The following is a 115,308-nucleotide window of genomic DNA, read 5'->3' as shown; positions in this document are numbered from 1 at the left end:
CAGCTCCCCCCTCACCTTTTTCCATGCTATTTTGCCTGGTCATCAGAATTCACCTGGGACGCCCATTTAGAAGCTGGCTTTCTGGAGCCCTCTCCCAACACCTACAGAACGGGAGTCGGCAGGAGGTCTATCCCTGGGTGAAGGCGGATGACTGGTTCTTTTCTCAGGGTGCTGCTATTTGGGTCCCTCCCACCTACAGGCCATCTTTTTTCCATCCAGACTGTACTGGCCACATTTCTACTCTTCACCCTAAAGAAGGCCTTTCGGTCCTGGTCCAGCATATTGTTGGGTCCTCCCTCCAAGGTGGGAGGAGGGACCAGAGGTCCCGGGGCCCGAGGAGCTGGGAGCAGGTGCCACAGCTGCAGCCTGGTTATATCTGGTGAAGGCAGAAACCTAAGAGACGAGCGAGGACGCGGGACACGAGGAAAATCATGTAACCAGCCCTCCAAGGTTGAGGACCCCATCTTTTAGCACGACAGGTGCACCTGGATGGCGGTGCGAGGGCCACAGCAGGGTCAGCACCAGATACCCAGCAAGGAAAACCACCGTTTTCTGACTCAGATGCCAGCGCCCAGCCGCTGCGAGCTCAGGTCCTAGAAACAGGTGCGAGAGGGACGCTAGGTCTCCGGTGGCCCTGCCCTGGCCCCACTCCCAGCTGAAAGAAACCCCTCTCCTGAAAGCTACAGACACACTAAGGTTACACCCTCCCTTCCAAAAGCCCAGAGGGCTCCATAAATATCATTTTGGCGCAGAATATTCTGGGGAGGGGGGGGTTCTCTGGAAGTTTGAAAATAGCCCGCGTGTTACTATCTTTATTCAGAGAACCCACTCCTGGCCTCCACTCGGTGGCTAAGTATAGCTCCCTGGCAAAGTTCAATGGAACAAAAGTTTCCAGGCCTTCATCACTTGCAGATGGCCTGACATTCAGGGACACAGCTCGGCCAAGACTCAGAGAGGCTCCGAGGAGGCTGGGAGGACGCCGGCTGCTGGCCGCACCTTCCTGCTCCCGAGTGGGGGAGTGTGCGGGACTCTCCAGCCATCGGGGGGGGGGGGGGGTCCTGGCCTGGTCCCGAAGGAGGGGTTCTGATCCCAGCTGAGTCAGTCCCACTAGAAAGCCTTGGCTTCCACTGCTTTAAAAAAAGGAATCCTGTTAAACTCTATTTCAGAATTCAGGGGAGTGCCAAATACACATTAAAAAAAAAAAAAGACACTTTGGATGCCTAAAATAAAATAGAATAGCTAACTTTAGAGAAACTCCCCACCTTTACCTCCTCTTAGAATCTGTGTGCACTTCCTGACCACCGAGTTCTGGCTCCAGTCTCCCCTCCTAGCTGCCCGCCCAGCCCACTGAGCCCCTGGGATCGTCCTCAGGGCCCAGGAGACGCTGGGCAGGGCTCAGGTACACAGTGGGGCCGAGGGCGGGAGGGCTGGGGGCAGAGGTTCAGGGTCCGTCTTGGCGGCTGGGTGCAGGTGTCTCTGGTATGTGCAAAACCTGGAGGCTGCCTTCCCACACGACCTCCGTCAGTGCTGCGCCCCCCACCCCCAGGCTGACCGGAGGGCATCCGTCCCCTCCCCCTCCCCACACCCCTGCCCCATGGGCCCCTCTTCCGTTCTCCTGCAAGGATGCACCCTCCCCGGGTCCTGAAGGAAGACGCGCAATCACTTGTTTTGCCTGCTGAGCTCAGACACGCCAGCCCCTCTCCTTCCCTGGCCGTGGGCCTGGGCCCAGGACACATGTGACACACTGATTTCAGAAATGGGAGTCTCGGGGACCGCCTGGGGGGCTCAGTCGGTGGAGCGTCTGACTCTTGACTCCAGCTCAGGTCATGATCTCACAGTTTGTGGGTTTGAGCCCTACGTCAGGCTCTGCGTGGACAGCTGGAACCCTACTTGGGACTTCTCTCTCTCTCTCTCTCTCTCTCTCTCTCTCTCTCTGTCTCTCCTCCACTCATAATCTCTCTCTCTCTCGAAAATAAGTAAATAAATATTTTTAAAAATTGACAAAAAAGAAATGAGAGTCTGTAAGGAGGCCGGTCCTGGAGCCACAGGTCCCTCTACCTGCACACGACCTTGGGAATGCCAGTGTCTCACGTCGGCCAAAGAGAGGCTGGGATCGAGGACTGTCCCAGGCCGGATCCCGCTGCCAGCCCCTTTGCTGGGCGTCGGATGAGCTGTGGCTCCCTGTCGCTATCTTGGTGACGGCTGTCTCCCTCCTGCTCTCGCAGAACATGCCCCTGTGCCAACAGTACATAAGTGCTCTGCACACCTGCCCTCCGCGAGGCGCACGTGGGGCTGGCGTCACCGCCCCGGTGCCCGGGCACGTCACCTCCACCCGCTCACGGAAAACCCATACGGCTGAGCACCGGCCTGGGTCTTACTAAGTGCCAGCGTCCGGGTCCCTGTAACATTCTCAGTGAAGAAATGAGAAGAGTCCACAGAGCCCCTCGCTCCCACTGGGGCGCGAAGGTCCCCTCTGGGGAGGGCGTGCTCACGGGACACCCACGGGGCCCCAGGCCAGGCACCTGCAGGCGTCTTCTCCAAGCAGAACCTGGTGAGAGTGACGGTCCTTCTCGGCAATATTAACACAGTAATATTAACACTTTTAAGAGACGACGACAATTCTGGAAGCCTTTCATCTTTGGGCAGCTTTCCAAGATTGAAGCCTTTTCTGACGAGAACATCATTTTTTTACTTATACAATGAAACGCCAACATGTGGAAGTTCTGGATAAATCAGCAAACCGGTATTTTCCCCATGGCCTGTTAGGACGCTACACGGTCTGGCCTGGGCCGCAGACCCCGGGCAGGAGACGGTCTTGGTGGAACGGACGCGGGAAGCGTTCGCACGACGGCGGCCGTCACGTGCCAATCACAGCCACGCTGGAGGCAGAGCCACAGGCTGAGGTCTGGCGTGCCACCAGAGACGAGCCACGGGCGCTGTTCGGGCGCGTTTCCAGCGCTGTGCGGGGACGTGCACACCCCACGCCACGCACCGTGGCGGCGACAGGGACGGCTGGGAGACCAGACACCCAGATCTGCAAACACACGGAGCGACGCCACCCTCCCACAACTTTGTTTCAGGAGACAGTGGTTTTTCACCCAAATATGTTAGCACGTGACGGGCTTATCGACGATCTTAAATGAACGGACACAGCAAATCTTTAACGCACCACCAGTTTTAATCCCTAACATGCACCCCACACACGAACAGCCCGCGGGTGCTTTGCCGGCCTGGAGCGCAGAAGCGCTGGGACACGAGGCTGGAGAACACGCGCTGTGTGGCCTTCCGGGACAGACACAAACGGCTGGTGGCGCACACGCCCTGGACCGGGCGCGGTGAGAGCCTCTGCTCTGCTGCACGGGTGACATTCAGGGGCCATCTGGGGTAACTGAGACCACCTGTGTTTTCTGCCTTTGCCCACGGACTCCGGAAACAAATCCCTGCGGCCACGTGACTCCATCCCACGCGTGCAGAGAGACCGCCCCGGGTCCGCCCCGAGGGAGTCCTTGCTCCCTGGCCCCCTCCCCCACTCCCCTGCCACACCTTCCTCCAGCCTGGCCGGCTCCCACAACCTCAAGTTCAAGACCACGACCCTTGGCAGCGCGTGGGAAGCCACCTTCTCCCACAAGCGCCACCCTGCGGGGGCGGCTCGGCGCCCCACATGGCTGGCCTGTATCTGATCACAACAGGTGCCTGACAATCTTCAAAGGAAGGAGGGGACAGACGGGGACAGCAGGGCGTGGTTCGTCTAAACCAGGCTTTGCTTCTTTTCATGAATTAATTTTTAATTTACATCCAAGCTAGTTAGCATATAGTGCGGTAATGATACAGGAGTAGAGCCAGTGATTCATCCCCTACGTGTGACGCCCAGTGCTCACCCCGAGCGCCCTCCTCAATGCCCCTTGCCCATTTAGCCCTCCCCCCTCCCCTCCAGCAACCCTGTGTGTTCTCCGTATTTAAGAGTCTCTGATGTTTCGTCCCCCTCCATTTTTATATTGTTTTTTTCTTTCCTTCCCTTATGTTCATCTGTTCTGTATCTTAAATTCCACGAGCGAAGTCATAGGATGTCTGTCTTTCTCTAATTTCGCTTAACATAGTACCCTCTAGGGGCGCCTGGGTGGCTCAGTCGGTTGGGCATCTGACTTCAGCTCAGGTCATGATCTCACAGGTCGTGGGTTCGAGACCCATGTCAGGCTCTGTGCTGTCGGCTCGGAGCCTGGAGCCTGCTTCTGATCCTGTGTCTCCCTGTTTCTCTGCCTCTACCCTGCTCACACTCTGTCACTGTCTCTCGAAATTAAATAAATGAAAAAAAAAATAAAAAACAAAAACAAAACAAAAAAACATAGTACCCTCCAGTTCCACCCATGTAGTTGCAAACGGCAAGATTTCATTCTTTTCGATTGCCGAGTAATACTCCATTGTCTATATATACCACATGTCCTTTATCCATTCATCCATCGAGGGACATTTGGGCTCTTTCCATACTTTGGCTATTGTTGAAACTGCTGCTACAAACATGGGGGTGCACGTGTCCCTTCGAAACAGCACACCTGTATCCCTTGGGTAAATGCCTAGTCCTGCAATTGCTAGGTCGTAGGGCAGTTCTATTTTTAATTTTTTGAGGAAACTCCACACTGTTTTCCAGAGCAGCTGCCCCAGTTTGCATTACCTCCAGCAGTGCAATAATCCAGGCTTTATTTACTGTTTTCTTCAGTCCATTTCTGGGGCTTATTTCACCATCGTGGCCTCTTCTCGACCCTGGAAAAGAACCCGCTGTCTTCAGCACAAACTTGACGACCGTGATCAGCCCCAGGCTGCTGTGCTCATCCGGGCTGGCAGAGGCACAGGACAGTGCGGGAGGCTGGAAGCCAGGGAGGAGGCTGTGTGTCTCACTCACTGATTGAACCACGCAGACGCTTTCTTCTGAGCGGTGGCGGCACCCACGTGAGCGGTTTGGGAGTAATGATGACGACTGCTCACCGTGGACTGACATGGCCCTTCCAAGGGCTTTGTCCTCCACCAGGGAGCAGTCAGCTTACTCCTCTCCTACAAGCGAGGAAACGGAAGCCCAGAGAGGTTGCGCAGTGTGTCTCACGTCACACAGCATGTCGGTGGAAGGCTGGGATTTAAGTCCAGGCGCTCTGGCTTCACGGTCTGTGATCTTAAACCATATTGCTACTCAGTAAGAAATTCTGGGCTCTCCTCTCTTGGAAATCAGAAATAGGTGGCAGATTAGGAGGGCAGAGGGTCTTTTACCCTGGGACACAGGCCTGGGTGAGATGGTCAGAGGGCCGGGAGGGTGTGCAGGAAGGGGAGCGCCTGGGGGTTCTGCGACCAGAGTGTGGGACCCCGGGTTCTCCTCACCCCTGCCGAGGGGAAGAGAAGGGGCGGCAAAGCCGTGTGAGGACAGCAGGACGCTCCGACTCTCAGCGGGCTGACCAGGCTTTGAGAAACAAGACGGAAAACACAGGAAGAACACAGACGGGGGAAGCCAAAGGGCAGCGGCCGGGAAGTGACGAGTCCAAAGGCAGACTGGGAAAGGGTTTCTCCGGAGCCAGGTGTGACGTCGCCACCAACACTTGGACTTGGGGGCCGAACGGGTAGCAGGTAACCTGCCCAGCACGGCACCCAGGCCGTGGCCCTCCACACTCTGGGGCTCACGGCTCTGGTCCTTCTGGCTTACGCTGAGAGACCTCACACTGTTCCGGCTGGAACCATAAACCTTTCAGGGAAAGACCGGCAGGCAGATGCCGGCAGGTGCGTGCAGGGGTGTGTGTGAGGTGGTGAGAGCCGTGACGGAGGCCCCTGCCAGAGTCTGCAGTGAAGGATGCGTGAATACCTGTGAGCGCCCCTTCCCGAGTATTTGGAGACTACAGTGTGTCGTAGCTCCTGAACAACTTGCTGGGGCCGCCATAACAAAGCCCCACAGGTGGGGGCTTAGAGCTCAGACACTTATTCTCTCCCAGTCCTGGGGCTACAGGCCCGCGATGAACATGTCCCTACTGAGGCCCCCGTGGCCTGCAGACAGGCATCGTCTCTCTGTGTCCTCATGTGGCCCTCCCTCAGAGCACATCTGTCCCTGATTTCCTTCTCTCCCTGAGTCAATGGATCAGGGTCCATCCTGCTGACCTCATTTTAACTGAATCGCCACTTCAAAGACCCTGTCTCCAAATAAAGTCACACCTCGAGGTCCTGGGAGTCAAGATGTCAACATACAAATTTTCAGAGGACAACTCAGCCCCCTTTTTAAAACGGTGTAATCTGGGGCACCTGGGTGGCACAGTCGGTTGAGCGTCCGACTTCAACCAGGTCACGATCTCGCGGTCTGTGAGTTCGAGCCCCGCGTCGGGCTCTGGGCTGATGGCTCAGAGCCTGGAGCCTGTTTCCGATTCTGTGTCTCCCTCTCTCTCTGCCCCTCCCCCGTTCATGCTCTGTCTCTCTCTGTCCCAAAAATAAATAAACGTTGAAAAAAAAAAAAAAAACGGTGTAATCTGATGTCAACAGTGGAACACAGATGTGGCCCCTTAGGTGCCCGTGTGCTGTGAGCGGCCTTCCCGGAGTCAGACCTTTGGGCTCTGAGGCTGGCGCTGTCCTAGCTCCGGTTCAGGGCAGGGGGCACAGGCACGGGAGGAGGACTCACCCGCTCGGGGGCCCCCAGCTGCAACACGGCGGGACCAGGACCTGAACCAGGCAGCCTCCCCCGGACCCCAGAACCCTCACACTCCTATCTTGCTGGAGACCACAGCTCTCCTCTGTGGGGATGGGTGAGGTACCGGTCGGGGCAGCTCCTCAGTCTCCCCGACATCAGGACAGGCAGCCGCTGGCCTTCCCTGGACCGGGCTCAGAAATCCACGTCTGCCCCCTCCTCGTCCTCAGCACCACACCCCTGTCACCCTGCACCTCACGTAGCCCCAAGACAAACCTTAAGCAAAAACAAATAAAAAATGGATTAAAAGCCTGTAAACAGGGGCACCTGGATGACTCAGTCAGTTAAGCATCTGACTCCCAGTTTTGGCTCAGGTCACGATCTCGTGGTTCGTGAGTTCAAGCCCTGTGTCGGGCTCTGTGCTGCCAGTGTGGAGCCTGCTTGGGATTCTCTCTCTCTCCTCTCTCTGCCCTCCCCGCCTCTCTCTCTCTCTCTCTCTCAAAATAAATACATAAACTTAAAAAGCCTGTAAGTAAAGTCCTGTTTTGTGCTCTCTCTGCTGACGGACGAGAGGAGACAGTAGGTACCTGCTCTGTGGCAGACACGGTGCCTCGAACAGGCCCCAAAGGAAGGGCCTGGTGGGAATGGAGCAGCCAGCGGCCAGGGGAGGGTGGAGATTCAAGCCTGATCTCTCTTCCTGTGTCGCGGCCAACACGGGTGTCTATGAGTGGGACCCCACGGTTCTGAGAAAACGCCGCTGATCTCAAGAGGAGGAGCTGGGACCACGCAGACGGGGCGGCGAAGGCGAAGGCGTGGGCAGAAGCCGTTCCCTCCCAGGCGCTCTGTCGGGGGAGCCGACCCTGTGGAAGGCCATGTGCACAGGGAGATGCCCTGCTGGGCTCGTCTCGAAATTCTGCCTACTTCTTGAACACGAGACCACACTTTCACCTTGCGTGCAGCCCCACAATGTCACTGCGGGTCCTGTGTCCGAGGAGAGGTAATAAGGACACAGGTAAACATAAGCCTCCGGACGGGCAGAGCCCGGCACCCACCGTTTCCATGGTGACATGTTCCTCCCTCCCCCAAAGTCACCTTCGCTCTGCCACCCTGTGCCGCCTTCGCCGGCATCTGACTCGGGGGTCAATGTGTCTAGGCCTGGTTCAAAGAGCGCATTTTGGTTCGGAAACCAAAGGGCGAATATTTTTAGATGAGCAGTTTGGCAAAGACAACATCCGACTGTCCTCTGGCATCGGCAAGAACCCACTCAGGGCAGTAAGTCTACAGAAGACAGTGACCACACCCCTCAGTTCATAGCCCCCCACCTGGTGCTTCAGACGGAAAGCGGTGGTGTCACCAGGCGGCCGGACTGAGGCGTGACTGGCACACGGCCAACCGTCCAACGTTAAGTGCACGGGGAGATGTGCCGGGACACCTGTGCGCACCCGTGACACCATTGCCCACTCGATGCAGCAGACATACGACCCGCCCAGCTTCCTCATGCTGCAGTCCGCCTACCCAGCCCTCAGCCCCATCCCAGGCAACCACGGGATGCCTTCTGTCAGATCGGTTACTGGCACTTTCTAGAACGCTCAGGAGCGGAATTTGCCGTGATTGTTCACGTGTCTCGTCCCCTAGTCTCTACCTCCAGGCTTCAACACATGTCCTCTTTCTTCCTGCACACTTCCCAAGGCCTCAGATTCCTTTTACTGACCCTCCAATACTGGTCCAGAACTTCCATTATAGACACCATGGTCTGCGTCATAAGAGAAGACAGAAGTCACAGACCACACGGTATACAGACAGATGATACGAACTACTGCAGTCTACAGATGATACAACATCAGTCTACAGAGGACAGATGACACACTATATCATAGTCTACAATCTGATGACACAGACCATCACAGTTTGCCAATAAATGACAGATGATCCAGATGATCAGTCTATAGAGGATACAGACGATCACGTCTGCAGATAGTAGACGATACAGACTATCAGCGTCCACGGATGACACAAGCTCACGTTCAGTACGTGACAGATAGTACGGACTGTCATAGTCTGTAGCTGACAGATGGCATGGAATGTCATACTCCCTGGATGAACGTGGTATAGACCATCAGACTCTACACGTGACAGATGGTATATATTGTCATAGTCCACAGATGACAGATAGTGTAGACTATCATGGTGTATAGATGACAGATAGTATGGACTATCACACTCTGGAGATGACAGATGGTATCGACTGTCAGACTCTACATGTGACAGATGGTGTATATTGTCATAGTCCACAGATGACAGATAGTGTAGACTATCATGGTGTATAGATGACAGATAGTATGGACTATCACACTCTGGAGATGACAGATGGTATTGACTGTCAGACTCTACATGTGACAGATGGTGTATATTGTCATAGTCCACAGATGACAGATAGTATAGACTATCATGGTCCACAGACGACAGACTGTATGGACTATCATACTCCATAGATGACAGATGGTGTGGACTCACATACTCTACACATGACAGATGGTCTAGACTGTCACACTCTGTAGATGGCAGATGGTAAAGACTATCATGGTCTATAGATGACAGATGGTAAGGACTATCACACTATGTAGAGGACAGATGATATACTCTATCATACTCTGTAGATGACAGACGGTATACATTGTCATAGTCCATAGATGACAGACAGTATAGACTATCATGGTCTAGAGACGACAGATGGTATGGACTATCAGAGTCTCTAGATGACAGATGGTATAGTCTATCGTACTCTACAGTTGACTCTACAGATGATTAGACTATCCTACTCTATAGTTGACAGACGGTATCAACTATCACACTCCATAGATGACAGTCCGGAGTATCATACTCTACAGCTGACAGATGGTACAGACTATCATGGTCTATAGATGACAGACGGTACAGACTATGATACTCTATACATGATGGATGGTACCGACTATGAGACTCTATAGATGACAGTATGGACGATCAAACTCTATAGATGACAAATGGTATAGACTATTGTACTCTGTAGATGACAGATTATACGGACTATCGTACTCTACGGATGTACAGATTACCATACTCTATAGATGACGGACGGTACGGACTATCACACTCTGTATTTCACAGATGCTACGGACTATCACGGTCTACAGATGACAGTCAGCATGGACTATCATATCTGTAGATGGCAGACGGTACGGACTATCACCCTCCATAGATGACAGACGGTACGGGGTATCATAGTCTGTGGATATCAGGCAGTATGGACCATCATAGTGTACAGATGACAGACGGTATCGACTGTGACGGACTATAGACGACGGATGTCACAAACTACCACCGTGCAGGCTCAACAGACAAGAGTGGTCACAGACTACCGTGATAACCTTAGGCATCTCCCTGCTCCAATCCATCCATGTCAGCAAATATCTTTGCTCAAGATACAGTTACAACCATGTCATCTCCAGACCGAAAGCCGGACCTCTGTCCAGGTCTGTGGGACCTCGGTATTTACAGCATCTCCAGCAGCACGCCACTGTCTCTGCTGTGTCACTTTACTCGTTAGGAGTTACCTCATCTCCGCAGGTAGGCTGTCAATCTCCTGAGGATGGGGTCGCCTCCTGCCTCCCCTGATAACTTAGAAGAAGATCCAATGGCTGTAGAGCCTCTGTTTTGTGATGATGAGAAGGTCACACAGCTACTTCCTGAGTGGGGACGGAACGAAAGGGTAACTTTGGAAGGTGTGAAAGTGTGGAGGCCGGGGGCACCCCTGTACCGGTCCTTAAGCCAAGTGTGGCCCAAGCCCCTTTCTCTGCCGGTCTGGAGCACGCCCACCCTTCAAACGCTTCTTTTCCCGTTTGTGCCCCCAACCCTGCTACCCTCTCACCTTCCTGGGATGTCAGCAGGTACTTGGCGGTTTCAGATGCTCAGCTGCAGCCAAGTTGGTGCTGGATCCGTGACACTGAATCTGTCCTGCAAGGAAGACAGTGCAGTCCTTAGAGACGGAAGCGTGTGTGCGAACAGCAAGGCTCAGAAGACCACAGCACCACAGGGACCGGGCCACAGGGACAGGACCACAGGGACAGCAGGGCCACAGGGACAGGATCACTGGGACAGGGCCACAGGGACCAGGCCATATGACAGGGCCACAGGGACAGAAGGGCCACACAGACGGGGCCACAGGGCCAGGGCCACAGGGACCAGGACACAGGGACAGGGCCACAGGACAGGACTACAGGGAGAGGGCCACAGGGACAGAACCACAGGGACAGCAGGGCCACAGGGACCAGGCCATAGGACAGGACCACAGGGAGAGGACCACAGGGACAGGATCACAGGGACAGGGCCACAGGGACCGGGCCAGATGACAGGACCACAGGGACAGCAGGTCCACAGGGACTGGGCCACAGGGACAGGACCACAGGGACAGGATCACAGGGACTGGGCCACAGGACAGGACTACAGGGAGAGGGCCACAGGGACAGCAGGGCCACAGGGACCGGGCCACAGGATAGGACCACAGGGAGGGGGCCACAGGGACCAGGCCACAGAGACAGCAGGGCCATAGGGACAGTGTCACAGGGACAGGGCCACAAGGACACCAGGGCCACAGGGACTGGGCCATGGATGACAGGGCCACCAGCGATAGGGACACAGGGACAGCACAGCCCACCCACCAACTGGCATTCTGGTGAGCAGACCCAGGAGGGACGGTGGTCAGAGGACTGGTTAGTGTCAAGTGAGTGGTGGTGGCTGCGGGGCCATATTTTGATGCTTCAAATGACTGTATGATCTGTGTTCTTTTTTTTTTTTTTTAATTTTTTTTTTCAATGTTTATTTATTTTTGGGACAGAGAGAGACAGAGCATGAACGGGGGAGGGGCACAGAGAGAGGGAGACACAGAATCGGAAACAGGCTCCAGGCTCTGAGTCATCAGCCCAGAGCCTGATGCGGGGCTCGAACTCCCGGACCGCGAGATCATGACCTGGCTGAAGTCGGACGCTTAACCGACTGCGCCACCCAGGCGCCCCTGATCTGTGTTCTTTATGTGCATCAAACATCTCTTAACAAATGGAAAAACTTTACAAAGAAACAGTGGCCCTGGGAGAAGAAAGAGACATCAGGAGGGGACGGGCAGTATCCCCCCCGCAGTGATTACGGGGCGTGGTCCAGCTCTCCCTCCCCTCAGCAGGCAGCTCCCGAAGGTCCCGGGCCAGGAAACACTTGCCAGCCCCCAGCTCTGGGCCATCGGCCTCAGATCATTCTCTCCAGATGGGAATGCCTGGTGAGACTGGGCCGGTTCCCGGGGTAACTGAAGGACACCGAGCATGCCCCATTGAGCTGCCTTGGCAGCTGAAGACAGCGGTCTCTCGTGAGCATAAGTGAAATAATTCACAGAAGAACTTAGTCCCCGACACGCAGGCTGGGGCCACGTGGCCAGAGGTGGACGAGCTGGGCAGCTGAAGGCTCTGAGGATCACTGGGCGGGAGACCCGGGAACACCGAGCTCTGGTCCCGCTCTGGTCACTGGGCAGGAGGGAAAGGCAGCAGTGTCACAGCCCCGAGGCAAGGCCCCCCTTCCTGGGCCAGGACGTCGTCGCCTGCTTCAGCTCACCGCACTCCTGCACCTGCACTTTGCACACCATCGTGACACCGGACGGGCCCGTGATCGGTGTTCACTGACCGGGCAGCGAGGCCCTTTTTGCTCTCCCGAAACTCCGAGGCACCAATGGCTGGAGGAAGGTCGGGCTCCGGAGCCTGCAGCCTGGAGGTGACCCGTGGTCCCTATGCCTCCATCTCATCTACGTGCCTGATGACAGCACAGGGGGACCCCCCTCCTCCTTCTGCTTCAGGGATGGGCCAAGCAGCAGCTACTGAGGAAGGCTGTCATTTCTTCTGTGCTGGCGTCTGAGCCCTGCACTTGGCACTTCCAGGAGAGAGCAGAGCTCTCAGTTCACAGAGGAGGAGGCTGGGGTGGCTGCAGCTACATCCAGGTCTGCTTCACCCCGAGCCCACCTGCTTCCCCCCACCCATCTTTGCTGCTCACGGCATGGCCCTCGGCCAGCAGCTTCCACAATCGGCACGCCTGGTGCCTGCTGGAAACGCAGACTATCAGGACCCACCCCAGATCTCCTGAATCAGAATTCCCACACGCTGCCCTGGATGAATCATGTGCACACTAACACTACAGGAACACCACCCTGCACTCACTCTCGTCAGCACTGGGAGCTTATCTTAAAGGGAGACCTGGAACTTCACACCCATCAGGGTGGGTTGTTATTAAAACAAAGATGAAGGCGATCCCGATCAAAACAACACCAGCACTCTTCCCGGAGCTGGAACAGACAATCCTAAAACGTGTATGGAACCAGAAAAGACCCCGAATAGCCAAAGCGACCTTGAAAAAGAAAACCAAAGCAGGAGGCATCACAATCCCGGACTTCAAACTGTATTACAAAGCTGTAATCAGCAAGACAATACGGTACTGGCACAAGCAGAGACACTCTGATCAACGGAGCAGAATAGAGAACCCAGAAATGGACCCACCAACATATGGCCAACTAATCTTCGATGAAGCAGGAAAGAACATCCAACGGAATAAAGACAGTGTCTTCAGCAAGTGGTGCTGGGAAAACTGGACAGCGACATGCAGAAGAATGAATCTGGACCACTTTCTTACACCAGACACAAAAATAAACTCAAAACGGACGAAAGACCTCAATGTAAGACAGGAAGGCCATCACAATCCTCGAGGAGAAAACAGGCAAAAACCTCTTTGGCCTTGCCTGAAGCAACTTCTTGCTCAACACGCGTCCGGAGGCAAGAGAAACAAAGGCAGAAATGAACTACTGGGACCTCATCAAAATAAAAAGCTTCTGCACAGCGAAGGAAACAATCTACAAAACTAAAAGGCAACCAACGGAATGGGAGAAGATATTTGCAAACGACCTATCAGATAAAGGGTTAGTATCCAAAATCTATAAAGAACTGATCAAGCTCAACACCCAAAAAACAAATAATCCGGTGAAGAAATGGGCAAAGACATGAATAGACACTTTTCCAAGAAAGACATCCAGATGGCCGACACATGAAAAAATGCTCAACCTCACTCATCATCAGGGAAATACAAAGTGAAACCACAATGAGATATCCCCTCACCCCTGTCAGAATGGCTCACATTAACAACTCAGGCAACAACGGATGTTGGTGAGGATGCGGCGAAAGAGGAACTCTGTTGCATTGTTGGTGGGAATGCAAGCTGGTGCAGCCACTCTTGAAAACAGTATGGAGGTTCCTCAAAAAACTAAAACTAGAACTACCCTACCCCCCAGCAATTGCACGACTAGGCATTTATCCACGGGATACAGGTGTGCTGTTTCGAAGAGATATATACACTCCCGTGTTTATAGCAGCACTATCGACAATAGCCAAAGTATGGAAAGAGCCCAAATGTCCATTGATGGATGAAAGGATAAAGATGTGGTATATACATACAAGGGAATATTAGTTGGTGATGAAAAAGAATGAAATCTTGCCATTTGCACGTACATGGATGGAACTGAGGGTATTATGCTAAGCAAAATAAGTCAGAGAAAGACAAATATATGATTTCACTCATCTGTGGAATGTAAGAAACAAAACAGAGGAACATAAGGTAAGGAAAGCAAAAATAAGATAAAAACAGAGAGGGAGACAAACCCTAGGAGACTCTTAAATACAGAGAAATGAGGGCTGCTGGAGGGGTTGTGGGTGGGGGGATGGGTAAAGGGTGAGACGCATTAAGGAGGACACTTGTTGGGGTGAGCACCGGGTGTTACAGGTAAGCGATGAGTCACTAAATTCTACTCCTGAAACTACTATTACACTCTATGTTAACTAACTGGGTTGTTTTTAATGTTTATTTCTGAGAGAGACAGAGAGAGAGAGACAGACAGAGTGAGAATGGGGGAGGGCAGAGAGAGAGGGAGACACAGAATCCGAAGCAGGCTCCAGGCTCTGAGCTGTCAGCACAGAGCCTGACATACGGCTCGAACCCATGAACCGAGGGATCACGACCTGAAGTCGGACACTCAACCGACTGAGCCACCCAGGCACCCCACGAACTTGGATTTAAATAAAAAAATAAATATTCCCTTTTAATATAAATACGTAAATAAATAACAAAGATGAGTTAGTAAGTGTTGGCGAGGACGTGGAGAAACGGGGACCCCGTGCACGGTCAGCGGGGGTGTGAAAGGTGCAGCTGCCGTGGAAAACGGCACGGCGGTTCCTCAAAGACTCAGCAATGGCCTCACCACGTGACCCAGCAACTCCATCCGGGGAGCAGACGCCCAAAAGAACTAAAAGGACACAAACAGGTACGTGTGCACCTGTGCGCGCGGCAGCATCCCTCACAACAGCCGAGAGGTGGAAGCCAGCGAGGTGTCCCTCGGTGGATGAATCCACGAAACCGTGTGGGCCGTCCACGCGAGGGGGTGTTATTGAAGCTTAAGACGGGAAGGAAGTAGCGGCAGCTGGTACCACACGGATGGACCCGGAGGACATCCTGCCAAGGGCAGGAAGCCGGTGACAACAGGACACTGTGAGGGTCCCACTCGTACGAGGTCCCCCGAAGAGTGGGATCCGTGGAGACGGGAGCCGGATGGGCGGTGCGGGCGCTCGGGCCAGGCCGGGGAGTTGGCTTCATGGGGACAAGGCTCTGGCTGGGGAAGGTGGCAGAGTTCGGTGAACGGCAGGGGGTGGTGACGTGTGCTTCCAGAGGGAACGAACCTAACATCCCTGTGCTGGCCAAAAAGTGGTGAAGGTGGTAAACTTTTGTTATGTATATTTTAGCACAATTTTTTTAACGTTTATTTATTTTTGAGACAGAGAGAGACAGAGCACGACCGGGGGAGGGTCAGAGAGAGGGAGACACAGAATCTGAAACAGGCTCCAGGCTCTGAGCAGTCAGCACAGAGCCCGACGCGGGGCTCGAACTCACGGACCGCGAGATCTTGACCTGAGCCGAAGTCGGCCGCCCAACCGACTGAGCCACAATTTTTAAACAATGCTTTAAAACAAAAAAGGAAACCTGAGGACCATCGTGGAAGATGCTTCCGGCTTGCGGGAGGGACCCCTACTCTTCACCCCTGCTAGTGAGCCTTGAGATGTCAAGCTTCGCTCCCTGTTCTGCACACACATCTTTGAAACACTTGAATGGAACAAATCAGAAAATCAGAATAACGTGACCTCTGGTTTACCATCCTCTCTGCGACCCAATAGGCATTAACCCCACAACTTACATGACAAACCCTGAGAGTAGGAGAAAAGCATTTATTTCATTCATTTGCCCAAGAGGCCCTACGATGAGTTAATTTCATACATGTGGGTGGGTCCTGGGCTGAAGGTGCTGGTGTGGATGTGCATCCAGCCTGTGTACGGGCGTTGTTCATTCAAGGCTCTCCATTACATAAAGGGGCCTTTGCCCACGAGCACGCTGTCAGACGTTTGTGCCCACACAGGGAGCACGGGGCAGGAAGGGATGTGGTTGGAAGAGAATCCTTATTTCTATTCACTGGCAATCAATAGATTCTAAAACTGAAAAAAAAGAATAAAAAAAATCAGAAAAAGAAAGAGGGGCACCTGGGTGGCTCGGTCAGTTGAGCATCCCACTAGATTTTGGCTCAGGTTGTGATCTCATGGCTCCTGGGATACAGCCCCTCATTGGGCTCTGCACTGTCACTGCAGAGACTGCTTGGGATTCTCTCTCTCTGTCCCTCCCCTCCTCTCTCTCTCTCAAAATAAATACACTTAACAAAAAGAAAGAAATCAAGAAAGAAAGAATATAAGCAGGTTGTTTAGAAATACGGAAGAAAACAGGGGCGCCTGGGTGGCTCAGTTGAGCATCTCACTTAAAAAAATTTTTCTTAATGTTTACTTTTGAGACAGAGCCCAGACGGGGGAGGGGCAGAAAGAGAGGGAGACACAGAATCCGAAGTAGGCTCCAGGCTCTGAGCTGTCAGCACAGAGCCCGACACAGGGCTCGAACCCACAAACCACGAGATCATGATCTGAGCTGAAGTCAGACGCTCAACCGACTGAGCCATCCAGGCGCCCTGAGCATCCAACTCTTGATTTCCGCTCAGGTCATGATCCCTGGGTGGTGAGATTGAGCCCTGCGTTGGGCTCCTTGCTGAGTGTGGGGCCTGCTTGGGATTGTCTCTCTTGCCCTCTGGCCCTCTCCCTGATTCACACTCTAAAATAAATAAATAAAATTATATATTAAAAAAAGAAATATGGAGGGAAATAAAGATTTGAAAGTGGTTGCCTTTGATGAGCCAAACCTGGGGGTGGGTGAGTGGAGAAGTGGTCTGGTAACTGACTTTTAAAATCATGTATACACAGTACTATCTTAGTTCATCCAGGCTGCTAGGATGAAACCACCACAGGCTGGGGGGCTTACAAACACCCCCTGGTTTCTCACAGTCCTGGACGCTGGAGCTCCAAGACCAGGGCACAGACGGCCATCTTCTTGCTGTGTCCCCGCGGGGCACAAGGGGCAGGGGCGCCAATCCCATCACGAGGCTCCGCCCTCCTGACCTCATGGCCTCCCGACAGCATCACGCTGGGGGCTGGGTTCCACAGATGAATTTGGGGAAGGCGGTTCACTCTGTAGACTTAATAAATGTCGGTGCTGTCCTCTCCACCACTGCCTTGGTGAACAGAAGTCACCGAGACTCACAGGCACCCTCTCTTCAGAGAATATGCCAGGAACAAGCTACCACCAATCTTGCAAAACAAGTTTCAGCCGTTTTGCATGAAATGGAAACATGATTGCAAGAAAAACTAAAAAAAACAGCCATCTGGAATACAAATGCAAACAGCAGTAAGATTCGGTTTTTCACCTTAAGACCGACGGGCTGCGTGGAGAGGGTGAGCACGCTCCCACGCTTTGGGGACCGGCCTTCAACAACCGATTCAACTTCCTCCTGGGAACCTGCCAACAGCTACCTATACCTGACACGCTATACTTGGCCAGGTGATTACAATTCCTGAAATTCCTCCTACAAGAATACTAACACTCACACAAAAAACAGCTTATACTATATAAAAAAAAAATTGGTAACAACCTAATTGTGCACCAACATGGGGCGGGCTGGAAAGATTAAGGCACATGTGGACAGCAGAGCCAGGGAGCACTTTTGTTCGGAATTGGAATGATCTCCATAAAGCACCTAAGTGGAAAAAGGTCCCTGCGTATCATCACACAGAAACTGTTCTCGGACAGACACTCAAGCACTGGGTCGCACTAACCCTTCTGGGAAGAGAGCCGGGTGGCTGGCCGAGGGTGGGACAGTTCACAGCACGTACTCAAACTCGACTGAAGAATGGGCCATTTTAAAGGTAAAAATGAACATTTATTGGGGGCGCCTGGGTGGTTCAGTCCGTTAAGCTTCTCACTTCAGCTCAGGTCATGATCTCACGATCCGTGAGTCCGAGCCCCGCGTCGGGCTCTGTGCTGACAGCTCGGAGTCTGGAGCCTGCTTCAGATTCTGTGCCTCCCTCTCTCTGCCCCAACCCACTCGCACTCTCTCTCAAAGATAAATAAAACATTAAAAAAACTTTTTAACTAAACATTTAGAAAGGGAAGAGGGAAACTGGGAGCTAGTGTTTAACGGCTGGACTTTCAGTTTAGGATAAAAAAGTTCTGCTGTTGTATGGTGGTGATGGCTGTAAACCGGGAATGTATTTAATGCTACAGGACCGCACAACTGGGAATGATTACAACGGTAAGTGTTACGTTACGAATATTTTACAATAGAAAAGTCCCTGTGCAGAGATCTGACAATCCGCCTTCACGGTGAAAAAAGGACCCCTGCTTATCTGGAGCTCAGAAAAAGGAGAGGTTTGAAGGAGCCTAGCTCTGAAGCAATTCATCCCTTAGCGCCCCCCAGCCCAGGGGCTCTGGCGAGTACCGGGGGTGGAGGGTGCGTCCCATGGGGACGCCAGATCTCGGGGACCTCGGGGGACGAGGCGTGGGGAGGACCTGTCCCGTGGCGCTGGGGACCCTGGGCGGGGAGGATCTGTCCTGGGAGCAGGGCGTGGGGAGGACTTGTCCCGGGGCGCCGGGGACTTGCCCTTCAGCCCCGGCGGCACCCCTGACGCCGTCACCCCGTCTTTCGTCTGGAGCTACTGAGGCGCCTGAGCCCCCGGACCCCCTGAGCCCAGCCTGGGCGGACAGTCCCTCAGGGTGCGGTCCCCTACCGCGTCCGCCCGCGGGAACTTTCCGGGTTCAGCTGGAGTCCAAGCCCGCTCTAGGGAAGTCCGACGCCACGCGCCTGCGCAGACCCCTGCGCCTGCGCAGTCCCAGCGCCTACGTAGACTCGGCGTCTGAGTGCACGGCGTCTGGGTTGATCTTTGCGCCTGCGCAAAGGAGGTGCGTGTCCGCCAGCCCACGGGGGCGGACCCAGAGTCAGCAGGCCATCGTCCGATCCCGCTCATTGGCTGAGAAGTGGAGCGGTGGCCGGGCCCACCGCTGATTGGACGGAGCGAGGACAGCTTCCCTGCCGGCGAATCGCGGGGCAGGTGAGGTGCCGGCCGGGCCGGCTGCAGGCTCAGCTTGGAGTGTTTCTGGGCCATGGCCTCCGAGGAGAAGCCGCTGGTGGTCGTGACCTGCACCGCGCCGGTCAACATCGCGGTCATCAAGTACTGTGAGTGCCTGGCCGGGGCGCGGGATACGGTCTACGGGGCCCGGACGGGGGACAGGGTCCACGCGGGAGGTCCACCCCTGGATGGAGGGACGGGGAACAGGATCCACGGGAGACGTCCACCTCTGGGATGGGGGACAGGGTCCACGAGGGACGTCCACGCCCGCGTGAAGAAGGGACGAGGGACAGGGCCCATGTGGGGGGTTCACACCCCCCGGGGGGGGCGAGATGGGGGACAGGTGCACAAGGAAGGCCCACCTCCGGGACGGGGGACAGGGTCCACAGGGGACATCCGTCCCCCGGGGCTGGACGGGGGGGGGGCAGGGTCCACGGGGGATGTCCACTCCCCAGGGGGCCGGACGGGGGACAGGTCCACGCGGGAGGACCACCTCCAGGTGAAGGAACAGGGGACAGGGTCCACGAGGGACGTCCACCCCCCCGGAGCAGGACGGGAGACAGTGTCCGAGGCAGTGGGGGCGTCCACTCCCCCGGGGGGCAGGATGGGGGACAGGTTCTGCTGGGGACATATCCCCCCAGGTGGAGGGACGAGGAACTGGGTCCACAGGGGGGAGTTTTACCACCGCGGGGGCGGAGGACAGTGTCCACTGGGACACCCACCCCCGGGGCTTGGCTCCCACAGTCCTGGAACCCGGCCACCTGGAGCCTGCTCTCCAAGTCCGTCATGTTCTCAAGACTGCTCAGTCCACGCGTTCCTTTCATGTGGAGCCTTGGGAGTGGCTCTCGTCACTCGCCGTGAGTTGGAGATTCACCGGGGCGCTGGCTTGGGTCTTACTTGCTCCCTCAGCGCGGAGTCCTGTTCCCCGGTGGGGACACCCACGCTCTGCTTAGCCAGACACCCTTTGAAAGGTCGCTGTCCCAGCGTATCGTGGAGACAGCTGCTCTAAAGTTCGCGTGCAGGTGGCGCGTGCAGGTGGCCGCGTGAACACAGGTTTTCATTCTTTGGGGATGTATGTCCAGGAGTGTCACTGCTGGGCCGTAGAGTAGTCGTGTTTCCGTTGTGTAAGGAAACTGTTGAACTTGACGTGCGGCTGCCACTTTCTGTTCCCACCAGCGACGCGTGGGCGACGCAGCTTTCTGGCCGCTGGTGTCCTCACTGGCTTTTGCTTCGGCCATTCTGATCGGTGGGTGACCTCTGACCGTGGGTTTGCTCCATGATTTTCTACCGGCCAGTGACACCGGACACCGTTTCCCGTGCTGTTTGTAACCTGTGCGTCCTCTTTGGTGAAACGCTTGCCCGCGTCTTATGTCCGTGTCCTAATTGGATTGTGTACTTTTTTACCGTCGAGTTTTGGGAGTTTGCTGTGTCCTCTGCGTCCTAATCCTTCGTCGGATGTTCGCAGATGTTTTCCGCCATCTGTGGCTTATCTTTCGACCTTCCTAACGGGGTCTTTCAAAGAGCCGTAGCGTTCAAAATCTGGGTGCGGCTCACGCGTTTGGGGTCAAGTCTGAGACTCACCTACTTGGCCCTCCAACCTGAAGATCTTCTGAAGGTTTTATGGTTTTCCATTTGAAGCTCAAGTCTCCGTTTTGAGTTGCTTTCTTGTGCAAGGTGTGAAACTTGGGTCCGTGCTTTGGGCCGTGGATGTGCAGTCGTTCTGGCGGCATTTGCCGGAAAGGCCACACCTCTCTTTGCAACGGCTCTCGCGCCTTCGTCAAGTCCGTTGGGTGAATTGAAGTGGGTCTCTTTCTGGGCGCCCCGGGAGCCCCTGCCAGGGCTTGTCGTTAGCACCGCCGGTAACCGTCCGCTGTCCCGAGGCCCCACACAAGTGCAGCGCGACGTGGGTGCTTAACAGAGAGCCCTGCCACCGTCCACTCGTGGGAAGCTCCCTTTGCCGAGCCGGGGCGGGGGGAGGGGGCCGGTCTGAGTGTCTCCGGGGAGCAACAGCAGAGACTGGAACCAGGGCTCCCCTTGTTTGGGAGGCGAGAGCCTTACCCAGAGTGCTCGGGGCCTGGAAGGCCGCTCCGAGGGGCGGAAGATAAAACAAGCAATGAAACAGGGGATGGACCGGCCTCCAGCTCTGCTCTGGGACTGGGAGCCTGGTGAAGTGGGGAGAAATCCGGGAGGACTTCCTGAAGGGGAGAGGGCACAGGAGGAAGAGGACTTAACACTGTGCAGTGAGGCAGCAGGCTCTGGGCGGAGGGGAGAGAGCGGGCTGGCAGCGAGGGGAACTGGGGAGCACTGGTGGGGAGGAGCGAGGGCAGCGTGATGGTTTGCAGGGCTGGGCAATGGACCGGCCCGGCCTTGGGTTGTCTGTTCCAGGGGGGAAGCGCGATGAGGACCTGGTCCTGCCCATCAACTCCTCTCTGAGCGTCACCTTGCACCAAGACCAGGTTAGTACGAATGGGCACTGAACGCAACGTAAATATTTTCCACGCTTTGGTTGAACTTTTGTTTAACAACTGTAGCAATAAACTCCCGGCCGGTGAACAGTTCCCCGGCCCCCTGTTAGGACTGCTCTTTGCGCACAGGCCCCTGCTCCCAGCTCTCCTCCGGAGTCCAGGCCTGGTGCCAAGCCTGCCACCTGCCCTGGGGCCTCCTCACTGCCCGCCCGGCCTGCCTTGGCCTCAACGGCCCAGTTCTCTAGCAAGGCTGTCCCTGCTCCTGAGCGGGAGACCCCGAAGGGCCATCCCCAGTGGAAAGGCGCGCTGACCCCTCACCCGTCCCTGCGGTGGCCCCTGTGTTTTCTCTCCCAGTTAAAAACCACCACCACGGCCGCCATCAGCAAGGATTTCACCGAGGACCGGATTTGGCTGAATGGCCGGGAGGAAGATGTGGGGCAGCCCCGCCTCCAGGCCTGCCTCAGGGAGAGTGAGTGGGATCCCGCGGGGGACGTGTGCGACACTGGGCCAAGCCCTTCCTTTCCCTCTGCCCCTTCTTCTGTCTGCAGGGTCAGAGTGCACAGAGGGTGCTGCTGGCTTCGCAGGCCCCCTGGGGAGGGGGCTGCCTGTGAGCACGGCCGGGGCCGGGGCCGGGGCCGGGGCGGGGGCCGGGACCTTCCCTCCCCGAGAAGGGCATCTGCAGGAGAAGCCGGGGGCAGAGGCCGGCTTTCGGCTGTGCCGCTCCCTCCTCCTGACTCACGGCGGGTGAGATGCCAGGAGCAGGTCGGGGCCACCTGCCCAGTGGCCGTGTCCCCTCCGCCTTCAGTCCGCCGCCTGGCCCGGAAGCGGAGGAGCACCGGCGACGAGGACCCGCCACCCCTCAGCCTCAGCTACAAGGTTCACGTCGCATCGGTGAACAACTTCCCCACGGCCGCGGGCCTGGCCTCCTCCGCGGCTGGTTATGCCTGCCTAGGTGGGTGCCCGCGGGGAGACCGAGGGCCTGTAGGGTGCTGTGCTGTGCATGCTGCGAATGCTGTCACATTCTCGCAACTTACGGGGAGTCCCCGCCACACGTCCGAACGATCCAGCCTCCTAGGGCTCTGTGTACAGGCCCTTCCAGGTTGTACGTGACAGAAACCCATCCGAAACGGGCTCAAGCCTAAGAGAAGGCCAGTATCTCCGCTTACCCGACACAATCCCAAGAGAGGCAGCTGGCCCCAGGTGCTCCGACAGGCCCACTGGGAGCCCGTCTGCCTCCTTCCGTCCAAACCCCTGCCCTGCTTCCCCCGTGCCGGCTCACTCTCCGGGACGCCCTCCCCACCCGCGCCAAGCTGGGCACCGCAGCGGCAGGCGGTGGGCTCACGATTTCTGACCTAGAAGGAACGCCGGGGGTGACGCTTACTTGCCCAGCCAGCTCGTGTGCTCTGCTTGAGCCGCCCTCGGTGCCTAGCGGGGCCGGGAGGGCGCCCGGGGCCGGGGGCAGAGAGCTTGCCCCCGGCTCTGTGTCCGGCCATCGGGCCCCCGGCCAGACACAGCCCCACTCCGGCCCTGCCAGCTGTCTCGCTGACGCCGCTCTCCGGGTCCCTCTGCCTCGGTCTCTGCTCCCCGTGGTTTTCAAAGGCTCCCCCCACCCCCGGCCTGCCCATCTGAGCACCCTGTGTCCCGTACCCTGTGCCTGCAGCCTACGCCCTGGCCCGGGTCTACGGGGTTGACAGCGACCTCTCGGAAGTGGCCCGCCGGGGCTCGGGCAGCGCTTGTCGGAGCCTGTACGGCGGCTTCGTGGAGTGGCAGATGGGGGAGCGGGCCGACGGGAAGGACAGCGTCGCCCGGCAGGTGGCCCCCGAGTCACACTGGCCCGCACTCCGAGTCCTCATACTTGTGGTGAGTGAGGCTGGGAGGGGCGGCTGCCTCGGGAGGTGGAAGCGTCCCGTGGCTCCCGTGGCTCCCGTGGCTCCCTGCAGCTGCCGGGCTGCCGCTCCCAGGACTGCGCCGTGTCCGCCCGGGCGGGCGACCTCTGTGGTCGGGGGCACCGCTGTCCCGCTTCCCACACGAGCCCGGAGGGGGGGAGGGGTTGGGATGGTTGGGATGGGACACGTGTTCCGGGCTGGGGGCCGCAGGCTGGGGTCCAGGCCGTCTGTCTCGGTGCAGGTGAGCGCAGAGCGCAAGCTGATGGGCAGCACGGCGGGCATGCAGACCAGCGTGGAGACCAGCCCCCTGCTGAGGGTGAGGCTGGGGTGGGTGGGGGCGGGCGGCCGCCCGGGGAGCGTCCTGCGTCCCTCGGGGCCGGGCCGCTGTGCTCCGCTCAGCGAAATCTCCCGTGCCTCGCAGTTCCGGGCCGAGGCGGTGGTGCCGGGGCGCATGGTGGAGATGACCCACTGTGTCCGGGAGCGGGACTTCCAGGGTTTCGGCCGGCTGACCATGAAGGACAGCAACCAGTTCCACGCCACCTGCCTGGACACCTTCCCGCCCATCTCCTATCTCAGCGACATCTCCAGACGCATTATCCGCCTCGTGCACTGCTTCAACGCCCACCACGGGCAGACCAAGGCTAGCAGGGGCCCGGGGGGCAGCTGGGGGTGGAAGTCCTGCGGTGGGTTCCCGAGGCCGTGGCCCAGCACGGGCCTGCCCGCCACCAGGCTTCCCGGCACCTGCTTGACGTGGCTGCCGAGGGGCCGCGGCCCGCGCCGCCCCCCGGCCGGTCCTGAGTTGGCGGGCGGCCACGGGTGTCCGTGGCGGGTGACAGGTGTGAGCCGGGCCGGCCTCTCCGCGGACACTCACGCTGACCACGCGGGTTCCAGGTGGCGTACACGTTTGACGCGGGCCCCAACGCTGTGGTCTTTACCCTGGACGACACCGTGCCCGAGTTCGTGGCTGCCGTGAGGCACTGCTTTCCCCCCGAGTCCAACGGAGACAAGTGAGTTGTGGGCCCCCGCGTTTGGGAGGCCATCGGGGGAGGAGCAGGGTCTCCTGCTGAGGTTGGGGACAGTGGCACCTGAGGCCGTGGTGCTGAACGGGGGTCCCGTGGCAAGCGTCGATCTCTACAGGGACCGAGGGCACCTCCCTGTGACTGCAGGTGCTTCTCACACAGGTCACAGCTCTGGGGCCGCGTGCACGGGTGCGCAGCGTGATGGCTCCCGTGGGGCAGGGCCCCAGCCTCGAGGTGGCCACGGGGCCTTTGCGTTTCTCCCAGCGGTCCCTGTTCCCCGTGCAGGGATATCGCCCTGCTAGGGCTGCGGGGAATACGCGGGGTTGTTTCTCTGTCACTGTAATTGGGGCAACACTGATGACTTCTAGTGGGGTGGGGCTGGAAGACTGACTTCCTTGCCAGATGGACAGAACGCACGACCAAGGACGATCCCCAAGGCAGCTGGTGTCCTCGTGGGAGGCTCTGAACTCACTGCCCTCGTCACCCCGTGGGTGGTTTGCAGGCTTTTGCTGTTCTGGGAACACGGCCACGGACTCACACTTGCACCGGGGCGTTTCCCTCTTAAGCTTCGTCCCCCCTTCCTGGCCACCGCGGCCAGGTTCTCGCGCACGCGCGCCCGGCTGCGTGTCTGCGTGTGTGAGGTCAAATACACGTCACGCGTTACCGCGTCAGCAGCCTCGAAGGGCACAACCGGTGGCTTTACGCACTTCGTTGGGTTCCCTAGCCCGTGCACGTCCCCAGAGGAGACCTGCCCCCCTCTCCGGCAGTGCCACCCCCGCCCCCGGCAGCCACTGCTGCTCTTCCTGTGTTGAGTCTGCTGTCTGCACACCTTCCATCGGGAGCTCAGGACGTGCGGCCCGTCTTTCCCCAGGTTTCTGAAGGGGCTGCCCGTGAGGCCTGCCTCGCTCTCAGACGAGCTGAGGGCCGCGCTGGATGTGGATCCCACCCCCGGTGGCGTCAAGTACATCATCGCCACGCAGGTGAGGCCCAGAGGCCCGGCCCACTGAGGGCTCACGGCCAGCCTGCCGGCAGGTGAAGGGGCTCCCCGGCCCCGGTCTGTCCCCGGCAGGAAGCCGGCTTGCTGGTGGTAACAGTGACACCACCTTTCTGTTTTCAGAGCGTTTGGTACAGTGTGGTTTGTCCCGTCCACTCACTCTCAAAGTGGATGTTTGGGGACCCTCCCACCCCCGCCGCCAAGCGAGGGGAGCACTTGGGAACACGCTGGGACCACCGGCGTCCCCAGTGCTGAGTGGGGAGACTTAGGGAGACTCACAAGTGCTGGGGACCCTTGGGGCTCGCCATGTGGGCACAGCTCAGAGTGCCCGAGCCGGCGTTCTGCTCGGATCTGCCCGAGTCTGAGTCCCGCGACCTGAGCACCGAGGCCACGGTCTCCACCTTCCACCTTGCACCTTGGTGCTATCCACCCTAGGTCTGGGTGCCTGCAGTGGCCCACGCGGGTTGTTAGCCTCTGTTAGTTTCTGACCTGCACTTCCCTTTCTCCCGTTGGCACGACCCGACAGGTGGGCCCCGGGCCTCAAACGCTGGACGACCCTCACGCCCACCTCCTGGGCCCCGACGGCCTGCCGAAGCCAGCTGCTTGACCACCTTCCCCAAGACGAGCCCCAGCCACCGCTGGGACAAGGGCCGCTTTGCCGGGACAGGGGTGCTGGGTGTGGCGGCCGCGAGTCTGTGCTCGCTGGGGGCTCGAGGGGTAGCCGCCGGGCTCCAGGCCAGGCCACTTGCTGTGGCCACATTGGGACACTTGGAGTGACCGTTGGCGCCACACGGGCAGTCGGGGGCACGCCCCCCAGCGGGTGCCGGGCTGGATGGCACGGGGCTCCCTGGCCTCGCCCTCTGGGGCCGCTGCCACCGCCCCAGACGGCAGCCGTGCCGGATATGACGGGGAGGTGGCGTCCCTCCTCAGAGCCGGGGGACAGGATGCCTCTGCAGACCTCAGGGACCCTCTGGAAGACTTGAAGCCTGAGAGCCGCCTACGGCTCCTCTGCCAGACGCAGGCCACGAGGCCACGAGGTGTGAATGGAACGTTTCTGTGTAAAATGACCACTGGGGGGCGCCTGGCGAGCTCAGTGGCGGAGCGTGGGAGTCTTGGTCACAGGGTCGTGAGTTCAAGCCCATGTTGGCAGCTGGAGAGTTTACTTTAAAAATAAATTAAAAAAAAAAAAAAAAAGACACCGGTGTGTCTCCTGCGGGAGGTGGGAGCGCGATGCCCGGAGCCCTGTGGGCTGCTGGGAAGAAAGACAGTGCTCCTGACTGGGGCCTTCTCGATTCCTCCACCAGGGCTCTGGGGTCCCTGCTCTGAGAGGCTGGAGGGTGTGGGCAGGATGGGCAGAGCTTGGAGCCAGCTTGCACCTGAAGAAGCTGCCCTCTGTCACCTGCTGGCCATGCACGTGGCCACGACTGTGGCCCACTTTCGGTGGCTGACACAATCCTTAAAGCCCTGACAGGCGTGGGGGTGTGGTTCGGGTCTTGCTTCAAGTTCCTGTCCACAAAAGAAGGCGGGAAGTGGGTTTTTTGGCCGCAGTGCTGGTTAGGGACATGATTCCCCTCAGCCCAGGAGTTTCTGGATGATGAAACCATAGGAATGCCACCCTTCCCCACTTCCAAAATGTCAGTGTAGTGCAGGCAGGCTTCTGGGAGGGGGTGGGCACCTGGGGGAACCCCTGCCCCTCTCCCACCAGGGACCGGGGCTGGGGCCGGGGCCGCCACTGCTGAAGTCACCCTCAAGGGGCAGTGTGGAGGGGATGACAAAGGGGCAGGCTCTGGCCATCTGGATTTTCTCGGAAGCTTGGCTTCTGTCCTCCAGTCAGCGCTGTGAGCAGAGGGGTGCCTGGGCCGGATGAGGAAGTGGGGGCTGGGCCTGCCACCGTCCCTAGAGCAGGTACTGGCGTCCAAGAAGGCCTTGCTCCCTCGTGGGGCATCCATTGTGTGGGCGTGGTGAAGGTTCTGGGCCTTTAAACCCTTCTAGGAACGCAGCCTGCCCACACCTCCCGGAGAGGCCCCTGTTGCCACCTGCGTGATCCTTGGTCTGGAAGCTCCAAGGAGAGGCGGAGCGTTCTGGGGTGCCTCTGCCTTCGTCCGCAGGTACACCCACCTCACAGCCTGCGCCCCCTGGCCCAGCCTGCCAGGCATCGCCCTGGTCATAAGCAGCCCACGTGATGCTCGGACATGGAGCTGGCGGGTTAAAGTGGTGGCCTCCCCCGCCCGCGCGCGCCCGGAAGGAGCTGGAAGGAGGAAGTGAGCCGGGAGGCCTGGGCCCGAAGGCGGGCTGGCTGGGCCTGCAGGGGACACCCCCCAGGGGGAAGGCCCGGGACAGGCAGGACCCGCCTTTGCTCCGGTCCGCGCTGTCGCTGTCGGGGCGAGCAGTGGGAGGCCGGCGGGCCGCAGCGAAACTCCCACCTGCCTGGAGGGGCGGGGCCTGAGGCCGGGGGCGGGGAAGAGTCCGGCCCCAACCGGGCTCCCTTCTGCCCTGAGGGGCGGGGCCTGGAGCCGCCGGGGGTGGGGTCTGCCGCCGGGGGCGGGGTCGGAGGCGGGGCCGGCCCTCGGGAGGGGCGGGCGGCGGGAGCGCGGGCCGCAGTGTTGCCGCGGAGTCCGCCGAGCTGTCGTCGCCTCCGCCGCTATGGGACAGATCGAGTGGGCCATGTGGGCCAACGAGCAGGCGCTGGCGTCCGGCCTGAGTGAGTGTGCGCCGGGACCTCGGACTGCGGGCCGGCCCCGCGGGGGCTCCGAGAGTGGGGACTGAAGCAGGGAAGGGGGTGGGGTACGTGCAGCGGCGGGGCGGGGCGGGGCGGGCCAGGGGTGGGGGTAGGGTGCAGGCAGTCAGAGACTTCTGCCTGCGGAGGGGGTTCGGAGACCCCCGCCCCCTGCCCACCCCACCCCCCGAGCCGTACCCTCTTCAGTCCCCCATCCGCGTCTGGACCTCTACACTGAAAGAGGAAGTTGCAGCCAGGGGAAGAGGCCTTTCGTCCTTGGTAGTTTCCGGGGAGTCACTGTCCCCCAAGGGTTGGGAAAACCCGGCGTGTGGACGTCGGTGTCCGCCAAACCCCCCTCCCCCCACCGCTGCCCTGGGTGGGGGCTTTGGCCCAGCGATGGCGAGGGCTTCCCTCTCTTCGGCGTCCTGGGTGGCAGCCGCTCTCCATCTGGGGCCCAGCCCCCAGGTGCACAGAAGGGCATCTGGGATTTCATAAGGTGGCTGGAAACCCCCAGAGTGACCCCCTTTCAGCTCAACTCCCAGAGAGACCGGGGAAGGGGTCAGGGCCCCCAGTCACCCTGCCCAGCCCTGTACTCAAGAGCTCTGGTTAAGCAGCGGTGGGGTCTGCACCCCAGCCCTGTACCGAAAGCAGGAACTTCTCAGGACTGGGTGGGGTAAAGCTGAGTCCCAGACGGAGTCTGAGGCAAGAGTGGGCCCAGATGCTCTGGCCCTGCCTAGCCCCTCCCACCTGGCACCTGCCACTCCCAGGAAGGGCCTGTGCCCAGGGGGGGAACGTGCTCGCAGGGAGGGTCTCAGCCCACTACCATTCAGCTGGGACCGGCTGCGGAGGGAAGGGTCGGAGGTAGACTCCCCAGTCCCACACTGTAGGAGCACATGGGGGCCCGGGGCCTAGCAGTCTGTTCCCCGTCCACGCAGGTCACCCCTGCTTTTGGCCTCCAGAGTGGCTCAGTTAGATGGTGCTTCTTCCTGTCCCCAGGCAGTGGGGCAGGACGCCCTAGATAGACCACTGCAGACCACCCTCACCCGCTGCCTGCAACTCCCACCCTCCCAGGAAGTAGAGGGTTCTAGGCCCTGGGGCCCCATTCCCTGAAGGCCCACTGCGTGCAGGCTGGCCTGGCCTGGCCTTAGCTAACACCTGCCCACGGGGGCCGCGGGGCCCACTCTGTTCACGTCCACTGTGCCGACTGTGAGGTCGAGGCCCGGGCTCCGCCTTCTTCGCCATCAAACAAGACGGTGTGTCAGAAGGTCCCCCAGGGCACTCCCGTCCCCCGGCTCCCCCTTTGTTGACTTCTCTTCTCGGCATAAACTTCAGCCCCCTGGGGCCCCTCGGGCCTGGCGAGACCCACCAGCAGACACACCCCACAGGTTTTTCTATTGTGGAAAGCCCCATCTGACCAGACCGTGTCACCTGCTGCTCCAAGCCCTCGGTACCTTTCGGGTACACACAACGGAAGCCACTTCTGGCCGCCCCCTTCCCTGCCCCGCCAGCTCCCTCCCTGCTTTGGAGCTCCGAGGGCACCTGCTTCCTTTCTGTTCCCGGATCTCCTGAGCGGATCCAAGTGCCTTGCTGAAGAGGCATCTTCTGTCTGAAGCATCTGTGGGTGGCTGGCTTTTCCATTCATTTCTCGGCTTAAATTGCCACGAGCCTGGAGGAGTCTTTGGGGAGCACCGGACGTAAAGTAGCCCCAGGCCTTGCGTCACGTTCCCTGTTCCAGTTCCGATGTGTATTTCTGTTCCCCCGACAACACCGTAAGGCCCCCCGAGAGCCGAGGCCTCACCTTTCCTTGTTCCGGTGCGTCCTGTACTTACTAGGGTTCTGTCAGCCTTGGTGGGTGACGGAGCAGCCCTGCCGTCCTGGTGGGTCACCCGTGTCTTTGCTCGCCTCTTGCTGATGGCAGGCAGCGAAACTGCAGCTCGGGAGGGGGGACGAGGCACCCAAGACAAGCGTGCTGAGTGCCCTGTTCCAGCCCCCACCCCGCACGCTGCCGGGCAAGCACACGTGGTTAATGTGTAGCCAAGCTCAGCACAGGAGTAGGAAACCTGGAAAAGCAGAGTGAGGTTTCAAGGTGGTGTCCGGGGGCCGAAGGAGGGGGGCCCGGAGAACAGCGACACCGTCAGGGGCTTCGACTCTCACTCGGTGGGGTTTCAGGGCCTCTGCGTAGACACGGGCGGTTCTGGGCTACGTGACTGGACCCGGCTGGGGAGGCCCACCTGCACAAGAGACGGAGTAGGAAGTGGTCCCCTCCGAGGACGCTTGCCACCTGCAGCCAGGGCTGGAACAAGTCACCAACGAGGCAAAACCCCGGGACCCCAGGCCCGCGCTGTGTGTGGGAAGGGCTGCGTGCCCCCTACCCTGTGCTGGACCGGGACATTCCGATGAACCGGATCCAGGACTAGAGAGACCCGGAGGCCCCCAGCAGAGGCCAGCGTGTAACTTCCCTGCAAGGACGTCTGTCCCCGACCGCTGCAGGAAGGCAGGCCCCGCCAGCAGCCCGCACGCGCCCGCCGTGGGAGGAAGCACCGGCCCGGGGACAGGCAGCACACACACCTCCAGGAGCTGGGGCTGCGGTGCCTTCTGGAAGACACGCGAATGTGAGCGCGTGTTTACGCCCACGACTGCGGGCACAACTGTTCAAGGAGGGAAAGGAATAGAGAATTACACAGCAAAAACAGGACAGTGCAGAAAGTGAGCTAATGCAGAATGTCACGAAAGAAAGTCGCTACAGGTCAGTGGATGAATTGAACGCTATCTAAAGACGAGAGGGTTAGGGGCCCGTAAGACGGGGCTGGGGGACCCTCGCGCTCACAGCCCAGAGACACAGATGGGTTATTAAATAGAGGCCAGCCGTGCGCAGTGGTGCGGGGAGACCTGCCCTGTGGGCGGGGTGGGCGGGGCAGGGGACCCCCATGGGAAGCAGGTTGGGGGGAGGGGTCTGGTGGATGGGGGGAGACCCGCCCCGTGGGCGGCGGCAGGTCCCGGGGTGAGACAGTCATGCTCCGAAGGAAGGACACGGGGAGGCAATACCCAAGGGTAATGGGTGAGCGTTTTGCAGAAACGGAGAGTCTCAGATCGAAGGAGAAAGCAGAACGCAGAATAGCGGAAAACAGATCCCTTCTTGGACACGCTGTAATGAAAATACAGACCATTACAGAAAATCTTGCCATTTATCAGAGGAGAAAAGTACAGGCCGAGTCAGGCCGAGTACACACTCATCATCGAGAATCACCGCCAGAAGGCGGTGGAATAAAATCTGAGGGGCCCAGAGAAAGCCTGACTCCCGCGGGACCCCCCCCCCCCCGAGGGATGCCCGTCAGCAGGGCGGGGGGGTGTCGCTGAGCCCAGAACGCTGAACAGGCTGTGGCCGGTTGGAAGGGTGAATGATTTATCATTTATCACCACGGGAGGTCTGTGGGTGGGGCTGAGGTTAAGCTGGAATCCACACGAGACCCAGGAAGAGAAATTGTAAAATTTAAAGTTTGAGCAAGAGAGCTGGAGGAGGGAAACGTGACACGGGGCTTGTTAGAGAGAAAGAGGAACTTCGAATCGGCCACGGCAAGTCCAGGACGGTCGGTTTGCTGTCGGCTTGAACTGGTGGAAACTGTTAAAACTCTTACAAACTATTAAAAACTATTAAACGCTGTGTCAGCTTATCCATAACGGGACAAAACTGGAAGCAAGCAAAATGTCCCAAAGGCGGGAGGGTGGAGAAATCCGTCGTGGTCGATACCTACGGCAGGAAGCCACCTGAACGGCCTCGACAAGCTGTTGAACGGAAGGAGCCGGACGCAGAGGCCGGCCCTGACTGGATGGGGCACGGGGGGCTTCTGGGGTGGGGGGGGGCACGTCGATGTGGGTGCAGGGCACGTGGGGAGCGCCCGTAAAGTCGTCAGGATTATGCCCGCACACTGTCCTGCGTCGTACTCGTCCCTCGGCAAGCTGCTGGAGTTCTGCAGGTGGGCACGATAGTGTGCGTGGACTTAGGCCACCGAGCCGTGTACTTTGTTTTATTTTAGTGTTTATTTAAAATATTTTTCAGTCGGTTGGGCGTCCGACTTCAGCCAGGTCACGATCTCGCGGTCCGTGAGTTCGAGCCCCGCGTCGGGCTCTGGGCTGATGGCCCAGAGCCTGGAGCCTGCTTCCGATTCTGTGTCTCCCTCTCTCTCTGCCCCTCCCCCGTTCATGCTCTGTCTCTCTCTGTCTCAAAAATAAATAAACGTTAAGAAAAAATTAAAAAAAAAATATTTTTGAGGGAGACAGCGTGTGAGCGGGGGAGGGGCAGAGAGAAAGGGAGACAGAATCCGGAGCAGCCGGCGGGCTCTGAGCCGTCAGCCCAGAGCCCGACACGGGGCTCGAACTCACAAACTGCGAGATGGAGACCTCGGCCGAAGTCGGACACTTAACCCGCAGAGCCACCCGGGCGCCCCGTCGAGCCGTGTACTTTAAAATGGCTGAAATGGAACCTTTCATGTTATGTGTATGTTATCACAATAGAAAAGGTGCCAAAAAGTAATTCCGGGGGAGAAAAGATCCAGGTCGTGCCTCCCAGAGCAGCCGGCGGGAAGCAGGACCGCAGAGAGGAAGACTGACGGATTCGGCCTGGGGGGGGGGGGGGGGGTTGGGGGCAGGGTGCCCAGGTCCCGCAGCTGGAATCGAGGTGGAGAGCAGCCGGGCACGGCTGTCCACAGGAGCAGACGCTGGAGGTGGCAAGGGGGTGGCAGAGCCCCGGGGACTGGTATGGTCCGGACCCCACCCACCGGCTCCCGCTGCTCCGTCGCCCCTGCCCCCGCTCACATGTTGCTTCTAGGGGTCCGCGCCCGCCTGTGTCCCCTTCACGGGCAGACGTGTTGTCGCGGAGCAGGGCACCGGTGACGGACCAGTGGCCTCGCCGAGGGAGGGGACACAGGGAGAGGCGGCCGGAGCCCCTGCAGCCGCCAGCCCCGCTGACCTGCCTCTCCTCTGCCCACAGTCCTTATCACGGGGGGCATCGTGGCCACTGCCGGCCAGTTCACCAGTTGGTGGTTCGGCGCGTACTCCATGTATCCTGCCTCCGCAGATGCCGGGACACAGCCGGGGCGGTGCTGCCGGGCTCGGGGTGGGGACGGTGCCGCGCCCGGGGGGCACAGCACTTCTCGGTTGGCAGAATGCTGCCGCAGCCCTGCGGCCCTCAGCCCCTCAGCGGCGGCGGGGTCGGCAGGATCCGGCTCAGGCGCGGTTCGCGGGAGGCCAAGGCTCAGGGCAGGGAGGCAACTTGCCCGAGGCCCGAGGCCTGGTGAGGGCTGGCAGGTGCCAGCAGCCCCGAGGGCCGGCACTGAGGCCTCGGGGATCCCAGGGACCCCCTCTGTGTCCCCCTTTCTATCAGCTGTCCCCCTTGGCCAGCCCGGGGTCTGCCCGGCTGTGACCGGCCGGCCGAGGCAGACGCCAGGGGACCGAGGGCTCAGGACGGGCAGCAGAGTGGCCAGGCCTGTCCAAACCCTGCCCGGCTGTTTCCCAGCTGTGTGACCTCCAGGCAGCAGCTGCACCTCTCTGTTTTCTCGTCGGCACAGGGGGCTCACTCTGGCCCCTGGGCTGAGCTCGGCTGTTCCTTAACGGCACGTCAGCGTAGCGGGTGTCTTTATCTGCCTGCTGGAGTACCCCCGCGGGAAGAGGAGAAAGGGGTCCACCATGGAGAGATGGTGAGTGTGCCGCCCTGCTCTGGGGGCCGGGCCCGACCCACCAGGGGAGGCCGCTCCTCCTGGGCAGGCAGGCAGGAGCGCGCTCGGCTTCCGCGGCCCCTCGGTCCCTGGGGGGGGAGGAGCTGGGGTACACTGGGGTGGGATGGGTGGGGGCTGCTGAGCAGGACACGGTCTGTCTTCTCTCCCCGTGTGCCCAGCGGACAGAAGTACCTGACCAAAGTGGTGAAGGTGTTGGGACCTCTCTCCAGGAACTACTACATCCGGGCCGTCCTGCACCTGGGGTGAGCAAGCTCCCACACCCACCTGGCTTCCACCGAGTCAGAGACTTTTCCAGACCAAAGCGCGGGTCCTGGGTCCTGCTAGAGGCTCCCCACACCTGTGTGTGTCATCTCATGCTGCGTAAGGACTTATTCTGCCCTCCGTAGCTTGAATCAAGAATAGGGTCCGAGCCGACCGGCTCTCCCGGGCGGCCCCGCTCACGGCCCCGCGCCAGTGTCTGGGGCTTAACCACCGGGGAGGCTGCCAACACAGGCCCCCGCTGTTACACGGCTTCCTTCCGGCATGGTGGCAGGGGCCAAGCGCCAGCACCCCAAGAGTTGCTAAGGTACAAGCGGAAGCAGAGAGCAGGTTACGGGACCCAGCCTTGGGCAGGACTGGGTGTGTCCTCCGTGCAGGGTCCCGGGGTCCGCACACCTACAGTTGGCCCCGTCCTGAGGCCAAGGCCTGGGGCCGCAGACCCCCTCTGACCTCCCCGCCACCCCTCCCCAGGCTCTCGGTACCTGCCGGCTTCCTGCTTGCCACCATCCTGGGGACAGCCTGCCTGGCCATCGCGAGCAGCATCTATCTGCTGGTGAGTGGCATCCCCTGTGGTTCGCCCCCTGGCACGTGCCACCCCCGTCCCCAAAGCCAGCTGTGCAGGCAGAGCCAAGGCCGAGCCCGTGTCCTTGCTCGTGCCGGGGCGGGGTCGTGACGACCGTAGTCACCACGTATGGCACGCATAAAGCATGCTGGTTCCTTTGTCTACGCCTCGGCCCTCCGAGGTGGGTGGCGAGGGCCCCGCTTTACAGATGAGGAAGTAGAAACTCAGAGAGGTGACGTGGCTGGCCCGGGTCACACGGCCAGCCAGGGCCCAACCGGATTGGCATCATCGTCACTCTTCTCTCGTCCAAACCGTCCTTGCTCCGACTTGGGGCGCCGTCAGGAGCGCTTCCTCGGAGCTCGTTAGGGGTGCCGAGGCCACGCGGACATTTTCCAGAGCTGCCCCATCGGGTTTGCCTGGTTGGGACGCGTGCGAAGGCCCCGTGGTCAGGCTGTCTTTGTAGAAGGGTGGCGGGCGGCCGTGGACGGTCCTCCCGCACAGGCTCCGGGGCGGGTGCTCCCGATCTCTCTGCTGGATGACTACGCTGGTGTTCGCACGTGTTCTTTGGGACGGGGCGGCGTGACGTCTGGGCTCTGACCGTTTTGTGGGCCGTTCCCGCCCGCCCCGTGCTCCCGCTAGAGAGCCCTTCCTGCCGGCCGGCCGGCCGGCCGCTCTCGCCACTGCGGTCGTGGCGTCGCCCGCATCCAGCCCCGGACCCTCCACACGCGGCCGGCCCCTCAAGGACCCGCAGCAGCGGAACTGCTGGGTCAGAGGTCACCCGCAGGACACGCCCACCCCGCCTGACCGCCGGTGCGCCGGGCCACGGCCGCTTTCGACTCCTGTCTGACCTTCCTTCCTCTCGGAATGCGCCTGTTCGTGTCATTTGCCCATTTTCCCATGGCTCTTTCGTCTGTTCCTTACTAATTTGGGGGAACCTTGTGTATGTTTTAATCGTGGAGGCTTTGGGAGGGAGCGTCTGACGCTGAATGCTCCCCCCGCCCCCCTTAAGGGTCTGTTAACTTTGTGAAATCCTTCCCTGGGCGGATGAGCAGAGGTTCACCTGCGTCCGCTTTCTGGTTTGTGCATTTTCCCCGCCCCCCCCGCCCCGCCCCTGCCTCCCCCCCTCCCCCCTCATTTGCCTGCACTCTCTCGTATCGGCAGTGTGGTTTACTTTTCAGGGGGATGTGCTAGTTTTAAGTCCGGAGGTGGGACATTTATTCTTCTGCTTCATGAGTGATGTGATGCCACCCTTTATTATCCATCGAGGATTGTGGGGTACAGATGGAAAGCATACATTCCCAGGCCGTCCCGGCCTGCCGTAGGGCCCCAGGGCCCAGGAGTCTGCATTCAGCCAGAGTCTGGGGTCTTCACCGTGGCTGGTGCCCCTGGGGAGGCTCCAGGGCAGAAAGGGCCCGCCCCCCCCCCCCCCGCCCCCCTCGGCTGCCCTCCTGGGCCCCTCACTCCTCGCAGACGCCCGGCCTGCCAGACATTGTGTGATACAAAGGCCTGCCTCCTGCCCTGCCCCAGCCTTGGTTGGGGCCAGCCCCGGCTTAGAGCCTGTGCCTAGGAGTGGCCTCCACTCGCCCTGCCCCGCTTTCAGGGTCCCCCCCCATAACGAAGCAGCTGGAGTCCGGGGTCCTGGCTGTCACTCTGGACTTAGTGGGTTCACACGTGGGTCCTGCCCAGTTCCCGGGGGCGGGGCAGAGCTGGCCTCCGGGGGGCCAGGGCAGCCCATCTGTGACCCGGCTTCTCTGCGTCCTGCAGGCAGCCTTCCACGGAGAGCAGTGGACCCCCATCGAGCCCAAGCCCAAGGAGCGGCCGCAGGTCGGGGGCACCATCAAGCAGCCGCCCAGCAACCCCCCGCCCCGGCCCCCGGCCGAGGCCCGAAAGAAGTCCGACGAGGAGGAGGCCGGGGCATCGGCAGGCGTTTCCGGCGGCCCTCAGGAGAACCCGGTCCCGGTGGTCGACGAGGTCGTGTGACGGGCGTCTCCGGCCGTCCCCCGCGTGGCTCCCAAAATAAACCATGGAGAGCAGGCTCCCTGACTCCCCGTGTGCACACCACACCCAATCCCAGCTCTGCCTTCTGCATAAATAAATCCAGGATGGGCGCTCCCCGCCCCCCTGCCTCCCCCACCCCCGCCTGTCTTCACTGAACCCACAACCCAGGACGGATGCCGCCCCCCCCACCGCCCCCTCCTGCCACTCCAGCCACAGGGATGACCCTTGCCCCCCAGACACAGGCTGTTCCCTCTACTGCAAGGCTGGTCCCTGCTCAGGTGGCCTCTGGGCCTCCTGGACCCTCAGTTTGGAAGCCCCTCCCCCCTCCCCCCTCCCCGGGGTCTTCACTCCTTCACCAGCCGACAACCGGTGTGGCCACCCACGGGCAGAGTGTCCTTCAGACCCCACACAAAGATCACCCCGAACACCTCCCGCGGGCTTGTTTGAACACAGCGGACCTTGAAAGGGGGTGAAAGTGGTCCATCCATCAGGGAGCTTCTGAAAACAGCCCTGCAGCCCCTACGGCAGTCACCCCTTAGGCTGGGGAAACTGAGGCTCTGAGGGGGGTGTAGCCGAGCCAGAGCTGCCCGGGACCCCTCTCCACACCTGCTGAGGCCACACACCGAGCGCCCCCGGCCGTGACCTGCATAGACACGCTGTGAGCCAGGACGCTCTGCAGGAGGCTGGGGTGCCTGGCCTCAGGGCTGCCGGGCTCTGCCGGGTCCCTGCTGGGGGGCCGAAGCCCCAGGGCCGTCCAGGCAGCGAGATCCGCCTAGGATCTCTGGCCTTCGGATCTGCCTAGGTCTCTGGCGGGGCTGGAGGGGACGTTCAGACGCCGGAGATGTGTCCCCCCTGAGCGGACTCCCCCAGGAGTTCCCTCAGACGCTGTCTGTGGGGCAGAGGGGGAGTCCCCTTGGTGGAGGAGGGCCTGGCCACAACACGGCCAGAATGGGAGCCCCTCAGGTGCCAAGGCCCTGCCAGGGCCAGCGGGGCACACCCGTGTCAAAGCACATCTCCCAAGTGGACGACCTTGGGACCTTCCTGGGAGGACACGAGAATCTAGGGCCGGCGGCTGCCCCCGCGGGACCAGCTGGGTGCCGAGGGCCAGGCAGGGGTGAGGGGTGGGGGGGGTGCCTTCAACCACCGCCCTCTGCCCTCCCACAGTGTGCTCTGGGGGACGTTTGTCAATTTAACGACGCGTTGACACTTAAAATAGTTGTTTCGGAGATACAGGGGTACCTCTTCCTCTGGGGGGCTGGGGAGGGGTAGCTTGGGGGGCCGGGAGCAGCGTGAGGCCAGGGAGGGTGTGAGGGGAGCCCCGGGGGGAACACCGAGACGGAGGCGTCATCAGAACACCGTTCGTGTTGTTTAAGAAAGTTCTAGAAGAAGACAAAGAGTCCTTCCAGCCCAAGTGTTTTTGCAGAAAGGGTAAACCGAGTCTCGAGATGGGCCCGAGCAGCAGAGTCACCCTCCAGGCACGGGGGACACAACCGTTCGGGGCGTGGCGTCCGCCTTCGTTCCTCAGCCCCGAGGCCCGGAGCCTCGGTACCTGCCCGGGGACCCCGTGGGGCAAATAAATAAGCAATAAATACCCATAAATAGGGGGGCCCTCCCGGGAGAGCCCCCCGACTGTCCAGCGCGGGGGGGGGGGGGGGCGCAGGCGACGCCGGCCGAGGCCAGGGCTCACCGAGCCGACCTGGGCAGGACACAGGTGCAGCCGACGGGCACGCGGATGAACTCCGCGTGGAAGGAGAAGGCCCCGGGCGTGGGCAGCCCCGTGGCCTCCCGCGAGCAGGGCTGGCGGCGCAGCACCAACAGGCTCTGCAGCAGCGGCACCGAGTTGAGCGCCGCCGTCTCGCGGCCCGTCCTGGCGCTGACGCAGCCCCTGCACAGGCACTGGGCGAAGGCCAGCTTCTGCGGGTAGCGGCTCTCGTCCGTGTCCACGCTGCGGGGACAGACGGGGCGGGGCCTCGGTGAGCGAGCCCCCTCCCCTCCCCCCCCTCCCCGGCCCAGCGCCCCCCACCCGCCCACCCCTGCAGGGGCTCAGGCGCGGACCCCGGCATTCTCCCGGGCGTCCCTGGCCACCGAGCCGGGCCGGACTCTTGCCCACCACAGCGGCAAGGAGGCGCCCCGCTGATGGGGCCCCACCCGCCCGGCCTGGGGGTGACCGTCCCATCTAACAGGCGGAGACGCTGAGGCTCAGAGCGGGGCGGGGATGGCCCGGCAGCACGGAGCGGGGACCCCAGCACGCAGGGCGTCCCCCGGCCCTCACCGGTATCTCCAGGGGGAGATGGAACGCTGGTGGATGCCGGCTTCCAGCACGTCCTCAGGACGCAGCACCGGGCACTGGGTCCCAGCGGGGGGGCCGTCGTGCCGCCTCCTGCGGCCCCCCGCCTCCAGGCTGGACACCAGGGCCACGGGCAAAGCCTGCTCCCACTTGGCGGCTCGAGCCAGCAGATGCGGCGGGGGCTGGCCCAGAGGCAGCTCCTCGGCCGAGTAGCAGCGTGGGGGCCCGTGGGCGTGGGGGCCCCCCCAGAGCTGGGGGCCGTGGCGGGCCAGGCTGGCAGGCGTCCAGAACAGAAGCAAGAGGCCAGGGAGGAGCTGGCGGGTAGGCATTGGGGAGTCAGGTCAGGGGCCGCCCAGGGAAGGGGGCACTCACCGCCCCCCCCCCCCCCCCGCCCCGGCTTGCCCTATTTCCTGTGGAAAGACGGGGAACAGCCGTCTCTCCCAAGTCGGGGCTAGCCCTGCAGCCCGAGCTCCCCAGAGCACCAGAGCTCCTGGGGCCCAGCTGCCTCCTGTCCCCAGCCGTGGGGGGCTTCCTGGACCCCATCCCAACGTCCTCCGAGTGGGGGCGGGAAGCCACCAGCCCTTATGGGCCAGGTGGCCCCGCCCAGGTGGGGGCGTGGGGAGACGCGGCGGCTCACCATGGTGGCGGCGGCGGCGCTGGGCTGCAAGAGGCAGGTGCACTGGCTGCGGTCCTGGAGCCTCCCGGCTCCCGGCGCCCTTTATACCTCCAGCCACACCTGGGGGAAATCCGGGCCGCTTCCTCCCGGGGAAGTGCCCGCTCGCTGAGCTTCCTCCTCCCCTCCCGGTGGGTGCCCCTGTCTCCTCCCCGCCCAGGGCGGGCCCGTGCCCACCCCCCTCCTCCTCCCCCTCCCCCTCCCCCGCCCGGAGGGACCCTGCCCCAGGCTGGCCACTGCCGGTGGACGGGCCGGGATGTTTTGGCCACGGGGAGCCGTGGGCCGGGCAGCCGGGGCGGCCTCCGTCACTCACAGTGCCGCACGGAGCTCCTCGGGGGGCCGGTCCCCCAGGTTGTGGACGCGAGGTCGGTCCTGTTTGTAGCCAGCGTTCCAGGAGGGGCATCGGTGCCCGCCCCCTCCTGCACAGGTGGGAGACATTCCAGAAGGCGCTCCAGGAGCCGGGCCGTGGGGCTGTGGGGTGACAGCGCCGGGCGCCTTTGTTACCCTGGAAAGGACAGTGGGAGGTGGTCTGGTGAAGGTTGGAATGGCTGGGGTTCGGACACCACCCCCCGGGTCCCCTGGTCACCCACCAAGACCCAGGGCCCTGTGCGTCCTGGTCCCTCATGTCAGAATCTGAAGCATCCCCCAGCAGAATAGGGTCTGAGGGTGGCAGGAGGGCATCACCTGCCGTCCCAGGACCCCGCCTGCCCACATGCGGGCAGTGGCCAGCATCCGCACCAGGCAGGCGGCACCCCGAGACTCCAGGGACGTGGAGACCCCTTGAGGGAGGAGGGCTCTCCTGGCGTCTGCATCTGTCAGTGGGCTTGCTGGGCCTGTGACCCGGGGAGCAGGACAGGGTTAAGGGAGACCCTTGTCCCTCGCCGGCCTGGAGGAAATGCTGCTTCCGATGGAGGGATAGATGCATTGAGTCCCCAGGGCTGGTCCTCCCTCCAGCGCCCCAGCCCTCTGCTTGCATACCTCCTACAATGGGGAGATCACCACCTGTATTAGTTTGCTAGAGCGGCTTCGACAAAGTAACCACACACTGAGGGCTTAAGGTAGCAGAAATTTGTTCCCCCAGTTTGGAGGCCGGGGCCTGAAATCATATTGTCGGCAGGGTAAGTGGCATCTGGGGTCTCCGAGGGAGGACCCGTCCCACCTCTTCTCGCTTCTCCTGGCTGCTGCTGATTCCCAGGGTCCCTTGGCTTGCGGCCACGTCACGGCCCCTCCCCTGTGCCCCCATCTCGCCTTCTGCGTGAGGACACTCACCTCAGTCAGAATGATCCCATCTCAAGGCCTTTACCATAGCTGCATCTGCCAGGACCCTTTTCCTGGATAAGGGCACGTTCTCCAAAGGCACCGGGGCCAGGACGTGGACATATTTTGGGGGGGGACACCGCTGAGCCCGTGACCGCCTCTGCAGGGCGGATGCTGGCTGCTGTGCTCTTGTGTGTCAGCCCAGACCAGCTCTCCAGGAAGAGCCTCCTCGGGCCGAGCCGACGGCTGCCCCCTGCACCTGCAGGGGTGCTCGGGGGTCTCCTCCCTTGAGGGCAGGGACAGTGGGGTGGCGCACCTGCCACGGCCCCGGCACAGAGCTGCCCCTGGCGCCTCGGCGTCCCGTAAGTGCCGCAGAATGGGGGGAAGGGGCTGAGCCCGGGTCCCCAGGGAGGAGAGTGGGGGGACGGCGCCCCAGTCGCGGGGCGCTGGCAGATTGACCCCGGCCTGGAGGCTGGGGGGGGGGGGCAGGTGCAACGTGTGAGGGGCTCTCACTGCCCTTTGGCCAGGGGGGGTCTGGCCACACATGCACACGGGTCTTCTTTCTGAACTGGAGAATATGCCGTGGCTGCCAGGGGGTCCACACCCGCGAGGCCCCAGCCTTGCCCCCTGCCCACACCAGCCCCCCGCGAGATGCGTGTCAGCATCTTGTGTGTCTTTTCCGAACGGCCCGCTGGGTGGGCACCGCGTCCAGTGGAGGAACCGGGGGCCAGGCTGTGCGCTCCCCCCGCTTTGTGACACCAGGGCCACCCAGCACTGTTCCCCGTGGTCCTGACAGCCAGTTCCGGGGGTAGACGCTGCTCAAGGGGACCAGGGGCAGGGGAAGGGCCCGGGGAGGCCGGGGGTCCTGGCCAGCCTGACATCAAGGTTGCAAGGATGCAGGGCGGGGGCCCAGGTGGCACCTCATTCCTGCGGGTGGCTGAGGCAAGCACAGAAGTCCTGGGTTGGGCAAGACTGGAAAGGCACCACCAGAGGAAGTCGGAGGGCATCCCGGAGGCGGTGTCCCAGAAGGCCCCGCCCTCAAACCATGCCCCTTGGAACACAGGCCTCCTTCAGCTCTGAAACCCCTGAGCACCACAGGCTGAGCCCTCCTGCTGAGCGAGGCCGCCTGTGGGCTGGTGGCAACGGTCACCGGGGGGAGGCTGGGTGTAGGGAGAGCAGGGGAGGGGTGGGAGCAGGAGGAGGTGGAGGCCCGGGGGAACTGGGTACAGGGGAGGGTGCAGGAGGCCATGTCCAGCCGAGACGTGATGACTGCAGGGGGGCTGCTGTGAACGACCAGCGGGAAACCCACAGAAACTGCATTTTCACCAGACCGAGCTGCCACGTTAGCCCGTTTTCCCTCATGACGTTGGAGATTGTATTTCACGTTTCAGTGACGAAAGTACAAATTAGAAAATAAAACCCTTCCGTCTTGCTTTCATCCATTTGAGAGAGAGGAGGAGAGAGGGCAGGGGGGCTTGGCGCAGGGGCAGGCTGGCTGGGGGAGGAAGGTGGGAGGGCCCACCGGGGTGCTGCGGGGGTGGCTGAGGGGACGGGGCAGGCCTGGTCTGAGTGGCCAGAGGAAGCGTGAGCGGTGAGGGAGGTCAGAGTTCCAAGAGCGGGAAGCGGCATGTGCAAAGGCCCTCGGGTGGGAGGAAAGGCAAGCAGGCGTCGGAGGGGATAGGTCAGCACGTGTCACGTGGCGGGGCCCCCCTAGCTGTGAAGACTGTACCTGGACACGGGGGGCGGCCTAGGGGACAGACACGGAAGTGGAGGGACGACCTTTCATTATCCCCACTGTTTTACACGTTAACCACCGAGCCAGGATCTCAGCCATCGTGTTCCCTGGAGGCAAGGATGCCCGAGGACCCATTACATAACAGAGGCCTTCCTTTTCCCAGACGCCCGGCCCAGAATGTTCTTTCCACCAGACTGGGCGGGGGAGAGTTGGCTTGGGGTGCGGCTCTTACCCTTCCCCGGACAGGCACCTGCTAAGTCTAGCCAAGAGGAGCCACGAGCCCAGACGGCAAGTTCCCAACTGTCAGTTTCGGCCAGGCTGGGGTGGAGCGGACCCAGGGCTCCGGCTCGAGCCGGGTCAGGGTGGCGGGGCAAGGAAGGGAGCGCACACGGCTGGGTGGTGGGCTCCCCCGGGGGCTCCCGGCTTTACAGTGGCTATCGCTGCCGGCCGGTTGCGGGGTCCGGCAGCCCAGGGGCACAGCGCACATCGGGACAGGCTGGCCCCCAAGCTGTCCCGGGTTCTGGCTTTGTGTCCGGGGAGGCCACCTACTCAGAGGATGGGCGTTCTCTTCGAACCTGGCTTTGACCCGATGGCAAACCAGATAAGCTTTGGAAAGTTGCCGCGACACGTAATCGAGGCCACCGTGTCGGGAGAGGAATCCCAATTCCCGCAGGATGTGGACGGAAACCGGAGCGCGACCTGCTCAGGACGCTCGGTGGGGTGGCCGGTCTGGCAGTACAACCCCCCACCGGGCCCCTCGCTCTGACAGCCAGCCAGCCCTGGGGCCGAGCACCCAAGCGCACTGGTGCTGGACCCAGCTCCCGACCCGGGCACCGTGAAGCGCCCCCCAGCAGCAGGACCGGGACGGCAGCACGGGCTCCAGGGCGTGTGCAGCACCTGAGACCTTGTTTCAAAGCAGCCTAGGGGCAGGAGGGCACGGCGACGTGGGGGCACCCCGAGGCCACGGCACTCCTCTGCGAGTTTAATCCACACCAGAAGGCGTCCGCGCTCCGTGGCCCTGGCCCCGACGGGGCTCTCCAGGGGAGAGCGTGAGCACAGCCGCGCTCAGACCTCACGGTCCGCCTGTGCTCTGTGCTCTGCGGCGGGACGTCTCCCGCTCAGCTCAGCACACCCGGGGGCGCAGTCACTCCCCCGACTGCACAACAGCTTCCGGGCAGGGCCGGCCTAGCCTGACGGTTGTCCCTCCTGGCCTCTCCGCCCCGGGATCCACCTTGGGGAAAGGCGGCCACCGGCTGGCTGGAGTGTTCACGAAGCCCTGCCGGGGCCAGGCCCCCCCCCGGGGACACGAGGTGCCCCACCTGGGGGGGGGGGCCCCCGTGTCCCCAGCCTCCAGCAGCTGGAGGCCGCTAACCTGCCAGGTGGGCCCAGCGGGCGCCGTGGTGCGGGCGACAGTGGGGGCCCGGGTCCACGTAATCACCACCGGGGCGAGACGGCTGCTTATCAAAATACTTTATTTTAGGAGACCCCTCAAAAAAAGACCCTCCACATTAGACAGACGCCCAACAACACCCTCGGTCTTTTTTTTTTTTTTTTTTTTTGGTCTTTTCTATATTTTTTTTTTCCTTTTTAAATCAACTAAAACAATCTGATGCTTAAAATAAAAGACAGGAAATATTTCCCAATCGGACTTCAGTCAAGAATATATATCTATTTTCTGACCCTGGGGGCGGCGGGGTGGGGAGGAGGCCGGTAAGGAGCAGGTGCTCCCGGGACCCCGGGGCAGGAAAGAGCGCGGGCAGAGGACCGGCCCAGGGCAGGCTGGCTGGCAGAGGGCAGGGAAGACCCGGGCAGGCGGAACTGGGCGCCTGGGACTTATAATTTACATAAAACTGATGCCTCGTCCTTGTTCCTGCCGCCGGCCGGCCGGCCGGCCTGCCCGCCCGTCTCTCGGGACTTCTGCTCTGGGCTGGGGCTGGTTCGGTCTGGTCTGCTGGGGAGGAGACCGGGATTCGGCATCATCTTCGTTACGTGTGTGTGGCTTCTTTTCCAGCTGAGAAACTTTTTTTTTCTTTTTTAATTTTTAAAAAGAATCACAGCCAAAATTAGACGTTAACTTCAAAATCCGAGAAGGCTGTGCTTACCCTATTTATAAAAACACGAGAGTCTCTAACTCTGGCGGGGGGCGGGGGGCCGAGCCCGCGGGGCCCCTACACCTTCCCGGGGATCTTGGCCCGCTTGCGAGCGATGGCGTCCTCCACGGCTTTGAGCTGTTTCAGGAGCTCCTCGCGCCGTGACAGTGTGCTGGCCTTCCCTGATTTGGTGCCGGCGGAGACAGCGGTGGCAGTGCCGGCGTCTGAGGCTTTGCCGGGCACGCTCGTGACCTTACTGGAGCTCTTGGACTGGGGTGACAGCTGGCGCTTCCTGCAGGGGGTGGGCGGGTTGGAGGGAGAGGCCGTCAGAGGGTCGGAGCGCCGTCCCCCCGCCCCCCACGCCGTGGGCCTCCCAAGGTGGATGGGGCCCGCTGGGCACTGGCGGCCGTGGAGACAGGTGGCCCTCCGGCCGGCAGTGCTCGCTCCAGCCTGGCCGCGGTGGGAGGGGCCCTGGGTCGTGGGGTGGAGGGGACACGGCGTCCGGGGCTCGCCCGGAACCTGCTGACCTGTCCCACCGCTGCCTCCTCGTGGTGGGGAGAAGCCCACACTGACTCGGGAGGAGCCCCGAGGGCCGGGGTGGGTGGGGCTGTGAGGATAACCGAGTGTGCACCCATCCGGACCTCCGGCCTGAGGGTGTAGTGGGATGCGGGAAGGGCCTGGCGGCCGGTTTCCTGGCGGAAGCCAATCTCTGCTCCTGCTCGCGGGCCCGACGGGGAAGGCGGGAGGAGCTGGGGCGCCAGAAAGCCTGGTGCCCCGGGGCCCTCTCATTCTAGGACCCGCTGTGGGGTTGGCTCTGCCGGCCTCCACCTGGGCAGGGAAGCTCCGGCTAGCTGACCCTGCGGCGACAGCACCTACGTGGTGTGCCCAGGGCTGGGGTGGGGCACTCACCGGTCTGGGGGGGCCACGGGTGCCTTAGAATTCTGGCCTCTCTGCCGCTCTGGCTTCGGGGAGCCGAGTCTCCCACCTGACTTGCGGTCCCGAGAACCTGGACGACACGGGATGAGGAGAGACCTCAGTCTCGATTGTGCGTGAGCCAGCGGCGCGGGGTGGCGCATGCGGACGGGGCCGGTGGGCTTCCCGCACGCCGGCGGCCCCGTTCCAGAGCTGTGGCAGCTCACGGGGAAGAGGCGAGGGGCAGAGGAAGGGGACGGGGCAGCACGGGTGACGTCAGAGGTGAGACCCCGGGAACCCACGTGGGCTCCGTGCTGCCAGCGCCAGCGCCAGAGCAGGACACGGGGAAAACACAAGTGACACCACCAAGTCGGAGGCGTCCGTCACACTGCTGTCCAATGAGAACGGAGGGCCCGCAAGAGGGTGCCGGGCGGGGGGTTCGGTGCCGGGCCGAGCACACAGGCTCTCAACGCCACTCGGTTCTCAGTCCGGGCGCGCACGTGTGGTGGGCGCCCCCCTCCTGCTCCTGGCGCCCCGGGGATCCCGCCGGCCCCCCTGCCCAGGTTAGCAGGGAGGAGACGCCCTGGCAGAGCTCCAGTCTGCACCGGTCTCCAGAGATCGCCTGAGTGCGGGCGGCTGGGTCAGACTGTTTCTACGGCAGCCCCGAGGGCCGCCTGCCCCCTGCGCTCGCTCGCGGACCAGGCTTCCCAGAGTCCGTGTGTCCCACGCCATCGCAAGAGAGGAGAACCAAGCCACCGCCTCTCATCCAGAGTGTGAAGACGTTTCCGAAAAAGAAAACGATGATAAACCTACTAACTTCTGTTTATGGCAATTTAGTTATTTTTTCATAAAAAGTGGTATTTATGTTAAAACACAATAACCTACTGTTTTATTTTAACATAAACACACGTTGAAATCTCCTTCTTAGCTTTAACTCTAGTACGTCAGATACTGACAGATGTACCCACACGATCGGTTCCTGGGGGTATCTTTCAGGGCCCCTCGGCCTCACTGGACCCTGCAGGGCTTGGGGCTCACCTCGGTCTGGGGACAAGTTAGCACGCTTGGCCGGAGGAGGACTTTGCCTGTCTTTGTCCGAGGGTTCATACCGCTTCCGGCTCCCTTTGTCAGCCGCCTGAGACAGAGAAGGGCACGGTGAGGACCCCGGCCTGACCTGCTGGCCACCACGCGGAAGCAGACCGGGCGGATGCAGGGTGCCCACAGGACCCCGAGAGAGGCAAGGCCCAGGGGTGCGGGCCTTCAACCTCTGCGGCGAAGGTGCCTGCACAGACACTGTGTTTCCTGGGGGCCACCTGCCCGGGAAGGCCTCTCGCCCTTCTAGTCCCATGCAGCCTTGGGGACGTCAGCTCACAGAGCCCGAGTCCCCTTTGCTCCCAGCCCCCGGGCTGCACTGTGGGAGTCGGCAGGGCCCGGGTGTTCGGGGAAGGGCCAGGGGGAGCACCCGCCGGCCCTGGGACGCTCGGATCTCCCAGGACGTGCCACCGGGCTTCATCCCCACACGCATCCCCCCGTCCCCGTGAGGCAGTTGGCCGGGGCAGGACGATGAGCTAGCTACGTGCGGCCACCACTCCAGGCCCTCGGTGGTCTAATCCTAGGAGTCAAGCGGCCCCAGTGAACAGGACGGCCCCACCGAGCGGGGCTCCCGGAAGCACCACCAGCAGCACCCACGGCCTCACCTTGTTCAGCAGCGTCAGCTTGATCTCCTTGTGGGCGACGAATGAGCCCTGCTGGGGCTGCCCGGGGGGCGCCTGCTGGGGGGCCGCGGGCTGCGGGGGTTTCCCGCCTGCAGAAGGCTTTGAGGATTTGGGCAGCTGTGCTGACGAGTCCCTTTTCCGCTTGTCCTCTTTAACCCCGTCTTCTTTCTTAGACTTTCCTGCCAACGACAAACGCTAAGTCACGGTCGCCATCCTGGCACGGCGGTCTCCCGTGGGCCACGGAGGAGGGACGTGCTCTCAGCCAGGCAACACGCGCGCGCGTCGGAGCTGGGGCGGGGGGGGGGTCCCTGTGCTCTCCTGCTGAACCAAGCGAGGCCGGGCGCACACCCTCTTTCCACAAGGGGCCTGCCCGCCTCTGCAGCCACAATGCCCAGGACGCGAGGAGCCCCCTGTACCTTTCTCCTTCTTGGTCTGGGCTGGGGTGGGGGACCGCGAACTGGCTGAGGACACGGGGCTGGCCAGGTCTGCGTACATGTCGTCTGAGTCCACGCTGTGCACCGAGCTGCTACTCGACGTGGCGCTGGACACCGAGGAGACGCTGCTCACGCTCAGGGACCTGGACACACACAGGCACGTCTGCACCCCCGTGACCGTGACCACACGACGGCCGGGGGCGAGAGGCCACGGGGGGCCGGCAGCGGGTCTCCACGTCCACCTTCCCCAGTTTCTTTTTGAGGCACGTGTACCCACAAAACCTGAGACTTCAGGGGGTGCTCGGGTGGTTTAGAGGGGCCACACGGTGGAGGGACGCCCACGTCCCGGAGTCGAGGGCCCCTCGCACTAATGCTCAGCCGCCCTGTCTGCCGGGCAGGGTCGTCGAAGCAGGAGCCAGGCTGGCAACGGCGGAGCCGAGGGCCCAGGTACCGAGGCCCGAGGAAGGGGAGGGCTTTGACCCGCAGTCACACCGCGCACCGGAGCAGGGGCCACCCCGGCCCAGCACGGGACTCAGGGAAGCACGGGACCGGTGGCCCGTCTCACAGGCACCGCTGCCCCCACGGCTCCCGCCACGAGGACTCTCCACGTGGCAGGCCGCGGAGTCCTGTCACTGTCAGAAAACACCGACCACCGCTTCCTAGGTCCTCAGACCCCGAAACGATCAGGGGAGAAAGGGAGGACCCAGTTTTGCTTGAACACTGGGACTTTAAACCCATTTTAGGAAGATGTGGGCAAAAGGATAAACCACCTGCTGCCTAGAAACAAAGAGAAAGTTCGATCCAGGAACCCGAGCGCTGGTCTCACACGGTCTTCCCTCCAAACAGCTTAAGAGCAGAATTTTTTCCCACTCATGTTTTTCCCGGATTTGGTTACAGGCCGTTGGCCGGGCGCCTCAAGCACGGGGTGGCGGGGAGGGCTCCGTGCTGGCCTCAGGCCTGCTGAGCACCTCCGCAGGCGTGGGGCTGCCGGCCAAGGTCCCTTGTCTTCTCGGTCCGCGTGCTGCCCCACAGCACCTCGGGCGGGGGGGGAGGGGGGGGCGGGCGCACGGGGCTGGGGCGGCGCGGACAATGACCTGGATCTGGAACTAGAGCCGCTGTAGCTGCTGCCGCTGCCGCTGCCGCTGATGGTCCGCCTGCAACACAGAGAGGTGGTGCCACGGCCGCCTGTCCCTCCGGTCCCCACCCCCCACACCCCCCACCGGTCCCCGCAGCCACAGGCCCAGGTGCTGCTGCTCTCCCCTGAGTGGGCGGGCTCTGCTCTTTCAAGGCTGTCTTCTCCACAAAACAAAGATGTCAGCCTCTGCTCGAGCCCCCCGGCAGCTTCTCTCCGGGGGACTCCTTGCTGTCGAGGGGGCGCCTGCGTCCCGCACGGCCACACCTTCCCTCTCAGGGGCTTGCGCCTCCCAGCGTGCTCACGGGGAAATCGAGGGCCGGCAAGTCCCTCAGCTCTGGCACCAAATCTCCAGAAGGGTACCCAGAAGTCCGTTCGCTTACCTCCTGGGGGGGCTCCTAGCTGGCCGCTCTCTCCTCCTGGCTTCCCGAGGGTCTCCTGGCTTGGCGGGCTCGGGGGCCGGAGCAGTGGTCTTAGGGGCCTGTGGTGGGGCTGGAGGAGGGGCTGGCTTCTTCATGGACTTCTCTCTGTGACAGGAGATGGGGGGGGGGGGGGTCAGACCCGGCCTAACAGGCGGGGACGGGTCCTCGAGGAACCCTCGGGAACGACAGCTGGCGCCGTGCCTGCTGGGGATGCCCATCTCCGGGCTGTCTCCGGGCCCGGCCCGCTCAGGCGTGGGGCCCGCACTGCGGTAGGGGAAACGGTCCCAAGGGCTGGTTGCTCCCGTCAGCGTGGGGGAAATACTCTGCCAATCGTTTGGGTGGGGCGAACACTCAGTTCGGGAAACAAAGTCCGGGCAAAAAAGCATGCCGCTCGGCACAGCGTTGGGGGCGAGTCAGGTTCGGTGCGGGCCCGGCCGGGGATAGCCTCCCGCGGGCCGGCGTGTCTGGACTGCGGTGGGTGGCCTCCCACGTTTGTCAAGTACATCAGGTGGCACAATTTGGGCGGACGTGGTGCCGCTGACATGAGTTATCCCTCGACGCCATTCGCGTTAACGCTTTAAAAGCAGGCTACTCAGGGGCGCCTGGGTGGCGCAGTCGGTTAAGCGTCCGACTTCAGCCAGGTCACGATCTCACGGTCCATGAGTTCGAGCCCCGCGTCGGGCTCTGGGCTGATGGCTCAGAACCTGGAGCCTGTTTCCGATTCTGTGTCTCCCTCTCTCTCTGCCCCTCCCCCGTTCATGCTCTGTCTCTCTCTGTCCCAAAAATAAATAAACGTTGAAAAAAAAAATTTAAAAAAAAAAATAAATAAAATAAAAGCAGGCTACTCAGGACTCGCTCGCCAGGAGCGTGCGCGGCGTGGGACGGCCGGCCGGGCACCGAGGGGTCGGGCGGCGAGCAGGCGGGGCCCCTGTGCCCAGCCGCGCCCCGGCCTCACTCCGCCCGCGGGGCGGACCCCACCACTGGCCTCCCGGGCCCTGTGGCGCTCGGAGGGGAGCCCCCTGCGTTCGGCTAGGCGCCACCCCCCAGGTGCCGTGGTGCCTGTGGCGCTCCGCGGTGTCTCCCGTTTCCCACGCTAGTCCCACGCGCCGGGAGCGGCGAGAGTGAACGGCGAGCCCGGGGTGGCGGCCGCCCCCTTCCGCGTGTCCCGGACACAGCCCCGGGAGGGCGATAGAACCGCCTCCCCCATGGCCCGATCTCCTGGCGCCGCCGCCCCCCTTCTAGGGCCTCACTGGGGCCTCTTCACAGGGGTGGGGGTGGGGTGGGGAGAGAGGGAGGCAGGGAGAGCGCGGAGGGCCTGACCCCCGGGGCACTTACCCTGCTTTCCCGGGAGGCGGGGCCGGCTCCCCCTTGGTTCTGACGGAAGGTCTGTGTGGGGAAGGCGTTGGGGACGGGGACGGGGACGAGGAAAAGGACCGGGACCTAGAGAGCAAACGGACATGTGAGGAGGGAGCACTGCGGTGCCCTGGTCCCGACCAAGGCCAGGGACGCTGCCTGCCTTCGCAGAAGAGGTCACGGCAAGTCTCGGCCTCGGATTTAAAACGGCTTTCGGGTGTTCCCGGTCCTCTCCTCAAACAGCAGCGGGAAAAGGAGTCACCAGGCCGGGGGTCCCTGCCGCCCTGGGAGCCGCGTGGGCGGGACAGCAAGGACACACACAGCCCAACCTGGCCCGGTGACAGCGGTGGGACAGAGGGCTGCGCGAGGGAGCCGGGCACGGAGGCCCAGGGTGGGGCAGGGGCGGGGGGCAGGGGTGGCTCCTGCTGGAGGACAGTCTGAGACAGTCTCCGACGTGAGCAGCAGGACGGGGGCGCTGGCCGGGAGGCTCTGAGGCCGGCCAGGCTGCCTCCTCCGTCCCGGGACCCAGCACACCCTCCCAGAGGAGGGAGCCTCCGAAAGGCTCCGGGTTTGCCGATTTCTCCCGACCTGGAGACTGTGGCGCAAAACGCGCGACGTTTTCGGCCAAACGAGCAGCAGCTAGACGCCTTGAGCCCCTGAGGTCACCGCGCGGCGGTTTTACAGACAGAGGCGCGGACACGCGCCGCACTCTCCTGTCCTCACGCTCGCTCGGCTGGGGCCGCCCGCCGTGGGAGTCCCGAGGGAAGGCCTTGCGAGGCCACACGGCCCCGCGCCTCCGCCTGGGGCGTCCTCAGAGGCGCTGCTACGGAGCCCCGGCCGCTAAGGGTGTGCACGGGGGAGGGGTCTGCGGGCAGGGGGCAGCAGGGGTGTCCGGGCAACCCGGGGAGGAAGGTCAGGTGGCCAAGGACGTGTGGCTGACGTTGTGAGAACGGCTGAGACGTCTACATTCGTGATGTGAGAAGGTCCCGAAGCCGACGAGGGAAACTGGGTCTGGGACACAGGGCTGGTCCCGGGGGTGGCTCCGCAGAGCTGGGTGACAAGGACGCCTCACTGCACCGCGGGCCTCCAGCCCTTCCCCCTCAGCGCCTTCGAGGCCCCGCAGAGGAGACACCACAGGTGACATCTCGCCCTCCGGGCACCACTAGCATTCCCCAAACTTCCCAATCTCTCAGCGGGGCCTCAGGCCCACAGCTCACCGTCCATGTATCCTAAACGAGGCCACACACACAGACTCTTGCCACTGATGCTCCGGTTGGTGTCCTTTCCGTCTTCTACCTCTCCTCCCACAGGTAGCCCTCCCTGATTGCCCCGTGACCTGCAGCCTTCCTCTGTACCCCTCGAGTATAGCTTAAAACCCCTGGCCACAAGGTTGTGAGGCCTCAGTGCCCACAGCTGACCCTCTAGACACCCTCAGAAACAGGCTGCCGTTCTTTCTCTTGGGCTGCACAAGATCCGACGTCCACAGAAAACAGGCCCCACGTAACCCACTCCACCTGTCCTGCACTCAGACTACCATCTCGACCATCGGGTCCGGTGGCTCCGGCGACCTCCTAATGCTGCTCTAATCATCTCTGTAAGTGCCCCGAAGCAACCGTTTGCCAGGAAGGGGCGCCACCGTGGGACCGACCAATCTATTCCAAGAACGCATGGTGATACACTTCCCAAATGAGCGTGTGCATGCGTGTGGGCATGTGTGCGCGCATGTGCGTGTACACGCGTCCGGCCTGTGTGTGGTCCTGGTCAAGGACTGGGATGACGATGTCTCCGGCCGCGGCCGTCCAGGGGTGCCAGGCGCACCCCGGGTGCTGTGCAGGCCGCTGCACGGGTGGTCCTCCGCTCCCCACCGTCCTGTGGTCTTGGACCCCTCCTCTCCTAACTGAACCCCGAACGGGACTAAGGGAAAGAAAGGGAAAGAAAGGGAAATGCTTGGGCTTCCCCGCCAGGCGTCTCTGGCAGGCGGGATGAGGCAGAAAGGGCCTCAAGCAGCTGGCATCTGCCCACAGGCAGGAGAGGGGGGCGCGGCTGGAGCACACACCATCTGCACTGGTTAGGAAAACAACAGCAGCGAAACAGGGCCCCGGAACGGTCCCGTGTGTCATGCTGACCGACGACTCTGTTCCGACACAAATGACTGAAGAATTCCCTAAGACTCCAGAGCCTATTTTCAATGGGGAAGATACACCTCTTGTGTGATCTTTCCAGAAATGTCCAGCAGAACTTCCTGTGACGACGGACAAGTCGTAACATCCCCAGACGGGGCTCACGCACAGCCCAACACGCCGTATCAGAGTGAGGATCGTCGCACGTGGCTGCGGGCCCAGCGGACAGACGGGGTGGTCGGGCCGTGGCCTTAGTTCCCACCAGGTCCGAGCCCGCAGCACCCACCCCGCCGTCGCCTTGCCTCGTGCCCTTCCTCAGAAGACGGCGCGAGACCACAGCTTACGCCGTCCGAGAACAGCCGAGCAGCCCGGAAGGGCGCCGTCAGGCAGGGGCCGCGCCCTCGGGCGCCCGCACTGGCCGCGTGTGGCGGCCGGGACGTACCTGGAGCGGCTGCCTGAGAACGAGCTGTGTCTGGAAGACCGGCTGGAGTAGGAGCTGTAGGAGGAGGATCGGGAGCGCGAGCGGGATGACCCGGAGCCGGAGTAAGAGGACGACCGCGACGAGGACCTGCAGCGCCGAAGACAGCAACGCGAGTGGGGCCCGTCTGCCTCGGCCCGTGGCCCGCCCCCCGGTGCCGGCCCACTGGCCTCGCTATGGCCGGGTGACGGCTCGCGGGCCCCGGGTGGACGGAGCCAGCACAGGTGCGCCCACACGTGCGGGACAGCACAGCACGTCTGACCTGTGCACACGCGCGCGTGTACTTATCGGCCCCTGGCGCACGTCACGAGAACCCCGGATCCACCGGGACCTCTCCGGTCTCTGTCCACCACCCAGGGGCTGTACCCTCGTCTGTTTGTTCAGACCCGGTGGACACACAGAAGCCCCAACTCACAGAAAGAGAGGGGCTGACCCCTCTGCCCTCACCGGGTCCGTGCTCCCGGCTGGGTCGCCAACATCCTGGCCGGTCTCAAGTGTCTATTTTGGGGGGCGTGAAGCCTTTCTGAGGCTCCGAGCATCGGTTCTGTTTGCCGCTGACGCTCTAGCACCCCAGCCTCTCAATAATCTCGGAACAGACACCCCTGCAGTCCCACTGACTGTCCTCGGGTGGGGGCAGCGTGGCCGTCCGGTGGTGTGGATGAACCAGCTAACTCCGACCAGCCGGCCTCCTTACCTGGAGGAATTGGAGGCGGAGGCCGACGAGGCGGATGTTTTCCGACGCCTCCGTGCCCGGCTGGGGGAGACGGACACCCCGAGTTTCTTCTTGGGAGACTTGGACCGACGCCAAGGGTCCTTCCACTCGTCTGCTCGCTTCACCTGCGGGCCGGCAGCGGTGGCCTCCTTCTTTGGTGGCTCAGTTTGACGGCTAAAATCACAGAGATGTTAGCAACGCTGGGACCCCTTCCATGAAGGCGCCGCTGTTTGGTGAAGGGAACCTTATAAGAGGTGAGATCATGCTGTGAAGTGCCTTATCCAAGGGAAGCCTGACAAATAAAGGGTCGCCTATGGGGGCGGCAACAGTCCACCGACAGCGGAGCGCATCTCGAGCAAGACAGCAGAGCTCGCTCCGTGAACGGTCTCCGCGCGCACGCGTCCTTCCTGGGGACACACCCATCTTCCTCCCTCAGGACAGCTAACCGCATTGGTACTTACCTTTTTGGGTGTACCTGCTGGCTGACCTCCTATCTTCCCCACCCACGCTACAAACTCTGGGGAGGACAGGGACAGAGGTGGCCCATCCAACACGCTCTCTGTGGAGCTGGCACGCAGGTGCACAACAAATACTTAATTTAAGGCTAACGAAGCACTTTTTGTTTTCACGTGCATTAGAGATTTGACGAATCATGAAACTCAAGCCTTAAACGGTTCGTGTGTCGTCTGAGTTAGGTTTAAAGAGGCTGGTTTAATTCACCCAGAGAATATCCTGATCAAAGCCAGAGAGGCAGGGTGGCGGGAGGAGGCAGTGGCCCAGAGAGGGGTGCTCCTCCGTGACAGCCGTTAATGCGAGCGTCAGGACTGAGGGCTAGTGGGCCAGTATGAGGGACCCTGCCAGGCCCGATGAGCAACCTCCCCCAAATCTCAGCGGGGCTGCATCCGTGGTAACCACAAGTGTTCAGAAGTCACCTGGAAGAGAATCGAGGCTGAAGTGTGAGAGCCACACTCTGTGGTGGACGGCGGGTTTCCGGCAGAAGAACCCGGGAGCCCTCCTTAAAGGCGGTGGGAGGTGCTGGGCGGCTGAGTCCTAGACGGGTGAGCCCGTCCACACCACCCAGGAGCTCATGGCAGAGACAAAGTGGGAGAAGGGACCTCAGCAGCCCAACTTGGGAGGAGGCCCAGCACTGGCCAGGGCGCCCTGTGCCCACAGATACACCCCACAAACCAAAACCTCCTCCCTTAATAAGGAGCCAAAGTATAGGATCCCAGACAACTAGCAGTCGTGTGCTGGTCCCGGGATATAGTTCTTTATTAATTAAATACTATAAAGTTCATTTAAAAAACACAGAAAGTACAAACAAGGAAACAAATAAAAATCCTGTCCTCCCATTTTCCAGAGACGGCCAGCATCTCTTTACGCCTCTGCGCTCCCTTCCCCCGCACTCGGTCGGCCACAATGAACACTCGCGCGTGCACTCACACCCAGCGTACACACGACCCGCCTGGTGAGCGCTCGGCTGCAACGGGGCGCCTCCCCGTGGCACCTGCTGTGCAAAAGGGGTCTTCCCGGACCGTGTGATGATCCACGCCACATGCCACGTGCCACAGAATTCCAACATTCCTACACCATCGGCTGTTTCTAACCTATAACGCTAAAATGACCCCTTCTACGTTCACGGACAACTTGTTTCTTCTAAGAGCAGACTCCTGAGAAGTCAAAACGGTGGGTCAAAGGAAATGAACGTTTTACAAGTCAAGTATCTTCCCCAAAGCGACACCAGCCTGCGCTCGCTCGGCAGCACGAAGGCGCCCACGTTACCTCGTTCTCACCGTGCGGGTTCCCGTGTTACCAGGGAAACACAAGATAAACCCTCAGCGTGGCAACTGCGTACGCGGCAAGGGCTCCTGGTGCCTGTGGCGGCAGCTGGGGCTGGAAGGCCGGCCCCCGCGCCTCCTGGCCACCCTGAACTCTGGCGGTCGGCCTCACTCTTGGCCACTTTTCTGCTAAGTTCTTTACGTGGGAGGGAGCCCTTCACGGTCCCGCGTCTGTCCCCGGCTACTGGCTCTCAACTCTGGTGGTGGCATCGAATGGGCTCCTCCTCTTTCTGGCACACGGGTCCCGCTCGCTTGTGGGGCCGCCCTCGCTTGTGTTTTTCTTCTGAGCGATCTTGAGTTCCTTCCTTTCTTTCTTAACAGTCCACTCTTTGGTGTGCCCGGAGTTGTGGTTTCTGTCTGCGACGTGTAGGGCAGAGCACAAGGTGGCGTGAGGGGAGGGGGCCCACGGAGCTGGCCGGCTTCTCCGCCAGGGGCTCTGGGATGCGGGGCCACCTCTGGTGTGCGTGTCTCACTCTCGGGGGGCCGCTGTCTCATAACCCGGCTACTCCCCTCCCTCCAGGATCGTCCCCCCGGGAGGTGCACGGTCCAGAAGCCCCGACGCTCCGAGTTCCCCAAGGTGCTCGGCCTCGTGCCTGCAGACGCTGTCCCCCCACCGGGCCTCCCACGGGCGTGTTCCTAAGCTAAGAGCATCTTGACATTCACCCAGGCCTTCCCTCGTGGGGGCCGTTTTCTTCCTAAGAAGTCCTGCCTTTTTTGGGGAGAGTTTTAGCTGCTGCGGATTCTCCACCACCAGCATCTGAGCCTCTCGGTTCCCCTTGGGTTTGCCGTGACCAGCATCCAGTATATCACATCTCGATACGTAAAAACCATCACCTGCCGACGTCTGCAGAACCACCAGCGAGTTTCAGGTCTGCTACTTGCGAAGGATCCCGCAGCAGAAGCGAAAACCAACATTTAAAACTGCCCTAGGGACACACTAAATTGAAGCATAAGATCCCCGTTTTGTCGGCCCCAAGTCCCGAGAGACAATGCCACCTAAGCTCGTAAGCGTGTCCTCCGAGGAAAGTAATCCCGGGAGGAAGTAAAAACCTGTCGATTCCAGCCTGTCCCAGCTGTCCCAGCTGTCCCAGGCTGCCATCACCTTTCCACGTCCTGTGCTGCTCTCATTCTAAAAATGCAACAGGAAACAGAACACCTTGGTCACCGGGTTTCCATGAGTCATCGAACGGCCCAGCTTGGCCGGTTTGCGGCCCGTCTACCAGGGGCAGCAAAGCGGCCGAAAAAGGGACAGGCCTGTGATGCTGCCGTGACTGCACCGAGGGCCCCTGTTGCAGTGAGCAGAGAAAGGACAGAACACCGATCTGTCCCCATCACAGCACTGAGGTCACCGAGCGGAGGCCAAAGCAGGCTCCCGTCCTCTTTTAGAGTCAGTGTTTCTTGCCAGGGACACCCTTTCACTCACACTGGGGTGACACTATGGGCTTCACAATGAGCTGCCCCTTCAACAGTGCCGGAACGGGGCCTGGGGGCGCTGTGGGGGCCTTGCTTCTGAAGGGCTGGATGCCTGGTAGTGACCCCATGAAACCGGGGATCCCCAAACTGTGGCAAATGGGGGTCTTGGTTTTAATTAATTAGCACACAAACAACCATTTTTACTTCTGATTTATTTCTACAGTGACTCACTAGGACAAATGATCTGGCCTGCTTTACGGAAATGATGTAAAGTTTCCTTTTGAGACGTATTCAAGCTTAAAAAGTGAAAACATCAAAAAACGTAAGGAGCGCACGTGGGACCTGGACACAGAAAGCCGCGCAGGTGGCGCAAGAATGGAGCAGTTTGGGGAGCACGTTGAGCCAGGGGTCCCTTCTGCAGACCCCCCACGTCAGACACTGCCGAGAGGGGCCGCAGACTTGGGGACCCAGACCGGGAAGAAACTGTCTCAGGCCTCGACACAAACCTGGAACCATCAGTTTTGATGGCAAGTGTTTCTGGGAAAATGACCGAAGGAACACCCAATAAAGAGCTCACAGGAAGTCCCACTGGGAAATGTGCACAGGACGCTGGGGCCGGCCGGCAGAGGGCAGACGAGGCATCCCCAGACTCCCAAGCGGGTGGGCACGTGTGGCTACGGGTGACAGCAGCCACCTGGTCCACTGTCTTTCCTTCTTCACCGTTTCCTCTATTCTTTGTAAGGTTTTCCAAACGTTCCTACGCCATAACGTTTCACATTTGTTACAGAAAAACCCCAAGCACTAAAGATTTTTCCACTCCTGCAGAGGGAGCGGTCTGCTATACTGACCTGCACACACTCTCGGGGTCTTTATCAGTGCCCTGCTCTCACCTCTCATGGGGCCTCAGAAGAGGAAGGGGCCCCGAGCTCTGGGCTGCGGTGGGCAGCACAGGGCGGGCAGAGGAGTCCAACACAACCCAGTCAGTGAGGGGGCAGAGCCCGGGCGGCCGGCTCTGAAACCCTGGGCAGCAGCGCCCCTGACACGGGGCCCCATGGCGGCTCCTGTGCTCTCAGAGAGAGGCCAGGCCCCTGAGGATGAAGCCCCTTTCAGAGAGTGCCGACACCCCGGAAGAGAGCGCGCGCATGGCCTGGAAAACCAAGCAAAGTCGCCAAGTGACAAAGGACCTTGTGGAGACAGAAAGCAGCGGAACTGCCCCCCCCCCCCACCCCCCCGCCGCGACTCAGCCCAGGAACAGGAACAGCGAAGTCAGCAGGTGACCGGGGAAGCCAGGCCCAAGTCAGGAACGCACGTGGAATTTGCATAAAGCCTTCCCAAGGGAGAGGGGAAGCCAGGCTCCTGTCCCTCCGCCGAGGAAGTGGCCTTCCCAGCACAGCTACAACACAAGCTTATCTTCCGGGTACAGAGCCTTTGTTCAAGGCCTCCGGAGACACTCCAAGGAGCAAAGGTCAGCCGTACCAGGACTGCCAAATGCCCACGTCAGAACACAACACGACACAGGGGCCCGGGTCGACTCCTGACACGCCTCATGTCTCACACGGGCCACAGGGGTGTGAGGTGGCGGTGACGTAAGAGGGTGACGGAACGGTGTCTGGAAACTCCGAGCTGACCGGCTGCCAGGCGTGGGCTCCAAAGCGGAACAAGGTGAAAGCAGAAAGGAGTTCTTCTAAAATCAAAGGGCTAAGTCTCCAATAAGGATCCGGGAAAAGGGAACCGCAAGTCACCTAACTTGTTCACACTCCTGTCTGGGAAGGTCACGGTACCTTCCGTGGGAGATGCTCAGCACGCCTGTGCTCCCGGAGCCTCTGTGGGGCCTTTTGTGGAAGCCTGCGCCACGATCACCCTCCTCAACACCGGGCAGAAGCCACCCTCCCTCCGGAACGCCCGCCTGCAAGGGAGCCGGCTCCCCGCCCCCCCGCCCGTGTCCCCAGCGCGGTGCCTGCACAGGACCTGCCGGATGCTGCAGCACAGGCCGCTGCACTCCCGGTCTTCCAGGGGAGGAGAGACGGAAGGGCCTACGGTGATGTCACGTTCACCCTGCACCTCTGAAAACACACTCGAACCTAATCAGGGACAAGTAAACCCAGGGACACACAAGCCCTGTGTGCCCCGACATGAACTTCTGGGGGAGCAGAGGACAAAGCGGGCACACAGCGATGCCCGAGGAGGCTCCCCAGCGCCTCTCCCGTGTCACGGCTGCACCCGCGTCCATCCGTACCTCCCCAACTCCCACCCACGCCAGACATCCACACACACCTGAGAGCGTGACATACGGCCATCATTTGCCTTTTTGTACTCAGCAAATAGCTGGGCAAGTTCTGGATGACTCGGGGGTAGGTAGTCAAGAAGCTAAAAACCAGGACACGCTTTTCCTCAAAGATACGCCAGACGAGATCAGAACGGGGACATGAGGGTTAGGAAACCCCCAGGGGAGCGCCTTGCCCGGAGACAAGACCGGGGACGGTTTCGGAGCTGAGCCTAAGTGCCGGGGAACCAGCTCGGAGGAATCTGCGACGCGGGGCTGGTCGCGGAGCACGAAGTGTCACACGGCTGGGAGTGGAGCGGGAGGCCAGGTCGTCTGGGTGTGGTCGTCGGCACTCAGGCCACGACCTGTCACGTTCAAATTCACGAACCCGACAGAGTGTGCCACGGAGGCCGTGGAAGGTGGGGAGACACCACAGCGGCCGAGGCCGGGCGGCGGGAGGCCGGGCAGATGGGCACGGGCGCTGGCCGGCCGGGAGCGGAGCGTCACCAAAAGCAGAGGGAAACCCAATGTGTGGTTTTTGCGAATAAAGGGCAGCATGAGCTGGTCAGACACACGCAGGGCGGGGGCCCAGCCGCAAGCCAGCTGCTCCGGGCCGGTGCGAGTCCAGAGCAGGCCTCTGTGGGGGGCTCACGGACCCCCCGATGTGCCTCTGACCGGACACTGATGGGCCTTGCACAGGCCTCTCGTACCCCGAGACGCCAAGGACCCCCCTGAGGAGAGCGTGGGCTTCGGGTGACGTGGAGAGGCGGGCAGAGGTTCCCTCCCAGGAAACGAGGAGTCTGCCGTGTCACCCCAAGGGGCACCACACCTCAACCGTGCGCAGCTCTCACGGTAACAGGCGGTCTGGGCAATCCCTCCAGGAAGATGTCAGCTGCTATTTTTATCTGGGATGGCCTGAATCTGCCTGTGCCAAAGCACATCCTCATGACCCGCCTCAGCCCCGCCCAGAGCACACCCACTGGCTCGGCTGTAAAGATTAGAAGGTTTCACAAAAGGGGTTTCCCTCTATTTACATAGAGGCGTCCCATACGACTGCTTACGAGGTTCCAGTCTAGTCTATAAATAGCCCAGATGCAGGAGCGGCCAGGGACCCCAAAAGGCACAGTTACAGAAGGCCAAGCTAAATGGAGAGGGACACATCCGCGCACACGGCGACACCGTGTCTGGCCTACGAGGCCCAGAGGAAAGCTGGCAAGAAACCCCGACAGCTCACCAGGTGCCGTGTCAGAGCAGACCAGCTCGGGACCGGCGGGGGGAAGAAACCGGGAGCCCAGAGCGCCACTGCCAGCCCTCACCCACAGCTCGCTCCGCCGTGCTGCGTGCCCGTGCCCTCTGCTGGGTAACGGGGGCTCTGGGTTTAAAGCGCCCGTGCCGGCTGCAGACAAGACGGGAGAGCCACCACCGCACTGAGTTCATCGCCTACTCCCGTCACGTCCACCGGGCTCTGCGAGGACCTGGGCGGTGCAGCATCCGCTCCGGCACACGGCCCCCCTGGTTGCGCAGACGAGAGCTTCCCACCGGACTCTCTGAACGTGACCGTGTCTGTCTCCTATTTCAGGCGAGGAGAACCCTTTCTGTCCAGCTGCTGCTGTAAAATCCCCAAGCTGTCCTGGGCTAAGTAAACAAACTCTTCGACGACAGGGAGATCGCACAAACATATGACCGCAGGGAAATTCAGCTTCCTCCCGAAGAAGCAGTCACACCGGCTCTGGCTGGTCACAGGAAAAGGAAATAGGAGGGCCGGGTTGGAAATTCTGCTCTGGTGAAACCCTAGCCCTTCGGGCTGGTCGCAGGGCCAGCAGGGTTCCAGCCAGAGTGATCAAAGACGGGGTGCAAGACTCCCCGGCACCAGTGAGACAGGCTGAATCCTGACCAAGGGACAGGGTGCACGTGTCCCTGCCGTCAGCAGAAGTCCTGTGGGGGACGGTCGGCAGGAGCGAAAGTGAGAGTCCAGGCAAGAAAAGGGGGGGGGGGGGGGGACGTGAGCCCAACAGAAGGGAGCAAACCAGGCAGAAACAAGTAGAGGGCACGCCTGCCTGGTCTGGTGGGGAAGCCGCACCTCCTTTTAGGAAGAAGCCACTCAGTCAAGCCTCCTGAACCTGCCCTGCGGGCTCAGCCGTGTTCTCACTGACCCCGGCCCCCACCTGAAGATCCTGGGTTGTGCAAACGCAGGCTGTGTGTGAGGCTGTTCTGCACAGGCGTCTGGCGCCCGGGGGCCACGCCGACTCACGCCACTGCTGTTAGCGCAGTCTCGCTGGGCTCGCGTGGGCACCTCCTCTGCAGGGGTCGGGCAGCACCGGGACCGGGAATGAGTGGCAGGCGGGCGTTCTGTCCCAGGAGTCAGTCACGAGCACAGACAGACACAGCCGCCGGTGCAGCTGTTCTCCAACGGACTCTGTCTAAAAGGATGCTCTCAGGTATAAAAGGGTCCCTGTGCCGGAAGAACAGACCTCCAACTTGGAAGAGCTACCTGGCTTCCTGGAGACGAGCAGGACGTGTCAGTGGAGGGAGTGGAGGGAGGCGGTTGGTCGTCAGAGTAAACATGAGTGAATTCGCTCATAAACCAGCAAACCACGAGAACGGACTTGCTGATGTGATCTGGGAGTCCACACATCCTAGACATCACATCGTCTGTCCGTCTTTCTTGTGTTTGTCCTTCTAAGACCAGGGATGTGGATGTGCACGAAAACAGCCATTTCGTGAATCTGGAAAGCAGACTGAATTAGTCCTCTCTGCAGAACTCAGCCTACGATTTTGTCCACCTTACAACACTCACGGCGGCAGACGGGGCAAAATGCAGGCTGCTACCGAATCCAGGACAACTCCACAGCACCATCGAGGGTCTGTGGGCTCCAGCTCCGTGCCGGGCTTTGAGACGGGACCTGCTGCCACAGTGCCCCCTTGGGGATCCCACTTTAGAAGGCAGTACAGGCTAACAGACACGTGAACAGAACAATGTGACATCGGGGAGCGACGACAGCCGTGAGGATCTACCAAGCAGGGAGCGAAGACAGGGGTGGGTGGGGAGGCCCCTCTGAGCAGCCATGTCGGAGCAGAGTCCCAGAGACGCCGGGGGCCCAGCAGGGGCGGAGGGTGGCCAGGGCCCAGGCTGGACGAAGAGTGCAGCGGTGGTGTGGGCAGAGGGGTTTCCAGGGACCGAGAGCAGGAAGATCAAAATCAAGCTTTGCACTTCAAATGAAGTGATGAATTTCACGGTGAGGTAAACGGCGGTTTCGGCCACATAAAGATCCGTCAAAGCGGTCTTCCAGAGAATGAACTGTTTCTGCATCTAGGGTGTGTGATTCACTCTGAACGTTCTGTCGAAACATCGCTTTGCCCAATGTTAGGAAAGTATGAAAAAATACAGCAAATTTAGTGAGGGCAATTCATCACCATCTGGAGGATGATGGGAACAGTCAAGGCTGTGCTCACACGGACTGTCCTGCTGCGGCCAGAGTTGACCGTGAAACCAAAGACTACGGTCCCGATGCTCGTTGTCAGAAACACAGCTGTGCTGACACAGGGGACGAGATCTACGAGAAGAGCTCAGCTTCCCCCACCAAGGAACTGTCACTAGTAAATGAATTCGGTACAAAGGACACAAATTCAACATACAAAAATCTGTTGCATTTTTATACAGTAACAACGTGAACAACAACAACAACAACAACAAAGAAAATAATCGCATTTACAACTGCATCAAAAATAAAATACTTAGGAATAAATGTAGCCAAGGAGATGAAAGCACTGTATCCTGACAATTGTATGAAACCAATGAAAGAAATCGAAGACTCCACAATTAACGGAAATCTATTCCGCGTTCACGGATCGCGAGAGCTGATGCAGAAGAAATGTCCACACGACCCAAAGCCAAGTACAGACTGGAATCCCCATCAAAACTCCAAGGGCATTGTTCACCAGAAATAGAAAAAACAATTGTATGGAACCCCAAAAGACCCCAAATAGCCAAAGCAATCTTGAACAAGAACAAAGCTGGATCAAGAATCTCGCTTCCTGATTTCAAACTGTATCACAAAGCTTTAGTAACCAAAACTGTATGGTATTGGCATAACAACAGACACATATCAGGGCCCCTGGCTGGCTCAGACGGTGGAGTGTGCCATCGGGGTCGTGAGTTCAAGCCCCACGATGGGCACAGAGACCACTTAAGGCAGACAAACAAACAAACAAACACCAAACACAGATCAATGGGACAGAATGGAGAGCCCAGAAGTCAATCCATGCATATATGGTCAATTACAACAAAGGAGGTAAGAACACACAAAAATAATTCCAAATGGATTAAAGACGCGAAATCCAGAAGCTCCCAGTTGGAAACACAACAATAAAGCTCCTCGATGCGAGTCTCACCCACACCACGGGCAACAAGACCAAATATAAACAATGGGACCACACCGGCTAAAAAGCTTCCACAAAGCGAAGTAAACCATCAACAAAGTGAAAGGACAGCCTACAAGAGCGCGAAAAGAACATTTGCAAGCCATTTATCAGGTGAGGGATTAATATCCAAAATATGTAAAGAACTCCTACAACTCAATGGCAAAAACCAAAGAATCCAATTTAAAAATGGGCAACTGCCTGACTAGACATTCTCCAAAAGAAGACATCCAGATGGCCAACAGGAACGTGAGAAGGCGCTCAACGTCACTCATCACCAGGCAACGGCAAATCAAACCCAAAATGAGGTATCACGTCCCCCCTCTTAAAAGGCTGTCGTCAAAAGCACAGCTGGTAACAGGTGTCAGTGAGGGTGGGGAAAGGGACCCCTCGTGCACTGTCGGTGGGAATGCAAACGGGTGTAGCCGCTGTGGAAAACAGTATGGAGGGTCCTCAAAAAACTGAACATAGAACTACCACACGATCCAGCAACCACTTCTGGGTAAACACCCGAACGAAACGCAAACAGAAGAGACGTCCACACTCCCGTGTTCACCGCAGCTTCCTTCTCGAAGGGAGGACACGGAAACCAGCTGAGCGTCCACTGACGGATGAAGAAGGTGTGGTAGAGCCATGCCATGGACGGTTATTCAGCCGCGAGAAAGAGGGACATCCTGCCATTTGTGAGAACGTGGACGGACCCTGAGAAATTACGCTCGGTGAAGTCAGGCAAAAAAAGACTTCTTCCCGTATATTCCTAACTTACACGGAGAATCGAAAAGAGACAAACATCTAGAAACAGACGGGAGAAGGGCGTGGAGGAAATGGCAAGATGTTGGTCACGTGGTACAAATTTCCAGTCGTGAGACGAGTCGGTGCTGGGGATCTAGGGTACCGCGGTGGGCCCGCGGTTGAAATACCGTATCGTGTACCCGTGTACCTGAGATGCCGAGACAGTTCTGGGATGTTCTCACCACACACGGGAGGGAATTATGTGAAACGATATTGCTGTTAACCAGCTTCATTGTGGCAACAATTCTGCAACACGTGCATGTATCCGGTCATCACGTTGTATACTTTAAGCGTATACAATGTTACATGTCAACTATAGTTCGGTAAAACTGGAAAAGATATAAAATAAAAGGCTCCCGCTAAAAAAATAAAATAAAATAAAATAAATTAAGAAAAAGGCTGATGTCATCAAGAAAGCAAAACCACCAACCGCAGAACGGGGGAGCACACGTGCAAGTCAGGTGTCTGACAAGGGGTCTGTACCTAGAACGTGAGGAACTCCTACAACTCAATAAGACGGCCTAATTAAAAGATGAGCAAAAGATCTGGATCGACATTTCTCCCGAGAGCATATACCAAGAAGCACATGAAATGAGGCCCAGCGTTTTCATGAATAAAATGGCTTTCAATGACTAAACAGGTCGTTAGTTACCAGAAGACCTAAACCAACCTGTGACGAGCTACCGTTTCACACCCAGTGGATGGCTACGATAAAAAAAAAAAAAAAAAAAAAAAAAAAAAAAAAAAAAAAAAAAAAAGGGCAAAAGCAGATAATGTGGAGAAAAGTAGAACCCTCACACATTTCCGATGGGAATGTACCATGGTGCAGCCACTTTGGAAGATTCCAGAAACTCCCCAGAAGGCCGAACACAGCTATCACGTGACCCAGCAATTGCACTCCTAGGCGTATACTCGAGGGAAGTGAAAACCACCTCTGCAAAAACGCTTGGACACGATGCTCGTGTCCGTGACAGCCAAAGGGAGAAACGACCAAAAGGTGGGCTGACAGGACAGGACGGGTAAACGCAATGTTGTCCGTGTTCCCCACGACGGCATCGTCTTCAGCCGCAGAGGCACTGACACGACCACCCTGCGGATGCGCTTCAGAGATCACGCTGGGCGGAAGGAGCCAGTCACAAAAGACCGCACGCTCCATGTCCAGAATAAGCACACCGTGTCTGCCAGGAGCCGGGGGGCGTTTGGGGATAACGAGGGGTGACCGCTGATGGGCATGAGGTTTCTTTTTGGGGCACCAAGGGCCTTAAAGTTGTGGCGGGGCCACCGTTCTGAATACTCTGCAAGCTTACAATATTATGTACACTTTAAGCAGAGGCACTGCAGGGTGTGTGGATTCCCTCCCGTTAGGCTGTCAACACGGACACAGACAAAGCCCCCTCCAGCTCCGGGATCTTCTCCTGGGGACCACGGGTCTGCCCTGGTCCTCAAAGACGCATGCGCGGACCCTGAACCAGGAGGGCACGTCCTCACCGCCCGCCCGGCCACCACCCCGGCGGCTCCCGCCACCGGCACAAAACCGCAGCCGCCACCCGGAAGATGGAGGACGAGTGAGGGGGAGGCCGGCCCTCCACGGCGGGGGGCTCGAGGTCCGGTGCTCCGGCCGCCAGAGCGACCTCCCTGGCGCCGTGCCAAAGCGGCACAGCGGCGCGACCGGGAATTCAGAGCTTTCCCGACACAGGGTGGCGGCGGGGTGCGCTGGGGTGCCATCCCACCGGGACACGCACGTTCCGGGACGGGACGGCCGGCACCCGCTCATCCCGACACACCGACCTCTCTCCAGCGAGGATTCTGGCGCCGTGGCCGGCGGGCGCGCCCCCTCCTCTCCGGGGACCCCGCCGGGGGGCCAGGCCTCCCAGAGCCCAGGGGCCCACGACCTACCTGGGCGGCTGCGGGGAGCGGGGCTTCGGCTTCTCCTTCTCCTTCTCGCGCTCCTTCTCGCGGTCGCGGTCGCGGTGCTGGCGGTCCTTCTCGTCGCGCTTGGCTCGCTCTCTCTCCCACTCCTCCTTCCTCCGCTGCCGCTCCTTGTCGCGCTCCCGCTCCCGCTCGCGCTCGCGCTCCCGCTGCCGGCGCTCCCGCTCGCGGTCCCGCTCGCGCTCCCGCTCGCGCTCCCGCTGCCGGTTCTCGCGCTCGCGCTCGCGCTCCCGGTCCTGAAGCCAAAGACACGCGCTGGGCGGTGGCCGGCAGAACGCGGGTGGCGGGGAGGCCGCGGGGGCTCCGTTCCCCAGGTCGTCCTCCGGGCACCGCTAAGCTACCCGGTCCGCCAGTCGCCGGGGGTGGGGACAGCGCGGGGCACGTGCCCCTGCTTTCCGAGGCCAAGGCCTCGAGCGCCTTCCGGAACTATCGCTCGGATCTCCTCCATCCGTCAGCTCTAATGCTCAAAGTTAAAACGGGACAAAGCCCAAATCACACAGCACGGACACGGGTTTCGGGTTTCAAGTGGCCTGTGAGGTAATGAGGTGCGCCCCTGCCCTGCCACTGGCCGCAGCCTTGGACGTGGTGGGGGACAGAGGCGGTGGAAAGCGGCTCCGACGAGTCACTTCTACCTTCAGGGAGACCCTGCCTGGCAGGCCGCACCTGTACCCCCACAGCCCGGGCCCACCCTCCAGGCCAGCAAGGCACAGCTGGGGGCGGGAGGGGCGGGGGGGGTCACTAAAGTGGGTGAGGACATGGGTGAGGACAGCGTAGTTATAAATGGTACCGCTAGGGAACCCGAGGGAGTAACACACTCAGGAGGGCAGAACACAGTCCCATGCAGAGCTGTATCAATAATCCAGTCGGCAAACCTAGTTTTTAACAAACCCCGAGCAAGGGCCCGGACCAACTAAAGGAAACCACCGCCGACTTAACCTGTGGATCCGAACTCTTTCTCCACGAACAGTCGGTCTGGACTTGAAACTGGTACGCTCTGCCCGTGCTGCTAAAACCATATGAGGTCCCATAGATGACAAAGGGGGCAATCTTGAGAAATGGGCCAGCGCGGGGAGACGTGCACGACCGTCACACCCACCCGGTAATTGTGGTACGGCTCCGTCTCCGTGTACTGCACCCGGAAGTTCTCGTACTGCCCGCCACGCCAGAAGCGCTCGATCTCATAGTCGTAGTACGGATCCGCGTAAGGCTCCAGCCTGAAAAATGAGCGAGTAAGAGGCAAATCTTACCGCTTACGAATATTAAGGCAAAAATATTGCACAAAACGTCAGCAAACAGAATCCGACACCACATTAAGAAAATAAAATACGCTATGACTCAGTGGGATTTATTCCAGGAATCTGAGGATGAGTCACAAGGAGGAAACTCGTGAACACGCCACACATAATGGCAGACCCGAAGAGAAGAACCACAGAGGATCGCACCCACGATGACAAACGCCGCAGGGAGCTGGAGACAACACTTCCTAACGAGACTTAACTCGCACACGTACGTTGGAACTCAAGCCAACCTCTTACTAATGGGAACAGGGGCATTTCTGTAAGACCGGGCAAAGGCAAGGTGGCCACGGCCTCGGTGGCCATCCAGTGGCGTGGCAGAGGCTGGCTGCTGCCATCAGACGAATGAAGCTGCGGAGGCTGGGCGAGGAGGAAAAGGACCCACACCCGCAAATGAAATGGCACCAGACTTGGAACCTGAGGCACGATAAAGCTGATCCAGGCAGCCAGAGGGCCCAGGGAAGCATGAGACAGATGCCTCCACGCACACAGATGACCACTCCGGACAAGGAGCAGAGAAACCCTCTTTTACAGCAGCAAGAAAGAAGAAACACCGAGGAACAAAGTGCGTTTAACCAGAACTGAGCAGAACCTATCTGAGAAAAGCTTTAATGTGCTCCTCAAAGACAAGGAGGACATGTGAACACACGAGACCATGTTTCTGGTCTTCAGCCAGGACTGGACGCTGCCCAGAAGTCAGCTCTCTCCATCAATTTGCAAATGGAGGGCAATCCCAGTAAAAACACCGGTGGGCTTCCATATGGAGCTCGACAACCGGTCCCCGAATGCACAGGCAGGCAGAGATGTGCAATCCCAGCCAAGAAAGACACACCCTGAGACAACACGACACTGCAGGCCTGCCTTTCTCACGAAGAAACAAATGGTCCAGGGACAGACCCCCGCACGTGGGATAAAGGAGCCTCCCGAGGGGCCAAGGCAGACTTGTACTCAATGGGGAAGGGACAGCCACTGACCGTGGGGAGGAAGGTAAGGAGATCCCACCTTATCCACTGACCCAGAGGACCTGCCCTGGGGGTGTCCTGGGCCCTGACGTAAGTCTGGCAACAGACAGGCATTCTTTCAGGGATTTCCTGGATCCAGACCAACTCTCCCCTGTGAGTAAGCTGGTGGGGGAAACCAACGTGCCGACAACCTCAAGAGGCTGCCAGGCCGAGCTTCTGGGTCGCCCGATGGCCTCCAGCAGGCTGCCTTCTGGGAGGCGTCTGCCCTGCCTGGGCCAGGACCCCGGCAGACTGACTCACCCGAGGCCGGCTCTGCTGGAGGACACAGCTCTCTTTCACTCCAAGTGGCCAGACATCTTCCAAAGCGCGTAAGTGCCCACCACTCAGGTCGCGTGTAAGACCGCAGTCAGCAGCTGCGCAGGCCTGCCGCGGCCCAGCCCGCTGCTCGACAGCAAGAGAGAACGTGGCCCCCCAGGCCCCAGCACCATTCCCGGCCAACCCAGGCCCTGGGAGAAACACCTTCCCAAACGGATGTGAGGGTGCGTGTTCTCTCAAAGGAGGGCCGTGCCGACAAATTCGTTTCTGGAAAACCGGGTAAGCAACGTGTAACGGCCTCTCTCCCGTGGGACGGCCTGGAGTCTTAGGACACCGCCACCAGGGTCCCTACGTGAAGGAGGGAATGGTCAGGGCGCCTTTGTGGGCTCAGTGCATGTTCTTGCATTAACCGCACCCCAGCCTCCTGCACAGAGATGACATCAAAGTCACGGGACTTGAAATCGTGGCCCTGAGGTCAGGAGTCGCACTCGCACTGACTGAGCTGGCTGGAAACCCCAGGGTGACATTTCTTTCTTTTTTTTAATCATTTTTTTGTTTTCCAGCAGGGAAGAGGGGCAGAGAGAGAGGGAGACACAGACTCTGAGGCAGGCTCCAGGCTCTGAGCTGTCAGCACAGAGCCCGACGCGGGGCTCGAACTCAGGAACGGAGAGATCATGACCTGAGCCGCAGTCGGACACGTAACCAACTGACCCCCCAACGCCCCACCCCCCAGGGTGACATTTCTTAATACCTTGTGCGCATGAGGTCCCACAAGGTGGCTGGCATCTGAAAAGCACTACCTTTACTAAATGATCCTGCTAAACAAGTTAATTCCCAAAAATGGCATAAAGAAAACACCGGTTTTCCTGTGCTTCATAGGGTCTCAGGCTACTTCCTCAGGAGCTCCTGAGCGGGCACCCTTCCCCACTGGTTCCACAACAGAGCACCCAGCTCCACGGTGCCAGAGCCTGACCACGCCGCCCCTGACGTCAGGTGGGGGCCCGGGCCCCCGAACTGAAGTCCACGGCTCTCAAACCTCAGTGGGTGGGCACGAGGATCGCCCAGAAGGCTTGTTAGTTAGCCAGCGGGGCCCCACCTTCCCTGGACACCCCGGCCGGCCCCTGGTGGTGCTGCCGGTCCCTCACGCCCTTCCCCACCTTCCCTCTTCCCCACCTTCCCTCACCTGGCGCACGTGGGGACCCGGTGCACAGGCCTGCCGCGTCGCCGGGTGGAGAGCACCTGGGCACAGAGTTTGTTGTGCCCCGGGGTCCCGGGCAGGGAACACCAGCACGGCTGGTGGTTCTGAGTTTTACATCAACGGCCCTGAACTGCTTTTAAGCTGTCTGCTTGGTATCTGACTGAGCCCCCCACACCCTCTGCCGAGAGCACCCTGTTCTCCCGACTGCCCCGCGCGAGGCTGGCCCACGACAGGTGCCGCAGGGGCTGGCCGGGCCCCGGGGGCAGAAGGGTCTCTCTGTCCTGGCCTCTGCCCGTTGCCGCCCGCCGGACTCTGGCACCCCAGCCTCCTCGCCCACCACAGGGGAGCCGGCACAGCCGGCCAGCACTCCCCTCCTCAGCGGCCTGAGTCCCTGCCCGGCCTCCAGCTTCTCGGTGTGAACTTCCAACTGCGCACCCCCCCCCGCTTCCTACAGCTGCCGCTGCCTTCTGTTTGCACAGTCTTTACATGAAGTGAAAATAGCCAGGGGGTCTCCTGTGTTTAGCGGACCCTGACTGACAGGGCAGAGGTGCCTTCTCACCCACACTCGCCACAGGGGCCCTGTTCCCAGAGGCCCTGACTGATGAGGTCCAGTGGGGCCCGACACAGGGGTGTCACAGAAGCCCCCGGTTAATTCTAGGGCAGTGACGTTGAAAAACCAAACGTGAGTGAAAACTTGGCTCTGAGGGCCGTCCTCAGAGGCTTTAGAGGCGCAAGGTCCCGCACCACGGACCCTCCGCAGAGGGAGCACGGCACCCGCCGGCACCACACGCGGGGCAGGCCCAGGGCACAGCCGCCGGTTCGGCCGAGGCCCGCGTGCGCCCTGCAGAGCCGCACTCGCCGGCCGGCTCCCCTGAGGGCACACGCTCCAGGCCCCCCTGCTTCAGCAGCGGCCGGGAGGCCGAGTGTCGAGGTTCGGAGCCTCTTCGCCCAGCGTTCAGAGTGAGCACGCTCAGAGAGCACACCCTCTGTGCCGGTCACCCCGGCCCCTGGGACTGTCCGCCTGCCCCTTGAGCCCGGCGGGACGGGAGCCTCACCTGCGCTTTCCCCAAGAAAAGCGTGAGGCCTCGGGACCCGAAGGGAGCCGAGGGAGCTGGCAGACAGAGTCCCGACTGCCACGCTCCCGTCTGGGATCTGACAGGCCTCCACACCCAGAATCAGAAAACACACAAGTCTGAACCACGGCTTTAAATCTCTACGCTGCAAACTCTGAGCTGTCCCCCGACACAAGCGTGGAGCACAGGCCCCCCCCCCTCCACCGTCCTCCTCTGCAGGCAGAGAGCCGGGGGCAGGGTGCACGATGCGGGACACGAGCCTCGAGCTTCGAGTAGCAGCCTGGCCGGCGGAACCCTGAAAGGCAAGCCCCGTCCGCGAACCCCTTCTCGGCGCCCACCGCCACCGCCACCGCGGCCAGACCCCGGAGAGCACGCTCTCCCACGGCAGGTGTGGCCGAGCGGAGCGCTGCTATGACGCTGCCTGGGCGCCAGAGCCGGCTCCGATCGCGGTGACCCGAGCCCACGCTGCGGTGGCTGCTCAGGAGAGAGCTGCCTGCGTCTGCCCCTCCAAGGGGAGCGCGACAAAGCCGACCGTCCCCCGGGAAGACGTGCGGGGGGATGTTGTGAGAGCCCCGAAGCCTTTCAACCGCATGCACTTCTCTACCAGACCAGTAACAGGACGTGTCGGAGAAGGAACAAGGCCATTTACGATGAAAAGTGTCACACCTGCCGAGTTCCTGGACTCTGGTGACAATTTCATGGGTTTTCCTAGCCGCTGGGAGACCAGGAGGAGGGTGGAAAGAGGCAGACCGCTGGGGCCCCAGGGGTTCGGAGCAGAGCTCTAGAAATGCAGAGCTCAGAGGAAGCCACACAGAGGTGAGCCCTCCCCGGGCACCCGGCCCTGCCAGAGCCGGGGCGTTTCCTTCACGGCGCAGAAAACCCAGGAAAGCCCCTGCAGAGCTTCTGACACGATCTCGGGAAGGCTGTTCTGAGCCGAGGACGGGGAGAGGGAGGCACGGCCCCCCGAGGCCTGAGGGAAGAGCGCGAGGCTCCCGCGGCTGGGGACAGCTTCACTGTCCCTCAGAAGGGAAGGAGGGATGGCTCCTTACGCTGTCTCTCGGACATCCCTCGTGATGCGGTAATTCCAATCCCGGAAAACTTCATTTTCCTTGTCAAACTCCCGTTCGTCTTCGCCGATGGTCACCGTAAACCTTTTCTCTTCAAAATCGGGCTCCTGTTCTTTTCGAATGGTTGCTTTTTTTAAAACCTACCGTCGTAAGAAGGAAGAAGTCAACGCTAGTCGCTGTCAGGAAAGGCGGCCCCATGGCGCCCCAGCCAGGGCAGCGGGAGCGGCCGAGGGACTCCAGGCCCAGGCACACCATCTCTGCACCAGCAGGATGGGCCCGCCAGGCGGTGCCACGGAGCTGGCTTGCCTTCTGGAAAGGGGTAACAGAGCCGGCCACCTCCTGAGCCAGGGAGCCCCAGATACTCGCTCGTGACGGGGCCCAAGCATGGAGAGAAAGCGGTTCCAGGGCTGGGGGGGGGGGGGGGCGGTGGGGAGTGGGGGGCTGGCTCCGTGCTGAGCCAGGCAGGGGAATGGTTTCGTTTTTATCCTGTCACCTCACTGGAGAGAAAGTGAAGTGAGGGCCTGGAAAGCAGGTCTGGTGGCGACAGACCACAAGCCTGACGGCCAGGGCCACGGGACAGCCTGGAAGGAGGGCGCTGGCGGGGACAGCGGCCGTCTCGGGAAGGGACGGGCCTGCACACGCACGGGCCACGGCTCCAGGAGGCCGGGGGCCGCAGCACCAGCCGGGGTGCGGTGTGACGCCACCCGAGCCACGGGAAGACAGCGCGCCTGGGCCTTGGACAGAGCGACGGAGCTCTCTTAACTCTTAGGAAACCGCTCCCTCACTTTAGAGACTTCGCTGAGTTTCCAGTCACTGTCTCTGAATCAAACCAACGCTATTCATGCTCAAGAATTTTCCTCAGGCCCTCCAGTTACCTCCTTCGCGTGCCGGAGTCCTCGTTCCCAGGCACTCTCCGTGGGGGGCTCTGGAGGGGGTGGAGGCAAAATTTCATCAACTACGGGCCCACCCTATTAAGAAACAAGAAGAGAAAAGTTGAGAAAGCAAGCAAAACTTCAAAATCTACAAAGAGACGGGAGCAAGAACACCAGCTAGAAGGTTATCGGCCGCACGCCCCTGGCACTCCAAGCCTCAGTGTGGCCCCTGACCTGCTGCCCTGAGCCTAGGGTTGCCTCCTCACGGAGACACAGAAGCATCTGGAAGGCGACCCAGTGACCGTGACGTCACGGAGGTGCCTTTTACACAAGGTGTACCGATGGGCTGTAAGCAGAAGGTTCGGAGAGCTTAGCTGTCCCGTCCGTTAGCAATGAAAGAAAGAGAGGGGTTCACGCACCCAGGGGTTGGCAGGCATCAGTGGGTGAGGTCCAAGAGGTGGGGCACCATTAGGCGGGAAAGGTTCGGCTTTGGTGATTAAGGAATAGTTGCCCTTGTCGTTGACTCCGGGGTGTATAAACCTACAGTTCATTCCCCACGTGCAGTTCCCTGTGGAGACAAAAGCCAGGTCAGAAAGGGGAGCCAATCGGAGCACACGAGGTCAGCTTCCTGCCCGCTTTGCCCACAGTGGCTCCAGGAGCGGCAGCTTCGCCGGGGGCCCGTGCAGTGCCATGCAGGGCGCCCTCGCCACCCCACAGGCTGTGTGAACCCGAGTCCGAACGGGCCCGGAGTCAGGCAGCGGTGGTGGTGGGGTCGGGCTCAGAGTTGGGCTGCCTGGGCTCACCCTTCACGCCTGAACCGAGCACAGCAAAGACCCCCCGCCCCGTGCCTCCACCTTCACACACACACACACACACACACACACACACACACACACGCACGTGCGCATGTGCGTGGTTCCTGGCAGGCAGGCCCAGACCGGGCCCCGGGCTAAGGAGCTTCCTGAGAGCAGCACTTCCTGAGTGCTCCCGAAAGGGACTGAGGTTATGCGGTGGAGGAAACGTGGCCCCTGTTCCTAAGTGACTCTGTGAGTAGTTCATTTCCCCCTAAAAATAGAAAAAGTCCGGGAGCTTCCCAATCACAGGCGGCCCTGGGTTTCCTGCTCGGACGACACTGCACCCCCAGAAAGGCTCAGAGGTATGCAAGGAGGACCCTGATTTATTCGGACTCAAAAAACCACGCATACTGAAACAGCCATCACAGAGAAGCATCGAAGGATGCTTCCAGAATTCCGCCAGTCAGTCTCCGGGTGTCTGTACCAGCTCTGGACGTCTGTGTTTCTCCCACCAAAGCCTCACATACCATTTCAGGACATTTCTGGACTTAAAAAATGTATTAATGAGAACACACATAGACAACCCTAATAATCTGGGTGCTTATAAAAAATATCTTTTAGAATTACTTGGTGACAGAACACCAATATCGTTCAAGGAAACTGCCTGATTTTCCAGAGCAGAAGGCAAGAAACCCACGTTTCAATTTAACCAGTAAGTGAACCAGTTTTTAAAATACTAATTTTGGGGGGCACCTGGCTGGCTCAGTTAGCGGAGCATGCAACTCTTGATCTCAGGGTCATGAGTTCGAGCCCCATGTTGGGTATAAAGAAGATGTTGAAAAATTAAAAATTAAAAAAATTAAAAAAATAAAAATGTAATTTTTTGAACAGGTAGTATCTACACAAGCTCAAAAATAAATATAGCATACAATATCTAAATGATTTAAAAATGTTTTCAACAGGTTAACACGTAGTTAAAATTTAAACCATCTTTTAATATATATTCACTTTTTAAAAATGTTTACTTATTTTGAGAGAGAGAGAGAGAGAGAGAGAGAGAGAGAGAGAGAATCCCAAGCAGAGTTCCACACTGTCAGCACAGAGCGGGACATGGGGCTCGATCCCACAGACCGTGAGATCATGACCTGAGCGGAACTCAAGAATCAGATGCTTAACTGACAGAGCCACCCAGGCGCCCCCCGTATATTCACTCCTAAATGTGATACTCCATTTCAATGTTTCTGTTGACAAAACATAGTTTTCCTCGTACAAATTACAGAGAACTAATTGTTTGGTATTCAGAAAAAAGCTAAATTTACCTTTTAAACATCATGAATATTTTAACTTGCATTAAAACTTACTAACGAATTGATCTGAGTTAAATGCGAAATAAAGTATGCTTAAAATTCCTTCTCTGGAAATGTGAAAATGACTTTCAAAATTGTTTTTTAAAATATTTTTGAGAGAGAGCGAGCGAGCATGCATGTGTGAGCAAGCATGAGTGGGGGGAGGGGCAGAGAGAGGAGGACAGAGGGTCTGAAGCAGGCTCTTCACTGACAGCACAGAGCCTGAGGTGGACCCTGAACTCACGAACCTCGAGACCATGACATGAGCCAAAGTCAGACGTTTAACCGACCGAGCCGCCCGGGCTGCCCATTTAAAATTCTTAATTTTTTTTTTTTAATGTTTATTTTTATTTCTGAGAGAGACAGAGACAGAATGCGAGTGGGTTAGGGGCAGAGAAAGAGGGAGACACAGGATCGGAAGCAGGCTCCGGGCTCAGAGCTGTCAGCACAGAGCCCGACATGGGCTTCAACTCACGAACCGTGAGATCGCGACCTGAGCCGAAGTCGGACGCTCAACTGACTGAGCCAGCCACCCAGGCGCCCCTAAAATTCACGCAGAAGTCATTATACTACAGGGGGCTCAAAATCCCAGAGTCTCAGAGAGGTTTAAAGAAAACAGACTATGCAGTCCTGTATCTAAATAAAGAATTCCAAATGCTATCAAGTGCTCTGCCTTTGAAGCCTGTGAGAACTCACACGGCATCCTCGCTGCCGTGTAGTTAGACTAACGGATCACACAGGCTTAGTGCAGAAACTTTCCGAGCGCAGAAAAGTATGAATATAGGTGCCAGCTTTTCTATGACTTTTTTTTTTTTTTTTAATTTTTTTTTTCAACGTTTATTTATTTTTGGGACAGAGAGAGACAGAGCATGAACGGGCGAGGGGCAGAGAGAGAGGGAGACACAGGATCGGAAACAGGCTCCAGGCTCCGAGCCATCAGCCCAGAGCCTGACGCGGGGCTCGAACTCACGGACCTCGAGCTCGAACTCACGGACCGCGAGATCGTGACCTGGCCGAAGTCGGACGCTCAACCGACTGCGCCACCCAGGCGCCCCTTTCTATGACTTTTTAAACCTAAAATATGTAACTGGGTGGCGGATAAATAGGTTTGTTAATCTGGGTTTTTTTTTTTTCTATTTTTCTTTTTTTTTGTATTTAAAATATTTCCAAAAGAAAATCAAAAACGTCTCCCATGAGCCTACTGACAAAAGAGACCTTTTACTACTGCCACAGGCAGGGAGAAGAGATCAGACGGGAGCACGAGGGAGAAGAGCAGCAGCGGTGGCCCCCCGAGTCTCCGGCAGGTGACAGGAGCCCGTCCTCCTGGACCCTCTGCTCCGGGGTGGGCGGAGACCCTTGCCGGCCACCAGAGGCGAAGAGAAGGCTGCTCCGGGCGGAGGCAGGGGAGGCCTACCCGCACCGCCGGGACGGGTGCCCACGGAGGGTGGTATGGGTCGGCACGCCCACGGAAGAGGGCGGCAGAAGCTGTGTGCTCCCGCCGGCCTTTTTACTCTAAGATTCTATCTTCAAGTCGCCTCGATACCCAACATGGGACTCGAACGCAAGACCCCAAGATCAAGAGTCGCACGTTCCACCGACGGAGCCAACCGCTCACTAGCCTTTTTAAGAGTGAATTTTTGTGTAGAAAAAAGCCTGGAACGAAGCACCCGAATTGTCGCATGGTAGGAAGACTTCTATCTTTTACTGTCCTGACTCTGTCAGTATGCAACGCTTTCGTAATTTAAAAACGTATTTTGTAGGGGCGAGCCCCGCAAGAGACTCCGCACAGGCGGCGTGGCACCGGCCTGGGACTCTCTCCCTACCCTTCTCCCACTTGCGCTCTCAAAATAAAGAAATGAACTTAAAAAAAACCCCAGCATTTTGTTTGGGCGAAAGTACTCTCTAGAAACTGGAAGAACAAATCTTGTTTTAACCCCCCACGGCCTTCCACTTCTAAAAGAAACTTCACAAACACAGAGTTCGTGTGGACTGTGACTCTGGACGAATACACGGCTGACGATTATGGGAGGACCCTGGCCAGAAAGAAACAAAGAAAGTGGAAGCCGGGTCACGCCGTCAGGACGAGGGCGTGAGTTTCTTCATGATGGTTTACACAGGGCTTTGAAGGCACCGACGACGTTTTAGTTCGTAACTGAAAAGCACATGTATGAAATCAAAGTAACATATACACAAAACATATGCAAACACTCTGAAAGTTAGCGCCACCTCCAGGCCTCCAGGGCCTCCTACCAGAGCCAGTCACCAATTTACTGGGGGAGGATCGACCAACCAATCAATCCACGGTGTAGCCGTCCCCACTTTTTCCTGGTCATTTATACACTTGGGGTCGAGCCTTGCTTTTTTTTCCCCCGAGTAACAGATCTACAAAGAAGAAACCTGCGTGTTCAATCCCACCAAACCCACAATCGGCGAAACAGACACAAATCTGCAGAAATCAAAGAAACTAAACCCCGAGACGAGAGGAAACCAAAGCCTCGTCTCCCAGGCCAGGGCCCTGCTGGCCACAACCACACACCTGACCAAGGAGGAATCCACTTCTCCCGCAGCGTGAAATGTCCGAAGACAGCATCGTGTCTGTGGGCACACGTGTGAGCGTGTATGTGTGGTGGGCCCAGAAACACAAGCAGATTTTTAAATTTCTGACTGTCAGTCTGACCGGTGTCAGTACAAGGCAGTGCTGGTATCATTTCTAGAGGCCGCGCTCACTGCAAAGTGTATCTGCAAAGTGTCCCGCTACTTTGTTATTTCTAAGTAAGACAGCGGCCTTAGTCACTGGTCCCATTTCCTGTTAGCCTGAATAACTCAGAATAGAAAATAAACACAGGGATCACAAGGACAGAGAAGTTTAAAGTGCTTCATGGTTTTAAAAAAATGCCACTGAAAGGGGCGCCTGGGTGGCTCGGTCAGTTGAGTGTCCGACTTCAGCTCAGGTCATGATCTCATACTCTGTGAGTTTGAGCCCCGCGTCAGGCTCTGTGCTGACAGCTCAGAGCTTGGAGCCTGCTTCAGATTCTGTATCTCCCCCTCTCTCTGCCCCTCCCCTGCTCATGCTCTGTCTCTCTCTGTCTCAAAAATAAATAAAAAACATTAAAAAAAAAAAAACCTCTATTTCAAAAACACTACTATGAGCGTTACTTTTCTTTCTGCAAACCTCTTCTTTATGTTTGTTTATTTTGAGAGAGACAGAGAGAGAGACAGGGGAAGGGAGGGAGGAAGGGACGGAAGAGGGGTGGAGGGAAGGGAGACAGAGGATCCCCAACAGGCTTCATGCCGTCAGCATACAGTCCGACTCGGGGCGCTGACTCCGAGCTGTGAGATCCCAACGGGAGCTGAAATCAGGAGTCGGAAGCCCGACCGACAGAGCCTCTCAGGCGCCCTCCTTTTCACAGACCGCTTGAATCCTGCCGTTAAACGGAAGGCAGCCTGTCCCCCGTCGGCTTCTGTGTTCACCCTGCCATGCGGTGTCGCTGCCGTGGAAGCAGGCGAAGAAAACGCAGCCTCGGGGGGCGATGCAGCCGGATGAGGGAGGGGACTCAGCAGGCTTTGAAGAACCCCTCGCGCCCTCGACACTACACCGACCCGGTCCGGCGAAGGCTTCTCGCCGCCAGCCGCCGTGCGGGGGTCCGTCACCCTCTCGCCGAGCACTTCCAACCGTTGTACTCGCGCCCACCGGTCTATCTCGACCCGTGAGCGGACCTTCTGCCCAGAAGGGAGTCGGAGACATCGCGCGACGGTCGCTAAACGCCGTGGCTGGAGGTTCGGGCTCTCCCAAACTCTGATCTCCACTTGAGAGCCCGGGAGCCCAAACCTCATCATTAGCGACGCACGCCGTCAGCCGCTGTCCAGGGAGCGGCAGGCTCTGCTCATTTCCGGGCCACCGTGGCCAGTCCCCGTGGGGACACCGGCTGGCCCAGCCCACGGCGCGAACCTCGCGCGCCCTCCCTGGGGATGACGTCCACGCCTCACTGCGGCAGAGGGGCTCCGTGAGTACTTCCCAGATCGTCTCGCCGAATGTGAGAAAGACCAGCGCTGAGGGCTGCGGGTCTTCCACGGTGATGGAGACGTTCCCAGACTGGACTGTGTGACAGCCACACAACTTGGTAAATTTAAAAAAAAAAAAAAAAACCACTGAATTGCATGCTTAGAACAGGCAAATTTTCTGGCACGGAAATTAAGGTGTTTTTTGTTTTGTTTTGTTTTAAAGACCTGTACTTGAGCGTAAAAGGATTCTCACTGCTCTATCACAGACACCATTAAATGAAATTGCTATTGTCACTCCGAGTGCACGGGGCCAGCACCTGACTGCTAGTAATCTCAGCATCACAAAAGTCGTTTTGACCTGGAAGAGACTCTGAATAAATGCTAGGGGTTCACAGGCCGCAGTTTAAGACCTGCTGCTTTAAACATAACGGAGAGGGGTGCCTGGGTGGCTCGGTTGGTTAAGCATTTGACTTTGGCTCAGGTCATGATCTCGCAGTCCGTGGCTTCGAGCCCCGTGTCGGGCTCTGTGCTGACAGCTGGGAGCCTGGAGCCTGCTTCGGATTCGGTGTCTCCCTCTCTCTCTGCCCCTCCCCGGCTCATGCTCTGTCTCACTCTCTCAAGAATAACTAACATTAAAAAAAAGAAATTAAACATAAAGGAGAATGCAGAGATTCCAAAGTGGGCAACAGACACCTCTCCCAGGAGGGGATCCTCTTTGAACGGCCAATAAGCACACGAAGAGATGCTCACGTCACCCGGGACCGTGGGAATGGAAATCAGAAGCACACCCACTGAGATGCTCTCTCTCAAAAAGTCAGAAAACACCAAGCGTAGGGGAGGAGGACGTGGCTGTCGGGAGCACAATGTGGCGGGGCTGCCCCAAAACACAGCGAGGAGGCACCTCAAGAAACGGAAACTAAAGCCACCGCACGACCCAGCAAGTCTACCATACACACCCCCAGAATTTCAAAACGGGGTCTCGAAGAAACATCCGCACCGTTCACAGCAGCCGGAAGATGAAAGAACCCCGGTCCGCTGTTGGACGAGTAGGTGCACACGCAGCGGAGGACGAACCTTGGGAAGAAAGGAGATTCTGACACGCGCTAAAACACAAGGGGGCCTCGAGAACGCTGCCACGTGAGATAAGACAGTCACATAAAGACAACTATCGCACCGTTCTACTGATATGGGGCACCGGAAGGAGTCACGTTCACAGACAGTAGGAGGGTGGTCGCCAGGGCTGGGGGAGGGAGGAATGGGAGGTTATTGTTTAATGGCTACAGAGTTTCCCTCGTACAAGATGAAGAATTTCAGAGATGATGGTGGCGATGGCCCCGATGTGAATGCACTCAACACCACAGAACCCTACACTTAAAAAGAGTTACGATGGGGGGCCCCTGGGGGGCTCTGTCGGCTGAGCGTCTGACTTCGCCTCAGGTCGTGATCTCATGGTTCATGAGTTCGAGCCCCGATTCATGAGTTCGAGCCCCGTATCGGGCTCTGTGCTGACAGCTTGGGGCCTGGGGCCTGCTTCGGATTCTGTGTCTCCCTCTCTCTGCCCCTCCCCCACTCAGGCTCTGTCTCTGTCTTTCTCAAAAAAAAAATTTAAAAAGTTTAAATAGTTACAGGGGCGCCTGGGTGGTTCAGTCAGTTGAGCACCCGACTTCACCTCAGGTCATGATCTCATACTCTGTGGGTTCGAGCTCCACATCGGGCTCCGTGCTGACAGCTCACAGCCTGGAGCCCGCTTCAGATTCTGTGCCTCCCCCTCTCTCTGCCCCTCCCCTGCTCATGCTTTGTCTCAAAAATAAATAAATAAATAAAAATAAGAATAAAAGTAAGAATAAAAATAAAAATAGTTACAATGGTAAATTTCACGAGGTGCATTTTATCAAATTGTGGGGGGGCGGGGGGAGGCGGGCAGGGAAGAAAGGGAGAGGGAGAAAGAACAGGAAGGAGCAGAGACCAGGAGGCCTGTCCCACAGAATGGGCTGGGTGCTATTGATAGCTGGCCCAATCAGAAACCCAACGTAGGACATAGTTTCAAGAAAACGTTATTTCCATCACTGTAGGGGGAGCTTCCCATCTCGATGACTTAACATAAATACACCAGAGGTAAAAACATATCGTAAACAAAGTAGTGGTGCTTAAAGACGTTTCAACCTATGTTCCTGTTTTCTTGCCAATGGTCATAAATATCAATGTACCCATTTGGGCAACGAATGATTAATCTGGGGGTATCTTTTAATAGAACTATAACTAACAAACTTTCTCAGGAAGAAACCTCAAATTAAGACATAACTTACATGCCGTGTAATGTCCCAATCTAAAGCGAACAATTTCGCGGGTTTCAGCACATACGCGCAAGGTTGTCCAACCATCATCCTAGAAGGAAACCCTGCACTCATTAGCCATCACCCCCACTGCCCGTAGCCACTCCCCCTCCCTCCAGGCTCCTCAGTTTAGACAACGGCTAATCCAGTTCCTGCCTCTGTGGATTATCCTGGACAGTTTGCACACGAGGAGGCCTTTTGCATCTGGCATCTTTCGCTCGGCATGACGTCCTCACAGTTCATCCGTGCTGTGGTCCCAGTACTCCACTCTTCTTGTGGCCGAGTAATATTCCACCGTACAGACGGACCACGCTGTCTGACCATTTATGAGCTGACAGACACGGGCGCTGTGTGCACTCGTGGGCTGTTTCGAACACTGCTATTACGACCATTTGTGCACAAGTTTTTGGGTGGACGTACGTTTTCATCTCTCTCGGGTGGAGATCTAGAAGCAGAATCGACGGGGTCACGTATGGTCCTACATGCTCGTGTCCTCAGGAGCCGCCGGACTGTCTTCCAGCAGCTGCACCAGGTCACGTCCCCACCAGCAGGGTGTGAAGGTCCCCTTTCTCCCCATCTTCGTCAAACGCGACAAACTCGGTTTTATTTCTAAAGTGACTTCTCCTGCTCCTGAAGGGAACTTACACGATTTGTCTCAATGGAACACCAAGCTTATAAAATTGCAGGTAAGCAAAAACATTTTCACCCAAAAACTTGCTCAAAAAAAAAAAAAAAAAACAAAAAAAACCGAGAGATGTGTTTCGGCACGCCCAAAGAATCAACCGTTTCTTCCTATGCTGTATCCCACTACTCCGCAGAGTCGCTCAACAATCCAGGGGGAAAGGTAAATGTATACTCAAAAACCGAGGCTGAGACAAGTTACTGACTCTGCCCAGCCAAGTTGCCGAGAAGGCCGGGTGCCACTGGCCTCAGATTTCTCTGCAGAGAGCCCTGCCACTGGCCTTGGGCTCTGAAACCCAAGCTGAGCATTCGCATTCTGGAGGGACCTCCCTCCCACTGACATGTGGCCCTGGAGTCATCTGCGGAGACGGTGCCCTGTGCGTGCCACGAGGTACCTCCGAGGATGCTCATCCGCGGTCCCAACACGGGACCAAGTCCGTCGGTCCGTGTGCTTCTGTCGCTAAACTCCGGAAACGACCTCAGGGCTGTGACCCCCGGGAGCACCTGGACCGGAGCCTCCGCGGCGCGGACGGACGGTGCCGCCTCCTGCCGTGGAAGCCCGCGGCTAGTCCCGACGGGCCGGCCAGGCTTCTGAACGATTCCACAGCGGTGCCAACCGGAAATGACTGCGTTCGCATCTACGTACGTGTGTAAGTGCATCTCCCCGTGAGGAGTTTCGGCGGGCTGACACCATTTACTCCCACCTAATTATGGAAAAGAGGTCTTCTGCTCAAAATTTTCTGAAATATTGATATTTCAAATACTAAAGCTTGTAAAGAACTGTTAAGAATTTACTTTCTAAAACATACCACACACTCATCTGTGTCCTTAGGGTGACTATGCTGTCCACGAGACAACCGCCAGCCACCCTCCTGAGGACAGAGCACGTGCTGTGCAAAGGACCCATCACGGGCATGTCTAACTCACGAGTCCAAGTATCTCCACTTGGCAGAAACAACACGCACGTGGGGCGCCTGGGGGCTCAGTCGGTTAAACGTCTGACTCGACTTCGGCTCAGGTCATAATCTCGCGGTTCGTGAGTCTGAGCCCTGAGTGCCGCGCTGGGCTCCGTGCTGACAGTTCAGAGCCTGCTTGGGCTTCTCTCTCTCCCCCTCGGTCTGCCCCTCCCCGACCTGCTCGCTCGCTCTCTCTCTCTCTCTCTCTCTCAAAATCAAGAAACTTAAACAAAACAAAACTGTGCAGGTAAACGACACAGGCTAGGAGCCCACACCCTGAGGAGTGAGCTGACCCAGGCCCCAAGCACCCTCTGCGTCACGTCACTGAGGTCTAGGCAGAGGGTCCTCCGAGGACCAGTCAAGTGCAGAGCCTGTCCTCTCGGCAAGATGGGACTCCGCCGTGCCCCTCCTGTCCCACCCCCCGCCACTGCCCCCCGCGGTCCGCAAAGGTCCCGGGAGCCTCATCGAGCGCCACTAAGAACTGGGATCCACAAGCGCCCTCTGCCCCTCAGAGCCTCCCCCTTCCTTCTTCTGGCTTCACATCAGTATTCTGGACCCAGGAGAAGGAAGTCTGGCCTCTGGAGCAGAGAGGGAAAAGCGCATACTCTGTACCTTTAACCTGGCCTCTGACTGGTATGGGATGTGATATTGGTGGGAGAGGAGTGGACAGTGCTGTCCCAACATCTGGAAAAGAAGTACAGGAAGCTCTTGTGAAATTCGGAGCAGACGCGCGGGCCGGGCCAGGGAGCGGGGCGCCCAGGGCCAGCGCGGCCGAGACAAAGACAGACGCCTTCCCTCCTGTCCAAGGAGAAGGCGGAGTGACCAGGAATAGGCCCCAACTACCGCCGCGTGGCCGCGAGACCCTTACGGACTGGGGTTCTCGCCGCCGTTCCAGGTCACCCGTGGCGTCAGTCTGCGACCTGTCACAGCCACGTGGCTGGCACCACTCACCTTCCAGGAGGGAGCGACCTTGCTGCACTCAGAGGCTATCTCTTTGCTACTTGGACATGCATTCCAAATGAAGGAGGTATTTGGATACGTTTACAAACAAGCAGCAACTGTCCGTACAGAGGTAGGGCCCCTGGTGCCCGGGGCGTCTGCCTTAGGACAAGGACTACTCATAAACAGGGCGGTCACAGCTCTGCTGTCACAGAGGGCCTGGAGCCACAAAGTGGAAACGGCCAGGCTGGCCCCTCCAAGTCAGTCAAAGGAGGCAAGGCCCAGCAAAGGACGGTGCCACCCTGCCACGGTCACGGTCTGGCCCCAAGAATAGCCCTGCACAGGCTTCCGGGCACTGGGCGGGGCTGAGCCACCACCACAGTCCCAGGAAAAGCCAAGACCACACAAGGCCCCACAGACAATTACCTTTCATGAAGAATCGGCAGGTGGGACGCGGCCTCACCTTCCTGTCACTGGGGTCCTTTACTTCGCCCTCCTCCAGATCGTCATCCTGAAACAGAGGACAACGGGACTTAAAAGGCAATCACCTTAACGAGAGGGGAGGTGGAGGGCGTCCACCAACAGGCACGGCTTCCCCAGACCAGAAAGGGTATTTTCACGAGACTGGTGTCTCGGCCACTTGGCAATTCAGGTCAGTTTTCCAAACCTCGATAGGGATACGCCAGAGCTCGTCTACAAGGTCGAGGCGTGACACAAAACACCAAGTAAAAATGCTCCGTGAAGTACGTAATGCTCAGTACAAAGCAGGCTTCTCTGTTTTCCCTCCGGCAGCAATGCTGGGCAGCAAACGGTGACACTTCACACTTTTAGAACTTTGTGCATTTAAACGGTATTTGTAAGCCAAAATATTTTGTTCTTAAAACTCAAAACCAACGTCCTCTAGTTTAAGACTCTAGGGGTGGGGAGGAGGGAGGTCAGGCTCAGACCCAGAACCTTGCCTTCTCAGGCCAGAGCTCCTAACCTTGGCTGCCAAGCTTTGGTGTAATGTGGGAGCTTTACAAACACCAAAGCCTGGGTGGGTTTCACCCCCAGGAATTCCAAAGAACAGCCATGACCCGGACTACTGCTCTGAGCCCTGTCCAGCCTCCGCTATCCCAGGGCCTCGGTCACCACGGACCTGCAGACACTCCCCTGTGCCCCTCAGTTGAGACGCCATCCCCAGGGGTCACCCCCAGCCCCAAAGCGGGTATGCAGGTGCCCTGCTGACATCTTTGCTGGGAGGTCCAGGACGGAGCTCCTCACTGCCCCCCTGTCCTGGCCTGTCCTAGCCTGTCCTGGCCCGTCCTACCTGTCCTGGCCCAACCTAGCCAATCCTAGCCTGTCTTGGCCCATCCTGGCCCGTCCTAGCCTGTCCTACCTGTCCTGGCCTGTCCTAGCCCACCCTACCCTGTCCTGGCCCGTCCTACCCTGTCCTGGCCCATCCCAGCCAGTCCTAACCTGTCCTGGCCCGACCTAGCCAGTTCTACCCTGTCCTGGCCCGTCCTAGCCCTTCCTACCCTGTCCAGGATGCTCTAGGACAGTCAACCCAAGGGGTCACACAGGGCAGGGCATTGGGATCACCAAAGCGTCTCCCCCCTCGTCCAAAGTGCCGCCTGGTCTGGGAGCCACTTCCCCACTGGTGCCCCGCTCCCTCCCAACTCCCCACGGGCCCTCCTGGCAGTGACCTTTCAGAAGCCAGCCCACATTCTTCTTCCTTCTCCACCGACACTAACATGAGACTCACCTCATTTTCAGACGGTGGATGAGTCTCCTGCCTCAGGACCTCCCCACCCCGGCTCCTTTCACCACAGGTCCTCACAGCATGGGTCACGGCCGCCACGGTCCCGCCTGACTGAACAGGGGTTCAGACCAGGCAGGACTGTGACACCGGTCCAAGCACAGTGTTGGGCTTATAGCAAATGGTCAGCAAACATTTGTTGAATGAAAAATACTAAGGTTTCAAACCCTGGATTTAGGGTGGCTTATCTTTTTTTTTTAATTTTTTTTTTTTTTTTAATATTTATTTTTGAGACAGGGAGAGACAGAGCATGAATGGGGGAGGGTCAGAGAGAGAGGGAGACACAGAATCCAAAACAGGCTCCAGGCTCTGAGCGGTCAGCACAGAGCCCGACGTGGGGCTCGAGCTCACGGGCCGCGAGATCATGACCTGAGCCGAAGTCGGATGCTTAACCGAATGAGCCACCCAGGTGCCCCTAGGGTGGCTTATCTTTAAAGTGTAAATATTTGTATAACTTCTGCCTGAAAAATATTTACTTATTAAAAAAGCATTTCATGGGGCACCTGGTGGCTCAGTCGGTTATGCATCTGACCGTTGATGTTGGCTCGGGCTGCGATCTCACGGTCGTGGGATCAAGCCCTGCATTGGGCTCTGTGCGGACGGTGCAGAGCCTGCTTGGGATTCTCTCTCTCTGCCCCTCCCCCACTCACTCAAAACAAATAAACGTTAAAAACAGTAAAAATAAAAAAGCATTTTATAGTGAAAAGAACAAATGCCTGAAAGTTATATCCCTTAAGAGCCAACAGAATAATTTCTTTCTTTTAAAAGGTTAAATAATTGGGGCGCCTGGGTGGCGCAGTCGGTTAAGCGGCCGACTTCGGCTCAGGTCATGATCTCTCGGTCCGTGAGTTTGAGACCCGCGTCGGGCTCTGGGCTGACAGCTCGGAGCCTGGAGCCTGCTTCGGATTCTTTGTGTCCCTCTCTCTGCCCCTCCCCTGCTCGCGACCTGTCTTTCTCCGTCTCTCTCTCTCAAAAATAAATGTTTAAAAATTAGATAAATAAAAGATTAAATAATTTATTCAAGAATTTTTTTAGATCTCCAGAACATATTCACATTCTAAGTGGAAGTTCATACCCTTTAAGCACCACCTCCCCACATCCAACCGCAGGAGGATTTCCTAGGTCTCAGAGATGTGTTTGCTTCCTGCGGCATGATGGGACACCTCTCTCCTCTGGTCCTTTAGAATCTTTTTTTTTTTTTTTTTAAGATGATTCCCCGTTTATTTTTGAGGAGGCGGGGCAGAGAAGGGGAGAAAGAAAGGGTATCCCAAGCGGGCTCCACACGGTCAGCACGGAGCCCAACGCGGGGCTTGATCCTACGAAGCACGAACCTCGAGATCACCACCTGAGTGGAAATCAAGTCAGGTGCTCAAGGACTGAGCCCCCTGGTGCCCCGGGCACCTTCTCTTTACAACTGCTCTCACGCCGATGGCTGCTAGACTAACACCTCAGGTGCTATTTGCTCAAATCGAGGGCAGATTCTTCTTTCTCATTAGGAAGACAAAACTCTTCTGAAAGGTTACACCCCATTCAAGTCCTCCTGCTTTACTTGGAAATCGAGGCCCAGGGGTTGAGCTGAGGAGCCCAGGAGGTGGCCCTGCATGGGTCAGGGCTCCCAGTAAGCGCACTGGATCAGATTTAAAGAGGTATTTCTGCAAAGCTGCTACTTTCAATACTTGCCAGAGCAGGGAGGAGACCGGCCCGCCCATCTTAAGCCTGGCGAGCGGTCACGTGAGCTGTGTTCCGTGCGGCTGCCAAGAAGGCTCAGGGCTAAGAACGCTCGAACCACACGTGAGGCGCGCACGACGCAACGTCGACCCAAAGAACACAAGACGGCATCTACCTACTGGCTGCCGCCGTCTAGTCCCCACTCCCACTAGGAAGGAGACAGAGGGCTTCCCTGTCATGTGCCGGACGTATGGTCTCTTCTCTAATCATAAAACAAACAAGAATGATGAATAGACCACTCAGCGATATAATACCGTGAATTTTTTTCTTTTTTAAGTTTATTTACTTATTTTGAGAGAGAAAGAGTAGGCGAGGGGCAGAGAAAGAGAGAGAGAGAGAGAGAGAGAGAGAGAGAGAGAAAATATCCCAAGCAGGCTCCAAGCTGTCAGCACAGAGCCTGACGTAGGGCCCGAACTCACAAACTGTGAGATCATGACCTGAGCTGAAATCAAGAGCCAGATGCTCAACCAATGGAGCCACCCAGGCACCCCAACAGCTGAAATGTCAACTAACCATTCGTTTATTCAGTACGATGGCTTTTCAAGCGATGGTTAATTAAAATGACTTCAACTGTGCAGTCTCATGCAAACACAGGTCAAGAACGACGTCTCTACAGCCAAATCCACACCACTCAGTCGTCTGCGTCTGTCACATCACGTGTGTCTTTCAGACCTCCTGGTCACAGGGCCACAAGCTGACACAGCGGAGAGCAGAGGACAAGGAGAGGCCCTAGGGGTCCGGGGTGCACCTGCTGGGTGCACACCTGGGACACCACCCGTGAGGCTCTCGGCGACCCCTGCCCGGGACAGACTAACAGCCCCACGTGGAACTCAGGGGGTGGGCAAGGTTCTCTGGAGTTTTCAGAACTGAGGGACACCAGGCTGCTCGTGTTTCCTTACCAGTGCCCACTCAGGGAAACACGCACACACACAGGGCACACCGCACTTTACCGGCGTTACAAAATAGGACTGCGGGGGGAGACTGGACTTGAATCCTGGCAGTGTGACCACGGACACAGGCCCCACTCGAGCCAGACTGCCTGTCCTCCAGCAGAACAGGCTGCTCCGTGCCAGGCGCTGCGCTCACGGTGCTCCATGTGGTGCCTCACAGAAAACCTGAGCGGTGAGCGCTCAACGAGTGGTCATGATTTTAGCGGAAAACTACCTCGGAGGCGATATGCCAAATATGACCACGTACGGGGCCGCCTGGGGGGCTCAGGTGGGTAAGTACGCGACTTCGGCGCAGGTCATGATCTCTGGTTCATGAGCCCGAGCCCCGCGTCGGGCTCTGTGCTGACAGCTGGGAGCCCGGAGCCTGCTTTGGATTCTGTGTCTCCTTCTCTCTCTGCCCCTCCCCCACTTGTACTCTGTCTCTCTCTCAAAAATAAACATTAAAAAAATTTAAAGAAAAGACTTTCATCTAAGAAAAAGAATAAACATCAAAAAAACCCCTGACCGTGTCGACAACGGTAGCATAGTTTGACATCCCTGTGCAGGTCTTTATCCTGCTTTAATAAAAACAAAACAGAACAACAAACCAATGCCTGCATATTATCTACACAAGAAGCCACTTCCGCCACAGCGGCCCCAGCACTAAGGCAGGTGAGTGGGCACCACGTGACGGCACCATGGCACCATGGGGGGGGGGGGGGGGGGCGGGTGGGCACGGACACCGTGCCAGAGGTGCTGCATCTGAAAATGGGGGTGACAATCCTGGTCTATGACCCCTTACCCAACACCCCTGGGGCCAGATGTGGTCTAGGAATTCAGAGGCGTTTTGGTTTTAGAAGGCGATATAGCAGGGGTCAGAACAGCAGCCCGGAATGGATGCAGTCATCCTTCTGTGGGGGGGGGGGGGGGGGGGGGTGGTGCACGACCAGCCACACAAGGAGTAAACACAGGATCACAAACAGCCTCGCATCATGTCGGGCAAGGTCTGCCACCAGATGAGCGAGGAAACCTATCCACTGTCAGAGCTCCCGGACTCCCCGGCTCAGGGTAAGGACTGTGGCCCGCACTCTCTATGTGCCTGATCTGGTGTGGACTCTCCTCAAATGCGGGGCAGGCAGCTGCTTCCTGGGCTTTGCGAGGCCACGCAGCAGAGGAGAGCAGGGCCCCTACAGAGTGAAAACCCTAAGCCACCAGAGGGAGACCTTTCGTAGGAGATACTATGTATCTAGATATAAAAGGAACATGTAGATTTAAATGGGAGAAAATATAAAATACCACCTGCCAAGAAAACATTTCAAAGGATTTTTGTACGTGTGGGGGCCCGAGAGGAGCGCCGTGGACTGTCCGCTGGGGACGGGACGTGGCTGCTGTCCCGCGGTCGGAAAGGCCACACTGCCAATGTGAGAGCGATCGACAAAAGCAGGTTTGAACAAAACACATAGCCCACCCTTTTCCACATGGATGACACCAAATTCTATTAACCAAATGGCAGGTAAGATACAAACCCAGAACCAAATACATGAGCAGAAGAAAGGACGGACACACCCAAGAGGGGAGGACTTGCCGGGAAAGGCAAATCGAAGACCCACAAATCTGAGTGCTCCTCGAACCCTGATGGAAGGAATGGTCACGGCCAGACTCGGCAGGTGCAGGAAGAAGGAACCTCACACAGAGGGGTCCATTTCTGCGGGCTCCACCCACTCTTTTGAGAGACGGCCAGGCAGAGACAGAGCCACAGGGAGGGCCGGGGTTAAGTGTGGCTTCCGGAGCAAGTAAGAGACTGCTGATTCAATACGAAATAAGGCTCCCCAGGGACTGGCCATCGGGGACCCTCAGCCTCCACTCCACAAACAAGCCAGGGTGCCCGTGTGCAAAATCCCACCCCTACCACAGGAGCAAAGCAGCATTTCCAGAAACATATCTGCATCTGAAAGGTATTTTGGGAGCACACCAAACACATATAAAGGTAATTCAAGATCTTGGGCACAAATTGTGTGGTTTAGGCAAAAGAAGTTTAAGGGCTTACTCCTCCGCATATCAAGTCACGAGTCCCAGTGACTGGACATCTGAGAGGAGAAAAGGCAGGACAAGGCATCAGGAAGACGAGAAAAGCACTTGGCTTGTAGACTCTCCCACTCAGCTGTTCTGGCAATTCAAGGCCAGGAGGGCTGCAGGGAGGAGGTGGCAGGTGTGCGGGAGGGGCCTCTGGACAGGGAGCCTGCTGGGTACGGGGACCCTTAGGGGTGATGGCGAATGCAGATTCTCGAGGTAGAAGCCAAACCATGCATCTCCTGCTCACAAAACATCCAGGTGGTTCACTTGTGATATGACAGGGCTTGTAAGCAGTGGGGAAAAATACCCCTCTGGGATGGACGCTTTCCGTGAGGCCAGAGGCGACTTTGCAAGGGTTGACTAAAGGGGACCAAGCCAAAAGACCAGCGAAGGCAGGCTGTTTCCAGACCCAAGCGCGTACCTCTGGTTCCCCCTCCATCAGAGACCAGGGCCTGGGAGAGGGAGGGGATACGGCACAGGAACGCCAGTGCGGCATCTTGGTGGGGACAACGCTGCAGCGGGGAGCCAGCGGGGAGTGACGGAGGGCTGGGACCAGGACAAGAGCAGGAGGAGGCGGCCAGGAGCAGCTGCTCCCAGACAGGCCGACGCTCGTCCACACCGGGTCCTACCAACTGGGCTCAGGCAGGGCTGGTCACCGAAACCCAGTACAGGAGCCGCCCCGTGCCAACGGCTCTCCAGGGCAGACCTTCCTTCTGCCCGCTGCCACTATACATTTCAATGGCACGTACCCCAAAGTAATGGGGGTTTCACCTCTCTGCTCAGAAGGCAGTTAGGGGCTGCCCACAACAGGCCAGTTCTGGCAAGACACAGATGAGCCGGCCAGGCAGCTTCTGGACTCAGGGGACGTGTATTTCCAGAGGCGGGGGAGGGGGAATGACCCTGTAAATTCAGACTGTGCAAATACAACGAAGTCCTCAGCCAGGGATAACGGTCGGGGGAGGAGGCAGAGCCCACGGAGAGGAAGCGACACTTAAGCTGCCAGTTACAGGGCGGGGTGCAGCCGGACACGGACAAGGGCAGGAACTCAGCAGAGGCGCTCGAAGAGGCCGCGTGTGCTCCTGTCACCATTCACTGGGCCTGCCCTCCGCTTGCGGAGGTCTGTCTCCAAGCGGGGCACGAGTCCTGCTCTGCCCCGTCACGTCCCTGCGGCGCGGTGACCCAGAGGCACCGTCCGTGGTGTGGGAAGGAGACGGCTTCCGCATGGCCGAACAAAGCCATCGCCCGGTCTCCTCAGCGCGCTGTTTCCACCTAGGCTGGGGCCCCTCGTGGGAGGGTGTGTGGAGGGCAAGCCAGCCAGCCGGCCAACCTCAGGATCTCCAGGGGCAAGAAAGCCAAACTGGGCTTCTATTCCACGTGCTTTTTCTAGGGCAACCAGCCAACCTCCAGACAACGGGCATTTTCCAGGGCTGCCTCGGTTCAACCCAAGGTCCCGCACCACCACATCTAAGGGCAGCCGGCAAGCCCACTGGTGCGATGACACCACGGTTGTCCGGGACCCGCAGGGAGACACTTGGCCTATACGATCATGGAAAGGTAGGAAAGGAGCTGAACTTCCCCCTAAGACTCGTTCAACAGTTGAGGCAGGAAGAACTCGCAACTGGCCCTCTCTGAGTGGGGAATGGGCCGCCGAGGACCCCTGGGCCACGCCTGGTGATCAGCCCCTGCCTCGTCATCTTCTCAGGACAGAACAAAGATGGGGCTTTTCGCTCTGCAACACTGACAACCACACCCACAGGCGCCTCGGCCAAGAACTTCATCTTCTGCCTAAAATTTCACCCAAATGGATTAACTCGGGTTTTAAGACCTCTCTTCCCTTGGACAGGCCTGTGGCAGAGGTACGTTTTCCAAAACCAGAAAGGCAGCATGGCTGGGAAACCCAAGGACGCCTGCATAATCATACCCTGACAATACCCTTTAAGCAAAGCAAAGGTTATTAGCAGAGCTGCAAGAAAAGAGCTAAAACTCGGAGCTTGTAACCACATACATCGCGTCCCCACCAAGTTCTGTTCCTACGAGCCTTAGATAAGCAATGTTTTTTTTTTTTTTAATTTTTTTTTTCAACTTTTATTTATTTTTGGGACAGAGAGAGACAGAGCATGAACGGGGGAGGGGCAGAGAGAGAGGGAGACACAGAATCGGAAACAGGCTCCAGGCTCTGAGCCATCAGCCCAGAGCCCGACGCGGGGCTCGAACTCACGGACCGCGAGATCGTGACCTGGCTGAAGTCGGACGCTCAACCGACTGCGCCACCCAGGCGCCCCTAGATAAGCAATGTTTAAAACCAGGCACGACCACGGCCTACCAGCACAGGTGAAGACGGAATGGGCACCTGAGGAGGTGTGGTGCTTACCGCGGACTACGGTTAGGTATTTAAGCAGCAACCTTTTCCCTCCTCCAACCCAGAACATTTCTGACAGATTCCACACACCTTCCACTGTAATGACTCCCAGACAAGCAGCATCGCCTCCCCTGGGGTACCCCCCCCCCCCCCCCGTTATTTCAATGTGCTCTGTGCCTCTCTCGACTCCTTTGAGTAAAAGCATTACTCGGTAGGACTTCAGGCTTTCTCCCCAAAACTCAACTTTTTAAAGATCATGATTACAAAAGACACAAGAACATGCTGTGGGAAAAAGAAAGTCTCTTCAACAAATGGTGATGGGAAAACTGGACAGTGACATGCAAAGGGAAACAGGGCCACTTTCTTACACCACAGACCAAACAACCTCAAAACAGATGAAAGACCTAAATGTGAGACCTGAACCCATAGAAACCCTAGAAGAGAGCACAGGCAGCAATTTCTGTGACATTGGCCATAGGACCATTTTTCTAGATGTGTCTTCTAAGGGAAACAAAAGCAAAAATAAACTATTGGGACGACATCAAAATAAAAAGCTTCTGCACACCAAAGAGAACAATCAACAAAACTAAAAGGCACCCTACGCAATGGGAAAAGACATTTGCAAACGACGTATTGGATAAAGGGCTGGTATCCAAAATCTATAAAGAACTTACAGGGATGTCTGTCCTAGTAGGAAGAGGGTGTGTGACTCTTGATCTCAGGGCCGTGAGCTCAAGCCCCACACGGGGTGTGCAGATTACTTAAATAAATAAAATTTATGGGGCGCCTGGGTGGCTCAGTCAGTTGAGCGTCCATCTCTTGGTTTTGGCTCAGGTCGTGATCTCACGGTCACAGAGATAGGCTCCGCACCAGGCATGGTGCCCGCCTGGGATTCTCCCTTGCTGGCACGCGCACACACACTCTCTCTCTCTCAAAACACAAATAAAGCAAAACAACTTAAAAAACTCAACACCAAGAAAATAATCCATTGAAGAAATGGGCAGAAGACACGAACAGACACTTCTCCAAAGAAGACATCCAGGTGGCTCACAGACACATGAAAAGATGCTCAACATCACTCACGTCAAGGAAATACAAATCAAAACCACACTGAGATACCACCTCACACCTGTCAGGATGGCTAACATCAACAACACAAGAAACAACAGGTGTGGGCGAGGATGTGGAGAAATGGGAACCCTCTTGCTCAGATGGTGGGAACGTAAACTGGTGCAGCCGCTCTGGAGAACAGTGTGGAGTTTCCTCAAACAGTTAAAAACAGGTCTAACTAAGGGCGCCCGGGTGGCTCAGTCGGTTGAGCGTCTGACTTCGGCTCAGGTCATGATCTCGCAGTCCGTGAGTTTGAGCACCGCATCGGGCTCTGTGCTGACAGCTCAGAGCCTGGAACCTGCCTCGGATTCTGTGTCTCCCTCTCTCTCTGACCCTCCCCCATTCATGCTCTGTCTCTCTCTGTCTCAAAAATAAATAAACATTAAAAAAAAAAAAAAAACCAGGTCTAACTACCCTACAGCCCAGTAATCCCACTAGTAAGTACCTACCCTCAAAATACAAAAACACTCATTCAAAAGGGTACGCGCACCCCATGTTTATTGCAGCATATTTACGATACACTGTGTAGGCAGCTCTAGTGCCCATCGACTGATGAATGGATAAAGGAGATGGGGTGTAATACACGATGGAATACCATTCAGCCATCAAAGAGTGAAACCTTGCCATTTGCAACAATGTGGATGGAACTAGAGTGTATTATGCTGAGTGAGAGAAGTCAGAGAAAGACAAATACCATATGATCTCGCTCGTATGTGGAATTTAAGAAACAAAACAAGAGAGCAAAGGGACGGGGATGCTGACGGTTTCCGGGGGGAGGGGGGCTGGAGATGGGGGAAACGGGCGATGGGGATCAAGGAGGCGCATGGCGTGCTGAGCACCGGGTGATGTAGGGAAATGCTGAGCACCAGGTGATGACTGTACCGAACACTGAAACTAACACCACGCTGCACGTTCACCAACTGGAACTTAAAGAAAAAACTTAAAGAGAGAGATAGATCACGATTAAAGTCCTTTCAGCAGGATTATGCATCATGAAAACCCAGCCTATCTGTGTCTGAGATAGTATGTCAGCAATACCTTCTCCATAACCTGAAAGTCAAATTATTTAAATAAATTGTAACCAAGTGTGATGGCTTGATCAAAAGCTGGCGTGTTCGGATGCACCTGTTATCCATTCCTAAGAGCCCCTTCAGGGACACTTCCAGCCAGGACCCTCAGAGGATGGGCTGGGGGGCAAAGATAAAAAGGCCTGAAAGAACAGACAAAACTGGAAGGAAGCTTCTGGAGCCCACCAGTCTCAAGAACCTAACAGGAACTGAAAATCCACAATGGTTTTAGTTGAATGTGAACTCAAATATTATTTGAAGATAGCAGAGAGAGAAACGATGTCTTGTCACACAAACCTAGAACTCAAGGAAACAATCGGGGTCGGGCGTCTGTCCGCCCTCCCACCAAAGCAGCAGACCGTGGGGGGGGGGGGGGGGGGGGGGCGTCCACAGGACTTGTGCCAGCTGCTGACCGGCAGGCCCAAGCTCTCTGGGCCTAGCCTGGTCCTCTTCGGGTCTGGCACTCCCGGGTTACCACGGTGACGGCTCCCAGAGTGGTCATGACTTCCCCGCACCCCGCCTCCTCCCTCCGCCCGCCAGCCCCGCCACTCACATCCAGCTCCCCGTCGTCCAGCTCCCCGTCATCGTCCTCCTTGCTCTTCTCCTTGGCGGTCTCCAGGGGCTCCTTGTCTTCCAGGCCGTGAGCACCCGCGGCCCCCTCATCCCCGGGAGCCCCGTCCCCCTTCTCCTCGTCATCCTCGGCGCCAGCCTTCTCGGCCTCGTCCTCCTGCCCGGCAGGGGCCGGCTCCTCGGGGACCTCCTCATCGTAGTCTAACTCATGCTCGTCCAGGTCCCTGGTGACCGACGAGGCCTCGTCCCTCAGGTCGCTCGCGCGCTCTTCCTCCCCGCGAGGGGGGCTCGCGGGGCCTCTGCTTGGGTCCTGGTCCTCCTCGTCAGAGTGACTCTCCTCCTCCTCCTGGCTCAGTCCCGGGGCGGCGTGGTCTTCATCCTCCAGATCGGAAGCCCTCCCCCCAGCTCCGCCGAAGTCCTGATCAGACCCGCTCTCCCTCAGAATGTCATCGTCCGAGAGCCTCTGCTGTTCCTCCTCTTCGTCCTCTGGAGAGCGAGGGTCCCGTTCAGGGCTCTCGGCCACATCCATCGGTACCCACAATTCTGCAAAAGAAAAAGATCGCAGGTGCACAGCACTTAGCAAAACGGAAAGCAAATCTGCCCTGGTTTTCCCGGGCCCACGCTCGGTCCTGACCGCGAGGAGGGCCCGGGACCCGCACTTGGCTCCTCCAGACCCCAGGCCCCCGTTCACAGACCACTGCTGCTGGCTGCGCCGGCAGGCCAGCACCACCCACGGGGTCTCCACCAGGCTGCACGTACTGACTAAGCTGGGGGGTGAGCGCCTCACATCTGCGGCGATCTGGCAGAGACCTGGTGTTCTTGTCACAAGTGCAACCCGGTAAACAAAGTAATAAGATAGCTGTTGCAAGGGACAGCTTTTTCAATTCTTAGAGTAAGAACTGAAATTCAAGGGGCGCCAGGGTGGCTCAGTCGGTTAAGCGTCCGACTTTGGCTCAGGTCATGATCTCACGGTCCGTGAGCTCGAGCCCCGCATCGGGCTCTGTGCTGACAGCTCAGAGCCCGGAGCCCGTTTCAGATTCTGTGTCTCCCTCTCTCTCTGCCCCTGTTCATGCTGTCGCTGTCTCAAAAATAAATGTTAAAAAAAATCATAATTTATATTAAAAAAAAAAAAAAAGAACTGAAATTCAAGAAAAGTTGCACGACTGAATGAGACAGCAGAACTGAAGGCACCCCTCAAGGGTCTGAAGCAGAAACCTTGGCCGGCCTTGGGAGTCCCCAGGTCATGGGCTAGCTCCTGTTCCCAAACGTGCTTCTGTAAGCATGGCCCTGACTGTCCCAAAGGATCACTCAGGACAAGCTTTAAAAATGCAGACCTGGGGGCGCCTGGGTGGCTGTCGGTTGAGCGTCCAGCTTCAGCTTAGGTCATGATCTCACGGTCTGTGAGTTTGAGCCCCGCGTCGGGCTCCGTGCTGACAGCTTGGAGCCTGGAGCCTGCTTCGGATTCTGTGTCTCCCTCTCTCTCTCTCTCTCTCTCTCTGCCCCTCCCCTGCTCACGCTCTGTCTCTCTCACTCTCAAAAATGAATAAATGTTAAAAAAATAAAATTAAAAAAAAATGCAGACCCGGGGCCTACTCAGAGGCCTGTATGTTGGAGCCACCACCAGATGCTCCAAAGGTGGCACTCACTCATGCACCCTGTGATTTCCTCACAGCAAAGTGGAGAATCACTGCCCTAACACAGGTATATCACTGAAAAGGACTCTTGCAGAAAATCTGACATGTTTGAGTAGTTTCACGTGTAAAAAGACTGTCATTTCAGAAGATCTCACTTTTATTTTTACCAATCTGGATTTAATAATAAAGTGTATATTTTTTGGTTTTCCAACCTTGATGCCCATAGACAGTATACCGTTCCATTTCTTCCTTAAAAAAATTTTTTTATTGTTTGTTTATTTTTGAGAGAGACAGAGCATGAGCAGGGGAGGGGCAGAGAGAGAGAGAGGGAGGGAGACACAGAATCCGAAGCAGGCTCCAGGCTCTGAGCTCCAGAGCCCGACGCGGGGCTCGAACCCACAGACCGTGAGATCATGACCCGAGCCGAAGTCGGACGCCCAACCGACTGAGCCACCCAGGCGCCCCAAGACTAGGCTTTTTATTTTTTTATTTTTTATTTTTTTTTTTTCAACGTTTATTTATTTTTGGGACAGAGAGAGACAGAGCATGAACGGGGGAGGGGCAGAGAGGGAGGGAGACACAGAATCCGAAGCAGGCTCCAGGCTCTGAGCTCCAGAGCCCGACGCGGGGCTCGAACCCACGGACCGTGAGATCATGGCCCGAGCCAAAGTCGGATGCTCAACCGACTGAGCCCTCAGGCGTCCCTGTTCCATTCTGGAGACTGCACACAGTGGGACCGGAGTATATGTGCAGGAAACCAACACCACTCACCAGCGCAACCTGGAGTGAGTCACTGTTGCAACAGCAGGAATGGCGAAGGGCTCAACGTTCACCTGAGTCTTCAAAGTTATTATCTACGATGATGTATGTCACAATCATGCTACTTGGTATTTGGTGCTGGAAGCACACACGCATGACTGCAAACTTCAGTAAACACAGAAAACTATTGGGGCGCCCGGGTGGCTCAGTCAGTTAAGTGTCTGACTTCGGCTCAGGTCGTGATCTCGCGGTTCACGGGTTTGAGCCCCTGCATCAGCCTGCCGGCTGTCAGCACAGAGCCCGCTTTGGATCCTCTGTCCCCCACTCTCTCAGCCCCTCCTCCACTCGTGCTCTAGTGCGCTCTCTCTCAAAAACAAGATATATAAAATTATCTTATGCATTTATATAACTAAAAATTAAACACGTATCTTTCAAATTTATACTTTTTTTAATTTTTTTTTTCAACGTTTATTTATTTTTGGGACAGAGAGAGACAGAGCATGAACGGGGGAGGGGCAGAGAGAGAGAGGGAGACACAGAATCGGAAACAGGCTCCAGGCTCCGAGCCATCCGCCCAGAGCCCGACGCGGGGCTCGAACTCACGGACCGCGAGATCGTGACCTGGCTGAAGTCGGACGCCTAACCGACTGCGCCACCCAGGCGCCCCTCAAATTTATACTTTTGAAAGGAGAACCTGTGTTTAAAGATGCATACCAAGAGCTGGTACCCTAATTGATAGTGAGAAACACTGTTTTTGCAGTTAATGGAAATTATTATAATCGAGCACACGTTAGGACAAATCACCTAAAATTTGCCACTTTATAAATCAACCAAATGACCACCGGTAATAGAAATTTACAAACCTGATCATCCATTCATAGCCACAGTTTTGAGCATGATTCACTTTTCAGTCTTCCTAACTGTACTATCCAGAGGTATGACTGGGGACTATTGGGGAGAATTTTTTAGAAGTCAGTCCTCAAATGGTGGACCCTGCTGAATATCAAGTAGGCCCCCCTGCCCCAGAGAGCACGCCTACTGCCCCCCGTGAGATAAGCGAGGTGCCTGACGCTCAGCGGTCAGACAGGGCCAGGTTGCAACAAGCACTCGGGGCCCCTTCCCCTTTCTTGGTGGACAGTAAGCTTTTCCTTTGTGCAGGAGTCCTATGCCCGTCTCCGCACAGATCTTCTTACGCTACATACAAGACACCTCTCCACACGGGGCAGCTGCTGAGTCTAGACCTGTGCCCTGTGGGCAGCCGGTCACACGGAGCTGGTTACTGAGCCTCAGACGCCCCTACCGGAAACCTGACAAATTCTGATTTTCACATTGTGTAGTGCGATGGCAACCCCAGAAAACAAAATGACCTCCCACTTAAATCAATCGACTGTTATCTAAAATTGAATGTCCCCTCAAACTAGATTAAAAATCACACAACTGACAGGCTGCAGAAAATACCTTCCAAGCCCGCCACTGGCCTCGCAACATACTATCCTGTTCACAGCCACGAACTCTCCTAACCTGGTAACAGCTCTTTCTGGGGCTCATATGCAAACCGGTTTGCACTTTGGTCTCGCTGTCATGATTAGATCCAATCAGACTGCCTTTTATACTCTGGGAACTTGAAATCAAATCCTAGAGTAATAAATGGAAGAAACACAGTACCTAACTTCAAATACCCGAACTAATGCAAAAAGTGGGCAGTTTACCCGCTGGGGGGCTGCATCTTAATGGGACACCCAGTGCAACAGTGTGGCCTCTGTGTTAGACCTGGACCCCAGCTTCCTAGAGTCGGGACCTTGGGCACACCTCGGTATGTCTCTTCACCTGAAATATAGGGACGAGAGTATCTATTTTGCAAGACTGTAACAATTAGATGAGCTAAAGCCTGATCATGTGCCTGACAGAGGCTCCACACATTTGAATCTGAACTGAACTGGTGAGAAGTAAAGGTACTCCCCAACTTCTAAGAACCAGACTCCTATCACCCGTCACACACACTTCCAGTCTCTGCGATCACTTAGGAGTTAATTCATTCATGGTTTCATCCAACAAACAGCTGTCCACTCGATTCAAGACTGTATCACTGAAACAACTCTGCAATGAAGCTGACAGCCACCACCGCCTGCTGAGAGATGGCCTCCCCCCCTTCCCCCCGTGTCAGGCACCTGACCAATCCCTGTCAGCCTTCCAAATAAACCACGTGCCCTGTCACAGATAAGGAGACCTAGGCCGCATGGCCACCGAGTGGGTACCTAGGGACCGCAAGTCAGAACTGCACCCGGAGCGTGTGGTCAATTACAGAGCCCCGTACTCTGCGTGAGCGCGTGCTACCCGCCGAGGAACCCACCCCTACGTTTTGCCACTGTTTCTATAGGAAATGGGACCTGAGTTCCAAACTGATTTTACAAACTCCTTTTTGCGGGAACAGAACCTACACATAAACTGGGGCCTGCTACTGAACCAGTAGAGTCTGCCTGTTTTTATTTTCTCCCTTTTAAGGCTTTGTGCTGACCCATCCAAAACTCCTAAGCCCTTTTACAAAACCACACTTTCACATATGTGGAAAAGTTAACATACCACTTACATAGTCCATTAGTTAAAAACCAGTTATGAACATATGAAGATCCAACTTGTGACACCAGCCATTTTAAGCTCGTCTGCAGTTTGACTCTTAGGCACATAAGCTAAACAAAAATCCAAGAAAAGAACCCCCAAAGGTGCACACCGTTATACTGGCCCCATGAGCAACGCAGACTCAGATTACCATCTGGAGACGCTGGAGCACTGTGGCAGGAAAGTCACTTTAAGAAGTCCTTATTGGGGCGCCTGGGTGGCGCAGCCGGTTAAGCGTCCGACTTCAGCCAGGTCACGATCTCGCGGTCCCTGAGTTCGAGCCCCGCATCGGGCTCTGGGCTGATGGCTCAGAGCCTGGAGCCTGCTTCCGATTCTGCGTCTCCCTCTCTCTCTGCCCCTCCCCCGTTCATGCTCTGTCTCTCTCTGTCCCAAAAATAAATAAACGTTGAAAAAAAAAAAATTAAAAAAAAAAAAAAAAGAAGTCTTTATTGAGTGCACACCCCACACGGTGTAAATTATGGAAATCAATTCAACATTCCAAGGACACAAAGCTAACTTCCTGACTCTCAAAGGCAGTTTTCAGAGCTGACCAGAAGGCAGCAGGGCTACCTAAGGCCCTGTGCACCCGCCACTAGGGGTTCAGTCCAGTGCACCTGCCACTCTGGACAAGTGCACCATCTTGGGAGTCAAAGGTTCTAAACTTTGCCAAGAATCCTCAGTAACAGGTGACCGTGCGAGAAGAGCGGAGTAAAAAGTCCGCCCCTTTGGGGGCAGCCCAGTGGTCTCTGGTAGTGGTGCTTGGCCTTTAGGAGAGCAGGGAGGGCTCGTGTCCCTAGAAAAACGAGACTATGTGCAACGTACCTTCCACTTTAGGGAGTTCAAGACCCCCTGGGGTCCACCCGCTGTCCCCAGATTAAGAGCTGTTGCCTTAAGTATACTGTAGGTTACCGGGTTCCAAATCCATACTTACCACGCCGTCCACAGCTGTTGGTCTGCAAAGTCTGTCGGCGGGCCCCGCCCCCACCCTACATGGAGTACCTGAGGAGACGGGTTCAGACTCACCTCTCTGCTCCCCAAGCTCAGCAGACAGCTGGCACCGAGTAGCACGGCTCCACATACTTTACTGTCTAAACGGGGTCACGGTTGAGACTGAAGGGGGGGAGCACTATGAACAATTACAACGGCCATTAGGAGGTGCTGTCCTAGGCACACTGGGACGTACGATCCCCCCTTAGAAGGCCCTGATAATTTCCTGAGGAGTCGCCTCTCGTCTTTACCTGGGGAACCCCTTGGGATTTTACGGTATGAGGCTGCTCACAGGTGAACACGCTGCACAGAAACACACGCCAAGGAACCTGCCTGTTAGAAACAACCCGAGTCACACGCTGCTGCCCGGAAGAGAAGTGTCACCGGGGGTCAGAAGAAGGCTTGCCTTCCAGGCCCCGTGCTGGGCAGGCTCACTGTCTCTCGGGGCACCTATGTCCTGTTTGGAGACGAACTCGGCGTGGCAGCCATGTGAGTGCACAGCCCGGGCCACATGCCGGGAAGAACACGCAGCCTACGGATGCAGACAGTGACACGGGGTGTCCTCTTGCCACGTCTTCACCAACTCCTGGGCTCGGAGTTTTTACTCGGCTCTTCTCACACAACCACCCTGTCACCGAGGATTCTTGGCAAAGTTTAGAACCTTTGACTCCCAAGACGGTGCACTTGCCCAGAGAACCGAATGACAAGTGTCCATCCATCACCGTGTTTCCACTGCAGGCTGCTTTGGGCAGATGACACTTGATAAATGCTTGTTGGCTAAACGACAACATCTTGTTACTTGATAAACTACCTGTCGCATACCAGAAACTAGAAACAAGCGCTCATTTTTAGAAGACGATGCCAGAACTCAGACGTGCAGCGAGTGCTGTCTCGTCACCCAGCAGCCACTCTGGAGGGCTGCACACGGATTCCAACAGCAAGGCTAAAGTGCAGAACGTTTTGGGAACTTCTCTTTTTGAGCGACGTGTGGGACCTTTTCTTCTCACGCTCTAGTGGCCACAGACACTCGTGCTCTCAAGGTAGGTCACTCGAGAGATCGCAGGAAACCCAGGAGAGGAGCGACTAAGCCACGTAAGAGGACTTCTGGTTAAATGCAGGGTACGACTATCGAATGGGACTGGTTTTCTCACCCGACGCAGGTACTTACGGCCAAAACAAGAGTTCTCAGGAGGCTGTGGCAAAGGAGCACCCGTGAAATACAAGCGTAACCTTTCAGGAAGGTAACTTTTAATAGAGCAATCCCTATTTGAAGGTCTAAGTTCTGGTACATCCAGTTACAATCCTGATTCAAAACGTCACAGGTTCACAACATCTAAAGGGAGGATGTCAAGACTGGTGACAGACACCGCCCCCAAACGGACTAAGCCTGACCACCAAAAACTCCTCAGGAAAGAAGCACTCACCTTGAGATGATCTGCAGCTGTGAAAAAGTAAAAAACCTTCTTAAACACGAGCAAGGCCACAGCTTACCTGTTTGCTCTCTGAAAGGATCCCACCGAGCTTTCTTACAACATGTGAGCATTTCCCACCCCAAACCAGGGAGGAGTTCCAGCCTTTGGGACACAGAGCTGGCTGCGCTCCACACGCGTGCTCAGGCTGTAAAATTCTCGGGCCAAGACTCCCATCCACAGGCAACAGGGGAGGTGAGTCTCAAAGAAGAAATGATGAGCCGCTGCTCTGCCCCCAGACAGTACTACAGAGGCCAAGCACTCCCTTCCTCCATTTTCCCCAAACGGATCAGAAGACTGCCCCACTCCTGCCAAAGACCTTGTTGAACAGCGCTCTCTTAAAAGGATCGGCCACACTACTCGGCAAATTAGCTGTCACAAAGTATTCGACAAAACTTAACTTTCAGCAGAGGAAAGGCTGGAAGTGAGTTTTTCCAAAGGACTCGGCATCCTCCGGGCTCCTAACTTAAGGAGTTAAGTTTGTTCCTAAGAGGGGCGCGCGCGTTGGGGCACAGCCAAAACATCCAACCTGTGCACCGTGAAGCTGAGGGAGCAAGTTCCGGGAGGCTCCAGAGAGCTCAAAGTTCCCGAAGAGCCCATCCCCGGTCTTGGCTGGCCTCCTCCGCTGGGCGAACCTGCGTGCCTCCCCCCGCTACTCCTGCTGTGGGCGGCAAACATGTGCCACGCGAATGTCCCGGAAGAGAAATGACAGCTTCGGGAGTATCAACTCCACCGCTGGGCGCACAGGCGGCCGCGGGGAGTTCGGGGTCTGAGTGGGTTCCAGGGCCCCGTGGGCCGGCTCGCAGCGGACTGAACGCGGGATCGTGTGTGTTTCAGGGACCCCTTCCCGGGGCCCGAGAGCCACGCTCGGCCGGGGACGCAGCCCGGAGCGCTCCCCGGAGGCGGCGGCGCCGGAGCTCCCGGGCCTCTGCTTCGCGCCGCCGCCACGCTCCCCGCCCGGCCGCCTCGGCCTCCTCCCCGCCGGCCCGGCCTCCCCGCCGCCGCCGCCGACACTTACCTCAGCGCGAGGGCGGGGAGGGGGCCACGGCTCCGCTGGCGTCGGGGCGGCGCGGGGAAGACGTCCCTCGGCCCTTCCGCTCCTCACAGGCTCCGGCTTGAGGCGCGACGCGGGCGGAACAAACGGGCTCCACTACCCGCGGGGGCCGGCCATTGTGCGACGTCATCAGGCCGCGACGGTCGTCCTGCGGGCCGGCGGGCTTCCCTCCCTCGCCCCGCCCTCCGCCCGCTTCCTTCCGGCCTCCGCGCGGCCGCCTCCGCGCGGCCCCACCCCCGCGGCGCGCGCCTGCCTGAGCCTGCCACGGCGCAGGCGCCGCCCAAGCCCCCGCCCTGGGGCGTGTCTCCGAGTCCACGCGCGGCCGGCCGCCCGACCACGCCTGCGAGGGGCGGGGCGAGCTGGCCGCGCCGCGCGGTCACGTGACGCCCCGCGCCGCTGGTTCCCGCCCGGCGGCCTCGCCCTCTTCCCGCGGACCCGTGAGCTCCCGCCACGCGGGTGTGCGCGCCCAGCGCAAAGTTACTCGTGTTTCCCGCACTGAGCTGAAACGGCAGAGCCCCGACAGTTGTCGCGGCTTCCGTCGGACTGCATCGCTTATGTTCATTGAGTGTAAGCGACTCAACACAGAATTGATCCTTTGTGAGTATTGAGTTTAAAAGTCAAAGCTTAAAAATTGTAACCGTTTCCGGTTTCGTAAAAATAATCAGCTCAACGCAGAGGTTAATCATTTCTCAGCTACTGAGATTAAGTATCAGAGTTTAACAACTTCATTTCCGTGGGAATAAACAGCTCTCCCTATTACTAGAATGATCAGTGTTTCAGAAGGACGTCACGTGGCACCTGGAGCATTTTGGCAGCTCACCAGCTGTGGGCACAGCCCCTCGGGGTGGGGCCACCCTGCAGAGGGCCAAACACAGCACTTTTAAAAAATTTTTTTAATTTATTAATTTTTTTTGAAAGGGTGTGAACGGTGAAGGGGCAGAGGGAGAGGGAGACACAATCCAAAGCAGGATCCAGACCTTGAGCTGTCAGCACAGAGCCTGAGGAAGGGCTAGAACCCACGAACCACAAGATCGTGACCTGAGCTGAAGTTGGAAGCGCAACTGACTGAACCTCCCAGGCGCCCCTAAGATTTTATTTTTAAGTGATCTCTACCCCCAAGGTGGGGTTCAAACTCAGGACCTCCAGATCAAGAGTCCCATGCTCCCCCCTCTGAAGGCACTTTCCATTTTGGAGAGGAAGGTCCTGGGCTTGGTTGAATGCCCGGCTGTCTTGGCCTTAGAAGTTTTCATCATTTGCCAACAAGGGAAGCAATTTTCCTTTTGCGCTGGGTCCTGCAGATTATGTAGTGGGTTCTGGGTGTAATTAAGGGTTTGGGGATGTGCTAAGCAGAGCAGGCCTTCATTCAGCCATCTTCCTCTTCCAGAAAATTTGCAATAAATACTAGGAGCTCCTCCTTGGTGCAGTCTGCCACTGTTCAGCCGCAAATAAGCCTGGCACGCCGTGAAGTTGCGTGAACTCATAGATGTTTGCCCCATGTCATCTGAACAAATGAGCCAGGGAAGAAACGAGTTACCATATCACCCAGCAATGCCACTCCCGGGTTGCTGAGCCAAGAGAAATGAAACCTGTGCACACAGACATCTGTACACGAATGGATGTTGGTAACAGCTTTATTCACAGCAGCCACGAGGGGAAACTACCTGCGTGTTCATCAAGTGATGATAGGTAGATATGGTCCATCCGTCCAGTAGAATATTACTGAGCCACATAAAGGAATGTAGCCTTTTTAAGGAGAGAGAGTAGGGGCGCCTGGGTGGCGCAGTCGGTTAAGCGTCCGACTTCAGCCAGGTCACCATCTCGCGGTCCGTGAGTTCGAGCCCCGCGTCGGGCTCTGGGCTGATGGCTCAGAGCCTGGAGCCTGTTTCCGATTCTGTGTCTCCCTCTCTCTCTGCCCCTCCCCCGTTCATGCTCTGTCTCTCTCTGTCCCAAAAATAAATAAACATTGAAAAAAAATTTTTTTTAAAAATTAAAAAAATTAAAAAAAAGAAAGAAAATGGCTGCGGTGGGATCAGAACCCGGGCGTCTCTGAATGTAAACACCACGGCGCACCTCTGTGCTTTGAGCCCGAGGCCCTGGGTGTCAGCATATGAACGGTGTCCCTGTGAGCCTCAGTTTCCCTGCTCTATAAAGTGGGGCTGTTCACACCAGCCGCCTCCTCCCGAGAGAAGGAAGAGGGAGTGCGGTGACGGGCACACACGGTTGTCGGTTCGCAGAGCTCTTCCCTCACGGCAGGCCTTGTGCTGGGCATTGTCGTGAGATCCTGGGGAGGCACCCCCCCCGCCGCCCCCGTGATCTGTTTTTTATAGTTGAGGTAGAAGGGGTGGGGCCGCACAGCTGGGGTTTCACCCCGGCAGGTGGACCGCAGATCCCAGGCATTCTGTGACATCACAAAGGAGGTGTCTCCAGGTGAAGTTACTCTGGGTGTGACTGTTCTGCAAGAGAAACACAAACATCTGTCTTATCCACCCGGGTCATTTGGAGTCAGCGTCACTAGCAGCCCCTCTGGCCCTGACTGGCAGGCACTCTCCCGCCACGTTCAGTGCGCCGACACACGTGATCCCATCTGGCCGGGGCCATCGGGTCAGTCAAAGCCAACGGGCTTGCATTAACACTACTTAACCGCATGAGAGCGCTGCCACCACTGAGCTCGGACAGCTGGGACAGTGCCCTGAGGTCACTGGGTCTGAACCTCTCAAGCGTGGTGGTCTCTATTGGGCTACAACCACTTTGGAGAACCGCAGGCATATTGGGAGCAGTGCTCTGTGGCCAAAAACACGACCCTAGGCGGGCGGCCCAAAGCGGAGTCATTGGGCGGCAGCAACACGGGACCTGTTAGGAACGCACGGTCTCGGCCAAAATCAACCACTCGGGAAACAACAGACGATGACGAGGATGTGGAGAAAGGGGAACCCTCTTGCACCGTTGGTGGGAATGCACACTGGTGCAGCCGCTCTGGGAAACAGCGTGGACGTTCCTCAAAACGTTAAAACTAGAACTACCCTCCGACCCAGCAATTGCACGACTAGGCATTTATCCAAGGGATACAGGTGTGCTGTTTCGAAGGGGCACACGCACCCCAGTGTTTACGGCAGCGCTGTCGACAGCAAAGTATGGGAAGAGCCCAAGTGTCCACTGACTGATGAATAAAGATGTGGTATATATAGAATGGAAAACTACTCAGTGATCAAAAGGAATGAAATCTTGCCATTTGCAACAACGTGGAGGGAACTAGAGTATATGATGCTAAAATAGAGAAAGGTAAATATGATTTCACACAGGTGGAATTTAAGAAACAGGAACACAAGGGAAGGGAAGCAAAAATAAGATAAAAAGAGAGAAGGAGGCAAACCACAGAAGACTCTTAAATACAGAGAACAAACAGGGTTGATGGGGGGGTGGGGGATGGGCTAGATGGGGGATAGGCATTAAGGAGGGCACTTGTTGGGATGAGCACTGGGTGTTACATGTAAGCGTTGAATCACTAAATTCTACTCCTGAAATTATTACGTTATATGTTAACTTACTTGGATTTAAATAAAATTTAAAAATGTTTTAAATGAGAAGCACTTGGGGCACCTGGGTGGCTCAGTCGGTTAAGCGTCCGACTTCGGCTCAGGTCATGATCTCACAGTCTGTGGGTTCGAGCCCCGCATCGGGCTCTGTGCTGACTGCTCAGAGCCCGGAGCCTGCTTTGGATTCTGTGTCTCTCTGCCCCTCCCCTGCTCATGCTCTGTCTCTCTCTGTCTCAAAAACATTTTTAAAAAAAATGAGAAGCACTCAAGACTAAGTGAGATGTGGGGCGCCGGTTGAGCGTCTGACTTGGGCTCAGGTCACGATCTCACGGCTCGTGAGTTTGAGCCTCGCGTCGGGCTCTGTGCTGTCAGCTCGGAGCCTGGGTCCTGCTTCAGATTCTGTGTCTCCCTCTCTCTCTGCCCCTCCCCTGCTCTGTCGGGCTCTGTCTCTCTCCCCAAAATAAATAAACATTAAAAAAATTTAAAAAAAAGACTAAGTGAAATGAGCCAGTCAGAGAAAGATGAATACCGTATTATTTCACTTACATGTGGAATTTAAGAAAGAAAGCAAAGGAACAAAGGGGGAAAAAAAAAACCAAGGAACAGACTCAACCATAGAAAACAAACTGATAGTTACCAGACGGGGGGGTGGGGTGGGGGGGCGGGGGGGTGGGGGGAGATGGGTGAAACAGGTGACGGCAATTAAAGAGTTCACTTGTCACGATGAGCACTGTGTAATGTATGGGATTGTTGAATCAGTGTATTGTGCACCTGCAACTAATATGATGCTGTGTGTTAACTGTACTGGAATTAAAATTAAAAAGCTTGGGAAAAAAGCCTTCCCTGCTCCAAGGCTAATATTCTGCATCGTTATATTTTCATCATCGTTATCATTATGTTTTCTCTTTAAAAGAGAAATGCACGTTCTCAGGCCCTGCCCCGAGCTGCTGCATCAGGAACTCTGGCAGTGGGGCTGGCAGGCTGCCCTTCCACAGGCCTGGGGATCCGATGCCCCTGGAGGGCAAGAACCACGGGACTGTGGCGCTCTTGCCCGTGGCCTCTGGGGGACACGAACAAGGATACAGAAGATTTCTCAGTAATCACCAAAAAAAAAAAAAAAAACCAAGGGAAAAAAACAGAAACAGAAAAAACAGTTTACAGCTGTTTGCAATAGTGTACAATATGTATAATATCGTAATTGTTAAACACTGCGGTATGTGAACGTCAAGTGTATGCCTCTAATATCTGTGCAGGTGAAGCTGCTTCCACGAAGGGCATTGACTGCCCCTTTGAAGAGGGAGGAGGAAGCCACGTGCCCTCGTGAGCAGGGGGGCGACATGAAGAGAGCTTCACGTTGGTGATTTTAAATATTTATTTTTGAGAGAGAGAGAGAGAGCGCCAGGGAGCACAAGCAGGGGAAGGGTACAGAGGGAGAGGCAGACACAGACTCCGAAGCAGGCTCCAGGCTCTAAGCTGTCCGCACAGAACCCGACGCAGGGCTCGAACCCATGAACCATGAGATCATGACCCGAGGTGAAGTCGGACGCTTAACTGACTGAGCCACGCAGGTGCCGCATGTCAGTGATTTTAAAACCTCATCTGACGGCTCCTACACCTAGTCACCTGTGGGTGGCTCTGTTGCTTTTCCTCTTGATTTTCGGTGATCTGGTCCCCTTTTATAGCATGCCTTGTACTTTTTATTTGATGTTGGACACGGTGGATAAATTTTTGTGGGGTGCTGGGGCGGCCTTACGCGCTCCCAGGGAGGGTGAGGCCTTCTGGGCGAGCGGGCTCAGCGGATCCCCGGGCCCTGTTAATTAAGCGTTGCTGCTGGGTTTCGCAAGGGCTGGTTTGTTTCCGGGAGTGTGGCTCGTACTCCTGAGTGGAGACCCTGCGCGCTCAGAGGACCGTCTGCTCCGTCTGCCCGACTCAGTGTCCATGGGCTTGATCTACAACCTGTCGCTCCCGCTGCCACGCTGCTGCTGAACGCCCGCTCACTGCCCTTCTCTGCCGGTTGTCACACTCTCCCCCAGTCCAGACAGCCCAGGGGGCAGCTGTGGCCTGAGGGGGTTTGTGCTCAGGATTCTGGGCTCCTTCTCCAGGCTTTCCCCTCAAGCTCCAGATGGTTTAGACCCTGTCTCCTCAGCTCAGTAAGGCCGCGCTTGCTGCTGTCTGTCCCCACCCCCCCCACCCCGCCGCAGGGTGCACGCAGGGTTCACTTTGTTGTTTCTCTTTGCTCAAGGTCATAGCCCCACGGCTGCCAGCGTCGGCTGCCCTCCAAACGTATATATGCGCGCATATCAGTACGTGCGTATGTACGTCCGGCTTTGACCGTTGTTGGCGGGCGGCGGGGGCGGGGAGCTGCAACACTGGACTTTCACACTTCAAGGTGGCAATGCCCGCATGAGCCTCTGCTGTTTTCTCAAGCTGCCACCAGAGGGCATGCCAACCCAGGTGTTCTGCACGCCTGGGGACGGGATGTGGGAAGGGAGGTGGGGGGGGGGGTGCAGCTCCCCCTGCCAGAGCCCCTCAGCCCTTCTCATTCTTGGGCTGCCATGTGGATGATGCCGGAAGGCAGGACGGGCCTCAGGCTCCTGGATGTTCAAACGCTGTCTATTCCCACATGGGGAGGGGCGCTTGCACACTTGCACCCCCACACACATTCCCTTTCATCTTCGTTTAGAAGCTCTTCCTCTGGCTTCACTGGAACATTAATGGAGCACACAAATTTTGGGGGGCTTTTTTCTGTATTTGGAATTCACTTCTGCGAGACAACTGTGGATGCAGCTTGCAGGAAGGGCCGCTGGTTCTGGGCGGGGACCCCACCCTCCTGTCACAGCCCCTACACAGACCCAGTGTGGGAGTGAGAGAGATCAAGTCTCCGCTGCCGGGGGGCCTGACTCCTGGGGGACCCCTGTCCTCTCCAGGCTTTGTCCCAGACTCCCGAGGGGTGCCCGGCACTGACCCCACCCAGCTGTTTCCCTTTCCTCCCTTGAGACTTCCTGGGACAACCTCAGACCCAGCTGAGCCGTGGCTGCAGCCCGCTCCTCCCTGGTGTGGCTGAACGAGTGAAGAAATGAACGAATGATTGCATGAACGGATGTCAGTTTGGTTCCCAACTCGAAGCCTTTACCAAGGGCCAGGACTTCTTCCCACAGTGGCGGTGTGGGCACGGCACCCTGGTTCCATGCTGGAAGCCAGCCAGTGGCTTTCCCCACCCCAGTCGTCAGTGGAACCCTTTCTGGAAAACAAGGGGGCTATGGTCGCCGGTCTCCAAGATGGCCCCAAGGAGCCCTGCCCTCTGGGACTCGCGCTCTGGAGCAGCCCCACCCTCCGGGCTGGCCCACCACGGCTTGGGCTGGCGGGGGAGGGAAAGGCAAGGTGTGCTGGGAAGGCCTGGAGCCCCACGTCTGTGCTCTTGGGGGCCCTGAGCTATTGTAGGACGTCCGGCTTCGCTGCTGGAGTGGCCGCGTGCAGAGGCAGAGGCCTCGAGATGGCACGCAGGGCAGGGCTCTGCTGTCCCAGCCAACCCCGGCCTGCCAGTCCTCCTTGCGAGGCACCAGCCAGGAGACCAGACGACCGCTGTCCCACCGTCATCAGGCACAGAGGAACCACCCGGAGGAGCCCGGCGGGCCCTCAAGTGTGCACGATAATGAAGCGACTGTCTTCGCAGCCCAGTTCCAGAGAGCCAAGGCCACAGATGCTCCCTTGCACCTGGGACCTGGGGTCTGCACCCATGAGGCCCCCAGCCCTTGATGAGTGTACCACCTGAATGGGACTTTTCCTCCTCCTGGCACCAGCCTGCCTACGTCTCTATGCCAGCAGCCTTGTCCCATCTTCCGTTGCACAAACGTCGCCCCAGCTTCTATGAGCACCTCCTACCATCAGCAGAACCCACTGCCAAACACCCAGAATTAGCACCAGACAGCATGGCTTTCCACCACCAGAAGGGTCACAGCTGTGGTGCCAGACATTAACCCTTTGGTTCCTGGGCCATGGAAGAGGTCCGGAAGTTTCCAAGGAGAGTCCGGTCGGCTGAGGTAGAGGGCCCTTGGTTATTGACATACTGACATTAGTATGGGGGTCACGTGGCAATTTAGTGGCCGAGGTAGCCGCACTGATGCATACCAGCTGAACACCTGTGTGTTTCTTTGGGGGCTCACTCAGACACACCTTCCCTCCTCAGGGCCCATGGGGCGTGCCCTGCGATGTGCCATCTGCAACTCACATTCGGAACCCCTCCTTCCCTGAGTCCCCACCCCCAGCTGGATGTTTTCACTGATTGCCAAGTCCCTAAGTCTGAGGACTTAGAGGTGACATTCTAGAAGTCTCACTGTGGCTCACCTCCAATCCCTGCAAAGTGGCCTTTCCTGCCCGCACCCTGCCCTGCTCCTCGGGACCAAATGTAGGAGGGTTGTCATGAAAAGGGCAAACATTTTTTTTGTCATTTTTTTTCTAAATTACAGAACAAACCCACCTTTATAGATACAGACAGATAAATAAGGCGATTTGGGCCCTGGTATGTGACAGGATCGTGTCCAGAGCCTCGGGGGTGGGAGTGGCCGCCCAGCGCTGTGGCTGAGGACACCTACTTTGTAGAGGGATGGGTTTGGGTTCATATGTCCACTCTGCCCTCCACTAGCTCGCCTTCTGACGCTCTGCTCTCTCTTCTGAAAAACGGTGACAATAACAGTTGTCACCATAGGGGGGTGCTTGTGACAGCTACAATGTGCCATGGGCTGTGCCCAGTGCCTGGCCCCTGGTATGCCCCCGGCAGATGGCTGCTGTTAGGTATGAACACATTTGAGAATAGGAGATGATGCTCACCGGTTATTTACAGATGCTCTTCCACTCTGTTGTGAGCGCCTTTCCGTGCCAACTGGTACTTCCTACGACATCGGTCTTGACAGCCCGTTAGTCTGATGTGGGCACACAGCATCAAGTTCTTTCCAGTCTGAATGGATATTTAAGTTGTCAGCGAGTTGTGTTATTACAAACAAAAGCTATGTAACTGCTATGTGACCCCAGGAGATGCCCCTGGAGGCTTCTTTGCTGTGGGTGGTGGGAGGCTGCTGGCTGCCGACTTCCTGGGGCACACAGAGGGCGGAGATGCAAACGTCTGCAAACGTGGTCTGTCTACAGTGCGGGCGAGCTAGTGGTGGGAGAATTCAAGTCAGAGTGAAAGCACTCTCTGCACACGTTCTGGGTGTTGGAGCTGTTGCTGCTCTGGTGGTGTCTTTCCTATCCTAGACAGAGGGAGGACTCCCCGGGATCAGGGGCAAGGGGAGTGGAGTAGAGGAAAGGACCGGCGTGAGGCTGAAGATGTAGGTTCTTGTCCCAGTCTGCTGCTTCTCCGCTGTGAAGGGTGTCCTGCCCCATAGGGCCGACCGAGACACTCTGCACACAAACACTTAGCACAGCTCGTGGGGTGTGGTGAGTGGTCACGAGTCTTAGCTGTTTGCGCCGATTTCATTTACTAGTGTTAACTGCGTGATTTGGGCGAGCTGCTCTCCCTGTCTGGATGTCCGATTTCACTTCCACGGGCCTTGGTGTAGATGGGTGTGTTGCCGCCTTCCACACCATTTGATTCCCTTCTCTCCTGAGGTCACCGTGCCTCTGGTTCCGTCTGGAAGGACACAGGATAAGGCTGCAGGTGGTTTCAGCACCAGCAAGGGAGGACAGCGCCTGGAGCTGTCCATGGGCTGAAATCTCAGGTGGGTCTCCCTGGAGGAGGGCAGGAGAGGTGTGGCCCGCCGCTGGAGGAGGCAGCAGCAGGGATGGCGGGAGACAGGGTCTGCGTCTGGGAACAATGAGCCTGCCATGCGACCGGGGCTCACGGGGTCAGAGCCTTCCCAGACGTTCCCGGCAGCCCCAGTGGGGAGCTGGGGTGCCATGCTTAGAAGCAGGAGGGACCAGGCCTGCCACGTATGGGTGTCTCCTGCCACCCTTTCCCCTCCCCGTCAGCCCTCTCCCCTCTCCACTCATCTCTGTGGTCCCGAGTTCAGCCAGGTCCTGGAAATCACAGTTTTGGAGCCATGTTGATGAAAATGCCACTCAGCCTGAGCTTGTGGGCAGAAGCGTCTAGCTGTGTCGTCTGTGATTCCCCCAAACAGGAAACCACCCAGAAGTCCATCGACAGCCTGTCACGCATGGACATATTGCAGAGAACCCTAGGGCAGAACATTACACAGCAGTGGAAATGGACGAGCCACAGTCACACTCGGCGGGGATGGATCTCTCAGCGTGATGCTGGGAAGAGGCAGCACACAAATAATTACGCATGGTTTACTTCTGGTTATAGAAAGGTCCCAGGCAGGCAAGATGAAGGATGGCATTTGGGGCTGTAAGCCAGAGAAGTGGTGGCGATCTGCATGGGGAGGGCAGGGGTAGTGGTTACCTACACGATCATTTTATTGATCCAACCGGTAATTTATGTTTGGTGCACCTTTTCATGTGTATGTTATGTTTCAAAATGAAAAAATAAAAAAGAGAAAGTCACTAGGGGTCATCGGACTTTCTGGAGGAGTGGACTATTAAAACACACATTCAAGGGCACTGCTGCTGGTCATTCAATTCGGTGGCCAGGAATACACACACTAACAGGGTCCCTCCTTGGTTCTGAGGTGTGTGCCTGTGACCCCTACAACCCACGACCCCGAGATCAAGAGTCGCATGCTGTACCGACTAAGCCAGCCAGGTGTCCCCGGAAATCTGCATTTAAAATTAAAAAAAAATTTTAACATTTATTTTTGAGAGACAGAGTGAGAGCAGAGGAGGGACAGAGAGAGAGAGATACAGAATCTGAAGCAGGCTCCAGGCTCTGAGCTGTCGTCACAGAGCCTGATGCGGGGCCCAAACCCGTGAGATCGTGACCTGAACTGAAGTTGGTGCTAAACCGACTGAGCCACCCAGGTGCCTTTAAAATGTTTTTTAAATG

The 115,308-nt window shown here is 58.0% G+C and overlaps 4 protein-coding genes and 1 long non-coding RNA gene across 9 annotated transcripts; 2 read left to right on the top strand and 3 right to left on the bottom strand.

Annotated features, from left to right (window-relative positions):
- The first annotated feature begins 7,217 nt into the window (after positions 1 to 7,217).
- Positions 7,218 to 26,789, top strand: MVD (mevalonate diphosphate decarboxylase). 4 transcript variants are annotated; one of them, XM_047846253.1, is made up of 10 exons: positions 17,308 to 17,683; positions 18,341 to 18,434; positions 21,634 to 21,704; positions 22,068 to 22,665; positions 23,374 to 23,573; positions 23,841 to 23,915; positions 24,021 to 24,239; positions 24,491 to 24,606; positions 25,490 to 25,598; positions 26,139 to 26,789. In XM_047846253.1, the coding sequence occupies exons 2-10, from the start codon at positions 18,389 to 18,391 to the stop codon at positions 26,217 to 26,219; spliced, it is 1,515 nt and encodes a 504-aa protein (XP_047702209.1). In that variant the 5' UTR covers positions 17,308 to 17,683; positions 18,341 to 18,388; the 3' UTR covers positions 26,220 to 26,789. The 4 variants fall into 4 exon arrangements, with proteins under 4 accessions (XP_047702210.1, XP_047702209.1, XP_047702208.1 ...); XM_047846255.1 differs by lacking the exons at positions 17,308 to 17,683; positions 18,341 to 18,434 and adding an exon at positions 19,197 to 19,355 and having other exon boundaries at positions 22,068 to 22,182; positions 22,519 to 22,665; positions 26,139 to 26,788; XM_047846254.1 differs by lacking the exons at positions 17,308 to 17,683; positions 18,341 to 18,434 and adding an exon at positions 7,218 to 7,229 and having other exon boundaries at positions 21,576 to 21,704.
- Positions 10,244 to 19,079, bottom strand: LOC125158821 (uncharacterized). Its single transcript, XR_007149519.1, has 3 exons — positions 18,910 to 19,079; positions 10,554 to 10,639; positions 10,244 to 10,371 (listed from the first exon to the last, which is right to left on the bottom strand). It is a non-coding gene; the product is annotated as an uncharacterized LOC125158821 (long non-coding RNA).
- A 1,381-nt stretch (positions 26,790 to 28,170) lies between the features above and the next one.
- LOC125158835 (cytochrome b-245 light chain) lies at positions 28,171 to 37,013 on the top strand. The gene is made up of 6 exons (XM_047846320.1): positions 28,171 to 28,313; positions 33,316 to 33,385; positions 33,947 to 34,021; positions 34,219 to 34,302; positions 34,790 to 34,871; positions 36,645 to 37,013. The coding sequence occupies exons 1-6, from the start codon at positions 28,256 to 28,258 to the stop codon at positions 36,858 to 36,860; spliced, it is 585 nt and encodes a 194-aa protein (XP_047702276.1). The 5' UTR covers positions 28,171 to 28,255; the 3' UTR covers positions 36,861 to 37,013.
- A 1,369-nt stretch (positions 37,014 to 38,382) lies between these two features.
- Positions 38,383 to 40,212, bottom strand: IL17C (interleukin 17C). The gene is made up of 4 exons (XM_047846332.1): positions 40,152 to 40,212; positions 39,803 to 39,924; positions 39,151 to 39,479; positions 38,383 to 38,823 (listed from the first exon to the last, which is right to left on the bottom strand). The coding sequence occupies exons 2-4, from the start codon at positions 39,803 to 39,805 to the stop codon at positions 38,562 to 38,564; spliced, it is 594 nt and encodes a 197-aa protein (XP_047702288.1). The 5' UTR covers positions 39,806 to 39,924; positions 40,152 to 40,212; the 3' UTR covers positions 38,383 to 38,561.
- Positions 40,213 to 44,285: 4,073 nt separating this feature from the next.
- Positions 44,286 to 104,989, bottom strand: ZC3H18 (zinc finger CCCH-type containing 18). Of its 2 annotated transcripts, XM_047846169.1 has the most exons (19): positions 104,803 to 104,989; positions 96,303 to 96,862; positions 85,112 to 85,196; positions 84,359 to 84,430; positions 74,054 to 74,202; positions 73,638 to 73,730; positions 72,745 to 72,902; positions 67,949 to 68,066; positions 66,820 to 67,088; positions 54,181 to 54,372; positions 53,451 to 53,576; positions 50,871 to 50,975; positions 49,497 to 49,640; positions 49,076 to 49,135; positions 47,964 to 48,124; positions 47,530 to 47,726; positions 46,871 to 46,967; positions 45,830 to 45,926; positions 44,286 to 45,212 (listed from the first exon to the last, which is right to left on the bottom strand). In XM_047846169.1, exons 2-19 carry the CDS (start codon positions 96,846 to 96,848, stop codon positions 44,999 to 45,001), a joined length of 2,883 nt encoding a protein of 960 aa, XP_047702125.1. In that variant the 5' UTR covers positions 96,849 to 96,862; positions 104,803 to 104,989; the 3' UTR covers positions 44,286 to 44,998. The 2 variants fall into 2 exon arrangements, with proteins under 2 accessions (XP_047702125.1, XP_047702126.1); XM_047846170.1 differs by lacking the exon at positions 84,359 to 84,430 and having other exon boundaries at positions 104,803 to 104,988.
- Between the last annotated feature and the right edge of the window lie 10,319 nt (positions 104,990 to 115,308).

This window comes from Prionailurus viverrinus, unplaced genomic scaffold (assembly GCF_022837055.1).
Source record: "Prionailurus viverrinus isolate Anna unplaced genomic scaffold, UM_Priviv_1.0 scaffold_38, whole genome shotgun sequence".
Classification (NCBI taxonomy): Eukaryota; Metazoa; Chordata; class Mammalia; order Carnivora; family Felidae; genus Prionailurus; species Prionailurus viverrinus.
The sequence above is the reverse complement of the archived record's forward strand: the minus strand, read 5'-3'. Positions and strand labels throughout refer to the sequence as shown.

What these genes read in the sequence shown, in the direction of transcription:
- LOC125158835 (XM_047846320.1), top strand. Translation starts at nt 28,256, where the DNA reads ATGGGACAGATCGAGTGGGCCATGTGGGCCAACGAGCAGGCGCTGGCG. An exon ending in TGGTTCGGCGCGTACTCCAT is followed by an intron (nt 33,386 to 33,946) that starts GTATCCTGCCTC and finishes ACGGCACGTCAG; the next exon opens with CGTAGCGGGTGTCTTTATCT. An exon ending in CGAGCAGCATCTATCTGCTG is followed by an intron (nt 34,872 to 36,644) that starts GTGAGTGGCATC and finishes TGCGTCCTGCAG; the next exon opens with GCAGCCTTCCACGGAGAGCA.
- ZC3H18 (XM_047846169.1), bottom strand. Translation starts at nt 96,848, where the DNA reads ATGGATGTGGCCGAGAGCCCTGAACGGGACCCTCGCTCTCCAGAGGAC. An exon ending in TGATGCCTGCCAACCCCTGG is followed by an intron (nt 73,731 to 74,053) that starts GTGCGTGAACCC and finishes GTTTCTTAATAG; the next exon opens with GGTGGGCCCGTAGTTGATGA. An exon ending in AGCCGTACCACAATTACCGG is followed by an intron (nt 67,089 to 67,948) that starts GTGGGTGTGACG and finishes CTTTGGCTTCAG; the next exon opens with GACCGGGAGCGCGAGCGCGA.
- IL17C (XM_047846332.1), bottom strand. An exon ending in ATCTCCCCCTGGAGATACCG is followed by an intron (nt 38,824 to 39,150) that starts GTGAGGGCCGGG and finishes CTGTCCCCGCAG; the next exon opens with CGTGGACACGGACGAGAGCC.
- MVD (XM_047846252.1), top strand. Translation starts at nt 19,283, where the DNA reads ATGGCCTCCGAGGAGAAGCCGCTGGTGGTCGTGACCTGCACCGCGCCG. An exon ending in GGCTGGTTATGCCTGCCTAG is followed by an intron (nt 22,666 to 23,373) that starts GTGGGTGCCCGC and finishes CTGTGCCTGCAG; the next exon opens with CCTACGCCCTGGCCCGGGTC. An exon ending in TCCGAGTCCTCATACTTGTG is followed by an intron (nt 23,574 to 23,840) that starts GTGAGTGAGGCT and finishes GTCTCGGTGCAG; the next exon opens with GTGAGCGCAGAGCGCAAGCT.